The following is a 137,588-nucleotide window of genomic DNA, read 5'->3' on the forward strand; positions in this document are numbered from 1 at the left end:
CTCAAAACATAAGTTGAGTAACATAGCTAATGGTAAATTCCAAAGAAACTGCGGGAGATGCCGAAACAGTAACTTTTAATGGAGTCATCCGCTAATGTGCATTTCAATGCAACGATTTCAGAGTGTAAAAATCATTCGCCTTGACTGGGATTCGAACCCAGATCCCTCAATATCCGGTCGAGTGCTTTAGCCACTTAAGCTACCGAGGTGTCCTCTTAAACTCTGAAATTTTGGGGCTTTTTTAAAGGAACAAGATGTTGTGACGAAATACCTAATATAAAATAGCTAATGGTTCTTTGATAAACACAATGATACCCTTGATAAGGGAATTATACGGACCATAGATACCCTTACAGTTGGATTTTTAAAATTTTTCTCTGTCGATATAATATCAAATGGAGTAATAAATTTCCATTTAAAATCTAAATTATTTGGAGGAAGATTTTATAGCATAGTGCCAATATAGGTAGCATCAAATTTCTTAAAAGCTTTTAAGAAAAAAATGTTTACAGTGTCTTGGCTGAAAGGAAGATTTTCTTTTGCATTATCATGACCAACTTCTTCATTGATTACTCTCAAAGCTTCCTTTTGTTTATTTTTTGCCCACCTAATTGAGTTATAATAATCTTTTTTGTATTTAAAGTAAGCCTCTTTGTAATGTAAGCATCCACTGGTTTTTTAAGAGTGGTAGTAAATAAGTAAATCATTACTAAGAGCTAATAACTCCTCAGTGTACCAAAGATTATTTTTAATTTTGGTGCTAGTTGCTCAGCGGAGCCTGTGCTAATACCAAGCCAAATGATACAAGATAGAAGCAGTTTGCAAATTTCTAAACCTTCTACTTTTATGGGCCTAATAGTATCTATTTGATATAATATTTAATTTTAATTTATTTATTTATTTATCTATTTATCTATTTAATAATTTACATCTATTTGAGAATTTCTTTGGAGTTATTTGAGTGCTAAAAGTGAAGCTTATGCCATGAAGGTCAAACAGAATGTAGTAGCAGACGCTTATAGTGTACATTTCAGGACCACAATTGGTAATTACATTCTCTAGGCGGGTAGAAAATTGAGTAGACTGTTTGTTTGCCCAGGATGATTTATAAGAATGCAAAAGATTTTAAAGGACCTGGCAATCGCTAGTTTTTAATGTTATATCAATGTTGAGACCCCCACATGGTATTAATATTGGTATTCAAATGTACTAGTTTCATTTGATAACAGAAATGTTCAAATACACCATCAGGGGAGTGATACACAAAAGCTATGATCAGATTCAGATCCTTAAACATGGTTGCAGATATTTCAAAGTGCAATTCCATACAGAATTTATCTAAGTCAATTACTTAGAAAGGCATACCTTTGAAGACATAAATACTGGTACCACCATTCTTGGATACAGACCGGCAGTAGAATGATGCCAAGCTAAATTTTGTATGTGACACACAACTACTTCATTTTTTGTAAGCCAATGTTCATTGAGACATAGATTATTGTAGCCACCATGTTTTACAACTGCTTCTATCTCAGATATCTTATTTCGTAGGTATCTCACATTTTGGCAAAATATATTTATGTCACTACCTAGTCAGAGATCGAGATGGTGTGGGGGCTAATGTACTGGCTTCCCACCCTGAGGGCGCGGGTTCAAATCCCGGCGGTGTTGAATATTTTACAGAGGTATCTCGATCCCTACTTGCGGTGCTTTGTGGAGGGCACTTTGAGTGAGTACGCCGTCCGTCGGATGGGACGTTAAGCCGCGGACCCCTTGGCGCCTTTCGTAAAGAGTAGGCTAATGCCGACGCCGGGTTTCTCTCCACCCTTCATCCTTTCCTGTCCTTCCCCTATGGCGCAAATGACCTTAGCTGTCGGTCGCCTCCCCTCAAAACTACTACTACTAGAACTTAGGATTGGAAATTCTTGCTTGGAGGCGGGTAATACATTTAACCATGGAACACTTTTCCATAGCGTTGTCGTTGTTGTGAGCCCTAGTTGCTGTGGTGCTTCACAATTTTTCAATGACTCAGAGTTTGGCTCTTTTATTGCCACAACATTTTGGCTTCTTGTTTTCATGGTGGAACCAGGATCTTATTCCTGGTACTGCTGCATTCATCCTTGTTAGAGCTATCTCCACAACATCGTTTCTTGTCATCAGAAACATAAACTTGGATGCTGTCGATCGTGGAGACTTCCCTGAGGGAGGAGTGATTGTGATGGAAAAAGAATAGCCAGACGATCACATGCTCAGACCAGGGCAATTTTTTTATTAACTCACCTTTATAAGATTCTGGTGTGGAAACCCTGAAGGAAGCATATTTACCCTTTGCTTCTCGTTTCACCATTTCCAGATCACTTTTCACTGATTATACATTCTTAAACTCATGTTCATCAGCATTTATGAAAACAAACTTTTTTGATTTTGTTTCATACATATACTCTTAAAAAAATGAGTGGAACCTGTAAACAGTTTAAGGAAGAATTTGAATGCAATAGGGCGTTATAGAATGCCACTAGTGATGGATATTTGGACTCCTTAAAACTCATAATCTCAGCCTCCCGGTAAAATTTTTGTGCAATGAAATGAATTTATTGTGTTACTAGGAGTTAGCTACGTAATTTATTCATTGCAAGAGCATCTGCAAGAGACTATTAATTCCACACATATGTGAAATAATGAGGAATGAAAATGATGTCTGATTCAAACATGATGAATGGCGAAACATGCAAGAACTGGTGACCGGCAACTGCGATCATTTGCACTGCCTCGACTCAACACTTAAAAATAGTGATGGGCTCCTGTATAATGGAAAGTATTGAATCTTACCTTATTGCATCAAAACTACCCTGAATCAAAAATAATTTTATTTTCTCTAGAACATTTTGAAGTTGGACAACTGATTGCACTTGACAAATGGAGAGGTAGCTCATGTTTTATTTTTTTCTCAGTTACTTGGGAAAGCAAATTTCATCGTACAAGATAATGGAAAGATAAGGAGAAAAAAGAACATTTTCAATTTAGGACTTAATGAAAATTTGGAACAAGTTTATTCTCATCATGGAACCTATATTGATCTGGAAAAAAGTATTAGATGACCTGCCTCTACTGAATACATTTGTGAAAAATCATGATTCTATTCACGAGCATGCAAGCTACGGGGACATTTATCTAAAAAGAAAAAAATATGTCCAGAATTCCAGATATTGATGATATTTTGGATGAACAAGTAAACAAAGATGATGATGAAGATGACACAAGAGACTACCTTCTCACCAAGACAAAGTGTGTGCTGACTATAACACTATAAGAACTTACTTATCAAGGGGTAATTGATGTAAGCAAATGCTTGACCAACTGCAGATAACTGAAAACAAAGTGCATGGTGGCAATAGTCAGAAGAAGTTCAAACCGTTGAAAATATCAAACATTTTGTTAAATAATCTCATTAATCATTGGGTATTTTCACAGGTTCCGAATAACAAGTGAGACTTAAATGATTAAGCCAACATCATTCTTTCTTACAACGTTTACATTATCTCCTTTTGTTATTTTGGTACGGCCCGCTGATACTTGCGAAGTGCATTTTCATGAAGTTGTTCCTTATGACTATATTAATGTTTTCTTGATTTTGTGCAATTTTTTGAAGCCATAACTTATAATTATGCTCCAATGAGGAAGGAGGGAATAACTTACTTTTAAATATTTTATGCATCTAAGATTTTTAATATATTTTTGTTATTTTCATTGTTGTAAATAAAAAATGAGGAGCGATATGTCTTAAGAGATAAATACGAGTAATAATCCTGCTCTTTTGCAGTTTATCAGTTTGTTTCTTATTTTTACCATTACTCAAGTAATTATGCATCTAAAAAGAAAATTCTCTTTTTCCCATGAATTGCATTTTCTTGTGATTAACACTCTTTTTGTGTGGTCCCTAGAAAAGTGTAAATAAGGGGTTTTACTGCATATAGATAGCTATAAAACACAAGAAGGCTATTGTAAGAATTATTGAGTGTTTGCTAATTTTTTTTAGTCTTTAAGTCAAGAGGCGGGGAAGGAGTAGATAGGGGTTTAATGGGAAGCTATTATGAAGGTTATCCTTGAGTGGGTGACGGAAGGGTATTGAGGTGGGAGGTTCGAAGGAGGTGCCGATGCAATTACGTTCGTCAGAGTGATCTGAAGACATTTGTTCAGTGAGTGAACAACTTTTTTCCAGTTGAGCTACTTCAAATCGTTCCCTGTACGCAATTGTCCATCCTTGGCCCCATCATTAAGGATCTTGGCATACAAGATAACTTTTGTCATTTAAAATGCATTTTTAGAGTTCATAATACTTTTAAAATTAGTAATAAATAATGCCATAATTCCTTTGTAGGTCTAGACTTTCAATTTCATTATAAATAAAGTTATACACTATTTATACATGTTCATCCATTGAATATAAATTGACCAGAAGAATGATTATTTCATTTAATTTTAGAATGTGAAGCTTCATTAAACACCGAACTGCACTTTTAGTCACATTTGTTGGTTTTCCTTTGCCTCATGCAGTAGTCTTCGGGTTACTACTGAAGCAAGAGAACTCATTTTTCATATTCAATATTCAAGAGCAACTATATGGTAAAAAATGTTGCATGAATAGGGAAATCAGTTTATAAAGAGCCGCCTTGAGGATAAAGATACTCTATATTATTCTAGGACATAAATGCTCAAGGTTAATTGGGAAATATAACTGCAACTAGGGTTGCGGATTTCCATTTTCCAAGGGACGAAGGCTGTTGATGTGCCCCAGGCTAGGAGGGTTCTAAGATGGTAAAAACGTTATTGCATTTCAATTGCTGAATGCTTCGTGGTTGGTAAAATAAGTTCCAAACTACAACAATAAATAGATATAATTTGCAGTGGGCCCTCTCCTTTGGGACAATGCTAGAACGAAGTGACACAGACCCTAATTGTGACACTGGGTCAATGCATAACTATTTTGATGGAAATTAGGTGGGGCAGCTTTAATTAATTTAATCTCTCCTCCTTCAGACCAAATCATGAGAAAGAAGATTTATCTTCGGTATGGAGGATGGCTGTGCATGAAAAAATAGGGAGGGGATTTCAAAAGCAACAATTAAATATTTAAATCACTAAGTTTGAAGAAAAAGAAGGCTAAGGAGCAGGAGAGAAATGTGAGATCCGTTCGGTATCGTTGCTTTTAATTACTTGTTTTATATTCTATATCAGTAGGGGTATGAAAATAAATACCATTGGCATTTCCGAGTTGCCTTTCCTTTGACTCCATCAAAAACCATCTTTAAAGACTTTTGTTTCCGTGATTATTTTATTTACTCCATTTTTAAATTTATGGAACCAAAATGGCCGCCATATGCAACGGTCAGGAAAGTCCGGTACTGCTTTTTTTAAGCTCTTCAACCACTTCTTTGAGGGTGGACTAATTATGTTCGTAGGAAGGTCGTTGATATCGTGAAATGTTGTTGTTAACACAACGTTGCTAATTTGACATGCACGTAATTTTATAATACGGTTTCCTACGTGGCCGTAGGCTTCTCTCGATGTCTTCATGCGATATTAGCCAGTGGAAATGGACACAAGTACAAAAAAATTACTGCGCTCGAAATCAGGGCTTCGTATTGTTGTCGTTAACGAGAGATTTAAAAGCCCTTTTGTTCTCTCAGAACCTCAGTGGAGTCCTGATGGAGAGGTATTTATTTCAATCTAAAATCAAAGACCAAGTTAAAATATATCAAATTTCTGTCGCTGTTTAATATAAACGCCATCATTTCGAGTCTCAAATTGACTTTCCAAACAATTAATTGCAGAATGAAAGCTGCTTTCACTGTAAGGCAAAATTCGATTTCATAACCCGAAAGGTGACTAGAATGTTGAGTCAATAATCAATGAAGAATTATTTCTACTGGCGAATATATTTAATTTTAATATTTTATTACACTTATAGCATCACTGCCGTAGATGTGGACAAGTATATTGCAAGGCATGTTGCTACGTGAAAGAGGTTCTTCCAAGGATGTGCTTCGTTGACCCGGTGCGTTTATGCGTTGGTTGTGAGAATGTGACGAGGAAGGAAAAGTCTTTCTTTGATGTCCACTTGAAAACCCTGTTAAATGGTATGGAATTTTCAGTTTAAATCAATTAATTGTTAATTTGAGTTTTTTAAGATCCCAAAGTACCGAAGTCATAATTGATGTTCATTTTCGGGAGTATGGTTTTTTTGTGTGAAGGAAACTGCATTTGTTTTCAGGTGCCAGGTTTAAATTATCATTGCCAGGTTTACCCGATGGAGATGACAATGAATTCCTTACGTGCAGGCTTTCTAACGACCATCGGTAAGCAATTTGTTGAATTTAATCTGTCAAATAAATGTTTATGAAGTTTATAATATATAATTATATTTGTTTTATAGACATATTATATTTGACGGAGGTGCACCTATTTGTCCAGAACCTTTGCCTTTTGTTGAGATCAAATCAGTGAGCTTTGTCAGCAGCTCTGATGAAGGTAAATTTGCATGATTGAATAAGGGTATATCATGTAATTCTGATGTTTTCGTAAATTAGGTAGAATAAGGCCCTGCCCAGCACATTTAAACAAACATAAAAACTCGACACCATGGTAAATTTCCTAGTGTATACAGAAATATTAGACATTATAATATAAGCATGAATCATTGCACGTTTCCCTGATAAAAAATTGCCATTGATGCTGCCAATCATGCACTTAGCCCAATTGATACTGATAACGTTAGAGGACTGCTTAAAGCCATGCCAACATTCAGAACTACCTGAGGCCCATCAACAAATATCAGAGCCGGTAGCCTCAGTTGCGGCCATCAAAAATTAAGCTCTCATCACCCAAATCTTGAGTGGTTTCCAAATTTCAGGATAAGTCCAATTAATTCAATATAATGTGCCAAAATCCATTGCTGCTCTTTGAAAATTGGAAAGTCTGGGTAACTATAGCTAAGCTAGAATGTCAGCCATGGCGCCTAAAATTCAATGGGGGTTAGTATAATTGTGCTGTGCAAGTGATGGCTAATTTACTGGCTTCCCACATTAGGGGAGCGGGTTCGAATCCGGGCTGTGAATTTTTCATTTCGCCCCACCTTGGGTGCCAGTGGAGTGGTGTGCATTTTGTGTGCAAACCTCCCTCGGATGGGACGTTTAATTGTGGACTCCTTGGCACCTTTCATTTACAGTATAGCCTAATTAGACCCTAAACCCTAGAAATCAGGATATCTATCCACCCTTCCATAATTTGCTGAAAAATCCAACTTTCTCAGCTGTCAGTCACCTCTCCTAATAACTACTACTATTGGTTACTACAGTCCATGGCCTCCCGTTAAAAACGAATCCGGTGCCGCAATCAGAGATTGGCTGCCATTATTAAGGGCCAATTTCAAAATATCATCGTCGGCTCTAAAATAAAAGAGCCTTGCATTGAGAATTAGCCACCAATATCAGAGGCAGCTACAGGTTGCCACACGTCTAAGCAGATTGCCAAAAGTCACAGACGGTTTTAATGTTCCTGGGCCAACTGCCAAAAAAAGTTTTACGGAGTTTTGCCACAAATCAGAATAGTGCTGAAACAAAAACCAGCAAAATCTGACCGCAAAATAACAGGGAAAGTTGAGCAATCTGAAGGCCATGTGTTTAAAATCTATAACTGGGTACCACAACTCAATTCCAGCTCACAAATGTCAGGGCCAGTCGTTGTAATTCAGGGCCTGGTGACTCTATTTAGGGGCCATTTAAAAAAACAAAAGCAGTTATTGTCACTCGGTGGCCTGATGCACAAAATCATGGTCAATCGTGGTAAGGCATAACCCACTGATAAACAGTGAGCCAATTTGCTTTTATTAATTACAGGATGGTTATGAAAAAATCTAAACTGATATTTACACTCAAGTAAGGACCTGATTGCGCATTTTGGAACTTATTGGCAGAGGCCTGCTTCCTTATTTGTGGCCAACAGTAAAAGTGTTTCCTTCAATGGGAGCTTTCCTGAATTCTCACGCAGCAGTACTTATTTGTTTGAGGCAGTTGGCAACAGCTAACCACGTTTCCTGCCTGGCAATCAATCAATGAATGCTTCAACAATCCTGTAGTTTAGGAAGATTCATGTGGTGGGTGATTTAATGTTACCCACCACCACCATTAGTGGTAGTGATGTGGGGAATTCTTGCTTGATTTTTAAACTTGAGCTCTTATCTCTTCCGCACTTCCCTTTCTTTATTCATAACTTCATGCACCAGACACCCTCTTCCTGTTTCCATTGGGTTTTTCTTGATCATACTTCATGTTCTTCTCTTAAGCTCTGTTTTGATGGTGTGACTAATCAGTTTTGCTTCCTCCTTTAGAGAGATTTGTTCACAACCATGCGTTCACATTTCCCATCTGCTTTCTACAGTTTTTACTATGTAATTCATTATTCTAGTTTGTGCATTTGAAATGTCATTCCCGTGCTGCAGCTTATAGTAATTGGCTTGCAAATGCAGCAGGAGTTGTTGTTGTTGGCAGGGAGTCATCAGGGGAATAATTTCTAGGGTTATACTATATCCAAGGGTGTGACATAACCCTGGAGTATTAGGGTTTAGGTTTTTTTTGCCTCTTTCAATGTGGAAGTGTATGCGTTCTAGTATAGTCATGTGTAGAATAGCTATTGGTTAACCTCAAAATAAAAGAGCATTTTAATTTACATTAACCATTGATAAATTTATCAAACCAGCCAAATTCTGAATTGTTTTATATGTTTATTCTTTTTTTAAGGGTAAATGCGTTATTTCCTTGCAGATAAAAATGCTGAAAATTCTCTTGCCATACTTTATCGCAAACCTTGCCAGAGCGTTGATTCGCAAATACTCTTGTCTTGTATGCAATTATCGCTCAAAGAGCAACGGCTGTCACTGGCATGGATGTCTGCAATGCTAGAGGTAATTTTGCTAATGTCGGTTTTTATATTTATTTTTCATGTTACAGTGATTTTGTGTTGGAAATGTCACGGCAATATTAGTGTTATGCCTGCATACATTTGCATTAAATATGTTCATTCCGTCTAGGCATTCAAAATGGTGTACGAGTGCAGTTGATGGAATCATATTTGCAGCCTTAAGGAAGGCGATTTCATGCTTCAATATTTTACTCTGTACAAATGAAAGGGGCCATTCTTTGATAATACAAAATGTATATTACTGCTTCCTGTAGGTCTATATTACTGCCTTGATGGAAAGCTTATATATATAGGTATAGCTTGATGGAAAGTTCGCCGGTACGTTAGTAAGGTGGTAAATACTGAGCTGAAGTTGAGAAGATTTTAGAAGTGTAGCTTTGGAAAATTATTTTTCGGTAATGTTGAATTGACTGTTATTTGGGATAGTTTTATTCGTATGCTCCTCCTTCCAGAGCTCGCATGAACTCATTCTGGGGGAGCAATTTTATTATGCCTAAATAAAAGTTGTTACCAATATCAAGGAAATAGTTTGTAGATACTTAATTTTTTGACTATTGAAAAAAGTGAATATTTTTCAAACTCTTTTCTTCTTGTTACGGGTCTGAGTTAGAGCACAAAGTACAATGACCCTTTGTTCTGATATGGATTGACTTTTTGAAAGTTAAGCATTCAATGATGAGAGGGTAATCGAATTTGGAATTTAGGACATTGCAGCATAATGTGCCTTTAAATTCATGTTGCGTTTTCCAGAAGGGCAAGTGCCGGCACATACCAGAGTCACATGGCCTAATCCAATTTTGTGTTCAAAAATCTTTGTGACTTCATGACTATCCATATTTTTGAAAGTGACATATCAAGGAAGTGTTATGGACGTTGTCGAATGGCATTTTAGAGCCACTTTGTTCTTTTTGACCAATAAGTTGAAAATGGCATTTTACCATTGAAGTAGGTGGTCTATTCTCTACGGTTGACATTTGCATTGGTGCACTCGAACATGGAAAATTCTCTGTGCCTAGTAAGCAGAGGTGCACTAGTCTCTCCTGACTGTGTTCCCTTCTCTTCTGCCCAGTATCAATGTTTGCCAATTTGCTTGTACATTTTTGGTTATATGCTTTCTGGAAAAAAATTATCCCGGAAAAATCGTACCTAGAATTTCCGCCGTGTTGTATGTTGAATAGTGACAAAGTGTAGCGCCACGACTCGTGTTGGCATTGAAGTTACTGGCACCTATACTTGTTAGAATGCATACTTGCTGGATGTGAACCAGTTAACCTAATCCAAATTATTTTATCATATACTGTTCGACATAATGTTGACAACATTTCACAGCTTTCTTTTAGTGATTTATAGGTGTTACAGTTAAAATTTCAGTTTATATGATTTGGAAGCTTCCTTTTTTGCTCTGTCTTAGGAAAAACTCAGTTGTTGAGTGGTAGCATTGAGAATTTATTTATATTTTAATGACAAAATTGTTAAAAACTATCCTTAACCAACAAGTTGAACATGTATTGGAATGCAAGAATTTTGTAATCCCTAAAGTAAGAGTATGCATGTGTATTTAGAGATCATATTGATCATGAATCATTTTACTGTACAAGGTGCACACCAAGGCATATTTGGTGATGATCCTAAAAATGGAAAGTTCCTTGGTGGAAAACACTTAGGTGAACATGATCATATATACAGCTAGAGTCATTAAAAAAAAAACTACTATTTAAGTTGCTCCACATCTGTTCCTGGGTGGCAAATATGTGTTGTTAATTCTAACGGAAATTGGGTATGGACTGCATAGTAGATCAGATGAATGGTTGTTGGATACATCTGTCTCAAATCTGGAAAACCTGGTGGTCAATGCATTTTATACCATTGTACATTAGTGAAGACTGAAAATGAACTAAAAGTGAATGCACTCCGTGTTGTATTTTATAACTACATTGACTGCTTGTTGCCTTCAGAAGAAGTATAGTGTAAAATAGTAGGAATGAAAAAATATTTTTATTTCCTAACTTAAGTGCAATATATTTTATTAAGGATGTTATGGATGCAATTTTTACTAGCTTGTTTGAAAAAATGTCTTCCAAATTTGCAGTGCCTTACATTATATCTTGTGAAGTTCGATAATATTTCTTTCTGCTACCATCATCCTTAATTGATATAGCTAATACATGACATATCAAATGCATATTTTCATTTTTAATTTGTATATGTGCCGGCTATTTTTTTGGCTCTCTGTTTTTGGTGAAATACTAGCTTTGTGAAAGTCAGTCCTATTGATGTTTTAATGTTTTTAATATCTTTATGTATATTGCTGTTTATAAAGATGCGTTAAATCAGTCTCTTTTTCCATTTTTATTTTATCCCTTTTTCCCTTGTATGGTAATACTTTTAATCGGGACTTGTTTTTAAGGTTTCATAGGTGAACGTCTTATTCATATGGTGTGCTGTGTGAGTGAGATTATTGTTCTATCCGGGATCTTCAACGACCACACTGTTTAGTAAAGTTCATGTCTTTTAATTTGGCATATGGTTGAGCAGCATGATGGCCCAGCAAGAGAAAAATATGGAAATGTGTGATAAATTGTTTGTAATAAAAGTTTTGTGAGGGTGAATAAGTGGGCAAATCATGTCCATCCATGGATCTCAATAGCCTTTAAGTTGAAATTCTGTAGATATATCTTTGGGTTATGACTTCAATATGCTTAATGCAACCATTGGGTTGCTGATTGTGGGATGACCTTTGGGTGTCGAGGTATGCTGGTAATTAGGTGGAGTAAATACTAAATGAATAATCAGTTGTGGACAATATATCAGATTATACAAACTCCTGGTGAAAATCATGATTTGAAAAATTAAACTTCATGTAGCCAGTTGGTTTTAGTAGTAGTTTTGAGGGGAGGCGACCGACAGCTAAGGTCATTTGTGCCATAGGGGATTGACAGGAAAGGATGAAGGGTGGAGAGAAACCCGGCGTCGGCATTAGCCTACTCTTTACGAAAGGCGCCAAGGGGTCCGCAGTTTAACGTCCCATCCGACGGACGGCGCACTCACTCAAAGTGCCCTCCACAAAGCACCTCAAGTAGGGATCGAGATACCTCTGAAAAATATTCAACACCGGCGGGATTTGAACCCGCGCCCTCAGGGTGGGAAGCCAGTACGTTAGCCCCCGCACCATCTCGATCCCCCAGTTGGTTTTATCTTCATAGTGAGAACATATCACAAATTTGAGCATTCGTTTAACCAAAATACACTAGGGATGTAAATATCTCAGACCTTTTAGTTATTGATTCAGAAGTATTAAGTGGTGCGTTTAATTTTATGTTATTGCCTACAGCCTAGTGCGAGGTCTGTTAAAATGAAGTAATGAGAGTGATTTTTTTTTAGAACTTTTTCATTCAAAACCATTCAAAAATATTTTTAAACTTCAGGAAGAGAAAAAAGTCACCAGGACTCAAGTCAGACGAATAAGGAGAATGTTTTTTCTGGTTAAAAAATCATTTATTGAAATTGCTGTGTGAGGTTTTTGGAACCATTTTTGTGCAGGTTTTTCTCATCCCAGATTCATTGGTCAAAATCTGATGAACAGTGGTGTGAGTCAAATTCAAATCTTCCCCGATCATTCTGACTGTCGACCGATGACCTGACTGCAGAAGATCCAGGATTTTGTTGACATTTTCACCGGTTCTTGAAGATGAAGGCCTTTCGGTTTGTGGTCCATCTTCAATCGACTCTCTTCCTTCTGAAAATGCCTGAAACCTCAGAAACACTTGGGCTCCTGACAAAACACCATCTTTGTAGGCCTGCTGAAGTCTAGCAAGAGTTTCTGTTGCACTGTACCCAAGTCTGAAGCAAAACCTGATAGCACACCGTTGCTCGAAATTGAAGTCACTAATATTTAGAGCACAATAGAAAAAGCTGTTTAACAAAAAAAATCGCTAGGGACAACCAAATGACTTGAGCGAGTTCCAACTCGCACTGAAGGGGGATCACATGTTCCACTGCCACCCCTCCAAGCCCAGCGCCTCCAGTGTTGCCAGATCGAATGCTATGCTGCCAGTCTAATTGCTTAATTTGCAGACCCCGTATATGTATTTGATTTAATACTAGATTGCAATGCATTGTCATAAATTGGGAGGCTGACCCATGGGTAACTTATTCCAGGAGATTAATATCACCAAGCAGTCCCCAGAGAAGCCTTTCAAAATTCATGAGGAAATGTGGAAGTTTGTGTCAGTGTGAGCTACGAATGGAGCGGCTAGAAGAAAGTACCCCTAGATCGCAAATGCCATGGTAGACAGACACTGATTTCAGTGGTTGTTGGGATTTTATTTGACCAAGGGCAATGTTAGTGGAAATCTGTTCACTTAAAATTGCTAACATTCCAGAATAGAATTAGGTCCACATATGTTATTAGACACACCTAAGACAAAGTTTTTAATGTCTCTTTAAACTGAAGGTCAAAACTGTTTTATGACTGCTAGTTAAATTCAAAACCAACCATTGAACAGTTCAATGAGTGGTTGTTGATGGTGTTGCCACAGTTACAATGCTATCTCTCAATAATGACTGATCTTATTTTTTTATAAAATCAGATTTTTCTGTTATCTCTGCATAAAGTTAACATTCACATTGATGATCGGATTAATAGAGACATAAAATTGGGTCTTAGTATGCCATATTTAAAGTAATCTATTGGTTAACTAGTGCAAAAAAAGTCACTGGAATTTACTGGTGGAAACAAGAATGGTTTTATTGGTTTACAAAAAAGCTGAAAATACCCCTGTTTGACCGACCCAGTTAATTTTCCGAATAGGGTCTGTTTTATTCATTATCCATGTTATGCAACAATTTATCAGTGTACATCAGATGTCTTCCATTTAAAACAATTTAATGCTCCGAAATATCATGGAATTGCAAAGGTTTTGGTAAATTTGAAGACTATTTCTGGAACAATATTATAAATCTGAATGTGTGCTTAATGTAACTTAACAATATGGACAGGCCCTCATTTAAATGTATTTCCAGTGCCTGTTGTACTTAGTGTTTAGTTAAGGAAGCCATAATTGTTGGCTTTAATGGTAAAATCATCGAATAGTGACAATTCTTAGTGATGCATTTAGAGAGAGTTGGCGACCTTAATGTAAGCATTGCTAAAATTTAAGAAGTGCTTGCAGTAAATTTATATATTGGTGTCAATGTATGTGGTGGTGTGACGCACTACCAACTGTTAACAGGAAGATATTGGGCACTACCTAATTGGAATGGTGCCTTAAGGTATTTGAACGGAACACTAGCTGCATAATATTCAGGATACCGAGTTTATCTGGGAAATGATGAAACCGAAAGAAGGTAGCTTCCTAGCAATGAGGTAAGATGAAGATGAACATTTTCTTTGAGAAATCGTGTATACGAAGGCCAGTAATGCTGATTGTTTGCTGGTTCGCTCTGCAAAGGCCCTATATTCCAAAGAGGACTGATTCGGCCATCAGATATGTGTGGTTTCCATTGAAAGTAATCAATTTGCATAAATGTCGGCATTTCAAGAAAAACTACTCTCATTTAATAAATATAACTCATTAAAATTTTCATTGTGACATTGATAATGTCATGTTCCAAAATCTTATTAGAGGAGTTGTATTTTGGGGAGGTATTATAAGCAAGAAAATTATTTTGTGCAGCTTTAGGAGTAGTTTTATAATGGCAGAGAGTTTAGCGACCGAGCCACTAAAAATGGGGAAGTCACCGTAATATATTTTGAATTTCGCTCAAAATACTTACTGTAGCGCCATCTATTAGAAAATTCTATAATCATCGATTCTCAGTTGTTCTCTGGTTTCTTCGACGCATTTTAGTTCGCGATAGAATGCGTTTAGTCCGCTAATTATATGTCCTGATCAGTTGCTACTATATTATCTAGCATAATTTGCGATTAAAATTCGCAAGTCACTTTAAAAATATTCATATTTGACCAATGAATTATCAGCTGACATCTCGTTCCTTATAAATGAATTCTTACATGTTTAGGAATACGTTTTTACGGATTGCACAGGCAGGGCTTGCCAATCAGATGCTATAGGTTCGTAAACTCAAATGTCTTTAACTTGGCTGTGTTTTGATACTTGCTTAATTGTCACGTAAGAGTCGAAGTAATTATGAAATGACGTCGTTTTTTCGCAAATACATGAATATTCTATTGGCCGTCTGCCCGTTTGAGAGTTTACGTTAAGCTTCTTGTTACACATGGTTTCAATTGATTATAAGACGCACGCATGTCATGTTCGTATTTTATTTGAAAACTGCCCTGTCTTGCACTGATCCGGATGCATCTAGAATACCAAAGAAAGTATAACTCGAACCAGTGAATGAGCTTCGAAAATTGGCGCTACGTTCAAATTGAATTGTTTTTTAGATGAATTGTATTTTAGTGTAAGCTGACTAATATTGTTGCTATTCGCTGGATTGTATTATGTTCGTGATTGATTGATTCCGCGATGGCATTTTTTTCAACGGAAAAATAATATTTTTCGTGTGAAAGGAAAATGTAACTGAGCTTACTGATTTTCTTCGTTTTTTTCGTGTTGAAATAAAGATCTTGAATGATGACTCGTAGAAATAGCTTTGATACTCGAGGAAATTTTACTGCTTAACCTCTCAAAAATCTCGACCCTCAGCTTTCGGAATGTTTACATGTTTTTAATTTTACATTTATGAATATATACTCTTTATATATGATCTGGTAATGGGAAGATTTGGGTTGAATTTAACCAGCCTGAAGTACCTAGCGGAGGTCTACCCGTCAGGCGAGTGACCTTGTGGCAGTCACATGCTTTGATTACTCAGACGCTGGTTGAAAAAAATGCAGCGCTGGGATCGGAAACTCAGTCCTGTCTCCAATGCGGACTTGCAGGAGCGGCTGCTTTTGCTGGGGGCGTCTTCACCCCTTCTTCAGACCGGTGATTGTCTGCGGTAATGCCATGGCAAAGAGAAGGGATTGCTTCTAAGACGCGAGCCGCACTGTCGCTTGGTCAGTTCGGCGTCCTTTTCGACCGCGCGCCGCAGCAAGCCATTTATTTCATTTGAGTTTTGTTTTGCGCACCGTCCAAGAGCTACAACCATCCTCGGGGATCGAGCCCGGACCCTCGGCGAGGGAAGCCAATCCACCATCCTCCGCGCCATTCCGAATTCACCAAATCTCAAGCAATTCCCGTGGAATATCGAAAGCAGGTAAGAAGCATTCTGTTAAATTTGACAGGATAGGAATAGTGATCGTATCTAGTTTATTTTTTTTGGATTGGCACAATGATGGCGGTAATATAATGGGAAATATGATATGGGTGGTTTACAAAGATGTGTCCCGTTATCTTTAAGAAGCTACAAAAAAAATAAGTTTACTTTCAAATTCTTGGAATCCGAAGGCCGAACTAGGTCTCTCTCCAATCCCACTTCCTCCCCATCCCCTCTTCCCCCCCCCCCCCCCTCGTACTGTTTCTATCCGTCCTATTCCTTGTGCACTACGAGATTGAGCTATAATCGAAGAACTCGCAGCCTCGTAATCAGCTGAGCTCGTTTCGAGGTATGGGAGACATCTGCCACGAGGGATGATGAATGCAGTTTAGCGGCGAATCAATTTTAGTTTAAATCAAATCCTAAGCGGTGACACATCAACTAATTTCAATCCTATCGCGGTCGCAATGCCCAAACATTGGAAGCGAGGCGGCCTGGATGACAATTCGGTCGGGATTAGATTGCTGGAGAAAAGACCCCAAAACTATGAAGGTAATCGCAATCATTCATCGTAAAATTATTTTTAAAACTTTCATTTCAATTGTATAAGGAGGGGTTTTTTTTAGTGCTCAAGGTTTGAAAATGACTGGAAACTTCTTCTCTGATACGGTATCTAGGGTAATTCGGGTGATGCATCTATCTTTAACCTTCAAAACACTGCAGTTATTCATGTATAATATTCAAATTCAGGCATCTGAATGAAGGAGAGGGGTCTATCCGCACTTGTCATTGAAGCGAAAATTATTTTATTTTGCGAATGACGCAGTCCTAAAATGTAAACCCCCGATATGATACATGCATGCTCCTGATTACATGGAGCTGCGTCTGACATATTGGGTCACGACCTAAGTCCTCATTAGGCTTGAATAAGCTATCCAGGGCGGCTGGACGGTCAGTTTTCAAGATGCAGACCAGAGGCAGAAATAATGTTAAAATTCAGCAGCGGATCCTCTTTTGCGAGTACCGAATAAGAGGGACTGTGTGAAGAGTTTCTTGTGCGATTCGCCTGAGACATTCGGCTCATTCCGCGCTTTCGTGCGACTATACTTAAAAATCAATCCTCTGATAGTTGAAACTTTTTCAATGAGATTAATAGTTTTTATTTTCACATATATGGAATAACATTTATGATAATGGTAATGGAAAGTAAACACATCCTTCGAATGACCGATGCAATGGATAACTTTGGTCGGCGTCATTGTGAACTTCGCCAAGATGTTGAATTAGAAAATGGGTTAGCGTGTAATTATTCTAAATGTAAATATTCCACATCATTTCCAATTCTTTATATCACTTATTGACTGCTTTTGTTTTTTTTTTATTTAAACCCCTGCGACAATTTTACGTGATTCTACTTTCAATAACTTGCCGGAAATCTCAATTTTTTTGGACTGGGAAATAGCGTATTCATCCACGATATCACGCACGAAGTTAGTTCCGTGTGTGACGTGTCACGCATCCCTTCGGATCGACAGGTGACACAGTTATTTATTTGCGAATTTCCGTGGAGTCTTTTTAAAATAAAAAAACGACTTGCGTTTCGTTATCAATAAATGAGAGTAGTGTTAGGGACACGGTAGAGAATGAACCGCGAGCTGTTTCCTCGATGACGGCATGATTTCCTGTGTAGGCCAGCATTGTTGCTGCTAGAAGTAGGAATATATTTCGGTGATTCGTATATTTTTCTTCGAATTGACTACATCCTATTGGCAAAATTCGACAAAGTCGACATTCGCAAGCTGGAATTCTTACTGGAGTAGTTGTGAATGTCAAATTTCGATTTGAATTGTTGTTTCGCTAAGCTAAGCTTATGTAATTGCATCATATGACGGCAATATCGAAAGCGCTTGAAGAGTTAATACATTCTTCAATGCGCTCAACTTAAATTTAAAAAATGTTCTTGTCTATCATTTTAAGATTGCCTACTGATTGAATTCATGAAGGAACGTTCTCACAAATCCTTGTTTAAATTTGTTTTACTTTCACCACTCGGAATTAATAGACATTTTCCTTCCCGATGTCTTACTCTTAAGTCAGCTAGCTTTCAAGAAGTCTTGGATCGATAAAGTGTACGGATTTTAATTCATATTAAACACAGCATCTGGTGAGGTTTCTGTTGATGACAGTTATTGACAGACCTTGCCTATAGCACATCCAGCTACTTCGTTTTTCTCCCCGCGACCGGCCCACACCGAAAGTCTTCTTACCTCCTGACCTTGGCGGGCAAGTTCCCCACGTCGTATCGCCTGCACGAAGCTCCTCAATCTCTTCAATTGTCGTTTCCCAAAATCCACTCCTTTCGGACATTCCGCTCAGAGATTTTTGAGTGTTAAGTTCTTCGATTCGTCCAGAGTGCGCGATGGATTCTCCGATTTTCCATCTGTGGGTAAGAGGTTGCCTGTAAATGTTGCAGTGCCCTCTTCCCTTCCTCGTTCCCGATGGCCGCCCGTGGCCTTCATCCCCTTCGACTCCTCCCCCGACCTGCCCTGCGCCTTTCCGCTCCAAGGGCCGTTCACTCGGGTGCTCTCTACCCTGGCACCGAGTTCTCTGGTGCTCGGGATAACCCAGCCGCCATTTGTCTGCGAGTGAGTACATTATTTCGTTTGATGTCGACTTGTCCCCATTGTTGTCGTCAAATTACGTTCGGGCCGACGACAGCGCGCAAAATCGCAAGTTGTTTGTTCTCGTTCGAAAATCAGTGCACAGCGATTAAGATACCTTTCGTTCGCCGAGTGACATTTAAGGTCTCCGTTGCTGGCAGATGGTGCATCTCAAATGGGCTCTTGCATCGAAGAGGGGTGGGATCATTGATCGTTTGTCGCGCGTCATGGGCGTAGCGGATCATGGACCGATTTTTATCTGCAGCATAATTTTTCCGACCGTGACTCTTGCCACCCATTGCACCAGGGGTCGCGTCATCCTTGAGTCGAAGTAGCTGGAAATGCGAAGAAAAGTATTGAACTATTTGTTGCCCATCACGTGAATGACGATAAAACGCATGCCTTTGGAAGATCCGTGATCACGCCGCTCCAGAAGCCTGAAGTTGAAGCCGAAGGACAAAGGACGCTACTTAAACTCAGTGATAATCTTACAGGTTTCATAATTAACGCCCGGATTCTTCCACTTCAATCTGCGTCTTTGTCTTCTTCTGCGTGGGTGGTTCAATAAGTCCTTAGGAAAAAATAGAAAAACAAATAATTTTGGGTATTTTTTAAATTTTCTACAGAATCTCCCTTTAACTAGATACACTTGATCAGCATTTCTCCAACTTTTTTAAGACGTCAAAAAAGTAGGATTCTTGAAGGTCCTCAAAATAGGCATCTGTGTTGGCAATGTCCTTGTTTTTAAAGTTTTTCAAGAATGGTAATAAAGTCACTTGGGGTCAAATCTTGTGAATACAATGTTTTCTATAATAATTCGAACTTTAATGTCAGAATTTTCTCCGCCGAAACTGCGCAGGTGTGCACCCGTGCATTGGCTTGATGGAAGGGAATTTTGTTTTGCTAAATGAGAAAGTTTTTCTTGATTTCTTCGCTCAACTGGTGAATGACGACGCACAATAGGTTTTTGCGTTTGTCCTTTTTGCAAGTAATCGATGCCGATGATTCCGCGTGAATCCCAAAAACCCGCATCCAATCCCCTAGTCGGTAGATTTCACCGCCTTCGCCTTATTCGCAGCCGGATCGCTTTTAGAGGCCCACTGTTTCGACTGTTGCTCTGTCCCTGGAGTTTAGTAATGCACATATCCATGTTTGGTCCACAGCTATATATCGACAATGAAGCTAGTCTGGACTGCGATTGAAAAGCGCCGAACCAGCCTCCGAATCGACCACAGGTTTGCATTTATTCTCCACTGAGAGCATCCATCTTGCTGACATTTTTTCGCGCCCAAATTTTTGTGTAAAATTGAAAATACTGCACCTAGGAAGGTGCCTGTGGCCTCAACTATTTTGCGAGTTTTGATTCGCCGATCACTTCAAACCATATCGTAGATTTTTCCAATCTTTCGAAGGAAGTCACTTCCACTGGACGTCCCGAAAGATGTTATAATACTTGTGGATATACGGTTTTCTATGTTTAAACTCATTAGCCCAATTGTAAACACGGGAGCAGATGTGGAAAAAGCTTCGTCCAACTCGGCTTTAATTTCTTTCGGTGTCAAGTCTTTTAAAGCGAAGGATCACTGTACTACTCTCATTTTTTTCATTTTTCTAACTAAACAAAAGATTGTTGCTTTAATTGACTATAATAATGAAACAACGTTATGAATATAACTCATGGATATTCTGAGGACTGATTGGAGGACCCACGTACTGCGTGGCGGTTTAAATGGACCGCTGAGCTCATTCTCTTCAGAAAATGTGAGCGAAACTGCAATCTGAATCTGACTTAGGGAGAGAGGAGATATTAACTCGGCCAGGCGATTAACCTCTCGCCTGCTAAGAGAGGCGCAGCATCTGACGTGACTCAGTGATGGGCGACTCGCTCAGATGACGGACTCCACCAAAAAAAGGTCAAAGCGGTGGGCTAAATTACTTTGGAATTCTGCATTTCTCGGCAACCAAAGACCCCCGGCGATGATGCTTCTGTGCCTACCGCAGTAAATCGATCCCAAATAATTGTCGTCGAAAGATTCACCCTTAAACCGCCAAGGGAAGCAAGAGAAGACTCAAATCGTTCGAGGACCATTCGTAATGTGATTTGAAGTTCCACATTTCTCTGATCAATCATTTGTCATCGGCTTTTATTCATGGATACTCGAAAAGATTCGAATAATTTCCGTTTGATTCATTTACGCTGGACGCTTTTCAGGGTTCTTTTCATTTCGTATGTGACTTGATGACATGGATAATATATTCGCCAACATTCGAGTTAAATCTCTCATAACACTTGGATAGCAAATTATTGCCATGGACCGCGGAGTTCATCCTTTTCCGTGACCATTTGTTTTGAGAACCTTGACCTCCTTGTGAGGACTTATCGCACTCACAGTGATTAAAGGGGCAATGCGTTTTCGATATGGAGACTCTGTCGCAGGCTTAGAGAACTGATATTGTCCATTGTTCAATGCTTATGCTATCCAGACACAGCGGTCCGGGGTCGAGTATTTTTTAAATCGACTTCCCTAAAGTTAAGCTTACCTCCTGTTCGCTTACGTTCACGTATATTCCCATTTCCATTCAGTTAAGTTACGTGCTGTGAATATGCTCTGCATGATCTCGGGCATATTTTCAGAACGTTAACTTTGCTGACTGAGATAGGCCGTGTTAAAATGCGTATATATTATTGCGTGAGCTTTCTCGCAAAAGCCTGCTCAAATCTATCTAATCGCTGTCGCCTCACGAGAGAATCAAGTGATCATGCCATTTGGTGAAACTTATAGATGTGTATTCCTTTCCTTCTAAGGAGCCAAAACATGAAAGTATGCGAAATATGTATCGCTCTTTCCTAGTCAATCGTTGAGAATTTTCGATCGATCGTATTTCTTCTGTTTTGAGAAGCACCGAGTAACGAGTCTGGGTATTCAGTGGGATCAAATTATGTATTTTCGAATTAAAATGAATGAAATCCACATTGAAATGCTTATTAAATCACACATTTTATAAAACTGTAAACGTTTTGGTTTTCAGCTCTGAAATCCATCGTCACCAAGTTATTCCATGCACCCAAGGTTGAATGAAGCGTTACGTGGTCTCGTGATATATCCAGGTATGCGTCAGAAGCATGTGAGTCTCGATTCCGTTAGCTAGCCTACGTGTAATACGCTCGTTTGCGTAATTTGTCGAAGAAAGTTCTATTTCGCAAGTGCTCAGTGATTTTAATTAGGGTTTTCATAATAATATTTAAAGTAATTTTCACGTTTTCAATCCCCGTTCGGAGAAACTGAATAGCGGATTGTTTTCATCGCATATAACTCTCTTGGATCAGCGGTAAGGAATAATGCAGTTTGTTCATTTCGTTTGTCGAATCACAGTATCTTCCTGAATTTTCACTTTGCATAAGTATAGACGTAGTTTAACGAAAGAAGTAGACAAAGGGTGGTTTTAAGATGCGTCTCGAGCTCAATTAGATTCGTTTTCGCTCCAGTAAAAATTACCCATTTCCGTCATAGTGTTTCTCCCGGGAGTTGTCGCGAATAGTGCGCGGGAAAAACGAATATTTATCCGTTAGTCAGTCTATCTCTTTGATTTTTGCTTACGGTTATATGTTCTGCATATGTATTTGGGGGCTGAGTTATATCTTCTATGCATCGAAGATGTCGGATGCAAAACCACACGATTGGTACCTTTGCTATCGGTTTAATCTATCCCTCAGTCTTCGAACATCTCAAGGCTCCCATCCTAGATCTAGCTAACCGAAGCCGGTGGACTACTGCTAATGATAATTGTAAAATTCGCGCACGGACACTAATTTCAAAATTTGAGACGAATCGTCACTCCCTTCGTCTTGGATTGCTGCGTTTCCATTTTAAGTGCGAAATATTTCAACGGCACTAATTCCTTACAACAATTAAAAAAAAAACAATTGAAATGGGACTCAAAATTTTATATCAAGATTAGACCTTGACTCTTAAGGGTTTCGGAAAATATAAATGTTTAATCGCAAACCATTTATTTTTTTTCGTGTGTGTAGCATATGGGTGGGGTCTGAGTTGGCCATGAAAGGTGTATGGAATGGATGGACCGGTAATAAATAAGTATGGAAAAATTATTCTTCGCTGGTTTGATCTTACCATAGCACAATTCTTTCATACTCGTGAATTGTCTGCGCATCGTATCCAAATTCCTTTTCTTTGCCCACTCATTCTTCACGCAACGCTCCCACTTTTGCCTCATCTAGTACCTCGTGCCGAATGAATTCAGTCGACATTTATGCTTGTCGCTTACAATACCAACCAACAATAAACCAATATAAATAACAACCAACAATTGCCACTTCCGCTACAGTTCAGCAATGTGGAGAAGAGTGCAGGTAAGGGCTATAGCGAGATAAGATGGTAATAATCTGCACTCGTCTGGATTCTTATTTGGGATTGGGCACTCGAAAGTTAATATTTAGAAACCCCTTCAGCCAAAATTTTAGATCCCTGGGTGGCCCCAGGGGCCTCCTATCGCAAAAAAATGTGTTTTTTTCGAAAAAAAATTTCCTGAGCGATCCTGTGCTTGAAAAATCTGAAGAAATTCATGAACATAAATTATTATGTTCAAAAACATTCTGATTTTTTTTTCAGATTTTATTGATTAAAATTGAGCTCAGGAAAAATGTTTGAATTTTTCAAAGAATTTTTAGATTATGTAGGCAAGTTTTTGCAAACTTCTAAATACTAATTTTAATGAATTTTTTCCGTTCTTTTAAATGGCATGGTTAGATTTGCCATTTTATCCCCGGAAGATCCTCAAAATTCGAAAAAAACCCATTTTTTTGGTGTTTTCCCCCGTGTTTTAAGCGCATAAACTCAACTACATGTCAATAAATAACGATTTTTATATATTTATGTTAGTTCACAACTTTGGCTGAAGGGGTTTCTAAATATTAACTTTCGAGTGCCCAATCCCAAATAAGAATCCAGACGAGTGCAGATTATTACCATCTTATCTCGCTATAGCCTTTTCAAACGACATAAAAGACTGCCGCACGAAATGAACGACAAAAATATAAACATAAATTGAAATTTGTTATATTTTGGAGCGTTTTAAGTACATTGGATCATTTCACCGTATTCATCAATTCATCGAAATCCCTCCAAAAAATTATAGTTCCATTTGGAAAAATTTAGAGTTGCTTTTTAATAAAAATGAACGTGTTAAGGAAGACTGTTCTCTCATTCTGTGCTTTATTTTTGGCTCTGATGTTCGCCGTGTTCCCTGTTTGGCAGATAACATTCTCATAAAACTAGCGTCGGAAACTTTTAAATCCAAATCCTTTCCAAAAACCATCGCTTCTGATGAGTGTTGTTGAGCGGCCGTCTTAATGTGTAACGTTTGATTGTCTTACGTTTGAACGCCTTTTCTGGTGCGTTCGCGCTGTGTAGGACAAGATTCAATTCCAAAAAATACATGGAATAGCAAATGTTTCGAGTTTGGCTCGCTTGTCATTCAAACGCATAACTCCTCAAGGTTACGGCGTGCGAGGCTACACTGTTTGGGAGGTTGTCCCGGAGAATTGACACCCAAAGTGGAAGTCGGTGGAGCGTAAGCAGGGATGCCAGATTTCAAAATACGTTTTGCTGGATAAAAAACCGGATAAAGCGATAGGCGGGGAGAGGGCCTTATTAGCGCGGTATGTAGCTTTGGTTTTGTGTTTCCACGCCGTGGGACAGGGTTCGACTCCCGTTGGTGCCGTATTCAAATGCTTTATAATCCCTTCGTGACCCGAATGAAATGTGATAAGAAGCATGATGATGGATTTTATCAGTGATAGTTCGCCATCATTCCAAGAGGCCTACATCGAAAAGTGCAAACTTAAGAGTCATTTTTCTCTTTCGTCTTTCTTAGCAGTCTGCACTGATGCAGAAAAACGCTGGGAAGTGGCGGAACAAAACGTAAAGAAGTGCACAGTATACGAGATCTGTCCAATAAATGCGCGAACTGAGGCCATGCAATTCTTTATTTCGCAAAATCTAGTCTACATCGATTTTGTCCCCTGTTCAAAGTACTCTCCATTCGTTGCTATACCTTCTCATTCCATCTTCTTTTCAACCGTTTAAAGCCCCCTTGTTGAAGTCCTTTTGACAGTTGGGCTTTTTAGTTTTCTCGTCGTTTCTTGCTTTATTGTGTCTTCCACATCTTCCCAGTGAAATTGTTCTTAATCACGTTGTTGGGAACAGGAAAAAGTCGCGTGGGGGCGAGATCTGGCGAATAAGGAGGATGGTGATTGAATTTTTTGCCAGAAACTGGCGAACAATCAATACTGAATGTGCAGGTGCATTGTCATGGTGTGAAGGATCCATCCATCATATTTGGTTGAAATAGTGTGTCATGTTGATTTTCATAGATGCAGTTCATCAGCTATCATTCGGACAGTTATTCGACGATCGGTAAGGACAAGGGAGCGCACACGATCAATGTTGTCGTCATCACAGGTGGTCGAAGGTCGTCACGGCCTTGTATCATCCGAGGCGTCTTGTCGGCCATCTTTAAAATGCTTAATCCACTTGAATACACGGATGTTTTCTTCAGAGCATTATCACTGGCATTTCTCCTGGGTCGATCAGGCGCAAGAAAGATTTTTAAGGCGATTCGGGGAAGAGAATTTCCTGACGAGGGAAGAGAGGGAACGTAGAATATTTCGCGAACTCTCGGGTCGTTTCTCGCATCGAGAGAAGAATTTTAATCCCAGTGTACATATTTGAGGAAACTTTTCTTTCTTTCTCATTCTAAAATACACGCCCTTTGTTACGTGAACGGCGTCTTACATAAAATCAGATTTGAGCAAGTTAGCAAGCGGTTACCGATTCAGTGGTCGTGGGGTCATTGCTTCCATTGCCTTCCCTTACAATTCCAATCTTGGAAATGTCTGTCTGGGACGGCATGGGGTCAAGAAGAATGAGAGTTCAGGAGATAAGGATCCCAGTTGGCTTCACCACTTTTGCTCGCATTTTTTCGCCTGGCAAACGGCATTTTTGCTGAAGATAATGAATGCTTGCGGTGGCGTGGCTGACTACACGCCAATGCAGCTATAGTTATGCTACGTATCCATGGCGATGTTGTTTTCATGGCATAAATACAGCATATTCGTTTAAGGTATTAATTTGATATCATATTCGTTTAATATAATGTAATATTCATTTTACATCTTAAACGTTATGTTTTAGCCGCCGAATGCAAGTGGCTGTGTCGTCATCCTAAAAAAATAATAGTTCATTTAGATGATAGTTAACAGTTAAAAGGCATATTGCCTCTGAAACCGACGTGGATGCGAAAAAAATTAACAAAATGAGTTTCCATTTTACGTTGGGTGGTATATAGCGCGCCTTTTCCCACCGTGGGGTCTCAAGTATGCTTGCATCCGAGAGAGGGCAGGATTTTTCCGTAATGTTCTCATCACGTGCATGTAACGTGCCATGGAATTCTTTTAGCCTCGGCGCCGTTTTTCGACGCTCGAAAATGAATGCTGTATATATGAAGATGAGAAATCATTCCGCTGTAAGAGAACTTAACAGGTGAGAGAGATGAACGCGTCTAGCGGTGGAATTTACCTCACAGAGACACTGAAACTTACGACCGTTCGAGATAAGAGAATGTGGGACAGTGGTGAAGAATGGGAATCGTAAAATGGACCTTGAAGGAGTTCTAGTCATAGCAGGGGAAAGGGTAATAATTGTTGGGAGAAATTTAAATTGACAGAAGGCAAGAAAAGTGTTTCCAGGCAACACAGGTTGGGGGGGGAGTTAATACCCCCGGTTGAATGATCTAAGTGTAGCGGAAACCGATAGAGGGAGTTGGAATATTCTTGAGAAGTAAGGCGTCGTTTCTGAGACAGATTTTCGTGCCGATTGAGCATCGTCACCTCCGTGATCATTCCATGCGATGGGCCAGAATGATAAAGGCTTCACGTCACACTAGGGGCGAGATATGAACCCGCGGCCCTTGGGTTTTTTTCAGGGAGGCGCCCGACTGCGAACTGCGGTGCGCAAGGCAGTGTTTTGTCGCGCTGCGGAGTTGGTTAGGGACGATAAGCCTTCGTGATAAATGGCTCCTCTGCGTTATTTTCGCGCGTGGTGTCAAACTTATTTGGCCACCTCTATTTGCAAGGGCAATGGACTCCCCTCCGTGTGAGAGACTCCACTGGGTGACTGCCTCCCATCTCAGTGTCTTTTCCCTCCTCCTCCCCTTTAGGTCCTAACCTCATCTTAATTCCCCAACCCTCTCATAAACATCTGTTGTTTCATGGGATTGAGGCGTTTTTCCCTCATCTAAAGTGTTTCTGATTTGACAGAATCACTCAAATTGTCGTTCCGCTGTGGTCAGATGCCTCTGCAGCCACCTAACTGAAGAACAGACGTGCGTGATGCCCTTTCCCCTGACCCACTTTGTCCTTTCTGGCATGGGTGACCCTACCAAGATCAATGTCCCCGGGAGCTCAGCTCTAGGGATCATTGGGAACCGAGTCATCATCATAAGTATTTCAATCCTAAGATTGGTTCACTGCAGCCCTCCAATTCATCCATATTTAGTGTTAATTCCCTAATCCTCTTATATATCTTCCCTGTTTTACGTCCTTCCTAATTTGCCCTATGTACTTGTCTCTTGGCCTTTCTTGCGGGATTTTTCCTTCAATTTTTCCTTCTATTATGTCTCCATTGTGCCTCAAGGTATGTCCAATCCATCTAGTTCTTCTTTGCCGTAAAGTTCTCCATATGGTCCTTTCATCTTCTGCTCTTCTATATATTTACTTCATCGTTCCTCACTTTGTCTGTCCATTTAATCTTCAGCATTCTCCTCCAGCACCATGTTTCAAATGCTTCCAGTCTTCGTTGTTCCACTTTTCCAATATTCCATGTCTCCGATCCGTAGAGGGAACCCAGAAGCGTATCCAAAATTGTGAAGAGGATCTTGGTTGGGAATCACCCAATGGAGCGAAGGTTAAATTACAGATTGAATCTCTAGCATAAATTGGAACGACATCTCTTTAGCAGTGATGTTGAAAATGAATCCATCCCATGTACTCACATCGTACTAATTTTACTGGCATGAGTTCCATGCCAGTAAACGAACCAGTTCCCACGAACGATATTTAAAAAAGTAAGGTGACTTTTCAAATTTCGCAGGCAACAAACATTCGACTTTTTAATTTTTTTGTATTGGTACACATGTCCTAAACATTTTTTTACTATTTCAACAATATATAATGCTTAGTTTGTTATTGACAGATACAAATGTTTGATTTGTTTTGGTGAACTCTGCGATTTTCTACTACTAATAAAATTGATCAAAGAATTATCATCAAATTTTGTATAAAAAATGGAATTGAGCGCTCCAAAACACTTGAAATGTTGGCACTGGCATACGGTGAGTCTGTTCTGAGTAAAAAAAATGTTTAGAAGGGTTAAAAGCTCTTAAAAAGTTGACCGAGAAGATGTCAATGACGGACCTCACTCTGGACGCGCCAGCACGTCAACAAAAGATGGAAACATGGAGGCAAATTGTTTTTAAACATCGTTGAATCTTCGAATTAGAGAAGTTGCTGAGGATGTCTGAATATCGGTTGGCCCGTGCCATGCAATTTTGGGCATTATATGTGTGTCAGCGAAGCTCGTTCCGAAACTGCTTAATTTTGACCAGAAGAACCGTCGCATGAGCATCGCTCAGGAGCTGTTGAATTACGTTAATGATGATCCTGATTTGCTCAAAAGGATCATAAATGGTGACGAATCATGGGTGTATGACGTCGAAACCAAAGCCCAATTGTCCCAACGGAAGAACTCCCGAGACCGAAAAAAGTACGCCAAGTTCGATCAAATGTCAAGGTTTCGCTCAGTTTTCTTCGGTTACCGTGGCGTAGAGCATCAGGAGTTCTCACCACAATGTCAATAAGGAGTATTACCTTGGAGTTATGTGCCGTTTGCGAGGAGCAATTCGAAGAAAACGTCCGGGGTTGTGGAAAAACAATTCATGGCTTTTGCATCACGCTAATGCACCTGGTCACTCATCGTCGTCGCTCGTGAGAGATTTGTTGGCCACAATCATGCCTCAGCCACCATGTTCACCGGATTTGCCCCCCCCCCCTTGCGACTTTTCACTGACCCCAAAACCGAAGAGACCTATGAAAGGGCGGAGATTTGAAACGATTGAGGAGATGAAGACTGCATCGCTGGAAGAGCTCAAGGCTATGCCAAAGGTTGCTTATCAGAATTGCTTCGAGGATTGGAAAAAGCGATGGCACAAGTGAGGGGGATTATTATATCTGGGGTGATTACTTTATAAAGGGATCATTTGAATATTGAAGAATAAATAAATATTTTTTCATTAAAAATAAGTCTCCGTACTTTTTGAACTCGCCTCGTATAAGCGGGCGGATAAGCTTTTTACCCGTCTTCAACTATCCCAAGGTAGTAGTGGACTTTGTTGAATTCGTTCTCCATGAGAATTCTTTCGGTAGGAAATGCTGCTTATGCCGGAAATGGGATTGGCAAGACACCTCTCGTAGATGTCAATTGATAAGCTGAATACAGAAGCAGGGTTTCGCGATGATGATACGAGGGTCATCCGGAAAGTAGTACCCGTTCGTGAAATAAAGACACAAAAGTAAATATTAACAAACATAAAAAATTTTATTTGAAAGAGGATACTTTAAACTACTTCTCAACATAATCTCCAAGCAAATTAAGGCATTTGTCATAACGTGTGACAAGTTTCTGTATTCCTGCTGCATAGTCCTTCGCCGCCAGCTCATTGAGATACGCGAGGGACCCATCTTGCACAATTTTTTGCATAATGCAGATGGTGTTTAACAATTTCATGAACAATTGTTCGAGAAACATTGGGAAAATGCTCACAGATGTCATCAATTGTGACGCGCCGATCGTTCCTCACGAATTCGTCAACTGAGCTCACCAGTTGGTCTGTAATGACAGACGGTCTCCCCGAACGCTCATCGTCGTGTGTGTTCCCCCTCCCCATGTTGAAGTTGCGACACCACCGCCGAACAGCCGAACTCGTAGAATAAAGAATTGATATAAAATATATGATAGAGATAAATCACCGAATGCGTGCGCTATCAGAGGGTGAGATTCTCGAGGGGTGAGTGAGATTAGGGGTGGCAATGATCCGAAATACTCAAAAATGCAATTGGGACATCTCCGCTCCTGCGACAGTTGAGGCAGGCAAAGGCGCACAATTTTAAATCTATCCCGCAGAGCTCGCCTGATGCATGTTTTCTTTCTTGATGACAACGTCTTCGTGTCGCAATGAAAGATGATTTTGGCCAAACTCTAGCCTTCGATGAAGAACTACGGAAGGACTCACCAGCTGGATACTCAAACCAATACTCTTTATTTGTAAGATTTTCAAATGAAAATTTAGTGGTTAGTTTTGATGCAATGAGTGTCTTATCAAGGGAATTTAGGAAGGTGTAAACTGGCGCAGAAATATGTAATGATCACATAAGAGTTTAAATAAATCTTTGGGTTTTTTTTACTCACTATCGTAATGTAGATGCCTAAACCCTCTTCCCATTTCAACTAAACGAAAAGTTGTAATGTTTCATGATAATCTTATGTGCTGTTTTTTTGTATCCCTAAGTTTTGCATACTTGGTGCCAGCGACTACGTCTGACATCGCTGGATCAATTATTCCATACAGCTGTTGGTGGATTAAAATCGTATTTTAGGACTTCTTGTGTGAGCTGTTTCTTCCGCATGATGTCGCCAGTGGGCACGAGGTTTTGGAGATGTTTCGGAATAATGCGATTAGATTTTGCCAGACATTATGAAAACTTCATTAAAAAACAAAATGATACAATTGAAAAGTTCGCATTTAAAAAAATAATCCGAGACGATCGAATTTTGCAGCGACTGTTTACAATGTACGAAGCCTCAGCTGTGGACATAAAGCATAGTGAACGTAAGTACGTTTGCCACGGATGTAATAGCTAGATAAAGGATGCGACAGTTTGATTGTCGTTACTCATTGAAGTGAATTGATTGAAATCTTAATCCCAAGTGAAGCATTTGCTGCCTTATGTGTGTGAAAGAAAGTTGTTTAAAAATTGTATTTAAGAAATTCACAGAAAATCATATCCAAACAAGACCTAACTAATGTTACTTTCTGTATTTTCACCCTATTTATGCAACAAATTTGAAGCCCTTACACCTTACAGTCTTGATGTGATGTTTCACCGAAGGAACAAATAAATTAATTTTCAGATTTACATGTTTATAAGATTAGGATACGGTTTTCATTTCACTTTTCACTTACATGACAGTCGTAACGCGCCTTGAAAACCTGGAAAGGTCCTAGATTTTGAAAGTGTCTGGTAATTTGGGGAAAATTAGAAAAATGCCCTGGAAATTTTGTGCGACTACAGGGAAACGCTTTTTTTGTTCATTTGCTTACAAATTAGATGGCATGGAAGTGCTATCCCTTCTCCATATTTGAAAAAACCGACGGCCAATGTTCAAGCCCTGGACTTTAAATTTTGACTTAACACGCCATGCATTTTCTAGTCATGCAAATATTTCTCATAAGGGAAGAAACTTTTAATCGATTTTAAACGAGTATTTAGCATGTTTTTATGAAGGCTGTGGTTTTTAAGAGAACTTAGACTATATTTTATAAGTGGAATTGTTTTTATTGTGGTTTCACGGACTTATCTAGGTACATTTTAAGCTGTGAGAACAAAATGACCTGGAAAAACTGAAAATATTGGTATGGAAATTTCCAGGAATTCCGTTCTTACATTCTTGTGGCTACTCTCAAGGGGTGAATCTACGTAATGGCACAAATACCTGTGGCGTAAGGCACGCTAATGACGTTATCGAAAGTCGTTGCACTGGTTGGACAATCGGTAGTTGAAAGTTGTACGCTACCGTTATTTGATGACAAACAGTGAGTGTTTTTGAAGATATCTCACGATTGATTTTATTCTTTAACTGCTTCAAAAATATTTTTGTGATTATTTTTTTGTTCTGTCAGTGATAAAACCTATTATACTTGTACTAATGGAATCCCTTATCACTCTCTTCCAATCATCGAAAGCGTGTAGGATAAGAATTAATCAAAATATTCTTCTGGGGGACATTCCAATTTCAAACACACTTGGTATGCTTCTATATATCTCCTGAATGAACGTTTCCGTTGTATAGAGAGCAGAAACACAGCAATTTCACAATTGATATTTATTGACAACCAAGGATTCACCACTGTCACAGGCGATCGCCTGTCAACCCTAAGATCGCGAATTCGAATCCCGCCTGGGGCGTGAGTGGTGTGCCCACTATGGTTATTCGGTCCCTAGGGCACCAAGAACACTATTTCATGCGACACTACATGGTCTGTCCCCAAGAATAGGTAGAATAAATCGGGGGAAACTTCATTGCAGATCAGAGTACATATTACTAAAACTTTTCAAACAGCACCATTGTGCATCAACGCACGGCTGTCAGAGCCTCCGCCACGCTTCTGGTACGCTTCCTGGAAGGCGTCGACGGGAATGTCGTTCAGGCGCACCTCGTCACGGCCTCTTTGGCATTATCCAGTGGTCCAAATCGGTACTCAAAGGGGTCGTACTCAAAGGCCCATGTCCCGTCACCACTAACCACCTATTCTAAATAAATTAGGTTCACTTTCACAGTGGTCCGAGAGGTCCAAGGCAAGATTGTCACACAAGCAGTAGTCCTCTGGCAGCACCTTGGAGACCGTCTTGGCACATATCTTTCTCATGATTATATCTTCTTTAAGAATGTAATGCACTGTGGTTTTCTGAATATTGCATTCTTCTGCTGACACATGGGGGTTCAATCAGAATTGAGCACGTGTCTCACTTTTTGCACGTTTTCATCACGATGTGTTGTTGATGGATCTGCTAAGGGCATTCCTCGTCGTCAACCTCCTCTCTACCCTCCCGGAACATTCTGTGCAGAAGCAGAAAACCATCACTTGGGACTTTTCTCCATCTCCATAAGCATCCTTAACCATGGTCGTGGTCTCCGAACCCGATTTCCCGAGGTTCACACACCATTTTATCGCATATCATTGCTCCATTGGAGTGGTATCGTGAATTTGTGACAAGACCCTCGAACAGGGGTGTAGTCTAGCAGCGATCCGCAGTGTTTTCTGGGAAATACTCTGGGAAGTGCTCTGCGCGGGTCGTGTTTCTTTCCCAAAACCCATCACCATTTTGCCCGCCATAAATTGTCCCACTCCAGTCGTTCACTTCGCCAGGAAAAATCGTTTTACTGACATTTTGGGACCGTCCCTGTGCATTAAATTCTGCCGCGGTCATAGCGAAGGTATCACGAGGCAAACCTACGATGAATGGAATGTAAGTGGTTGTATGGAAGTTAAATTTTCTATGGAATTTAAAGTGGTGATTTTTACTCTTGACTAATATGTTTACAAATGCATGAAGAACTTAAATTCAAGTCTAAATCAGACTGGCAACCTTGCGACCACCTTCAGAAAAACGTTTTACATCAGCATTTTCTCCTTTATGGTTGATATCTTCGTTGCAAGTATTGTTTTCTCCATTAATGTACATGCAACACCTCCTCATTACGTATTATCGAAAAGTTATATTGCTTTATTACATCTATCTGTGCTTTCAACAATCTCTCTTGTGTTACAACTTTCATATAATCTCTCACATTATAGGTTTAATCCAGTAACTCTCCTTATTAAAGATATTTATTCTCTCTTTTTTTCTATTGAGTGTTCAGTATAGATTGCTTTCCTAATGAATGGTTTTAAAAATGTGCTCTTCGCTCTATTTTAGTACCGTTTTATTGACAGACCTAATGCATTTTTTTGTCTCAGGTGCCTCGATGCTCCCCTGGCGGCTTGTTTGTCGCAGTGTGAATATTGACTCAAGTCTCACTCAAGCCTACTTCCGTTCAGTCGTTTCCTACGCCATATTCTTTGCCTCTTCCAAAAAACACTCATCTCTCTTCTTCAAACGCATATTTTCTGTCCTTATAACAAGATGAAGGACGGAAAAAATTAACAAAGCCTTCAAATTATTTGAAATCCATATTTACGAACTTTGAGTAAGCCCAAATTTGAAGTATAAATGTATGCATTTCTAATGTGTGCCAATGACATAGGTAATATTTTACGCATTATTTTTTTATTTTTCTCATATCGTAGCAATACCAATTAATTTCCCCCTAATCCCCTCATTATCTTTTTATTTCTGTTTTCTTCAGTTTCGCTAAATATGCTGCCTATATATGAGTTTGTACGTCGCCCCATTCTGATTTCCATCGTTACACTCTAACATTTAAGTTCGTTTTATTATTTTTACGCACCTAAATTTTTCCTATCGAATGCGAGGGAGAGTCCAATGAAACCTTCAAACTTGTATGTTTATAATCTCGTTATTTACGGAACACAAAAGGTACTTACTTGTACCACTTTCTTGTGGAGTCTCCGTGGCGTGGAAAAGAGGTATTCCAACGCCTGGGTAATTCACGGATACCTCTACATCGGAAAATCGTGCCCTTATCAGCTGCACAGGCCTCTGGCGTCACTACTCGGCGTGGCTGAGTTAATCAGGGCACTCGGTTACAGAAGTGACGCTGTTTAGGGATTTTATACTCCACACATCAGTGCTGGAAGTACAAACATGATTTACCATGCTGAACTTTCGCTGTTCGATGAATTTTGATATGCTTAAGTCTTGAAATACTCAATAAACGAACAAGAGAATGATTTTCCTCTGTGGTACATGTTGCAAGTGGAGCCGCCATGTTTACACTATGGTTGCGCCGTATTATTGCGTTCTGGCATCGTGCTGCCAAAAGTGGGCCATCCATCAAACTATGATGATCACTGTCGCGAACTAACAGTACAGTAGCACGATGTTTCGAAATTTAAGCACAGTTAGAAGAATTTCCCTTGATTTCCCTTCCCACGCATTTTGCATACATTCTAGTGCGTAGGCTATCTATCAGTCTTCGAATCTGAGCAGTTTGAAAAGTATAACTTGTAAATCTGAAAGCATTTTTAAGAGTAAAAAAATTTGAAGCATAAAATACGGTCTTCGCTCAGCGGAACCTGTATATCCGCGTATTTAGAAATCCCTTCACAAAAGTCATGGCAGAAAAGCATGACTTTTACAGTTTTTTCATAGTAATTTTCTGGTAAGCTGGCATACTATTTTCACTAATCACGTTTTCCACGAATAGTGAGTTATTGTGCAATATATATAATATGTCTGTGCGAAAATGAACCGACTTCTTTGCTTTGATAAGTGAAGTTGACGACAGGCAGACAAATGAAGCAGGTACAATGCTCAAAAGGTGCTCCAAGGATATAAATATTATTATTTCTCAGTAAGAATTTAAGTAATTGTATGAATGCACTTATTTCATTACCATCATGCTGTCTTGAGTTATTTGTTACATTTGGAATGTTGTACTGGGGAAACTATTTATTTAAAGCTCCCTTCTTCTTATTTATGTATGAATCTTGTAAGCGATATAAAACAAGGCCCATTTCCGTTTTCCATCGTATGGATTTAGGATTAATGGTCAAGGATTGGAAATAATGTTCGCAAGGGAGAAAAATTCAATTTTGGGATTTTTTGTTAACATCTCTGGAGTACTTATTGGCTTAGTGCTTTTGTAATATTACTTTCAAAACTATTCTCCATATAACTCGCGTAAACGTTGCATTCGTGAGAATTTCATTTCAATGCTTACAAAAATGAATTTTTACCACACAAAAGGAACGAAAACTTTTCCAAAGAAATGGAATTTGCAATTGACCAAAACGTATTTATTTGATATCAAGTTGATTTGAGCCGTTGTATAAAAAATCATAAAAACGTTCGTGCCATTTTTTCACTTGCAATATTTGATGAGTAGGAAGAAAATAGGGCACTTTCGTGTCAACCCCAGTGCTTTCGTGGGGAAAACACTCCATTAAAATTACCAAAATCCGGTTGGACAGAGGTGACCGACATTAATTATTTCCAAACCTCCGATTATTGAGTCTGATTCAGTTCGTCCTTTTACTCCTGTAACACCCAGGGTAACCTTTGATGTACTCGTTGTATCAAATGAAATCTACTTTTGATGACGGATAGATTTCCTCAGTAACTGCTTTTTTGCTTCTTTAGGTTGCCGGGAGTTAAATCGTGGGACGGTTAAAGAGATGCCGGGGGATTGGTGGAGGAACTTACGGAAGATCAACGCGGAGACCATTCTGTTCTTCGTCTCCTTCGCGACGGTGCTGTCAGACGCGCCATTCCAGGATCTCATCCTCAAGAGAATATGCGAGGACACCCCGGATATCCCGCGGGCGATGTGCGACGCCCTCCCGCAGCACCCGAGGGAGGAGGAGAAGGCCCAGTCAAAGGCCACCATTCTGATCATGGCCAAGGCACTCATCGAAGCCGTCTTGCCCGCCATCATGGCTTTTTGGGTCGGGCCCTGGAGTGACCGGTCGAGAAGGCGAAAGCCCCTCCTCATATTCCCTCTCGTTGGGTGAGAATCCCTTCATGCATATGGCATATTATTATTAGGTAATCTACCGGTTAAGGTAGGTTTTTGGATAGACACAACTTCCAATTAAATATTTTATTACTCCCTTACAAAATAAAAAATCCAGCATCCTACTCTATATCAGGTCCCTCTTCATCTCCGAGTTCTTCCTTCCTCCCTTCATCCCGTCCAACATCCCTGTTCTTTCCCTTTCCGCTTTTGCCCAACATTCTCCCCTCTATCACAGTCTTCAACATCCCGCTGCCGGTCAATACCCCCTTCAGCCACTTTTCCTGCCTCCATAGGATTTCTCCCAACAAACCCCTCTCCTCACCCACCAAAGCTAGTACTTCCTCGTTCGTTTTCTTCTCGGTCCATTTCACCTTCTCCATTCTTCTCCACAACCACATTTCAAAAGCCTCCAATCTACGTCTATCCTCCTGCTTCAATGACCAAGTTTCCACGCCGTACATAGCTAAGCTCCATATCAGAGTTTTTACGGGTGTTTTTTTAATATCCTCACTCAACGTCCCTGTCATCAACTCCCTCCTCCTTGTGAAAGCCTCTTTTCCTAGCGCAATTCTTCTCCTTACGTCCCTACTACTTTGACCGTGTTGGTCCAAAACACTACCGAGATAGGTAAACTGTTCTACCTGCACTAGTTTTTTCCCTTCTATTTTAATGTTGAGTTTAGCCTTTTTCTTTCTAGAAAATCGCATAACCTTTGTTCTATTAATTTAATTAATTAATTGCAACCTCTTGGCTGACTGGCAAACTAAAGCTTGGTCATCAGCGAACCTAACTGATTTTACGAATTCCCCACCCACTTTCATTCCTACCTCCAGTTCTTCCCATGCCTCTTTAATCATTTCCTCGACATACAGGATGAACAGCAACGGTGATAATGGGCAACTCTGCCTTACACCTATTCCTAACAGTGCCCATCTGGACTCCCCATTTCCCACTGGCACCTGAGCAGTCTGAGACATGTACAGGCTGTGGATTAGCCTCCTTTTCCTCCAATCTATTCCTATTTTCCGCAATACTACCTTGATCAAAAATTTCCCTTTTGCTTTCCCTGGGTTTTGCTTTTATCTCTACTAGTAATAATCTATCCGTTAACTGCTCTAAGTTGACTACGCTTCTTCCTACCTCTTCATTTAATACTATGGCAACCTCTCGTTGGCTCTTGTCCCCGCCGCTGTATATTATTCCATACTTATCACTCCAGTAATTCCCACTATCTTTCCATCTCACCTCGCATAGACCTAAAGTATCGATTTTTCCCCTTTCCATCTCTCGCTTAACATTCTCCAATTTCCCTGTCCTCATAATTGTCCTAACATTCCATGTTCCTATTCTAACTAATTTGGTCTTCTTCTCCTGTGTCTTCTGTCCTGCTGCTGCTGGTTTTCCCTTGCAAGGGTTTCATGGGATGATGACTGCAGAAGCCTTGCCTCCCCCACTGCTGGGCACGACACACGGCCGATTGGGCTGAGCCTCCTAGTTGCCAGGACTCAAAATATCTGTATAGTCCATCATATTTATCTTGGGAATGATAATTGAGGTGGTTTCCCGTTGCCTTCCTCAATAGTGTTTTTAACGTGACACCATCACTTACTGGCCACCCCACTGGGGTCAGACGCCATTGCAGCCGCCTCACTGAGGAACAGACGCTGCGTGGACTACCTTTCCTCTGGCTCCTAACCTTTGAACTATCTGGCATGGGTGACCCTACCAGGAGCAATTATTATTACTCCTGCTAGCACAGATCTAGGGGTCATGGGAACACACAAGCCCTTCCACCACGTCAAGGTTGTAGTCCGGGGAGGGATATCGCATATTATATAATTAGTGTAATGAATGACTGTGCAGTGTAAGGAGGACGTTTTTTATAAGGTGTTAAGTACAAACAGTTGACAAGTTTCACATGTTTTTGGAGTTGCATAAGGCACCCTTAATTTGCCCTCCACTCAAGTCTTTAACTTTGACGATGACACTGGGACACATATATAATTTCCAGGGTTTGGGTGAATGTAAAAGTTAATGAAGTACATCTCGTGTACCATGGAATGAAATGTAATCCACAAAACAAGTAATTTATCAGACCAATTTGGTTGGAGAAGCTCAGATGAAGTCTTTTGCTCCATTCCATGGAGTATACTCATAACTACATTTTTGAATGCTGTGGTCAGCCTAGGCATATGTGAATTGAGAGGAGAATATATTTAAAAAATTGTTATCTTCGATTCGTGGTAAGGACAAAATAAAAGAAACATTGTTTAGATATTTATTTTTTACAATAATTAAATAAGGAACACACCCTCTTAAATATAGCACAGTAGACAATGCAGAAGCTGGTTTGATGGCTGAAGGTTGAGCTTGACTCATCATTGGCACAGTTCCTTTCACTTTCACCCGGGGAGATCTGGTACCCAAAAAAAATCACTTATCTTGGGTAAAAGGGTGTCAAAATTCATTGTGGATTGGGCCTAGACCAACCTAATGCCCTGCATGCATAAATACTAGCTATGGAATATTTAATGAGACAAAGGGTTCCTAGTATTTAATCTCATCATCTCCTCTAGATCTAGTTATTGCTCCTCCAAAGGAAGATTATCCAATCTTATTTTCCACAGATTTTCAGGGAGGTACAGATGAAGCCCCATTGACATCAATATATCATTAAAATGAGATTTTCATATTTTAATCTAAATAACAGCTGAAAGGACTTGAAAACATTCCATTATAATGTTAACCTCATCTTGTGTCTAGGATTAAACTCATTTAACCATTACTTATAGCCACTAAACATATTCAGAGAGATGCTATGGCATGCCTTGCAATGTGTAATGTATCCATTTATTTTCTATTTTGGAGTTATGGGTTTAAATACACAATATTGAATCTTCTTTCCAACCCATGAAACTTCCATTTCAACTGTTTCAATTTTTTCATCTCCTCTGACAGGTATGCTCTGAGATATGCGATTCTTGCCATATTGCTGGGATGTGAATCTCTGCCTGCAGAATATTTTCTGATCTCTTCTGTGCCAGTGGCATTGAGTGGCGGTTTGGTCTCCACATTCACCTCCCTGACGTGCATCGTGGGAGATGAGACTGAGGGAGATGGCCCAATGAGAACCCTTCGCTTGGGTTTTCTGCAAGCTTTCTTCATCCTAGGCATTTTGCCAGCCTCTTTGGCCTCATCTCCGGCCCTAAGTGCCCTTGGTTACTATGGAGTCTTCCTAGCAAGTGGATTCATTTTGTTGGTCGCCCTTTGTTTGGCTGTTTGCATTGTGAAAGACAAACCAATCATCGCAAGTGCCGAGGACACAGCTTCGACAGGTTTCCTTTCGCAAATTTTCAAAATTAAATTTTTAAGCTGATAAATGTAAGCTCTCTTAGAATATTTGAAAGTTCATTGGTGTCTTTTTTATTTGTTCTCAAAGGTGTCAAAGAAAATATAGGTTTGGTGAAAGAAATGATTGAAACAGTATTCAGGAATAGACCAAATGGGGGAAGGGCGATCATAATCCTTTGTGTGATTGCTCTTGCATCGAGTATTATATGTTATGAAGGTAAGTAGTATTTTTGATTGAATTTCAATAATGTCATTCATTGCCTGCTTGATTTTTCATGCCAAACCAATCGTAAGTCATTTTGTAATGCAGTTAAAGTGAGAGTAGAAAATTCATTCGCACTATCCAATTACTATCAACTATTTAGATTTTATTTTCTTTTAGCTTAATTGAACTTTGATAAAATGATGCATAAATTTCAACAAACGAAAATATTCAGGAACCAGCTTACATAAATGTCTTGATGAACCTACTTTTAGCACTTGCATTGAATATTATATTTATCATTTTCATGTATTTTTAGCAAATGTTAAATTATTGTATCTATAGAAAATATTCTTCAAAAAATGATAATGATTACGTCGTATCCCATGTTTCAATGCAATTGACTAAATTCCTGAGCATTCTTAGTCCACTTTTTGGCTTTCTAAACCATTTGAAGTTGAAGACATGTCAGGCGCTAGGAGTGATTCATATTTACGTCTCAGTGATTTCTCCTCTTGAGTTAAGGAAGCAATGCTTCACTTGCTTTGCTATTGCAGTGCATTCAACTGGTTTGTATCCAACAGCTTAATGGCATTAGTTGATGGATGTAATTTCACATTTAAAGGGAAATTTATTTGAAGCACTGAGATAAAAATAACCAATTAATTATCTTTTCTGTTAATCCCTGTTATTCTTAATCCATCCTTCTATTTTAACACCTGATTCTCCCTTTCAAATTCTGACCACTGGTTGTCACTTACTATCTGTTTCCTTACAGGGGAGTCAGGCCTTACTTTTCTTTATGTGAGAGAAAAATTTGGATGGAAAATCCAAGAGTTTACACTTTACCTGAGTGCAAGCATAGTCTTATATCTGTTTGGTAAGTACACATTATTTTATCCCTACATGAAATATTTTCCTGATATGCACTTGAATAAATAATAAATTTAATTAGCCGTGTTAGTGAAATAAAAAGTACATCATGTTCGATTTCCAATTAAAAAATGTCCTTGTAATGAAGTTAAACGATCGCCTGGATTATTTTTATTTCATTTTGATTGTTTGGTTGTCAAATGGTGTATTTTTCAATCAGCTGACAGCAAAATCGAAAATATGAAAGTAGGTTACATTCAAAATTAATGACTGCAAAATTATGAACTCCATAATCTGAGACTTCAATCGGAATGGGTGAATTCTAAGATTTATTATTTGAAGTATTATATTTTCATATATTCAGATATTATTCTTATGTCCTAGATACTAGATGTCCTACACTTATATACTAGATATTTATTATATTCTTGCTCGAATACATAAGAATAACCTCATAAAGGATCCAGCAAAAATCCCTTCTATTGTAAATGAGCCTTTATTTAAAAAATTATGCATAAAACAACATTCTTTTGTTTTAGCATAAATGTTTGAGGTGTTGTATAGGGTTTACAATAATTGCTACTTTTTGTTAGGTTTATGCCATCTGACAAAATATATAATAGCTTGATTTTTAAACTCAATTCCCATAGAGATGAGATCATGGTACTGACGGTAATTAGATCATCAATATTGCTCAATATGGCCAATGATTAAAAGTCACCTTGATGTTATTTTAAAACATTAGTCTTATTTGAATTTCCATGACCAATATTTAGAACGGAAACCTTAACACCCAGAATTTACATTACTTTATACCTCACTACATCTCATACTACGTAACAGAAACATTACAGTATATTATCATGTAATATGGTTCACAGTCTCGTAACACATGGACTGTTAGTGTTTCAAGTACAACATAGCTTTTTATAACAATAGCAGCAAGGATAATATTGACTGAATAGCTAAATGTTTCCGTCAAGTAGCACTTTCTGTAAAAATATCAACCAATATTCAGAAAAAAATTCTTCACCTATAAAAATATATAGATTTCCAGTTGCATTGGGGTGGAAAGCAACATTCTATCACTTGCACTTAGTAGCCTGCTAAGGAGCAATTTGGGATGACAAAAAGGAGAAAAGTAGGGACCAGAAAGTTACTCTGGAATGGTTTAAATTAAAAATCAATAAATGATTTGCCCCCTCCAGATTAATTCAATGTCAGAATTTTATGAAAGCTGGTGACTAATGCTTACACTGGACAAAAATGGAATCAATGCTAAGATTAAGTGTGATATATTTTCCATGTTTTCAAGATGATTTAGATTATAATTAGTTATGGAGAGAAATCAACAAGCAGGAAAAATAATTCTCCTTTCTGTGACTGAAGCGGGAGAAGTGAATCTCTACACGAAAATTCGATTGTTAATTCTCCTGATTGGCTTTGCCGATTGAAAAAATTAATCTTCCTCCATCCATCTATCATTTCAATCCATCATTCAATTTAATCGAAAAAAATAGAACCAAAATGCTTCCAGGGTGTTGATTATTTCTCATTGTTATCGAATAAACTAAAAAAACCCAGAATTAATTCTCAAAGATAAAGAAACAACGTAATAAATAATTCAGCAAAATTTTCTTTGTGCATAAATGAGCCTATATTTCAAAAAATTATGCATAAAACAACATTCTCATGTTTTAGCGGGAATGTTTGAGGTGTTTTAAAGGCATATGCTCCATTTTTAGAATATTTTATTTTTCTCTTTTCACCACGAATAGTGCCAATACCCTAATATCTCTTTGGCCTCAATGTGAAACATTCAATCGAAAAAATTAGAACGAAAATGCTTCCAGGGTGTTCATTTTTGTTCAATGTTACCGTATAAACTAAAAAAAAACCAGAATTAATTCCCGAGGATAAGGAAAAACCGTAATAAATGATTAAGAAAAATTTTCTTCTTGCATAAATGTGCCTATATTTCCAAAAATTATGCATATAACAACATTCTTTTGTTTTAGAGGGAGTATTTGAGGTGTTTAAAAGGCATTTACTTCATTTTTAGAATTTTTTATTTCCTCATTTCACCACGAAAAGTGCCAAACCCCCCCTTTGGCTTCAATGTGAAATATTCAATCGAAAAAAGTAGATTTGAAATGCTTCCAGAGTGTTGATTATTGTTCATTGTTACCGTATATACTAAAAAATCCCAGAATTAATTCTCAAAGATAAGGAAAAACCATAATAAATGATTTAGCAAAATTTTCTTCGTGCATTAAATGGGCCCGTATCTCCAAAAATTATGCATAAAACAACATTCTTATATTTTAGAGTGAATGTTTGAGGTGTTTAAAAGGCATTTCTTCCATATTTAAAATTTTTTATTTTTCTCATTTCACCACGAAAAGTGCCAATACCCCCAAATTTTCAGTATATATAAATATTAATATATATATATATATATATATATATATATATTGTATATACATATGTATGTGATTTATATTCATATTTACCGTATAAACTAAAAATATATTGGAAATTTATCTTAAATCACATATATACAAAATATGTATTATATATATATATATATATATATATATATATATATATATATATATATATATATATATAGTATATATATATGCTTTCATAGACGTAACACGGAAGTGCCGAATAGTACAATACACAGTAACACATAATATAGAAACACAAAAAAAGAGAACACTCACACGTATTTTCTTGATATTTCGACGGAAACAATCCGTCTTCCTCTGAAGATATAGAAGTAATGACTGCAGTCATTACTTCTATATCTTCAGAGGAAGACGGATTGTTTCCGTCGAAATATCAAGAAAATACGTGTGAGTGTTCTCTTTTTTTGTGTTTCTATATTATGTGTTACTATATATATATATATATATATATATATATATATATATATATATATATATATATATATAATTATTGTTAGGTGATCTACCGGTTAAGGTAGGTTTTTGGATGGATGTAACTCTAATTAAAAAATTCGTTGCCCTTAGCAAAACACAACATCCTACTCTACATCAGGTCCCTCTTCAGCTCTGAGTACTTTCTTCCTCCATTCATCCAGTCCAACATCCCTATCCTTTTCCTTCCCTTTTCTCGTGTTCCTAGCATTCTCTCCTCAATGATAGTGTCAATATACCCTTCAGCCACTTTTCCTGCCTCCATAGGATTGCTCCCAAGAAACCCCTCTCTTCGCCCACCATACCAAGTACTTCCTCGTTTGTCTTCTTCTCTGTCCATTTCACGGTCTCCATTTTTCTCCACACCCACATTTCAAAAGCCTCCCGTCCTCCTGCTTCAATGACCACGTTTCTGCACCATACATAGCTACGCTCCATATCAAAGTTATTACGAGTCTTTTCCTAACATCCTTACTCAACGTCCCCGTCATCAACTTCCTCCTCCATGTGAAAGCCTCTTTGCCTAGTGCAATTCTTCTCCTTACGTCTCTACTACTTTGACCGTGTTGGTCCAAAACACTTCTGAGATACGTAAACTTTTCTACCTGCTCTAGTTTTTGCCCTCCTATTTTAATGTTAAGCTTATCCTTTTTCTTTCTAGAAAATCGCATAACCTTTGTTTTATTAATATTGATTCTCATCCCATACCTGTCGCATTGAATTTCCAATTCACTCAGCAATGCTTGCAACCCCTTGGCTGACTGACAAACTAAAGCTTGGTCATCAGCATACCGAACTGATTTTACGAATTCCCCGCCCACTCTCATTCCTACCTCCAGTTCTTCCTATGCCTCTTCAATCATTTCCTCTGCATACAGGTTGAACAGCAACGGTGATAATGGGCAACCCTGCCTTACACCCCTACGTAACACTTCCCATCCGGACTCCCCGTTTCCCATCCGCACCTGAGCAGTCTGAGACATGTACAGGTTGCGGACTAACCTCCTTTCCCTCCAATCTATTCCTATTTTCTGCAATATACTCATTAGTTTTCCCAATTCTCTCTATCAAACGCTTTTTCGAAATCTACGAAACAGGCAAATACATCCTGGTTTTTTTCTATATTCCTCTCGATTAATAATCTCATTACTGCAATGGCATCACGCGTACCTCTCCCCTTCCTAAACCCAAACTGATCATTCCCTAAGTAATCATTTGCCCTACACTCTATCCTTTTGTTTATGATCCTGAGAACAACTTTAGCTGCGTGGGATATCAACTTTATTGTCCTGTAGTCCTCACATGATGTAGCCTTAACCTTTTTCGGAATAGGAACTAAAACTGATCTCACGAAGTCTTCCGGCCAGATTCTTTCCTCATAAATACTACGGATCAGCCCATATAGCCTCTTCCTCCCACATTTTCCCAAACATTTCAATAGTTCCGCGGGAATGTTTTCCACCCTCACGGCCTTATTTAATTTCATCTCCCTTAATGCCCTTTCTATCTCATCGTCTAGTATGCCTGGACCCAAGCTATCTTCCTCTACGTCATATTCTTTTTCAATGTCTAACTTTGTTGGTCTAAGCTCTTCACTATACAGTTCTTCTATATATTCCTTCCATCTCTCTTGGATCTTTCCTGTGTCATCTATTACCTTATCCACCTTATCTCTGTTAGCATAGATCTCCCTTTCTTACTTCCCGATAAAGATTTAACTTTGCTGTACAGCGCACCGATTTCACCCTTCCTCTGCAGAAGTTCCATATCCTCGCACTGCGTTTTCCACTATGCTTCTTTTGCTGTATTTGTTGCCCGCCTCAATTTATTGTTTCATTTGTTGCACTTAATTTTGCCTAATTCTGTGTTTTTATTCTTCCATTTTTGCCGCTCATCCATCTTTGTAATCATCTCATCCGTGATCCATGGTTTCCTAGTCCTTTTAGCGTTAACGGTTCCGATAGTGTCTTTTGCGGCTTTAGACAACCCTTTCTTGATACTTTCCCATTTTTCTTCAATAGTACTTAGCTCTTTACCATCCTCCATGATTTCCTCTACTGCCTGTTTGTATTCTTTCCCTTTCAAACCATTTAATGCTTCTACATTCCATTTTCTGACTCGCCACCTTTGTCTTATCTTTTTGAAACAGACGCTACATTTCATAACAACTAAATTGTGTTCAGAGTCCGCATCCGCTCCCGGGAAGCTGTGCGAATTTATCACACTGTTCCTAAACCTGTGTCTAACCAGGATATAATCTAGCTGATACCTTTCTGAGTCACCTTGCATTTTCCATGTATACCTGCATCTTTTGTGGTGTCTAAACCAAATGTTGGTGATGACTAACCCCTGTCTCCTGCAGAACTCAACTGCTTTCTCCCCGCGGTCATTCCTCATGCCTAAACCGTAGTCTCCGATCTCGTCACCATCTCTTCCTTCACCTACCGTCGCATTCCAATCCCCCATGACTATCAAATGTTTCCCTGCAGGAACACACGCGATTATGTCCTCTAACTGATTGTATATCCTATCAACCTCTTCTTCCTTATGGTTGCTCGGTGGCATGTATGCCTGAATAATAACCAAGTTCGTTGGTTTTGCTTTTATCTCTACTAGTAATAATCTATCCGTTAACTGCTCTATGTTGACTACGCTTCTTCCTACCTCTTCATTTAATACTATGGCAACCTCTCGTTGGCTCTTGTCCCCGCCGCTGTATATTATTCCATACTTATCACTCCAGTAATTCCCACTATCTTTCCATCTCACCTCGCATAGACCTAAAGTATCGATTTTTCCCCTTTCCATCTCTCGCTTAACATTCTCCAATTTCCCTGTCCTCATAATTGTCCTAACATTCCACGTTTCTATTCTTACTAATTTGGTTAGCAAATCCAGAAATGTTTAAGGAATTTCAGGGTGCAAAATAAAGCATTCCCTTCATACTTTTTTTTTTAAGGTAATCTACCGGTTAAGGTAGGTTTTTTGGATGGACACAACTACCAAACAAACATTTTATTATTCCTAACAAAACAAAAAATCCATCATCCTACTCTATATCAGGTCCCTCTTCAGCTCTGAGTACTTTCTTCCTCCATTCATCCAGTCCAACATCCCTATCCTTTTCCTTCCCTTTTCTCGTGTTCCTAGCATTCTCTCCTCAATGATAGTGTCAATATACCCTTCAGCCACTTTTCCTGCCTCCATAGGATTGCTCCCAAGAAACCCCTCTCTTCGCCCACCATACCAAGTACTTCCTCGTTTGTCTTCTTCTCTGTCCATTTCACGGTCTCCATTTTTCTCCACACCCACATTTCAAAAGCCTCCCGTCCTCCTGCTTCAATGACCACGTTTCTGCACCATACATAGCTACGCTCCATATCAAAGTTATTACGAGTCTTTTCCTAACATCCTTACTCAACGTCCCCGTCATCAACTTCCTCCTCCATGTGAAAGCCTCTTTGCCTAGTGCAATTCTTCTCCTTACGTCTCTACTACTTTGACCGTGTTGGTCCAAAACACTTCTGAGATACGTAAACTTTTCTACCTGCTCTAGTTTTTGCCCTCCTATTTTAATGTTAAGCCTATCCTTTTTCTTACTAGAAAATCGCATAACCTTTGTTTTATTAATATTGATTCTCATCCCATACCTGTCGCATTGAATTTCCAATTCACTCAGCAATGCTTGCAACCCCTTGGCTGACTGACAAACTAAAGCTTGGTCATCAGCATACCGAACTGATTTTACGAATTCCCCGCCCACTCTCATTCCTACCTCCAGTTCTTCCTATGCCTCTTCAATCATTTCCTCTGCATACAGGTTGAACAGCAACGGTGATAATGGGCAACCCTGCCTTACACCCCTACGTAACACTTCCCATCCGGACTCCCCGTTTCCCATCCGCACCTGAGCAGTCTGAGACATGTACAGGTTGCGGACTAACCTCCTTTCCCTCCAATCTATTCCTATTTTCTGCAATATACTCATTAGTTTTCCCAATTCTCTCTATCAAACGCTTTTTCGAAATCTACGAAACAGGCAAATACATCCTGGTTTTTTTCTATATTCCTCTCGATTAATAATCTCATTACTGCAATGGCATCACGCGTACCTCTCCCCTTCCTAAACCCAAACTGATCATTCCCTAAGTAATCATTTGCCCTACACTCTATCCTTTTGTTTATGATCCTGAGAACAACTTTAGCTGCGTGGGATATCAACTTTATTGTCCTGTAGTCCTCACATGATGTAGCCTTAACCTTTTTCGGAATAGGAACTAAAACTGATCTCACGAAGTCTTCCGGCCAGATTCTTTCCTCATAAATACTACGGATCAGCCCATATAGCCTCTTCCTCCCACATTTTCCCAAACATTTCAATAGTTCCGCGGGAATGTTTTCCACCCTCACGGCCTTATTTAATTTCATCTCCCTTAATGCCCTTTCTATCTCATCGTCTAGTATGCCTGGACCCAAGCTATCTTCCTCTACGTCATATTCTTTTTCAATGTCTAACTTTGTTGGTCTAAGCTCTTCACTATACAGTTCTTCTATATATTCCTTCCATCTCTCTTGGATCTTTCCTGTGTCATCTATTACCTTATCCACCTTATCTCTGTTAGCATAGATCTCCCTTTCTTACTTCCCGATAAAGATTTAACTTTGCTGTACAGCGCACCGATTTCACCCTTCCTCTGCAGAAGTTCCATATCCTCGCACTGCGTTTTCCACTATGCTTCTTTTGCTTTATTTGTTGCCCGCCTCAATTTATTGTTTCATTTGTTGCACTTAATTTTGCCTAATTCTGTGTTTTTATTCTTCCATTTTTGCCGCTCATCCATCTTTGTAATCATCTCATCCGTGATCCATGGTTTCCTAGTCCTTTTAGCGTTAACGGTTCCGATAGTGTCTTTTGCGGCTTTAGACAACCCTTTCTTGATACTTTCCCATTTTTCTTCAATAGTACTTAGCTCTTTACCATCCTCCATGATTTCCTCTACTGCCTGTTTGTATTCTTTCCCTTTCAAACCATTTAATGCTTCTACATTCCATTTTCTGACTCGCCACCTTTGTCTTATCTTTTTGAAACAGACGCTACATTTCATAACAACTAAATTGTGTTCAGAGTCCGCATCCGCTCCCGGGAAGCTGTGCGAATTTATCACACTGTTCCTAAACCTGTGTCTAACCAGGATATAATCTAGCTGATACCTTTCTGAGTCACCTTGCATTTTCCATGTATACCTGCATCTTTTGTGGTGTCTAAACCAAATGTTGGTGATGACTAACCCCTGTCTCCTGCAGAACTCAACTGCTTTCTCCCCGCGGTCATTCCTCATGCCTAAACCGTAGTCTCCGATCTCGTCACCATCTCTTCCTTCACCTACCGTCGCATTCCAATCCCCCATGACTATCAAATGTTTCCCTGCAGGAACACACGCGATTATGTCCTCTAACTGATTGTATATCCTATCAACCTCTTCTTCCTTATGGTTGCTCGGTGGCATGTATGCCTGAATAATAACCAAGTTCGTTGGTTTTGCTTTTATCTCTACTAGTAATAATCTATCCGTTAACTGCTCTATGTTGACTACGCTTCTTCCTACCTCTTCATTTAATACTATGGCAACCTCTCGTTGGCTCTTGTCCCCGCCGCTGTATATTATTCCATACTTATCACTCCAGTAATTCCCACTATCTTTCCATCTCACCTCGCATAGACCTAAAGTATCGATTTTTCCCCTTTCCATCTCTCGCTTAACATTCTCCAATTTCCCTGTCCTCATAATTGTCCTAACATTCCACGTTTCTATTCTTACTAATTTGGTTAGCAAATCCAGAAATGTTTAAGGAATTTCAGGGTGCAAAATAAAGCATTCCCTTCATACTTTTTTTTTTAAGGTAATCTACCGGTTAAGGTAGGTTTTTTGGATGGACACAACTACCAAACAAACATTTTATTATTCCTAACAAAACAAAAAATCCATCATCCTACTCTATATCAGGTCCCTCTTCAGCTCTGAGTACTTTCTTCCTCCATTCATCCAGTCCAACATCCCTATCCTTTTCCTTCCCTTTTCTCGTGTTCCTAGCATTCTCTCCTCAATGATAGTGTCAATATACCCTTCAGCCACTTTTCCTGCCTCCATAGGATTGCTCCCAAGAAACCCCTCTCTTCGCCCACCATACCAAGTACTTCCTCGTTTGTCTTCTTCTCTGTCCATTTCACGGTCTCCATTTTTCTCCACACCCACATTTCAAAAGCCTCCCGTCCTCCTGCTTCAATGACCACGTTTCTGCACCATACATAGCTACGCTCCATATCAAAGTTATTACGAGTCTTTTCCTAACATCCTTACTCAACGTCCCCGTCATCAACTTCCTCCTCCATGTGAAAGCCTCTTTGCCTAGTGCAATTCTTCTCCTTACGTCTCTACTACTTTGACCGTGTTGGTCCAAAACACTTCTGAGATACGTAAACTTTTCTACCTGCTCTAGTTTTTGCCCTCCTATTTTAATGTTAAGCCTATCCTTTTTCTTACTAGAAAATCGCATAACCTTTGTTTTATTAATATTGATTCTCATCCCATACCTGTCGCATTGAATTTCCAATTCACTCAGCAATGCTTGCAACCCCTTGGCTGACTGACAAACTAAAGCTTGGTCATCAGCATACCGAACTGATTTTACGAATTCCCCGCCCACTCTCATTCCTACCTCCAGTTCTTCCTATGCCTCTTCAATCATTTCCTCTGCATACAGGTTGAACAGCAACGGTGATAATGGGCAACCCTGCCTTACACCCCTACGTAACACTTCCCATCCGGACTCCCCGTTTCCCATCCGCACCTGAGCAGTCTGAGACATGTACAGGTTGCGGACTAACCTCCTTTCCCTCCAATCTATTCCTATTTTCTGCAATATACTCATTAGTTTTCCCAATTCTCTCTATCAAACGCTTTTTCGAAATCTACGAAACAGGCAAATACATCCTGGTTTTTTTTCTATATTCCTCTCGATTAATAATCTCATTACTGCAATGGCATCACGCGTACCTCTCCCCTTCCTAAACCCAAACTGATCATTCCCTAAGTAATCATTTGCCCTACACTCTATCCTTTTGTTTATGATCCTGAGAACAACTTTAGCTGCGTGGGATATCAACTTTATTGTCCTGTAGTCCTCACATGATGTAGCCTTAACCTTTTTCGGAATAGGAACTAAAACTGATCTCACGAAGTCTTCCGGCCAGATTCTTTCCTCATAAATACTACGGATCAGCCCATATAGCCTCTTCCTCCCACATTTTCCCAAACATTTCAATAGTTCCGCGGGAATGTTTTCCACCCTCACGGCCTTATTTAATTTCATCTCCCTTAATGCCCTTTCTATCTCATCGTCTAGTATGCCTGGACCCAAGCTATCTTCCTCTACGTCATATTCTTTTTCAATGTCTAACTTTGTTGGTCTAAGCTCTTCACTATACAGTTCTTCTATATATTCCTTCCATCTCTCTTGGATCTTTCCTGTGTCATCTATTACCTTATCCACCTTATCTCTGTTAGCATAGATCTCCCTTTCTTACTTCCCGATAAAGATTTAACTTTGCTGTACAGCGCACCGATTTCACCCTTCCTCTGCAGAATTTCCATATCCTCGCACTGCGTCTTCCACTATGCTTCTTTTGCTTTATTTGTTGCCCGCCTCAATTTATTGTTTCATTTGTTGCACTTAATTTTGCCTAATTCTGTGTTTTTATTCTTCCATTTTTGCCGCTCATCCATCTTTGTAATCATCTCATCCGTGATCCATGGTTTCCTAGTCCTTTTAGCGTTAACGGTTCCGATAGTGTCTTTTGCGGCTTTAGACAACCCTTTCTTGATACTTTCCCATTTTTCTTCAATAGTACTTAGCTCTTTACCATCCTCCATGATTTCCTCTACTGCCTGTTTGTATTCTTTCCCTTTCAAACCATTTAATGCTTCTACATTCCATTTTCTGACTCGCCACCTTTGTCTTATCTTTTTGAAACAGACGCTACATTTCATAACAACTAAATTGTGTTCAGAGTCCGCATCCGCTCCCGGGAAGCTGTGCGAATTTATCACACTGTTCCTAAACCTGTGTCTAACCAGGATATAATCTAGCTGATACCTTTCTGAGTCACCTTGCATTTTCCATGTATACCTGCATCTTTTGTGGTGTCTAAACCAAATGTTGGTGATGACTAACCCCTGTCTCCTGCAGAACTCAACTGCTTTCTCCCCGCGATCATTCCTCATGCCTAAACCGTAGTCTCCGATCTCGTCACCATCTCTTCCTTCACCTACCGTCGCATTCCAATCCCCCATGACTATCAAATGTTTCCCTGCAGGAACACACGCGATTATGTCCTCTAACTGATTGTATATCCTATCAACCTCTTCTTCCTTATGGTTGCTCGGTGGCATGTATGCCTGAATAATAACCAAGTTCGTTGGTTTTGCTTTTATCTCTACTAGTAATAATCTATCCGTTAACTGCTCTATGTTGACTACGCTTCTTCCTACCTCTTCATTTAATACTATGGCAACCTCTCGTTGGCTCTTGTCCCCGCCGCTGTATATTATTCCATACTTATCACTCCAGTAATTCCCACTATCTTTCCATCTCACCTCGCATAGACCTAAAGTATCGATTTTTCCCCTTTCCATCTCTCGCTTAACATTCTCCAATTTCCCTGTCCTCATAATTGTCCTAACATTCCACGTTTCTATTCTTACTAATTTGGTCTTCTTCTCCTGCGTCTTCTGTCCTGCTGCTGCTGGTTTTCCCTTGCAAGGGTTTTGTGGGATGACGACTGAGGAAGCCTTGCCTCCCCCGCTGCCAGGCACAACACACGGCCGATTGGGCCGAGCCCCGTAGTTGCCAGGACTCAAAATCTCTGTATAGTCCATCATGTTAATCTTGGGAATGATAAATGAGGTGGTTTCCCGTTGCCTTCCTCAATAGTGTTTTTAACGTGACACCATCACTTACCGTCCGCCCCACTGGGGTCAGACGCCATTGCAGCCGCCTCACTGAGGAACAGACGAAAATCCGAGGTTCGAGTCCCGGTCAAGGAAATGTTTTTACTCTTGTGATCCGTTCGATTCCGCCTTCCCCACCTCTATTGTGTTCGTCCTTTATATAGTATGTGTTCCTATCCCTTTTCCTTATATCTGTTTCTGTATATATGAGTATTTATTCGCCATTTGGCGGGATTTCGTGTTTGAATGTATATATATATATATATATATATATATATATATATATATATATATATATATATATATATATATATATTAAGATATACCCTTGAATAATTTAATTCGATTATTTGTAGACTTTACTTAGAAGTAAGTAGATTAGAATGATAGTAATAGTTATACATTTACTGACATTCTATGCATTACATAGTTAAACATTTACTGACATTCTATGCATGTCTTTTGATTTAATTTTAAGGGACTGTGTTTGGAGTTGTTGTGTTGAGCAACAAATTGAAAATTCCTGATGCTACCCTCACTGCAACTGTTTACCTGATGAAAGTCATTTCATCAGGTATTAGAGCTTTCGCCACTCAGCCTTGGATGATGTACTGTAGTAAGTGTAATTCATATCTCTTATTTGAGGTTCCCAGCTTATTTTTGCATTCCAAAATTCAAGATTTACAGTTGATTTTCAAATCAACAAAATTTGTTCTCTTCGTTTGTCTTACATCAGTGTTGATATTTAACTCTTAACTCAACCTATTTTTGAAAATTGAAATGTCTTGAAACTTTTGATGACGTTACTCTGGTCCTGAAATCCTCCCCACATTGATTTTTACAAATGAAAAAAGTGAACCACCTTTAGAGTGATTCCAATTCCTCTGACAAAGATGTCCCTACCAGGAGCAGTCATCATTGCTCCATGGCGTGCCTTTAAAAGGGTCATCAGAACATGTTTATTCTTCAAATAGGTCAAGTTGTAATCCTAGGGAACTAATATTCATTGTATATTGTAAATATATAAATCGGTTTTTACAGAAAGAAACCATTGCAGATTATTTCTCCCTGTCGAATTTAGTATTGCTGCATTTCGATTGAAGAAATCAACAGAGGAAAACCTCTTAATAGTCGTTTCTTAGTCTTAACAAACTTTAAAAACAACCATCTTCTTAAAATCCAAGGATCATCCTGTTCAGGGTGAATTACTCAAGTATATTTTTAAAATTTCACATTAATATTTCAAGATATTTTCAAAAAAATTTGTTGTGTGCCTAAATATTGGATTTGTTAATTTTCAGGTAGTGTAATTGCAATATTTGGGGATACTGCCTCTCCAGTATCCCGATCTATTTTATCCAAGAGTGTACCACAAGATGAATTAGGTAAGTTTAGTGCTCAAAATGTAATTGGCTTAAATTGAAATCCCCCAGAGAGAATGCACAAAGTAATGCTCCTTCTGAAATTAACTAGCAAATGTTAAAAAAGGAGGTTGTGCAGGTTGGTTCCTCAATGAAAGAATATTCCCAGGCACATTTTCTCAATGTTGCAAGTCTATCAAATGGATTTTTTTAGGTCATACAGATTTGTGTGATGACAATAAAATAACCATTCTAATTATTCATCTCATCAAATATTTTGCATAATAAGTGAAGTGTAGAATATGAAATGGAAATATTAAATTTCCATTTGAAATTAGAGGATAAAAGTTGATATTTACCTTTGAGAAATGGATTCCCAGTGCTATTCCCCATCATGAAATTCTCTAGTATAATTTAATATTTAATAGCACTGATGCTCATAGTGATTGATTTTGGTGAAAACCAAAATATAAAGTTGTAAGGTGCCACAAGGTATGAGAGGCATTGTTCTGTTCTCAGATAGTTTAGGTCATTAATCAATATTGAAATTTGTTAAGTCCAGATATTTAAGCCTCTTTACAGAACTTCTTTTGTTACATGTCCAATCAAATGCCAGGTTTTTGCTGCTCTCAGTGATGGAAGATGATAAACACTCAATATATTATATTTGTTGTTTTGACTATGATCCCCAACTATCCTAAATGCAGTTTTAATGTTTTCAAAGGTGATGAGCAAATTACTACTTCTGTACAAAGGTAATATATTCTGTGCTGTTTATGCTACCTACATAATTCAATTTTGGAGCATATTGATCCTTTAAAAAGGAAAAAATCTCATGTGTTGTCTTTGCATCTCAATTGGGACTTCATGAAGAGAGATGACAGATATGTACTTGTGTGTTATGTAGGGCTTATCAGTGTATGCACATCCCAAAAAGTTTGTGGTTGAACCTTTAGCCGGACAGCATCTCATGTTGAGAGTGAGAGGCACCATTGTTATTCATTCGTCACCTTAAATTTCATATTCCTTTTTTGTCAAGCATTTGTGATCTTGGGTGCTTTTTCTGTAATGATATGATTTGGTAAAGAGGTCATACTGTTCAGCTAATGCTTCTCATGGCAAAGGCTGTCTCATGGATATCATATCCTGCCATCCTTGAACTAATTCAAGTTTATTGTATGTGTCATGCATATTTTAAATTTGCTTGATTTTTTCCTGAATTTCAGGTAAAGTGTTTTCACTCACTGCCTCATTGGAAGCATTGACTCCTTTAGCTTCTTCGCCCCTTTACACTCTACTTTACAACAAAACTCTGCACGCATTTCCCGGAGCATTTTTCATTCTGTCAGCTGGAATATTTTTCATTGACTTTGTGCTTCTTGGGTGAGTAATTATATGTAATTTGTGGTGGTAATTATACATTCCTAGACATTACATGGTGATATTCCAAGTGCAAATTGCCTGATATTAATAATAATTTATCAAATTCTCTTTAATGCCATTTAAAGGCATTCATTTAATGAGTAACACATGTTAAATAATTACATATTTTTTTTAAAACAGCATCATTGGTCTTACGCAGCTCAAATACTCTAGACCTCAGCCACTGCAAGCTGAAGAAGAATGTACCTGATTGATTGCCTGCGAATACTTACTTCAATGCCAAATATTAGTTGTTCACACTTTTTTACTTGAAGTCAAAGTGCCTTAAGCTATTTACTTGTACGTGGCCATTGAAATATTTATTTGTCTTATTAATGATTTTTTTGTATCACGTGAGGATTTCTACTCACTCAGAAGTGCAATATTTTCAGCTATTTTACTAGTGATGTGTTTCTAATGTAATTTAAACATAAGGTTAGGCACCTGGAAAGTAACTGCAATTTACCTACAATGGTCCTACCCTACAATGGTCTTTTTAAAAAACCAAAAAATCTATGCTTTAGGGACTTTACATGTAATGGGTAAATTTCTGGGTAATGCTGATAGAATTTTTTTCCAGCAATGGAGATAGTTCATTGCATAACAAAATTGTGCCACTCAGAAGTTGTTTGTTGAAGTATAGTGCAAGCTCAGCAAAGTCATTTGACGCTAAATTTGAGCTTACTAAAGCTTTAAGTTGGTAGATAAATCTTCAACCGATGATCCATATATCATTTTAATAAAACACTGTAGAGTTTTTCTATTAATTATTATATATTTTCATAATTATTTTCTTGGTGGGTCATGCATAGAGTGTTTTAGTACTTTGAAATAAAAGTACGTACTGCAGAAAACAATAATGTTGCTCTTGTCACTATCAGGTTAGGGGTTTCACTCTGCATCTTCAAAATGATATTTGTTGTTGATGTCAACTATTTACTATTTTTTCAGCTATTTATATGTAATAATTAAGTTCAATAACACACTTTATTGTTTGCTTTTTACACAAAATATTTGCTCATACTTATGTGAATGTATCAAAGTAATCTTAGTTTTGATACAATTACACATATTGACTGTTAAAAAAAATAAATTTTATTCTATGAAAAAATTTATTGAATCGAGTAGATGATTAGAAATTACCTTGGATGCATTTTTCTTTCCATTCTAGACTCTATTTTTAAATTTGATCATGCGTCTTATTTAGTCCATTTTTTCTGATTCTCTGTTTGAATTATTCTCTTTTAAGGATGTTGCTTAAATGATTCCATCAATTTTTTTGGAGCTAGTCTGAATGGACACCTCATATTTCAATGGTGCATCTCATGGCCTCAAAGTTCACGTATTCATGGTTAACTAATTGGGGAAGACGGTTCTTGTGCTGATGAAACATTCTTGCTATCACCATTTAACTCTCTTACATTCTAAATCCAGTTATTTTTAAATATTTTATTCAGGCAGTAAACACTACTGTTATTTTTAAAGTGTTAGGTCTACTGATTATAATTGAATCTGATGATAAATAATGCATTACAAAATCATACACTTTTCTAGAGTTAGGCTTTTCATGAGAAAAATATCCAAGAGAAGTTTTGCTCCTGAGTTCATGGGCACTTCACATATTTGTGTTCATGCATGCGTTCATGAACTATATCCATTATATTTTGTATGCAGTACGATTCTGAATAGTGTGAAGAGAGAGAAGAGTGATAAGCAGTGTTGTGGACGTACTGACTGGATTTGGCACTGATACTTAATAGTTGATCAATCGCAAATTTGGCAATAACCCGAGGTCCATTAATCTTGATTTGAACGGAGTGCACCACGACGTGACGAGAGAAGAAAAGAGCCTGATCGTCACCCCCTCTCAAATAAGCTATATTTTACTGGTAATTTTCTATTTTATCCTTTTAGACATCTGTAGTATGTCCAGCCATTCGTAAATCCACGCCGCTATATATCTAGTTTACATCAAGGCTGTGGTTTCGAAGTTGGCAGTTTTTTATGTTCCCAACTTCTTTTTGAATGAACATTTTTATATTCGAATAAATCGTTTCTTGTAAACTGATCAAGGCATTCTTGGGTTATTTCCATCAAAATGGTAATCTAGGATGAGGCGGAACGTAATATCAAGCATTCAAATTTCAATAATACAATTTTAAGCTCCAAAAATCAGTTATTTCTGAAGAAAATTGAGGACGTGCAAGACAGTATCGAAGAACAAAAATAACGTCCAAAATCCAATATGATTAGGTTTGATGTTTAAAATTCGGCCGCCAAATTTGAAGAGAAGACTGCATCTTTCTCACTGTTTGCCTGCTTCTTCGGGTGACTGCGGTTGACGTAATTTTTCTCGTATATGTGTACACTTTTCCTACGTTTAACAATGATATATCTTCATAAAACCAGGAATTTGGGATTGTATCCGGACTGCGAGCCTGGAAAAAAACGTTTCTTTTCCGCCGCAGTTCGTGCTGTCTGGCTCTAGCCATTTTTCATGACAGTTCGGTGGGTACCTGCATCAAAAAATCTGTACCAATTGGGAGGGAGGTTGGTACCTCCTTTCGATTGAACTATGTCAGATTATTGCTGTCGGTTCCGGTGTTTATATCTGTTCTCAGAGCCTTGCAGGACGCCTTTTAGCCGCCCCCCGTCGATGTATTAATTATATCTGCCATTTTACTAGTTCGGAGTAACCGCGACTGACATTTGGATGAAAATAATTTTTGACATTCCACGAAAACTTTTACAGGGATTTTCATCAAATGATTTCCTCCCATTTCGTGTGTTTCACTTCCAACAAAAATATGGACATTCGGGCGCATGGGTTAACTTGAATTATGCTTAAATTTAAAAATTACTAGGCTCGTTCAGATGGCTCCATGTCTCTAAAGCGACATTACTCTCATTTATTTTCCCATGAGTACAAATTGCAATCCAAAAAACACTCATTTCTCCCTGGGGGCATTTCAAGTGACAGATGAGTTGTTTTCTCCTCGGATCGGCTTGTATCCATCAGCGCGGTTGTGGCCCACTCAGCGCGCTGCACACGCGCTCAACGCACACTCAACGCGCCTTCTACAGCAGGTTCAGTTAACGAGTGATGTGGCCTGCGCTCGGGAGAATCGAAAACTGAAAATCGCGACCTCGTAAAAGTACTTTGAGGAGCTTGTTGTATTCTCGTTTCGTCTCTTTTTTATTAGACGGTTAACTTTTTATTCTTAAGCATTTTGCTACCTTCATTCTCTATAACTCTTCCATAAACTTAGGATTTCACTAGCAGCAAATCGGGAATAACATCGGGAAACCTCTTTTAGCGGGAACTTCGATATTTTTCTAATTCTGGAAAAGTTGTACAATTTCGCTAGTTTACCGCTGATATGCCCTGCCTCAGGTATTTTAAATGCCAAATTTCCTATGGAACTTGGCATATACAGACAGACCCTGAATATAGTCAAGAGTATGCAAACAAATGTCGACCAGCACGCAGGGTATGGAGCTCAAAATAGAAAACTATGCGAAACGAGTTCTAAAGTCGATTTTGTTCAAGCTTATTTAGCAATTGCATTGGTGAAAGAGCAAATTAGGTGTGGTAATTTCTAATTTTCCAAAATACTCCGGCCGACAATTCAGTTTTTTACAAATGAAGTCTAACTGCTTGTAAAAAATGTGGTCTATTTTCTAGCATGCCACTTCCTGCTCATTTTTTTCTTATGAATATGTAACTGATTGCGGATAGGAATTCGTAGAAAAATGAATAAAAGGGATATCATTAACTAATTTAAATGACGGGTGAATACTGGCAAATGATTTTTCATCTCACTTGGGAAAGTGCGTATTTAAAATAAGTGTAAAGAAACGTCATGTAGTATTTTCTAAATTTAAAGAAGCTCATTTCTGTGTTCTCCAAATTTGTGAGCTGTGTATGGGATGCCAGTCTTAAATACCTGGTCTTGAGAAAAAAAAACATATATCAATGGTATTTTCGCTCATTCACCGTTTTAACGATATCGTATGCGGAAGAAGGCGCAGATTCAGAATTGGCTGGCTCCCTTTGTCATAACGTTTACGTCGTAACAGTATTTAAAGCCTCTAACGAAATCGGTCTATTTTCACTGAATCAAAAATGTCGAAGCTATTAAAACTGAAAGAATGAAGGGTCACACACACTCTCCTATATAAGAGAGAGAAAGAGGATTCATACTGAATTTGCCGCAATAAATCGTGAAGAACGCGACATGTACACACATACGAGGGTCATCCGGAAAGTAGTACCCGTTCGTGCCGCATGAAGTGCTGACGACGCGAGTAGCCGCTGGACGAGGTCAGATAGCTTCAGTGGCTTGTCTGCCTTCTCTGAGCCAAGTTGCGTGACGCTAGCATTGCCTGTGTTGTTTCTGTGATTGTTTACAATGTTTAAAAAAATTGAGAACGCCGCCAGTTGTGAAGTGAGGGCAGTGGTTAAATTCCTCAATGCAAGAAACGTTCGCCCATGTGATATTCATCGCCAATTAAAGGAGGTGTATGGAGACAATGTAATGGACGAGTCGTCTGTTCGGCGGTGGTGTCGCAACTTCAACATGGGGAGGGGGAACACACACGACGATGAGCGTTCGGAGAGACCGTCTGTCATTACAGACCAACTGGTGAGCTCAGTTGACGAATTCGTGAGGAACGATCGGCGCGTCACAATTGATGACATCTGTGAGCATTTTCCCAATGTTTCTCGAACAATTGTTCATGAAATTGTTAAACACCATCTGCATTATGCAAAAATTTGTGCAAGATGGGTCCCTCGCGTATCTCAATGAGCTGGCGGCGAAGGACTATGCAGCAGGAATACAGAAACTTGTCACACGTTATGACAAATGCCTTAATTTGCTTGGAGATTATGTTGAGAAGTAGTTTAAAGTATCCTCTTTCAAATAAAATTTTTTATGTTTGTTAATATTTACTTTTGTGTCTTTATTTCACGAACGGGTACTACTTTCCGGATGACCCTCGTACATATGTACGATGTATATGCAGAGATGGCTGCTCTCAGAGGGAACATCTTTGTGGAGTCAACTTCGTCCTAAATTCGATTTACAATGATTGCGATACTATAACGGTGGATGGTGATTTCGTCATCTGATTAGAAAATCTTTTGAATTCATAATAACTCCATTATGATCAGATATGGCGGCATGAAATGTCCTAATAATACTTTGCTCATTTTGAAAAATGGTACAACCATATTAAATGTCGTCAATATAAATATTATTTAACATATAAACATAAGTTCTTTAATGTAGTGAAGATTGTCACAAAATAATTCATCCAATGAGTTAAGTGGGTGAGCAAGTAATCAGGTATATATACCCTATTCTTGACATTCGGGATACAGCCAAATTTAAACTGAGTTGGCAGACAGTCGTATGTTCACGTTATGAAATGCGTTGTAAGTTGATGATAGTCTACAATAAGTAGTATTTAGATTTTATTTACCTCTTGTGGAGTAGTTATGGATGTTAGATATTAATTGGTAAGTTTCTATATTGACTTTCACGATAATCAGAGCCTTAAAAATGTATACTAAATACAGTCATACCCAAACTTAATAAACAAAGATTTGCAGGAAACATGTGGTGGTATGTCAACTGCTTGCCCTCGTCTCCTCTTGAGTGCATTCACCTATATAGTATTCACCTCTGCTTTAGTTGAAAAGCCAAGTGATATTGCTGAAATGAGTCCTTGACCAAAGTGACCATCTACTCCATTTGTGCATTTATTCAATTACCACACAGGAACAACTTCATACTTTCCTGCGCAGACAATATTTTCAGATTGCCACCCAGACCATCGCTCTACCTTTTCTATTCAATGCAACAAAGAAACGCCACTCTTGCTGGAACACTTGAATCGTTCCTGTGGAGTGACAAACTGAGGAGGTCATACTTTCTTACATCATGAAGCTGATTCTCCTTAGAATTTGGTTTTTGCTAGTCTGTCTTTCATGAAATCGACGTTTTTCTGAAATAATATTACTATTGGTACTACATGTTTAAGGCTTTTAGATACATGTGCATAGCAGATGCTACACTTCATTCTTTTATCTTAATTCTCTGAGAAGTCTGCAGCCATAAGGCCCTGAACAATTTTCAAATACTCTTTGGCATTCATCAGGTGTACAGATTGATTTTGATAGGCATTGTAGTCATGATATTGAAGCTTTTGGGGATTTTAAATGTCTACGAAAATTATTATCAGGTAATCTATCGGTTAAGGTAGGTTTTGGACGGACACAGCTACCAAATTAATACATTGTTTCTCCAAACAAAAAACAACCCAACATCCTACCCTACAAGTGTCCTTTTACCTCAGTGTAATTCAAGAATAAACAAATTCATATTATTTCATTTTATTCTTTAAAAATAAAAAATTACATTGAATTTCAACTAGCCAAAATTTTAACAGAAAAAATTCTGAAAATTTTACCTTTCATCCTTCAGTCAAATAGTTTTGGTCAATTTTTCAGGAAACTGGAAAATGTTTTAAATTTCTCTCTCTGGGAAAAACATATTACCTTAAATTTTATTGGCACATCTCACCTTGTAAAAATTGGTTTATTGAAAAATTACAACGAATTCCACTTGAATAAACTATGAAATTTAACATTTGCTTATATTTATATTGTAGTTGTATAATAAATACAATACAGAGTTAACCTGTAAAACAACATTGTTTACAGGAGGAATAATTTCATTTTCACTTCAAACACTACCAAGCATAAATTAAATAAGAATGAACACAACAAGTTTCATGAATAATTATTAACAGAAACGTATAACATAGATAGATAATTTAAAATTGCAAGTAACAAGTTCATTCGCAAGGATATTCATAATACACTTGGTACATTTCAGTTATCAGAAATTATGTCCTTAAAAAACAATGCACAAATATCCAGTCCATATCTTAAACAACAAATATAATGATTCATATTTAGTTTATAAAACTGGAAATTGCCAGGTCCCTGTGGTAATTTATAAAAATGTTCTATAGGTGACTTGTTCTCATAGCCATAAACATTTCTAATACAACTCATTAATTAAATAATTTGCACACAAGCAAAGATGTAGAAAAATATACCCTTAACTACCAAATTCTATCTAACATGCCCATTTATTAATTGAGTAATGATTGGGAGATGTTCAGGAACTTATTGAGATTTCTGATAGACCTAACAATTGGGTTATTATTTTATACTTAAATAATCAGAGTAACTAGATTACAAGTCCAATTTCTTAGTCTGTGATTGTTGAAATTAAAGAATTGAAACATCTTAATATTCACTTATCAACATCAAACTGAAGTACTCTGTCCTCCTGAAAAATTCAGCCATCATGCCTAAACTCTAGCAATGACAGCTTTGAAAAATCCAACATTCTGTAGCCCACTTCAGTTCAATTTATTAAAATAATAAGCCATCATAAACTTTAGCAAAATTCAACTATGCAATTAATGAGATCTTTAAATTAAAGAAAAGAGACACTGAAAGAGTTCAATAGTAACAGGTACTCTTCTATTCTCTAGTCCCTTATCATTACTTTCAATGGATATTTAATAATACACTCATTCACTCAATAACAATAAAAATGCTTCAGTAAATTGTGTCTAAGACTAACATCATTACTAAAAATAAGGGTTGCCGTCCTTCATTCCAAGGCATCATTACAGGAACATACATCAATAAAAGGTAATATGAGAATTAAAACATGACAAATAAAATAATTGCTTTAATTAATACTTGAAATCCTAATGAATCACATTTAATGTCAAATCTGTTAATGACTAAGTAGAAGAATGAAAGAAATATAAATTGTACTTGATGGTTATTACTTATACAACCCTATATGAGATCAAACATAATGTTTGTACTATGTAGGATCAAAAATTATGGGTAGGGGAGAGGGGGGCACAGTGAGACAGCGGGTACGGTGAGACAAAATTCATAATATCGTTTTGAAATACGTGCCGAAGAAGTAATTCTGACTGCCGATAGATGTCCTAAGGACCTACATCTTCGCGGGATTTTGAATCTCTGCGGCCATTGTAGGTGTCGTTGGATTCAGAAGTTTATTTTGGTTCAGTAAGATATAATTATTCGGTCAAATACTTTAAAGTATTTTGTTTTCTGCAATAGGAATATCACAAAAATCCTTTAGTTGTGACCAAATGGAAACATTCAGAAATAATTCAGGTATATATTTTCCGATTAGTGTTTGGATAGGTGTTTGGATATTACTGTCAATGAAATTTTCGGGCATTCGGGGCACAGTGAGACAAAAACTTAGGGGGTACAGTGAGACACTGTCTCAGTGTGCCCCATGTGAATTGCTTCATCACATCATGTAAGTATTCTAACATCCATGTGCTTTTACGTTTTTAGTGTTTCAGTATGGTACGTAATAGAAATAGAAAGACAACATTTGGGTTGTTCACAGAAGAAGAAATGTCTGGTGCAGTAAATTTAGTAATAAATGAAGGGTATTCAATTCGTTCTGCAGCAAAAATTAAAGGAGTGAAATTCCAAACACTACAAAGGTTTCTTAAGTACTGGTATATACCCTTTTGATAGTAATCTTTTCACTGATGATGACTTTATGTCCTCATCAGTAACAGATCGACTGTTGAATCAGCAAGATAGATCCTCAAATGGAGTAATGTCCCCAGTTAGTAATCATATGCCAATTTTGGCTAATTTGGGAGGCATTACCGCAGCAAATGATACAGATATTGGCGGTGCTACAGATGGTGATAACTCAACATACATTAGCCCTAGAGAATTCAGAGGTTTTCCCAAAGCACCACCCAGGAAAACTGATAGTAGACGGAGACGGCTAGGTAAAACCTGCATTGCTACGGACACGCCCATTAAAAATGCAATTGCAGAGGAAGAAAGGGCCAGAGAAGAAAGAAAAAGGAAGAAGGATGCGAGGAAAAAGCTCATCATCGACTTCAACCTTAAATCTCAACCTGAAATCTCAATGGAATCAAGGAAAAGATTCAAAAAAAGGGATCCTGTAAATTCATGTTTTGAAAAAAACTATATTGATCACAAGGAAGTATCAGATTCAGCCACTGATATTGATTGCCTCCCACAGGTTGGTCCTTGTTTTGAAGAGTTAGATCAGGAGCCAGTGGAAGGTGACTATGTTCTTATTGGGTTTAGACATAAAAACACTAAGGTATTCTATGTAGGGAAAATTTTGAAGAATAAGGATGAAGATGGTGACTATGAAGTTTGTTTCCTACGTAAAAGCAGCAAAATTGCAAATGCATTTGTTTATCCTCTTTTAGAAGATGCAGCATCAGTGTCAGGAAGTTCAGTAAAAATGATATTGCCTCCACCTTTCAAGAGTGGTTTAACTAAACGACAACTTGGTCATATAAAATTTCACATTGACTTCAGCATGATTAATATCCGTTAACAAGATGTTAAAGTTACTAATATTGTATTTAATATTTTTTACTTTTCATATATATGTAAAAAAATAAATTCACCTTTAAAGAAATAATTCAATGTAATCATTTGAAGATTTATATATCTTGTCTCAGAGTACCCCATACTATGTCTCACTGTACCCCTCATTGGGGCACAGTGAGACATATATTTTAACTTTAGTCTTTGAAGAAAATTTATGCCAATTGCTGAATTTTGGCATTCGAAAAAATTCTATATTAATCCTTAATATGTGCTTCATTCATACGTAAAAAAAGATTTTTACATTCAGCGATAAGCTTGCTCATAAAAAATATAATAGCCAAAACTGTCTCACTGTGCCCCCCTCTCCCCTATATTTGGTACTTGCATCGATGGCAGAATATATCATTGCCTTTAAATTAAAATTTCATACTAGGAGGCTGAATTTCTGTTAATTGCTCAAAAAATATTTACTGGTACATGCGAAAATTCACTCAGAGAGAGAGAGGAACCATGTTACTCATGGCAATCTGGCTGCCCGTTGCCATACAAGAACCCATTGGAGTATATTGTCTTTGAATCATACACACAAGGTCATCAAACCTAATGCAGATAAAACAGGGACAGTGAAATGTTGAATTCAGTTTTGCAACTATAGCATTACTTCTAATAGCATTGAATTGCATCGGGGATGAAATGGAGAAGATTAATGGAAAGTAAAATTATCAAGGGTTGGGTGCCGTATGACTCATCTCCACCCAGAGCAAAACTAAAGAACTCTCAAACACAATTTTCAATACCCCCACACTAATTTCTCAACAGCATCACACACTTTTTCAAACTTTTTGAACTGATCCACTGCTCTCCAACACACGTGTAAAACAGTGAAATCTCAGGTACCCCTCCATCCACAAACAATCCAACAGCTAATAGCACTACATAGTGATCTAATAACAGCCAGAACACAATATCAAAGATTCAGCATAGCTAAGTTCATTTTCACACATATTACGATCCAAAATATTTTACAGAAAGCCTGGCCATTACTTTTTTGATATTATTATAAACCAATAAATTAACATCGGGGTTGGTGACAAAATTTTGTTACTTTACAAGAAAACAAAAAAAAACTTAACAAGAATCAGTAAATTGCAAAACATATTACAGCATCTTGTATGCTGTATGTTTTATGCTTTTCTGCTCAGTTTGTTTGATTTGTGCAACAGGAAAACTCAAGAAAAGGCTCACTCCCTTCCATTAAATTTTCCCTTTTCCATTTCAATATTTAATTCAATTAAAATGCCAAATATCAGATATATATATATATATATATATATATATATATATATATATATATATATATATATATATATATATATATATATATATATATATATATATATATATATATATATATATATATATATATATATATAGCTTATGTATGTAGCCGACAAGAAACAAGATAACGAGAACATTGAAAGGGATCAGGCTGTTTGGAATGTGTGGTACCTGTTATTAACTAAATAAAATATAATAAAAGCCAAGAATGCGTGGGCATGTATTTCGTAAACTTAGCTAAAGTCTTAAAACACTCCCTTATCAAGAGGCCAACGACCATACCAAACCATTCTATATAAACAACCGAGATCGGGAAAGAGGCACTGCGATCATGTTAAAAAGAAACATCACCGGAGAAAAAATGACAATGCTACCATCCGGGAGGGCGATGGCCATGACGATCCTTGGGATAAGGATAATAAATGTGTACGGCCCGGCCGGCACCAGAAAACTGCAGGCGAGGAGGGAATTTTACTCGCGGGACCTCCTGCCCCTGCTGAACGACTTCCAAGGAATGGCACTGTTAGGGGGTGATTTTAACGCAATCATAGACGAGAAAGATAGCCAAAACAACGAAGGAGGAGGAGCGAAATACCCACTGTGCGGTCCCCTAAAATCGATAGTAAAAAACCTCAGAGCCACTGACGCAAACAGATTAACAAGCAGAAAAGATAACCTTCCGTACACCATCTACGGCGACAAATGGGCAACAAGGCAGGACCGCTTTTACGCATCCTACGACTTGAAAACCCATATATCCTCCTATGCGGTTCTTCCAGTGGCATGCTCCGACCACTGCGCAGTTATTATATCGGTCGATGGATCCCAAAGCAGGACGAGGCTTCAGCCAAGGAAAAAGGAGTGGAGGATGAACGTCGAGCTGCTATATGAGGAAGACACCAGAGCCATACTGAAAGAAAACATCCAGCGATGGGAGGAAAGCTGGAGAGGATTGGACCCAAGCGAAAGGTGGGAAAACTCCAAAGTAAAAATAAGAAACCTTTTCGCACAACTGCACAGGGAGAGAGCCGAAGAAATCAGAGAAACCATGGCTTTTTACAGAGAAGCCCTCGAGGAGAGCCTAAAGACGAGAGAGAGGGAACGGAGCAACTGGGGGGAGATAAAAGAACTAAAACGGAAAATCTTCGGAATGGAAGAGGAAAGGGCGAAAATATCAACATGGCACAGAAGCAAAATATGTTTGCCAGAAGAACATGCCTCGGTGTTTTACCTGGGGAGGAGGTTAAAGGATTGCGCCAACAACTTACTCAAAAACGGCATTTTGAACGAGAACGGAACGAGGTTAAAAGGAGAAAGAGAAATCATAGAGCATGTATGCCACCATTTCGAGACTCTCCTATCTGGGGATGACACATCACTCAAGGAAGAGACAGAAAATCTCATGCCACTCCCCCAACTGCCAGTGGAGGTGGCAGAGAGAATGGCGGAAAGAATCACAAGGGAGGAGTGCGAGGATGCTATGAGATGGCTCCCCAAGGGGAGGTCCCCGGGTACCGACGGTATCCCTTTTGAATTCTACGTAGAATTCCGGGAAGAGCTGAAGGATTTAATCATTCCAGCGATAGAGAACATCCTCCAAAAAGGCAACCTCACCATGACCCAAAGAGAGGGAAAAATTGTCCTAGTGCCGAAAAGAAAAGATCCAAGGAGCCTAAATGACTACAGACCCATCACCCTCCTCAACGCCGATTACAAGGTAGTAGCTAAAATCGTTAAAACCAGACTCAACGAAGCCGTAGAAAAGATAATCGGACCAGACCAACACATAGTAGGAAAGGGGAGAAACATTGTAACGGCGCTGACAACGATCAGAGACGCAATCGCGAGCCACGAGAGCAGGCAGGGCGCGGGCCTTAAACTGGTAGCGGTAGATATTGAGAAGGCATTCGACAGGGTGAACATAAACCACGTAGTGAACACATTAAAGAGGATGGGCTTCCCCGAAAAGTTTTTGAATACAATAAAAATGTTCACGAACAACATCACGTCGAAAGTAAAATTGAGCGCGGGGGCCGAAACAAAGTCGTTCCCCGTGAGAAGATCAATCAGACAAGGCTGCCCGCTTTCGATGCTTCTGTTCTCTATATCACTGGAGCCCCTGCTACATAGCCTTCGCAGAAACATTAAAGGAATCCCGGCGGGGAACGGAAAAGTGTCCGCGGTGGCTTATGCGGACGACGTAACGATCTTCGCCCAAGATCAAGCGGAAATTCATGTAATAGGGAAATCATTAAAGGAATATGAGGAGGAAAGCGGGCAAAAAGTAAACATGGAAAAGACAAAGGCCTTGACAATAAAAGACGCCGACTTCACCGCGACCAGTGAATGGAAAGAAGTGACCTCGATGGACATTCTGGGCATCCCATGGAGTAGGACTTCCACGGAGACGGCAAACGCAGTATGGGAAAAGGCAACGGGAATGATAAAAGGAACATTAGCGCAATTGAGAGACAGGGACCTAAACATACATCAGAAAGTCCTTGCGATAAACGCATTGTTATTATCCAAGGCATGGTACGCCGCACTGATTTTCCCGTTGCCAGAAAAACATGGGGCTCTGTTGACGAAAATAGCAACGCAATACCTTTGGGGAGGGCATTTGCTAAGAGTAGCAAAGAGCCAGGCCTGTCTCCCTAAGGGGAAGGGGGGCCTAGGGCTGATCGACGTGCGGGACAAAGCCCTGGCACTCTATGCAAAGACAGTAATTAACATCCTATCAGACGACTGTCAACATTCAAAAGATCTGCTAAAGGCGGCATGGGGTGCACCAGGGCAGGATAGACTGCTGATGAAAACTATCAGGAAAGTTAAGGACTTAGTAGAAAAGATGCCGCGAGGAGTGACAGCCACCACCAAGTGCCTTTACCGACAACTCAGAAGCGACGACAACCACCGAATCAACATCGAAAAGCACATCCTATCGGTAAATTGGAAGAGAGTTTGGAAGAACATCAGCGAAATAGCCATGACCCTAAGGACAAAGAGCGTCCTATTCCTATTCGCAAACTATATAGTGACCACCCAGCAAGTGAAACAAAACATGAATCTAACCAGCAGGAACGAATGCGAATACTGTGACAAAGCCGACACACAAGACCACAGGGTGTTCGAATGCACCATCTCGAGGAGGAGGTGGTGCCTAATAAAAAGAACATTTAGAGAATTAAACACCTTTGGAGAAAAGGAGATAGGAAATAGGAATATGATGATGCTGGATTTCAACATCTTTCCCCGCGTGAAAATGGAAACAATGTGCTGGCTGATTGGACAGCACCTTCTTATGGTACACAAGTGGGTTAAAATAGATATAGAAAGTTGGTGGGAACAAGTGAAAAAAGAGAGCAAAAACCTACCGGGCCGATTACAGCCATATTGGAAGAAAGTAGAACAAATGGTAAAAAAAGAAGTCATGAAAGAATAACAAGTTTAAAGAAAATTGGTCTTGGACTCAATGTAAACTGTCGTGTATGCAAAGGAAATATATTACCGATAACAAGTATGTAAATAAAGGGAATACGCTCAATAAAAAAAGAGCAGCAAAGAATGTAAACAATGTATCATTAATGTTAATTGTGAAAAAAAAAAGACGCAAAGGGACAGTTAAAAAAATATATGACCAATTAATAATTGGCTTGATTTCATTGTAATCATTTTGTCCCTATAAAGGATCTTGTATTGTTAATTCAAGTAAGGAAAATGTTCGCTAAAGTGATGTGAATGTGAACACTTTCCGAATGCTTATAGTTCATATGTGATTCATTCTTATATCATCCTTTGTTTAGAATTGTTCATTTGTGAAAATGGTCAATCTGTGGTGTTATGCACGCTTAAGATGGTGCACATGGTGTTTAATAACTATGTCTGTGAATGGAAATACATGTAATCGGAAAAAAATGGGCCTAGAGCCCCGGAATAAAGATATTAAAAAAAAAAAAAAAAATACCACGATGAATACACCGGTTCTCGTCCAATCACCGAAGTTAAGCATCGTCGGGCCCGGATAGTACTTGGATGGGTGACCGCCTGGGAACACCGGGTGCTGTTGGCATAATTTTTTTTACCCTTTTTTGCCGTTTAAAAGCAAATTTTAGTAGGTTTTTTACATTTTCCACCGATTGGTACCTTAATTTCACAATTTTTACAAGCCCTTTTTACTAATTTGAGATGTTTTCCTCAATAAGTTCGGACATTTATACAACTTCAAGGCTCTGATTCACGTGAAAGTTAATCAAGAAACTTACCAATCAAGATCTCGCACATCCATAACTGCACCACAAGGACTAAAGTTTAAGCTTTAAGTTTTTCAATGAGAGAACTCATCAATGTCTTAGAAAATCAAGAAAGGATCCCAAATTTCCCTGAGATGCTGTCATGGTCACGACTACCTTCTGTTTGATATCCCACTGAACTGGCACATAAGTGCATCATATAAACCTCAAGTAAAATATGGGCTTTTTCTAACCTCGTCTTCGTGTACACCAAGGGACCCTAGTTTCATCGACCAGACATCCATTCCATTAACACAAAAAACGACGGGATCTTAAAATGTTTCGGTTTAAGACCTAACGAGTATAAGGAATGAGTAACTCTAGGAATTTTGTGAATTAGAAAAAATATAGCGGATACCAACTATTTCATGCACTCCCAGTTTGTTTTATTATTTTATATAACAAGTCACGGTTGAATGTCATGGTTACAAAATCCTTGTTACCTCATATGCAGAAATGTTTACACAAATATGCCATAGCACAACCTAATACAAGGTCAACAAATAAATTAACCATAAACGAAAACAAAATTACAGAATTTATAATTGTATTCATAGATTCTGACACAAGTTATTTATGACATTGGCCAGATAAATATTGAAGATTCCATGCTACGCCAATACCGAAAAAATTTGACGATGCTATAACTTTAGGAGGCACACAATATATAAAAAGGGAACTGATCCAAAAAAGACTCGTCATACACGAATGCCAATTGCTGATTTAAAGTGCTTTGCAATTCATACAAGCGCTTATTTTATAAGCAGTTTTAAGTTGAATAAATCTCACCTAAAGGGTCGAAACTACCCGAAAGGTGGAAAATAAACAAGAAATCAATTGAAACCCTTTTGAGAAAACCCTCAAAGGGCAGTATGGTTGTCGCTATATCCATCGTTTTCACTGTAAAAACCGACAAAAAATATTATTAAAAATAGACAAGTTCAAAAGAAAAATTTATATTCTGCCTTCAATCTTATTATATTTATTATACGCATATATTATACGCAAATGGCAATTCTATTTGCCATTTCGATGCCATGAGCATAGTTCTTCATGCTCATATTCCAGGATACAGAATTGTTAATAAGAATAATCTTATTTTAAAATCCATGATGGTTATTTTTAAACATATGCAATCACAACAACTCTTAAAAGAATAATATATTAATATATTATATTTGAAGTAAATTAGAATTTTTCATGGGGAAAGCTTCAACATCACGCCATCAATAAGCGGTGTATTTGCACATTCCATGCCGAGCCCAGGAGGCCGTGCATTCGGCTCGTTATCCTTTATTTAACGTGGCGATTCCCCTTCAGTCCCCTCCGGTCCATCCAGGCATATTCCACGATCTCGCCCTAAATGTCGTTGACAAGTGAGTGGATGTGAACACGTATTTCCTCAATAATTTGATATTTTTATGGCAGCATTGTGGCAACCATAGTTTATGACATAAGAAAACATTATCGCCTTAGAGAGTAAGTGACGGAATGGTTCATTGCAGATTACGCTGCTTAAAATCAGAACCATAAACGCAACATTCTCGCCTCGTTCGTCATCGCGAAGACATGACAATCAGATCAAGACGGAGCCTCTTAAATAAACAGGCTCCTAATGCAGTCTTTTTAAAATAGTACCATTCCCTGATTCAGTACAAGGAATACATATTGTAGTAAAAAGCAATATTAACCAAGTTATTTATCTGGTTCAATCGTCACAAGTTATGGCATCATAACCGCTCCATGTCTGCGAAAAAATCGTCTCTAAAGAAGTGGTAAAATACTATGGCACAGACTTGTCATTTGTAATACAGGGCAATTTACGTATAGGTAAATGCTAATTTATAGCTTGATACCTCGGCGACTATGTACGAGACAGGGCCGAAATAAATACAATACATTACACTCGAATCCACAATATAACAAAACCCAATATCTGCAGACACTGATTTTATTTATTATCGGAATGAGGTCAATATATGAACAAAAGTATCAATGATGGAATACCAAGGGGCGTTTTTCATCATTTAGTATCACTTAAGATTTTGCTCTTGTGTAAAATTTGTTTCCGTATGGATTATCGTAGCCCATTTCCGTATCAAAATTCCTACGGTAGACATCGTAAAACAGGAAAGGAAGAAATTTCAATCTTACATAGTTGTCTCAAGGTATTGGAAGAGAACGGGAATCCGCACAGCACGTCACACATCAAATCAACTTATCATTCGACACATCAATAATTAAAAACCATTTTCAAAACCTGACTCGGGTAAAAGGCAGGACTGATGGTGGAGTCATTGTATTCCCTTATCGCAGCAAATACATATCTAATTTAAAATATGCGGTACAACTTTATAAGGAATATGAATGCAGGCGTCAGCATTTAAATAGGCATACTATAGTTCACCTCGTGACATCACATTGGTATATACCTATAGGTGCATAAGTCAATGCAATACAAACTACGAATCGATTATCTGGAGATAATATTCATATAATCAATCACTGTAATCACAACATCAGGGACGTGGGTAGCCCACAAGTAGCGAGCCTCCTTGTAGAGAGGAAGGTCGTTAGATTCTTGTGGCCAGCGAAGGTTTTTCAGCTTTAACTTTCGGTAAAGGTTTTCCGCAATGGGACCAAAGCAAAACCATGCTTTTTCTGAACGAGGCAACGAGAGACAAATGAGCTTATAAAAAAGCAACCGTGAACCCATGGTGATGGGCAATAGTATCGCCATTAGGCAGTGCTGAGGCAGGGCGAGAGGGTTGGCCCGGCTTCATCTGCCACAGCTGCGGGCGTGACCTAAGTTCACGGTATCGGCCGCAGTATTGCGATGTTGAGGGCAACGGGAAACAACGTCTTCGTCCGTAGAATATGCAGCTTAGCCTTACATTCAAATATAATGCAATGGAAAGATTTAGGCTGCAGTAAAATTTTACCAGTAATATGATGAGACAGTTCTTAACGGGTATGTCGTAGTTTTCCACTGAAAACGCATGTACGAAAAACCTTCAAAGTTAGTAGACAGGTCCAAAATTCAGAATCTACATTATTTGGTAGAGAGAGCTCGCGACCATCTGTGCTGTAAAAAGATATCGGAAATAATAATGTCTTGTAATTAAAGCGCGACCGCCTTTCCCAATGCCTACACATAGTGAAAGGGCGCTACACGAGATTCACCTATTGTAGTACTCTAGGAATTTTGTGAATTAGAAAAAATATAGCGGATACCAACTATTTCATGCACTCCCATGATTGCAAAACTAATGAATTGTTGTTATATATTACCTTAATCTACTTTTGCTATTAGCTTTAGCATGTATGAGGATTTGATAGTTGCATTCCAGACGAATGGAAAAAAGAAAAAAAAGGCAAAGAATACTGGCTCAGTGGAGAAAAATATTCTGTTTTTATTCTTGATTCCATTTATGGTTCACTATTATCTTTTCTAAACTGATTTTCAATATTAATTACAAGAACGAATTCTGAGTACACTATTACGAATTCGCCATTCGGTTTTCATTTGTACTTCATTGGATTCATTCTATGTGCATGTGCATTCACGATATGTGAATGAGATATTTACCGCTCTTCATTCAGTCTACATTAATTGTTACCATATTGTATTTTTAACGAGGTCAATTTAACATTGTGCATGTTAAATTATTAAGACCTAACGAGTATAAGGAATGAGTAATTTAATAGTGACATCAATGTATTTTTAATTGAGTTTTAATTTGGCGAAGAGGAAGAATTAAAAAAACGTCCGCTCCCGGCACTTGTTTTCGTCACTGTGCCAACCAGCGCGCAACCAGATATTACTTGTAGTCCAGAAACACTTTGATGAATCACATTAATTACGCTATTCTACACTTCCGATTCATAAATTCTTGGTTTTTTTAATTTAATATTGTGACAAAGAATACTTATAACACCGTTGACACCATTACGTTCTATTTTGTTGGATTTAATTTTTTGCGTTGAAGCCTAAGGGCATTGCTAATTTTCAAGGAAAAATTGAAAAAATGGCAGATTTGCCTTCTTAAAATCCTAAATGTTTAATCTACAACAGAAGGAGGACAGTTTATGGCTAAAAATGTGAAATATTGGCGGATTTTTAGTCCAGAAAAATTTTAATGCATCAAATTATATAAGCTACTGTACCCTTTCGGCTAATAAAAATCTGTTTTTTTTAATTTACATGCTAACAATGAAAACTTATAACACCGTTGACACCATATCGTTCAGTTTTTTAGGATTTATTTTTTTGCGTTGAAGCCAAAGACCAAAGGTATTGCTGAAGATCCATCGAATATAAATAAAACTAAACTTTTGAAAGCTTTGAAAGAAAGAAAAATTACAACTTAAATACAAACGCTGCTTCAAAATGTGGTGGCTCGTTGTTCGGATGGTTAGGGCATTGGATGAATATTCCGAAGGTCACAAGGTCGATGTACAGTGAAAGAAATTTTTTCCAACAGGTTTTATGAAAAATTTCCATTACGTGAATTTTTTTTTATTTTTTAAAAACATTAACTCGAAATAAAAAGCTTTTCAGTTATGCATAGATCTTTAAAGATTGTTTTCTGAGGATTTTTAGGTAGTAATGTTTTTGGATAGATGAGGTTTTGGATTGAAAATCTGAAGAACCGTCGAATAAATAAAATTAGGCATTATGAAAAGTGAAAACTACTTACATAAGTGAGGACTCGTTTGTAGGGTGGTTTAAGCATTGTATTGATAACCCGAACGTCCCCATTTCTATTTCCGGAAAAGAAAATTTTTCTTATCTTTATTTTAAAGTTTTTTCCATAAAAATTTTCTTAATATTATGAAATGTTTCAATTAAATGCTAGTTTTTAATGTTTAAAAACGTTTTCTCGAAAAAAGGTCTTTTCCTATGAATAGATATTTGGAGATTAATTTCCGAGGATTTTAAGCTATTCATTTGTGGGTTGATGAGGTATTGGATGATAACCTCAAGATCCGTCGATCAAAAAAACAAAGGAATTTGATGAGCAAATGAACTTTAAATATAAAAACTTCATCAAAGAATTCTTGGGGCTCCTTGTTAGTGTGGTTGAGGCGTTAAAATAATAACCCAAAGATCTTAGATTCACTTCCCGTAGAATAAATTATATTTATATTAATTTTTAAATTTCTCAAAATAGTTTTTTTCAAAATCGTAAAGTGCTAAAAGTAAAAGTTACTTTTTTATTTTTAAAAAGTTTCTCAAATTTTGTTTGCTACGAATTGATCGTTATAGATTATTTTTTGAGGTTTTCAAGGTATAATTAGTTGGGATGATGAGGAATATGATTGATGACCTCAAGATCCTTCGAATAAATAAACCAGACGATTTAATAGTAGAGGGGTTGGATAGATAACCCTAAGGTCCCCAGTCAAATATCAGGGATATAAAATTTTTCATTTCTGAATTTGAAGTTTTTTTACATAAAAATCTTTCTTTTTCAAAAAAACATGAAATTTTAACAATAAATGCTATTTTTTATTCTATAAAATATTTCCTCGAAAAAAATGGTCTTTTGCTTCGAAAAGATATTTATAAATTGTTTTTCGAGGATTATTAGGTAGCAATTTGTGATGCGATGAATTTTTGGATTGATAACCCGAAATTCCATCGATTTAACAAATCAGAAGATTTAATAAAGTAAGCACAACTTAAGAATAAAAAAACGATCGTTGGATGGTGGGGACTCGAAGGTAGGTAGGGTGGTCATGGCGTTGGTTTAATAACACGAAGATCCCAAGTTTTAATGCCTTTTGAGAATATTCCTTAATTTTATTTTATAATTTCTGTCCATATAACATTTCTTAACATTATGAACAATTGATATTAAACGTTTTTTTAAATTTTAACAAATTTTTACAAATTATGACATTGAAAAAAAAAGGTTTCTTGCTATTTGAGGATCTATTTATATTATCACAATGATTTTAAACCAGTGATTGGTAGCTTGGGGAATTTTTGATTGATAACCAAACATGCTGGATGTTTTCATTTTATTTTCTTCTGTATTTTGACACTACAATTATAACATGTTACAATTTAATCTTGTTGAAAATATGCTTCAATTGTCATGATAATTTGTTGTCTAATAGTTTATATTTTTTACCGAAGTGTTTAAACTTTTGTGCTACTTTTGAGCATTTTCATCACTGCTATCACATGCTATGAGAAGTGTAAAGGAGACTCAGACTTTTGTCAATTAATCTACTAAGCATGACACATTTATCTGGCAAAACAGTGGGAATCAAATCTCAGTGCATCTATTAATTAATACAGTAAGAAGTAATTTTTGAACCTTAAAATATGTATACTATATATCTGTTGAATATCCGGAATATTTTGCTATTTTTTATACTCTTTAGTATGCCATTCATGAGCAACAAATCGTTCATGAACATTTACAAAAATCTGAAAGCAGGGTAAGAAAATAGAGAATTTTTTTTTCATTAAATTGAATTTATTATCATTCCATTCTATCGTAAACATTTACAGATACTTTTATTTAAACAATTGGAAAGATGATTTGGCATAAACAACCAATTTATAAAAACAGCTAATAAACACTGCAACAATCCCAGAAAATATTTTAATTATTTTATATTCCAACAAGTCACGGTTAAGTGTCATGGTGACAAAATCCTTGTTTCCTTATATGCACACATTTTTACACAAATATGCCACAGCACAACCTAATACAAGGTCAACAAATAAATTAACCATAAACGAAAACAAAATTACAGAATTTATAATTGTATTCATAGATTCTGACACAAGTTATTTATGACATTGCCCAGATAAATATTGAAGATTCCATGCTACGCCAATACCGAAAAAAATTCACGATGCTATAACTTTAGGAGACACACAATGTATATAAAATGAACTGATCCAAAAAGGCCTCATTATACACGAAGGCCAATAGCTGATTTCAAGTGCGTTGCAATTCATACAAGCGCTTATAAAATAAGCGCTTGTATAAGTTGCATCAATTTCACCCAAAGCGCCGAAACTGTACCCGAAAGGTGGAAAATAAACAAGAAATCAATATACCCTTTTGAGAAAACCCTCAAAGGGCAGTATGGTTGTCGCTATATCCATCGTTCTCACTGTAAAAACCGACAAAAAATATTATTAAAAATAAACAAGGTCAAAAGAAAAGTATATATTCTGCCTTCAATCTTATAATATTTATTATACGCATATATTGGCAAATGGCAATTCTATTTGCCATTTCGATGCCATGAGCATTGTTCTTCATGCACATATTCCAGTATACAGAATTGTTAATAAGAATAAACTTATTTTAAAATACATGATGGCAATTTTTAAACATATGCAATCACAAACACACTAAAAAGAATAATATATTAATATATTATATTTTAAGTAAATAAGAATTTTTCATGAGGAAAGCTTCAACATCACGCCATCAATAGGCGGTGTATTTGCACATTCCATGCCGAGCCCAGGAGGCCGTGCATTCGGCTCGTTATCCTTTATTTAACGTGGCGATTCCCCTTCAGTCCCCTCCGGTCCATCCAGGCATATTCCACGATCTCGCCCTAAATGTCGTTGACAAGTGAGTGGATGTGAACACGTATTTCCTCAATAATTTGATATTTCTATGGCAGCATTGTGGCAACCATAGTTTATGACATAAGAAAACATTATCGCCTTAGAGAGTAAGTGACGGAATGGTTCATTGCAGATTACGCTGCTTAAAATCAGAACCATAAACGCAACATTCTCGCCTCGTTCGTCATCGCGAAGACATGACAATCAGATCAAGACGGAGCCTCTTAAATAAACAGGCTCCTAATGCAGTCTTTTTATAATAGTACCATTCCCTGATTCAGTACAAGGAATACATATTGTAGTAAAAAGCAATATTAACCAAGTTATTTATCTGGTTCAATCGTCACAAGTTATGGCATCATAACCGCTCCATGTCTGCGAAAAAATCGTCTCTAAAGAAGTGGTAAAATACTATGGCACAGACTTGTCATTTGTAATACAGGGCAATTTACGTATAGGTAAATGCTAATTTATAGCTTGATACCTCGGCGACTATGTACGAGACAGGGCCGAAATAAATACAATACATTACACTCGAATCCACAATATAACAAAACCCAATATCTGCAGACACTGATTTTATTTATTATCGGAATGAGGTCATATGAACAAAAGTATCAATGATGGAATACCAAGGGGCGTTTTTCATCATTTAGTATCACTTAAGATTTTGCTCTTGTGTAAAATTTGTTTCCGTATGGATTATCGTAGCCCATTTCCGTATCAAAATTCCTAAGGTAGACATCGTAAAACAGAAAAGGAAGAAATTTTAATCTTACATAGCTCTGTCAAGGTATTGGAAGAGAACAGGAATCCGCACTGCACGTCACACATCACATCAACTTATCATTCGACACATCAATAATTAAAAACCATTTTCGAAACCTGACTCCGGTAAAAGGCAGGACTGATGGTTGAGTCATTGTATTCCCTTATCGCAGCAAATATATATCTAATTTAAAATATGCGGTACAACTTTATAAGGAATATGAATGCAGGCGTCAGCATTTAAATAGGTATACTATAGTTCACCTCGCGACATCACATTGGTATATACCTATAGGTGCATAAGTCAATGCAATACAAACTACGAATCGATTATCTGAAGAAAATATTCATATAATCAATTTGTGTAATCACAACATCAGGGACGTGGGTAGCCGACAAGTAGCGAGCCTCCTTGTAGAGAGGAAGGTCGTTCGATTCTTGCGGCCAGCGAAGGTTTTTCAGCTTTAATTTCCGGTAGAGGTTTTCCGCAACGGGACCAAAGCAAAACCATGCTTTTTCGGAAGGAGGAAACGAGAAACAAATGAGCTTATAAAAAAGCACCGGTGAACCCATGGTGATGGGCAATAGTATCACCATTAGGCAGTGATGAGGCAGGGCGAGAGGGTTGGCCCGGCTTCATCTGCCACAGCTGCGGGCGTGAGATAAGTTCACGGTATCGGCCGCAGTATTGCGATGTTGAGGGCAACGGGAAACAACGTCTTCGTCCGTAGAATGTGCAGCTTAGCCTTACATTCAAATATAATGCAATGGAAAGATTTGGGCTGCAGTAAAATATCTTAGGATTGAAATACATAAGATTGTTAGGCGATAAACTTAGAAATATCTCGACATCGTTGTTTTGAAACATTGCATTTTATTCAACTTTTCCTTTCAATACGGAAAATGTCCACTGCGACCAATGGAACCCATTACCATTGGTTTCAAACAGACTAACTTCGACGAAGTGCACAATGTTCTATCTACGTATATTTCTATTAAATATAATTCTTCCATTCATCATAAAATTTAAGTCTATGAACAAATTACGCCTTAAAACACACAGCATAGTAAAAAACACAGCATCATTTTGGAAAATTTATTGTTATATGAAAAAAATAGTAGTGTCCTTGCAAAGTATCCGCAAGGTAGAAAATAATAATCCATCGACTCTCAATTCGACCACAATCATGAACGAAAGTTACGAAACCGCAAAATAAGGTAGTCAGTAGAAAAGAATGAGGCAGAGGAATACATTAAAATAGGAAATCCGTCTATTCGGTGCTGCATACCTTATAAGCTAGAGCTGATTCGTATACATTCGTATGTACACGGACGTATACACCAAAAATTTTCTATTTTGGACCCAGTTATTCTCAGTGATCCAAACCTTTGTAAATTATACATGCATTGACCTCCGACAATTATAAAATAAATGTTCTCAAATCGTTTACTAATTAATAAATAAGTATTTGATACTTAAATTTTTGATGCCTGGAGTAGTAACAATTTTTTAAAAAATAACACATTTAAGTTTACATTACAATATTCAAAATCATCCACAAACTTATTTGTTCAACTTAATAAATTTGAAATCATATGGGTTACCTGTGAGGAGAGCGGATTTGCAAATTGCAATAGGTTAGTGACCAAGGAATCTTAGACTACTGTATTTGCACATTCCATGCCGAGCCCAGGAGGCCGTGCAATCGGCTCGTTATCCTTTATTTAACGTGGCGATTCCCCTTGGGTCCCCTCCGGGCTCCCTCCAGGCCTATACTCCACGATACTCCACCTGTAAAGGAATGGGGTCAAAACAAAAAAATTATTAACACTGCCCCAAATATAAATCGCGAAAAATCCCACGGCGGGAGCCTTAAGGGCCCTAACTACGCAACGATTTGCACCCTGGGTGCCTATCTAAAACACACGACCTAATCGTTGCCACTTTTCCATCGGAGGAAGTATTTTCTTCTCTCTTCTTTCTTCCCATCCAAAGACTTCTTTCTTGATGGTACCTGGGGAGAAAACGGATTAGCACAAATATATAGCAATGCCCAAAATATAAATCGCGCGAAATCCCACAGCGGGAGCCTGAAGAACCCTATCTGCGCAATTTGTGCACATGGATGCCTATTGAAAACACAACCTAAACGTTACTATATTTCCTATTACCATCGGAGGAAGTCTTTCCTCTCTCTTCCTTCTTGTCACAAAGGTATTTTCTTGGGGGTACCTGTGGAGAGAGTGGATTTGTACACATTGAAAATACTACTCCACCAAAACCTCGTTAATTACTACGGAGGGAGCCTGAAGGACCATTAGAAAATAGTACCATTCCCTTGATTCAGTACAGAGAATATTCTTTGAAGTAAAAACCATTATTACTTATGGCATCTTAACCGCTCCGTGTATTTTAAAAAATCGTCTGTAAAGAAGTGTTAAATACTATTGTACAGACTATATAAGTATTGATTTTTCACTTTTATCACATGGCAATTTACGTGTAGTTAAATGCTAAATTAAAGCTTGATACCTTAGCGACTACGTAAGACACAAGTCCAAAATACATACAATACATTACACTAGTGAGCAATTTAACAAAACCCAATATCTGCAGACATTGACAAGTCCAAAATAAACACAATACATCACACTCGAACGAACAAATTAACAAAACCCAATATCTGCAGACGTTGATATGTTCTTTATTTTATATCGAAATCAGGTCAATATATGCACAAAATTATCAATGATGGAATTACAAGGGGCGTTTTTACATCATTTAGTGTCACTTTAGATTTTGCTATAGTGTAAAATGTTTCCGGGTGGATTATCGTCACCGATTACTTTATTACAATTCCTACGGTGGACATCGTAAAACAGGATAGGAAGAAACTTCAAAATTACATAGTTCTGTCAAGGTATTGGAATAGAACGGGAATCCACACTGCACGTAGATATGCATTTTAATAGATATAATATAGTTTACCTCGCGAAATCGCATTTATAGTTACCTATAGGTGCATAAGTCAATGCAATACCAACTACGAATCTATTATCTGGAGATAATATTCGTATAATCAATCGCTGTAATCACAACATCAGGGACGTGGGTAGCCCACAAGTAGCGAGCCTCCTTGTAGAGAGGAAGGTCGTTCGATTCTTGTGGCCAGCGAACGTTTTTCAGCTTTAATTTTCGGTAAAGGTTTTCCGGAACGGGACCAAAGCAAAACCATGCTTTTTCTGAACGAGGCAACGAGAGACAAATGAGCTTATAAAAAAGCAACCGTGAACCCATGGTGATGGGCAATAGTATCGCCATTAGGCAGTGCTGAGGCAGGGCGAGAGGGTTGGCCCGGCTTCATCTGCCACAGCTGCGGGCGTGACCTAAGTTCACGGTATCGGCCGCAGTATTGCGATGTTGAGGGCAACGGGAAACAACGTCTTCGTCCGTAGAATATGCAGCTTTGCTTTAAATTCAAATATAATGCAATGGAAAGATTTGGGCTGCAGTGAAATATCTTAGGATTGAAATACATAAGATGGTTAAGCGAAAAACTTAGAAATATCTCGACATCGTTGTTTTGAAACATTGCATTTTATTCAACTTTTCCTTTCAATACGGAAAATGTCCACTGCGACCAATGGAACCCATTACCATTGGTTTCAAACAGACTAACTTCGACGAAGTGCACGATGTTCTATTTACGTATATTTCTATTAAATATAATTCTTCCATTCATCATAAAATTTAAGTCTATGAACAAATTACGCCTTAAAACACACAGCATAGTAAAAAACACAGCATCATTTTGGAAAATTTATTGTTATATGAAAAAATAGTAGTGTCCTTGCAAAGCATCCCAAGGCAGAAAATAATAATCCATCGACTCTCAATTCGACCACAATCATGAACGAAAGTTAGGAAAACGCAAAATGAGGCAGTCAGTAGAAAAGGATGAGGCAGAGGAATACGTTAAAATAGGAAATACGTCTATTCGGTGCTGCATACCTTACAAGCTAAAACTGAAAAAAACTTTTCACTCATTCGTATACATTCGTATGTACACGGACGTATACACCAAAAATTTTCTATTTTGGACCCAGTTATTCTCAGTGATCCAAACCTTTGTAAATTATACATGCATTGACCTCCGACAATTATAAAATAAATGTTCTCAAATCGTTTACTAATTAATAAATAAGTATTTGATACTTAAATTTTTGATGCCTGGAGTAGTAACAATTTTTAAAAAAATAACACATTTAAGTTTACATTACAATATTCAAAATCATCCACAAACTTATTTGTTCAACTTAATAAATTTGAAATCATATGGGTTACCTGTGAGGAGAGCGGATTTGCAAATTGCAATAGGTTAGTGACCAAGGAATCTTAGACTACTGTATTTGCACATTCCATGCCGAGCCCAGGAGGCCGTGCAATCGGCTCGTTATCCTTTATTTAACGTGGCGATTCCCCTTGGGTCCCCTCCGGGCTCCCTTCAGGCCTATACTCCACGATACTCCACCTGTAAAGAGACGGGGTCAAAACAAAAAAATTATTAACACTGCCCCAAATATAAATCGCGAAAAATCCCACGGCGGGAGCCTTAAGGGCCCTAACTACGCAACGTTTTGCACCCTGGGTGCCTATCTAAAACACACGACCTAAGCGTGGCACATTTCCATCGGAGGAAGTCTTTTCTTCTCTCTTCTTTCTTGTCAGTGATGTCTTCTATTCTTGACGGTACCTGTGGAGAGAGCGGATTAGCACAAATAAAAAACACTTCCCCACCAAAACCGCGTGCATTCCCACGGTGGGAGCCTTAAGGGCCCTAACTACGCAACGATATGCACCCTGGGTGCCTATCTAAAACACACGACCTAATCGTTGCCACTTTTCCATCGGATGAAGTCTTTTCTTCTCTCTTCTTTCTTGTCAGCAAGGTCTTCTATTCTTGACGTTACCTGTGAAGAGAGCGGATTAGCACAAATAAAAAACACTTCCCCACCAAAACCGCGTGCATTCCCACGGCGGGAGCCTTAAGGGCCCTAACTACGCAACGATATGCACCCTGGGTGCCTATCTAAAACACACGACCTAATCGTTGCCACTTTTCCATCGGATGAAGTCTTTTCTTCTCTCTTCTTTCTTGTCAGCAAGGTCTTCTATTCTTGACGTTACCTGTGAAGAGAGCGGATTAGCACAAAAAAAACACTTCCCCACCAAAACCGCGTGCATTCCCACGGCGGGAGCCTTAAGGGCCCTAACTACGCAACGTTATGCACCCTGGGTGCCTATCTAAAACACACGACCTAATCGTGGCACTTTTCCATCGGATGAAGTCTTTTCTTCTCTCTTCTTTCTTGTCAGCGAGGTCTTCTATTCTTGACGTTACCTGTGAAGAGAGCGGATTAGCACAAATAAAAAACACTTCCCCACCAAAACCGCGTGCATTCCCACGGCGGGAGCCTTAAGGGCCCTAACTACGCAACGTTTTGCACCCTGGGTGCCTATCTAAAACACACGACCTAATCGTTGCCACTTTTCCATCGGAGGAAGTCTTCTTCTATCTTCTTTCTTGTCAGTGATGTCTTCTATTCTTGACGGTATCTGTGAAGAGAGCGGATTAGCACAAATAAAAAACACTTCCCCACCAAAACCGCGTGCATTCCCACGGCGGGAGCCTTAAGGGCCCTAACTACGCAACGTTATGCACCCTGGGTGCCTATCTAAAACACACGACCTAATCGTTGCCACTTTTCCATCGGAGGAAGTCTTCTTCTATCTTCTTTCTTGTCAGTGATGTCTTCTATTCTTGACGTTACCTGTGGAGAGAGCGGATTAGCACAAATAAAAAACACTTCCCCACCAAAACCGCGTGCATTCCCACGGCGGGAGCCTTAAGGGCCCTAACTACGCAACGATATGCACCCTGGGTGCCTATCTAAAACACACGACCTAATCGTTGCCACTTTTCCATCGGAGGAAGTCTTTTCTTCTCTCTTCTTTCTTGTCAGCGAGGTCTTTTATTCTTGACGTTACCTGTGAAGAGAGCGGATTAGCACAAATAAAAAACACTTCCCCACCAAAACCGCGTGCATTCCCACGGCGGGAGCCTGAAGGGCCCTAACTACGCAATGTTTTGCACCCTGGGTGCCTATCTAAAACACACGACCTAAACGTGCCACGTTGCCATTGGTGGAAGTCTTTTATCTTGTTTCTTCTTTCCTATCAGCAAGGTCTTTTCTCGAGGTACCTGAGAAGAGAGCGGATTAGCACACAAATATATAACACTTAACCACCAAAACCGCGTACATTCCCACGGCGGGAGCCTGAAGGGCCTTAAGTAATTTTCCACCATGCGTGTATATCCAAAGCATGACCAAAGGGCTGCTCCAATTTCCTTCACCGTCGGAGGAAGTCTTCTTTTTTCTTCATCATTGCCATCCATTTCTTTTCCTTCGCCATACGAAGATGAAGATATTCCTGCAATAAATGAAAAAAAAATCAATTTAAAAAATTATGAACATGTTCATGAATTGCTCATTTATATCGATAAATTCTAGGTTTTACGCCTGTAAATTCCCAAAAAATCATGTATAATAATTGTTAATACTGTACCCAGTAGTTATAACAAAAAACTTTAATTTGTTCTTCTATACTACCTTGATCAAAAAGTTCCCGGAATAACCACCGTGTGGCGCTCCCATCGTTCCGATTTGAGTTCTGTTTTTTTGTTAAATTGGTACATCTGTTGTTGATATTCCCTTTAAATCTTAGTGTCATGACTTGACATTTGCAAAAGTTACGTAGCCAAGAGTACATCTATCTCTGTGTGTGTTGGCGATTTTTCACAATTGCAGAAATGGATTTAAATTTGCAACAACGAACTTGTATTAAATTTTGCGTAAAAAACGGATTTAGTGGCGCACGGACGTTGGAAATGTTGGAAAAGTGTTTCCGCAACGATTCTCTAAAAAAAACGGTAGTTTACCAGTGGCACGAGCGGTTCAGAAGTGGTAGTGAGTCAATCGAAGATGATGAACGCAGTGGCAGACCATCGACATCGAAAGTCGGTGAAAAAATTGATAAAGTAAAAGAAATGTTGGTCAATAACCGCAAATTAACCATCAGAGAAATAGCGGAGGACTTGAACATTGCCTATGGATCCGCCCAAGACATTGTGGTTAATGATTTGGGTTTCCGTCGTGTAGCAGCAAAGTTGGTGCCAAAAGACCTCAATTTCATGCAAAAAAGAGACCGTGTTGACGTCGCAAGACATGATTTGCGAGGCTGAATCCGATCCCACATTCATCAAAAGGATCATTACTGGAGACGAGACGTGGGTTTATGAGTACGACACGCAATCCAGACATCAGGCAAGTGAATGGCGTTCACCAAATGAGCCGAGACCAAAAAAACCACGTCGTTTTCAGTCAAAAAAGAAGGCAATGCTGACGGTTTTCATGGATTACAACGGTGTAGTGCATCATGAATTTTTGCCAGAAGGCCAGACAGTAAACAAAGAGTATTATTTGGGCGTTATGAGACGTTTGCGTGAAGCAATTCGCCGAAAGAGACCAGAAATGTGGGCAGAAAACTCGTGAATTTTGCACCATGATAACGCACCGTCGCACAGTGCTATCATTATTCGTAATTTTTTGACGAAAAATGCAACAAATACCATCCAACAGCCACCGAATTCACCTGATTTGGCTCCCTGTGACTTCTTTCTGTTCAATCGAGTTAAAAAACCATTACGGGGAACGCGGTTTAGCAGCCGAGAGGAAGTAATGGGAAAATCGCAGGAAGCACTGATGGACATACCGAAAACCGAATATAAAAAATGTTTCGAGGATTGGATCAAGCGCTGGCACAAGTGTGTTGCAGTCGATGGGGATTACTTTGAAGGGGACAATATAGATTTAGATGAATAAACTTGTATTTTTAATTTTCTGAATAAATTCCGGGAAATTTTTGATCAAGGTAGTACTTTACTCAATTCTTAAGGTTGCAAAATCTTTAAGTATTACATACAGTAATGATAACGGCACAGATTTATTAGAGATTTATGTGTATTCAAAATTCGAGATATAGACATCTCTATTAGATATTTTAGGTATATTTGAAGTGACGTAGAAGGTTTGGGATAAATAGTGAGGGATATTCTTGAGGATATTTTTTAATTCCAAACCAATTTTAGGTATGGAAAAATAATAGTCGCTAGAGATTAGTACTGATGAATAGAGTGGATGAATGAACAATTCGAGGGTTGAGAGAATCCCGGCGTCAGCCTTTGTTCTTTCAATTTTACTAGGATTCACGGAAAGTGTGATTTCGCATAAATCTAAATTGGTTCCAAGGCAAGAAATCAGGTACATGGCAATCTCAATTTCTCGGGTCTACCATAAACTCTCCGCATTTCGGATAGAATTCAGATGGAAAATATTTAGTAGTAAAAATGATAATATACACAAAATTAATTCGGCTGAGGTATATGATACCTGATGGAATAGTTCTTAATAGTCTGATATGCTGAACAATGAAAGTCAAAAAATAATTCTTCTCCCGGCTTTGAAAGCCAATTGACAAAAAATTGGACGAGTATTAAGAATATTGCTGATCATCTCACTTCAACCTCACCTTTAATCGCTTTTTTACTCTCGTTAACATATCAAGTTTTTTTTGAACAACTAATTTAATTAACTAAAACTGAACGTCGACATTTATTTCAGCACAGCGCCTCCTTTTCGTGAAAACCGGAAAAAACTTAAGGGGAAAAAAACTACATTCCCGGCTAAGATCAACAATGGACACCATTGAAACTAATTTGTATTAAAAAATTTAAAGCATTTTAGACTAAGTGACAGTCATTGTATAAAGCGATAAAGAACGCATTCGGGCATGAAGCAAAATTTATTCTCATCTAAAATGAAAGCCTTATTGACAGCTCACTAATTTTAAAAGTAATATCACAAACAAATATAGTAACTATTAAGAATTTTCCATGAACTATCGAATCGCTAGTTTGGATTCTATTACTTACTACAACATGAATTAGGTGTCAATTTTAAAAAATAACACAACGCAGTTATTAGTGTCAAAGACGTAAAGAGTACTACATAAATAAAAGCAGTTTCTCTACAAGTATGCATTGTATGTATAAAGACTCGCCCACGATCCATGAATGATAGACTATAACTGAGAACTTTTGATGTAACGCAGTGGTTCTCATAGTGGGCGCTACCGCTCTCCGTGGGGCGGATGGCGGTAGGATCTGTCAATGCGAGCGATAAGAGGCGAGGACGGTCCTGACAACGTGACATTGTGGGCTCCGTGACCTCCCTTTCTCTCCTTTTCAAGCTTTGTTTTTAAAGTTTACATTGTTTCCCGTATATGGATGTAATTTAAACCATACTTACATCAGATAGCAGAAACGGCTGAAAAATATTTGGAGGCTTTCTCATACAAGTGAAACTTTTGAAGGTGTTTAATCTCATTTGGTCTATCGTTGGCACAAATTCACGACACTGGGTACTTCAGTATGCTTTAGTATGAATAGAACAATTGAGATTCCGGAGAGGAATCAGCTCATCTGATAATTGGATTCAGTGTTTCACATCAAAATTTTACCTAAATAACGATTTTCCCAACAATTCGGTTCCAACGATATTATCAAGGTGGTATTGGTAAGTTAGTTTTCTTCGCCGCATGCTGTTATTATTGTTTTAGTACTATTACATTACTTTTTGCATTATTTCATTTCTGCTAAGTATTTTACGAAAATAAGCCTTTTCACTCATTATTCGTAAACATACTCTTTGCCGGCTAGATATAAATTGAATAAATTCCTGGTTCATTTAGCTAAGTCTCGGTTTTGCTGCTATTGTGCATTTCCTTGAAGCATTGCTTTCTTCAAACTAAGGGTAATAATTCAATTCACAATAATTATTTGAATAAAAAGGAAACTTTTTAAATATATCGCCTTCAAGATTAAATTGAGCAGTGAACATACTTCATCACAAAATTTCTCTCAAAAATATATCATCAAATGAAAAGGTTCCCTGGCTATGGAATAAACGTTAGTTGAACCAATGCGCGCAGGCATCGAAAAATTGAACCAAAGCCAATTTCACCGCTACAGTCCCTTGGACTGTCTTCCTTATGAATGCAAATTAGGGAATTACACGGACTAATAAAATTATTCATGACAGAATAGGATCCAAAGAAATATTATTATTTCATCCTCAACTAACTAGTCCAGAATTATAAATCGAATTCGAAGGGTTACTTTGTAGCCTAGTGTTTGATTTCTGTACGAAATGCGGCAAAGATTCATGTTCAGACCTCTGACAAGCTCCCTACGCTTCAGTTACAAATTCGCGCTTGCGTGATAAACAACGTATAAATAAATCCTTTTTTAAACCAGGCATGCAGAAAAAGCACATATATTCAGCCTTGCTTATATACTATGTGATTTAAGTTATGCCGCAATCACAGACTTTTTCGTTTTATTTTATTCATATAATCATTAGTTATATTATTTCAATTAGCTTCAGCTTAAAAATTGAGTCCACGTCTTTACATTAACTCATACGTGTATTAAGTTAATATATATTTAATTTTATTTTAACAAAATTTAATACTTCAACTTTAACTGTTTAACCAGAATGGTGGGAAAAGGAAACTTATCAAAGAAGGAATATAGACAGTATAATATGGATAACCTTAAGTACAGATTTACAGAGTGCTTTATAAACAAGCAATTGACTATGTGCTTACTATGCGAAAGGAAGTTTTCATATATGGTGGTGAAACCTTCCAGACTAATTGACCATTTTAGGAAGGCTCATCCTGAAAAGACAAAAGACTAACATTTTTTCGGTAACAGTTGGACAGAGGCCAAAGACGTTCAATAATTTCACGTATTCTGTGTAATGCTTCAAAACATATCGCTGATAGTTGGTGTGAATCATACAATATTTCAGTATTAATTGCCAAGTCTGGAAAGCCACATTAAATTGGCGAAGAACGCATCTCACCAGCAGTAATTGAAGTCCTAAGTACGATTCTGCATAAACCACTACAATGATACAATAAAAATCATTCCCTTACGCTACAGGTCAGTTCAATGACGAGTAGATGAAATTGCTGCATATGTGGAAGATATATTTTGCAGCATTCTCGGAACAACAGAATGTATTAGAGTTGGCCGAGTTAACTTCGTCAGTTAAGGAATGTATGCTTACGTACGCTTTATTAAGGATAAATATCTACCTCAGAGGCAGGCAATTTGAAACGGAAGCTAAAGGGGAATGAATCTTTCATATCGCTGAGTATACAGAGGGACCCTATTTTCATCGACCAGACCAATTCCCTTAACAAAAAAGCGACGGGATCTTAAAATGTTTTGGCAGAGAGAGGGTTTTTGATAGTGCTTTTTACTTGCTAAGTTTGGTCGCTGTCAGTTCATAGCTCCCTCCGAAAATTATGCTTTCCAACATTCGGCCCCGGCCAAGTGCATGCGCCCCCCGAGAGAGCAAAATTTTACCTGTAATATGATGAGATGGTTGTTAACGGGTATGTCGTAGTTTTCCATTGAAAACCTTGTAACCCGTAATTTGGATACCTGTAAGTCTGATAGGATAAGTTGAATAGAAAAGGCCTAAGAAAGATCGAAGGAACATATAGAAGAACTGCATGGTAAAGAACTTAGGCCAATAAGCTTAGACATTGATTAAGACAGCTTAGTTCCAGGCATACACGGCGATGAGATAGAAAAGGCATTTAGGCAGATGAAACTAAATACGGCCGTGGGGGTAGATAACATTCCGGCGGAACTATTGAAATGTTTAGGAAAATTTGGGTGGAACATTTGCTATATGGGGTGATTCGTAGTATCTATGAGGAAGGAATCTGGCCGGCAGACTTTGTGAGATCACTAAATTTAAATCATTACGAAACACGGAAGTTCGTTGGCCATCGAAAGATGATTCTATAAGGCGTTTCTATAATCTAGTTGACACTGTCGTGCAATTTATTAAGAGAAAGGTCGTATCCTCAGCAACAACCTTCTAGAGATCAAGAGTGACGCTGCATTTGTGTCTCAACAATTTGCAAAGTTCAATGAAATGAATTTACAATTGCAGCCATATGATACTAACCTAATAAAGGCAAAATCTGTGATGACTCTTTCCCAGTTGATTTTATATGAGCGCATCATAGGCCGAAGCGAGCTTTATCACTTCCTTCTCTGCTTAAGCTACAAGAGCAAGCTGGTATGGTTGATGATTTCAGTCTCTTGAGACCATTTAGCCACCTTGCATAAAAACATGACGCAGCGATTTGAGGATCATCTTTTGTTGGAAATTCCAGACTGGGTGATAAATCCGTTTTCTGATATAGAGGGAGTTGGAGTATAAGAGGAAGAATTAATATGAATTTAAAATGGCGTTGAATTAAAATCCAAATTTAAGATAAATTATCAAGAGTTTTGGTTGCAGAAGGTTTCCGATCGTTATCCTTCATTTTGGATGGTGGTTTAAACCTCCTCTCATTTCTGAATTCATATTTGGCGGAACGTGGTTTTAGTGCAGATATTCAGCTCATTTTCAAGCAGAGAAACAGACTTCAGGTTTGTGAAAGCGGCGATTCAAGACTCATGCTAAGTGACTTTAGACCGGATGTTGGAAAACTTATCCGGTCATCCAGCCCATCAATCCCATTAGAATTCTATTTGATGGAAATATGTCATTAAATTATGAAATAGAATATCCTAACATGACTTGCAGGAACATGAAAATGACAAATGAATAACACGAAGAACTATAGTTAATAGTCACTCAATTGTTTAACTAAATTTAAAGGAACATACATGATTGTTTTTTTGCATGAATTGAAAACTTTCATTTAAAATAAATACTTCATTTAGTTAAAAAAATACATGTTAACTTCAAAAAGAAAAGATTATTTAATAATATTAGTTTCAATAATTTATTTTGACGTAAAATTGATCATCTCATTACAGTTCCTTCAATTGTGCATTAGGTCTTTCGCATAAATTTGGTACGAAAACTATACACATCTCTTGGATTGTAAATAAAAATTTGATTAATTGTTGTTTTTAATTCAATTATTTCAATGTTCCTTGTAGGGTTATTATATTTAATAATTTTGATTAGTATTTTAAAGCTACCCATTGTGGGGCGTTGAATATAGGCTTATTGATCCAAGTGGGCGGTCGCTCGAAAAATTTTCAGAAACACTGATGTCACGCAACAGTAATAATTATGCGTGACAAAATCACAGGAGATGCACCACTGCTACCGTTGTAACTAGCAAGCAGAGAACTTTATGGCCGTTTAAACAAGGATGTTGCCATATTATTTAAGAATACAAATAATAATTCTTGGGGTATGAATATAAAAAATATGCTATGCAACATCCCCAGTCATGATACAAGTTTCAATAGATCACTTGCCCGCTGATTTTGTTTACAAGATTCCAAAAATAGGCCTATGAATCTGCTTCAGTAATGGTGTAAACCCCATATACTAAAGATAACATTCATTCGCACTCGTCTTTATGACATAAAAATCAATGATATTTTTTTAAATGTTCATTTCTTCATTGTAAACCAACGTACATTTACCTACCAATTTAACAAGTGAGCCCCGTGAGTTTGTTTATAGTAATGGAGCAAGTATTCTGGACAGAAATCTAAGTGTCCGTTAAGACGGTTCTAAGTATACGTTCTAAGTAAGTTAGGACGGTTTCTCTTTACTTCAGTTTCTCATTCAGTCCATAACCTAGCTAAAAAGGCAGCTATAGGCATTTTAAAACAATGCTGTTGATGCTGCTTCGCTTGCTTCTTGTCAAGAGAAGTATCAGACAAATCAGGGGAATGACCAAGTCAGTTTCGCCATCGAATGTTTCATCCTCATTCTCCATCCTCATATATCAAGCAATAATAAAAGAATATTGATAGAATTCAGCTCTTACGGCTAGTAGTATTGAATAAATGAAAAACTCTTAAGATTCGTAAACGGTATACCTGTCAAAAAATGCAATTGAGATTATTTGGCTTACGCCACAAGTCAAAGGGTAAATGATAGAAGGATAAGAAAGGTGAATACAAATGCGCACATTTCGGCCCAGCCCCCCCTCAGTGTACTGATGGTGAATCATTACAACACAAGTTGAAGTGATGAACGGAGTATTGAATAATTGAAAAACTCCGTTGACAAACTGAGTTTTTCATGGAATTGTTCTTGCAACGAGTAATAAAATGGATGCTGGATGTAAATATGTTACCCGTTAAAATTAAAAATTCGTCTCTGTCTAAGGGCAGAAAGTCATGGGTCACTGATGAAATCCAGTAGGCATCCAGAGTCATGAAAAACATGGCTCTCCATTACGAAAACAGATCGGTCCCTATTGAACCTCTCGAATATTAGGCAATGAGAAAGAATTACAAATATCTTCTTCGTAATGCAAAAAGAACTATGGAAAATTATCAAAGAGTCAAAATTTCCTAAATCATTAACCCCCAATCTCAGGTTACTGGACTGTCAAGGTAACGAACTTGAGGACAGTTCTGGTTTTAATGACTTTTTCACTTCTCACCAGTCACCCAACGTGACTCAACAAAGCTTTCATAGCCAAACATCAAGCCAATGTAATTCCCTATTTCTTCGCCCATGCTCTGACATTGAATTAACTAATATCTTAAACAAAATGACAAATAAGTACACCTCTGGTCCAGATGGCATTCCTTTTGTCATCATTAAAAAATCCTTTGATGTCATTAAACCCCCTCTATTATTCTTAGTCAATGAATCTCTTAGGCTTTGTCAGTTTCCATTATCCCTTAAAAGCACCAAAGTCATCCCACTTTATAAAGGTAAAGGAAATAAACAGCACCTGAGTTCTCATTGTCCTATACTCAATCAATTCGGTAAAATTTTTGAATTAGTGTTGTATTCTCAATTAATATCATACCTGGAATTGCACAAACTGTTATCGACCTACCAGCATGGATTTAGAAAATCCATGTCCACCACCACTGTTACCTACCATTTTATAAACAAAATATTGTCTGACCTAGAAAAACTGGAATCTCTTGTTTTATTATTTGATTTCTCCAAGGCCTTTGATTGTGTCAATCGCCATATGTTATTGCTGAAACTTCAAGAATCTGGCATAAGAGCTACTCCATATAATTGGATTAAATCTTTTCTAAACAACAGACAACAGAGTGTAAGTGTTACGAAAGATGGAATATCTCATGTATTGCCTGCAAAAACAATATCCTGTGGGGTTCCCCAGGGATCTGTTCTTGGCCCAGTGTTTTTTTCTCATATACATAAATGACCTCCCAAGGATGCTTAATTCTGTACCTAATACACTTCCCATCCTGTATGCCGATGACACAAATGTCTTAAGTGTCTGCCTCTTCAATCAACGGCCTGGTATCAAGTGCTAACAATACTATCCACCTTTTGCAAGAGTGGTGTGATCATAATTTTCTTCATATTAATAAGGATAAAACAAATTTAATATACTTTGTGAATAAAAATAAGCCTCTAACAGATATTTCAGGGTCTTTTGACAATGCGATTATTCCAAGGAGTGATAATGCCTCCTTCCTGGGTGTTACCCTGGATAGTAGACTAAACTGGGATAGCCATATTTCTAGTTTACGTAGAAAACTCTGTTCAGCGTGCTATTTGGTACGTTCTATCAGGCAAACTGTAAATAATGAAGTTCTTATGTCTATCTATTATGGTGAGTTTTATGCCCACGTAATTTTTAGTATTCTTTTTTGGGGCCCATTACCCTGTGCTCACATTGTATTTAAAATCCAAAAAAGGATACTAAGACTAATGTGCAATGCACCCCTCAGAGCTCCATGTCGCCCCCTTTTCAAAAAACTTGGTATTCTCCCTCTTCCCTGAGTGTATATGCTAAGTGCTATTGTTTATGCTAAATGCCATATCTCATTACATACCACGAACAATAGCATTCACAATCATTATACCAGGACCTGCAGTCATCTACATGTGAACTTCATCAGAACTTGCAAGTCTACTTTACCCCCCATAACATGGGACTCTTATTGTATAATAACCTTCCTCTGGTTATCAAGAGCGTAGAAAAAATGTCCACCTTTAAATTCAAAGTGAGGGACTTTTTCATGCTACACTTATTCTACACTATTGATGAGTTTCTGAATATGCAACAATGTTTTGTATTTTATGTTAAGATCTTTGGCGTGCCATATATCTTGGAACATGAATGAACCCAGATCCTCAGGCAAATAATTAAATAAATAAACATGAATGATATTCTTTCACAGATGACATTGTTTAAAACCGTGTCAGTTACTTTTCCAAAAATAAGAAACTTGACAATATGTTCGGACTATAGAGTGAAAAGTGTGATTTCGCATTCAACTAAATTTGTTCACAGACAAATAATAATGTATATTACTATCTCAATATCTCGGCTCTAAGGTAAACTCTCTCCTAAATACGGACGGAAAATTTCAATTAATGAAAATGATGTATACAAAACTAATTTGGCTGCAGTCTATGAAAACCGATGGGATAGTTTTTACTAGTCCAATGCATTGGACATTAAAAGTAAAAAGAATCCAATTCTTCAACATTGTTTTGTAAGTGATTTTTCGACAAAAAATTGAAAAATCATTACGTATATTGTTGCACCGTTCATTTCAAACGTTTTCGTAAACGACACTGTACTATTATTTCCGAATTGCATCAAGAAGAATCCATTTTAACACCAGACGTCGTTCCATTTCAATAAAAATTATGCAAGCTTATCTGTATACTTTTAAAACAGTTATAATAATTATTATTGCACTGTGTGAAGAAGAGAGAGACATATCAAAAAGGGGATATTAAAAGCAGCCAACAGAACTATAGGACCAGTAAACAGGAAAAGAACAACACACCATATATAACAGATGAGATGATCAGGTAGATACATGAGGGAAAAAATGGGAGAATTCTAACAAAGACTTGCATAAGAAAGAAGAAAGTATAAAGAGAGAAATGATAAACCCTAGTGGGAAACTTAAAGGGCGCAAGAAGCATGGTCGAGTCAAAGTGCAACATTATAGAGAGTTCACAAAAGAGGTATACATGGGTGCAAATTGGTAAAAGCAATATCAGGAAGAGAAAATGGAAAATCTTTGTAGGCTATCAAGGATATGGCAGAAAAATTATTAAATGAGCTGCGAAATATTCAAAAAGGATGGAAAGGATAGATGGAAGATCCATTTCGTGGCGATATTAGACCCTGCAAGCTGAGAAATAATATCAATAGGAAGAGGCCTTAAAAATTGATGAAGACTTCAGACAAGACAATATTAGCAATTATTGTTTTAATTAAAAATGCTTTTCACATGGTCTTAACAGATACCTGAAAATGGAAATACTTAGGAATAGAATGAGAAATTTTAATTGCATAGATACAGAAAAATCTAATATTCTCCATTTTAAATGAAGTACACTAAGGCATCTCTCCTTGAGCCAATTATGAAACAACATTTGCATAAAACAGAGGACTACGGTGTTAAATTGGACTGGTCCAAGGAGTTTCGATAGTGTCAGGGGAATTGATGTTGAATAGGGTAGATTAGTATTTAAAATACTTCTCTGTGAAATAAAAACGTATTCATGGAAGTGAAATCAGAGAAGGTTGAGGGAAAAGATAGAATTCCTGCTGAACTAATTAGTAAAATGAAGACCTGATAGTTTTTATGGGCTTGTTCATTGAATTTATAATGAAGGTTTTGGCTGGAAGACTTTGTTAAATCAATGTGGCTTATATACCAAATTTAAAACAATCGTGATGAAAATAAAACTTATTGAGTACGGGAGCTTCACAAAGTGAAATATAAGGGAAGTCAAAGAACAAAAAACAGCAATTTCAGTGTTCCGAACACTCCACACACACTTCCAATATACAATAGTATTATTTAAAATTCACTCCATCGAATTATCACTAGAACTGTGATGCTTAAATTAAATATTCATTGACATTACTCCATTTCTCCAGCCGACCTCGATTGCTTTCTCATGATGGTTATTCCATCTTTCATCAAGGTTAACTCGCTCCTAAATACGGACGGAAAATTTCAATTAATGAAAATGATGTATACAAAACAGTTTACAGTTATTTCAACGTTTGCGTTTTCTTTTAGTGATGCCGGAAAACCTTGGCATTAAACCAAAATTACAACCTGCGCTAGTAACATTGTTGAAAGGTAATTAAGACAAGTCGGGTGTAAAAACAGAGCTAACAAGAAATGCGGATGTGGCACAATGCTGCAGACAGGGGGATGCTCCCCACCACAGAGAGAGAGAGAGAGAGACGAAGGATGGGAAGATAGACTTAAAAGGCCAAAGCAGGGTAAGCAGTACATTCTTTAATGGCATTCCCATCCGGGAAGAGTTTAGATAAAACACGATATTACTCGAAGTGGCACAATTGGGTAAAACTAATTATTCCCTGGACACTGCCGGTCGCAATTGGAATTTTTTGTAACTACAACCCTACAGTTGCCGTCCCGTATAGTCTTTGAGAAAAATGAGTCCTTGTATCTGCTAGTTCTGGCATCATTTTTCCGAATTTTATATACATGATCCAAGCGACCAATAGAGTGCGAATAATTCTTCAGGACATCGGCGCTAAGATGTAGATTGAATTTATTTATTAAGTTCAACCTTGCATGGAATCTTTTGTCCCTTATCGATTCCCAATACAACCACAGAAGCATTTTAGTAACGCTTTTCGTTTAACCTTTTAAAATTTTAAACAAAACGAGCTGCCCGTAGTTTAACCTTAATTTCCTGAGTGAGGTCTTCTTTCGTTGGAACCCATAAACTAAAAGCATATTATAAATAAGATACAAGAGCGTGATACCACGTTCCTTGAACTTTGAGTCACTTCTGCTGACATTGCGTATAACAAATACGAAACTTGTATATGCTTGACCGCAAATTTTACGTACGTGGGTCCCCCAGGGATAAGGATTTCTTTAAGGATTGTAACACCCGAGTAACCGCATCTACTCCCTCTAGATAATTTTTTGCTAAATTTTAAACCAATCTAGTTGATCTCTTAAGGATATTCACCGTGTCTGCCGCGAACATCCTAGTCTTACTTTTCAATTCGCGGTTCAAATGGTTAACAAAAATCTAGAAAACAACGGCCCGATTACACTTCTCTGAGGTACCCCCGAGGTCACTCATACGCTGTCGAAACTAGCACCGTCAAAGACAACCTTTATGTTCCCACTCTGACAAAAATTGCTTAACTCAATTTATGCCTGCAAACTTCAATTTATGAAAACGTTTACCATGGGGAAGCTTTTCAAATGCCTTTCGAAAACCAAAGAGATCGCATACACTTGCCTACCACTTTCAGCCGATAAAAGGAAATCATGTGCGAGTAATCCGAATTCGGTATCGCATGAAATGGTTTTCCTGCGCGCATGCATGCTGATTGTCTCTTAAAAAGTTGAAGTTATCGAGGTATCTCTTCATTGACTGACAATAGTGTGCTAAGAAATGTTTGCAACATTTCGACAATAGTTATTGAGTTAGTACCAGCAAAGGACACTGCACGCGAAATAAAAAATATACGAACTTACCACAATTTACACCAGGTCTCTCCTTCGGCTGGTTTATTCCGTGTTTGTGAGTTCTTTTCACACAGGTTGAAGAGCTTTGCAGCATAGCACGTTTGAAAATGATCAACAGTTCCTCATACATCCTCCGACTTTCCTGAAACGGGTTTAAAAAACGTCGCAATATGAAAAAAAGTAGCAAAAGCTCTCATCCAAAAATACACCCGAAAAACAGTATTCCTTATACATATGCATTAATCACTTGACGGTTTGATTATATAAAATGGAACCCAGGAATTTACACGTACAGGCATCATGGGCGGGAAATCTTGAACAGTTAGATAGACACCATATTCATAGAAATCGAGTATCAATTTCAAAAGTAAATGAATAAAATTAATTACTACTACAGTTAAAACTAAGAAGACTTTTTAATATCCGATCGCGGCTTCTAACTTCGACATTCACAGCAACGAGATATCTTTGAACACACGGATTTGCTTTAATTAAGAGAACACCAGTGTCTTGGAGAAAACTGATCGAACACCAGTGGGAGCCGTATTTTAAAACTCAATACACGCTAACGAATACATCGCCAATGTACTAAGTTCGGGCGTCATGGATGGCTAGAGCTACTCACCTCCGATCGCTTCGAAGAGTCGGTGCCAACTGAGGGCGAACAAGCTAGGACGAGTAGAGTCCCGAAAAAAAGTTACGTCACAAATTAAGTCATACGATGACGAGGTATACTGCGGGAAAGGAACAACTAATGCTAAAGTCAAACTGCATCAAGTCGTTAACCTTGACTTCAGAAATAATTATACTGAAAAGAGGTCACGGCTGCTTATCCTTTAAGATGAAGATACCTAAAATTTAATGCCGACGTCTCTTCATTTAACTCGCGTGATCGCCGTCAAATGAGACTGCCCAAAGGGCGAAGGAGACGTTAACCAAGAATGTAGGTTCAACTCATAATTTGCCGATGGGCCACATTTATCTTGCAAGGGCAATAGGCATATTATATCGCTCATCATATTTTTATGGGTCGGCACAGTCGGAGGAGTTGGATAAAACCCGTTAACTTGAATTTTTAGATTCAAACTAGTAGTAACACACATCAACAAACAAAATAATGGCCAAATCGTTTAAGTTGAATAAACGGTCAAGTTTTGCCTTTTACCAGAGGAGGACTTTATTTCCTTAGGAAATAAAACGACAATTTCTGATATCCGTGCCTTATTCTTCCGATAGTGGGTGAGTTCAGTGTCCCATTTTTGTTAGCCTCCATGGGACTCGATCCAAGATTTTAATTTATCCGTAGCATGCAAAAAATTCAAAATCATAGTTAACAGGTGCGAAATAAAAGATACTGTTTACAAGTCTACCACCGTGGGAGCCAAGGGTAGGTTTTCTAATCAAGCAACTCCACTTCCACAGCACCCTTGTACATAACTCCTTCCACATTACAGCTTTGTGCCTAATGCGATTCTCCTTCTCAGGTTCCCACAACTTTGGCCGTTTTGGAACATATCAATTCAAAGGTAAGTAAGCTTCCATCTGCTTTAATTTTTTACCTCCTATTTTATCATTTCACTTTTCCTCCACCCCAAAAGATGCATAACTTTTGCATTTCCAAAGTTGATTCTCGTCCCATATTGATCCCGCTGTTTTTTCTAAGGTCTCAGAAAGGATTGGAAGCTTTTGAATGATTAGAAATGATTAAAATGATGAAAAATGGATGCGTACTGATCCGCAGTAGAATGTTGAAGACTGATAAATAAAGATATTTTAAAAAATACCACGGTGAATACACCGGTTCTCGTCCAAATACCGAAGTTAAGCATCGTCGGGCCCGGATAGTACTAGAATGGGTGACCGCCTGGGAACCCCGGATGCTTTTGGCATAAATTTTTTACGCTTTTTTTGCCGTTTTAAAACAAAATTTTAGTAGTTTTTTTACATTTTCCCCCTACTGGTACCTTAATTTCACAATTTTTACCAGCCCTTTTTACTAATTTCAGATGTTTTTCTCTATAAGTTCGGACATTTATACATCTTCAAGGCTCTGATTCACGTGAAAGTTAATCTAGAAACTTACCAATCAAGAACTCGCACATCCATAACTGCACCACGAGGACTAAAGTTTAAGCTTTAAGTTTTTCAATGAGAGAACTCATCCATGTCTTAGAAAATCAAGAAAGGATCCCAAATTTCCCTGAGCTGCTGTCATGGTCACGACTATCTTCTGTTTGATCTCCCACTGAACTGGCCCATTAGTGCATCATATAAACCTCAAGTAAAATATGTGCTTTTTCTAACCTTTGTGTATACAAAGGGACCCCATTTTCATCGATCAGACATCCATTCCCTTAACACAAAAAGCGACAGGATCTTAAAAAGTTTCGGCAGGGAGAGGGCTTTTGGTAGTGCTCTTTACTTGCTAAGTTTGGCCGCTGTCAATTCATAGCTCCCTCCGAAAATTATGCTTTCCTATATTCGGCTCCGGCCAAGTGCATGCCCAGAGAGCAAAATTTTACCAGCAATATGATGAGGCAGTCCTTAACGGGTATGTCGTAGTTTTCCACTCAAAACATTTTAACCTAAAATTTGGATACCTGTCAGTCGGATAGGATAACAGTTGAATAGAAAAGGCCTAAGAAAAATCGAAGGAACATATAGAAGAACTGCATGGTAAAGAACTTAGGCCAATAAGCTTAGACGTTGAAAGAGAATATGACATTGATTAATACAGCTTAGGTCCAGGCATACACGGCGATGAGATAGAAAGGGCATTGAGGGAGATGAAACTAAACAATATGACAGAACAACCACAGAACCAAAGGGATACGGGACATCATCAGAGGATCACATAAGAAATCTTCAAACAGCAGCTAATAAGTTTGCAAAATCAAACTAATTACGAGAGAAGTGAATGAGTTTAATATTTAATGCATCTTCGGAAGTGTCAGTAATGTTATTTGTAAGAGACGTGGTATATTCCAGCCCCAAAATCCTGAATAAAGCTACAAAGCTATATTCCTATTTATCTAACAGTTTAAGTGTTTAATGAGATGAATGGCATAAAAAGGAAGCTTTTGAAAAATGAGAAACTAGGCATCCTCTTAAGATTACACCCGTTTTATGTCTATGACCATTAAAATCATTTTTGTCCCCTTCCTCACCTGCTTAGACGAGACGACAAAATGCTGGTTAAAATCTAACTTCTCTTCCTGAGCCTTAGAATTGACCATGCAGTTTTTTGATTACTTATATATATTGCTTATGGGAACTTCAAGAAAAGTCAATTACAACCAAAGCATTTATAACACTCAGTAAAACCCACCAAAACCTTTCTTTACAGCAAAGGAGGAAGCGGTTTGAACAGAGAAGCCATTGGCCAAGGGACGTGGGTCCAATACTCTAGAAAAATATGAATGAAATGGGGCATTCTTATCAAAGGCATCACCTTAAACACACTCACTTTGCTCTCCTACAACTTGAACACACAATATATTAATCTTAGGTGAATTTGAGTTGATTAAATACCTATTCAAAACCCATATTCAATTAAGGTGGGAATGAGGAATTCTTTGCCTTAACACCACTGATGATTTGTTCAGCTACCTATAATGACTTCGTTCATCTCCACTACAACGAACACACATGCATATTAGGTACATATAAAAAAAAGCATTACACCTCTCAACTCTCTTCCATGGTCAGTAGGGGGATCTCGATGGTGCGTTAGCGAACGTGCTGGCTCCTCACCCACAGGGCCCAGGTTCGAATTCCAAAGAAAGCAGATATTTTTTAGGGTATTCACATCCCTACTTGAGGCGCTTTGTAGATAGCACTTTGAGTGAGCATGCCATCCGTTGGATGGGGCTTTTAGCTCCGGGGCCCTTGGCACCTTTCGTTTAGAGTAGGCTATTAGGCAGGTTTCTCTCCACCCTTTCCTATCCATCATGAAAATGATCCGAAAATGAAACTGTGAGAAGCAATGAATGAATGATGACATAACAACCACAGAACCAAAGGGATACGGGACATCATCAGAGGATCAAATAAGAAATCTTCAAACAGCAGCTAATAAGTTTGCAAAATCAAACTAATTACGAGAGAAGTGAATGAGTTTAATATTTAATGCATCTTCGGAAGTGTCAGTAATGTTATTTGTAAGAGCCGTGGTATATTCCAGCCCCAAAATCCTGAATAAAGCCACAAAGCTATATTCCTATTTATCTAACAGTTTAAGTGTTTAATGAGATGAATGGCATAAAAAGGAAGGTTTTGAAAAATGAGAAACTAGGCATCCTCTTAAGATTACACCCGTTTTATGTCTATGACCATTAAAATCATTTTTGTCCCCTTCCTCACCTGCTTAGACGAGACGACAAAATGCTGGTTAAAATCTAACTTCTCTTCCTGAGCCTTAGAATTGACCATGCAGTTTTTTGATTACTTATATATATTGCTTATGGGAACTTCAAGAAAAGTCAATTACAACCAAAGCATTTATAACACTCAGTAAAACCCACCAAAACCTTTCTTTACAGCAAAGGAGGAAGCGGTTTGAACAGAGAAGCCATTGGCCAAGGGACGTGGGTCCAATACTCTAGAAAAATATGAATGAAATGGGGCATTCTTATCAAAGGCATCACCTTAAACACACTCACTTTGCTCTTCTGCAACTTGAACACACAATACATTAATCTTAGGTGAATTTGAGTTGATTAAATACATATTCAATTAAGGTGAGAAACTTCCGCGATTCTTACGCTATGGCTTCACGTTTGTGTAGCTCCTGCGACAACTTGCTTGAAAGCAGGAAGAAAGTTATCTATTGCGACCTTTGTCCACGTTTATTTCACGATAAATGCTCAGGCCTTAATGATATACAATTAAAAGCCTTAAAAAACAGCCATGAGATTTTTTGGTAGTGTTTTTCATGTCGGGAGGCTAAGTTCACCTTGTCCATCATGGCCGCTGATATTGCGATGCTGAAGCAAGAGTTAAACAATTTAAAAAGTTCGCAAAGACCCGACGTCATCGAACCGAAAAAAGTCTCTTTCAAATCATCTAAGCAAGCGAAGGTTGATGATACCAAATTTCAGCAACCTGCCGCCGCTATTCTTCCCGAAGTTGCCATTGCCAAGGTGGAAGAAGTAAACGCTAGTCTCAGCGCAACAAATCCTGTTTCGAGATCAGTAGAATCTCCATCCACATTGCCACCAGTCCAACCAACCGAGTTACTAACTGTGGGAGATAGTCCGGACGACGAGGGTTACATAAAGGGGAGCTCTGGAAAAAACAAAAAACGTAAACACAAGGTTGTGCTCGGCAGTAGTGCGTGTTCAAGTGATAGACCAAACTTTTCCGGCGTACCCCGGCAGTCCCTCCTATATGTGGGACGTGTAGAAAAAAGTACATCTACTGATGATATTATCAAATATCTGCGTAAAAAGTTTCCACACCGTGACTTTCTGTGTGAAAGTTTGTTTACTGGTGAGAACTATCGTTCCTTCAAAGTGGACGCTCCGCTTACTCTGCGAGAAGATTTGTTTAAGAGTGAAACCTGGCCTCTGGGAGGAAAGGTTAGGAAATTCTTTCCATCGAAAAGGTTTAAAGGAGAAAAGGACACTGCTTCCTTTTCTTCGAATGACTTATCAACTGAGAACAGTGTCATAACTCAAGATCCAGGAAATGATAAGTGTCACAAGATCGGTAACAGGATCTCTGAAACCTACATCGTCGTGACTAGATGTGGCTAAATCATCACAACAAGTGGGCAACGGTAGCTCTAAGCCGAAGCTTAGAATACTTCATGTCAATATTCAATGTTTGAGGAACAAACCTCTAGAACTAGAAGTGCTTTTAAATTCATATTACCCTCTGTGAGCACTGGCTCAAATGTGAGGAATTAAGCACTCTCAGAATCAGTGGCTATGTAGCTGCAGATTTTTTCTGTCGAGCTAACAAGAAAAATGGTGGAGTAGGCATCCTTGTAAGAGAATCACTAGCCTATCCTATAAAAGTCTGAATGTAGAGTGTGACTTCGAATGCTCTGTATGTAAGATCAACACCAACAGTGATCCAGTGTGTATTGTTACTGTGTACAGATCGCCAACTGGCTGTTTTACTTCTTTTCTGCACAAACTTGAATGTCTGATAGATATTATTCACAAAAACTCACCTAAAGTTAACCTCGCCATTACTGGTGACTTTAACTGTGACATTTCAACTAACTCAAAGAACAAGAGTGATTTACTTAATTTATTTATGTCCTATAATCTCCAGGTGATCAATAAGGAAGCAACTCGGGTAACTAACCACTAAGCATCCCTATTGGATGTAATTGCTACCAACATCAACACCAACTGTGCCAAATCAGAAGTGATTCTGTCGGATATTTCAGACCACTACCCCATACTAACAAGCCTAGAAATAGGCCTCTCTTTTCCATGTTATACAGTTACTCGCCGCTCCTTCTCAGAGATGAATAATATTAATTTCTCACAAATGTTAGATACAGAATCCTGGGATGCAGTTTTTTCTGCAAAAACTGTAGAAACCAATTTTGATGCATTCTACAGCAAATTTCTATTTTACTTTGACAAAGCCTATCCTAATCTGCAAATTAAAGTCAAGCCAAAGCCAATACGTAATAAATGGATCACTGATGAAATTCGTCTGATGTCCATTCATCTTAAAGAAATGGTTGTGGTCTGTAAATCCTTGATGTGCAAGGAAACTGTAGTTCAATTTAAAATCTTGAAAAAATTATACCGCAAAATGCTTAATGATGCTAAAAAGTCGTGTAACAACTATAGACTTGATCAGGCAGAAAATAAGACTAAGGCCATATGGGAAATAATTAATGAAGCCAAGGGAGCAGGAAAACAAAGAGACAAACTCAAAATCAATGACTCCAAAGGCCATCCTATCTCCAACTACAGCATCCTAGCAAATAGTTCCAATGAATTATTCTCCAAAACAAGTGCCCCCCCTAAATCCAGCTCACCCATTGGAGCCAAGCTTTACCAGCTCTTGCAAATCCTTATTTCTGTACCCCTGCACAGACATAGAATTCAAAAATATTTTTCAGAATCTACGAAATAAATTTAGTTCAGGGTTGGATGAGATTCCCAGCCCAGTTCTTAAACGCTCATTTCATCTGATCAGGACACCTCCATTACAAATTATAAATGAATCCCTGCAGCAAGGAATATTCCCACCTCCTTTGAAAGTTGCAAAAGTTATCCCGCTCTATAAAAAGCAAAGTAGCCCCCATGAAATGAATTCTTATCGCCCAATATCTCTCCTAAATCAGTTTAGCAAAATATTTGAGAAAGTGTTTCTCAATCGCCTCATCCCATATGTTGAATCTGAGAAGATTCTGTCAAAATTTCAGCATGGTTTTCGGCAGAATAGGTCCACCAAATCTGCTACTTATCAGGCAATAGATAATATACTAACAGCTCTTGATTGCAAGTTAGAATCTGTAGGAATGTTCTTTGATTTTTCTGACGCATTTGGCTCAGTCAATCAAAATTTACTATTACAAAAATATGGCATTACGGGCAATGCACATGACTGGTTAGTCTCATATCTTCAGGGCCGTCAGCAGCACGTGGTTTTGCTCAGTGATGGAAAAAAATTCATCTCTCCTGGTAAAGTTGTATGCCAAGGTGTCCCACAGGGTTCAGTTCTGGGTCCTATCCTGTTTCTCCTCTACATTAATGATTTACCTGAGAATATCAGAACCAACGAAACGGATGATCCACTCTTATTTGCAGACGATACCAGTATCATACTCACTGCCTCTACAGTCCAAAGTTTAACAAACAATGTCAAACAAACCGTTCAACATCTGAACTCATGGTGTAGCAGGAATCAGCTGAATTTAAATGTGGAAAAGTCCCAACTACTTTACTTTGCAAATAAAAACAAAAACATGGCCACTTTTGCAATTGATTCAAGTGGAAAACTAATACCCCAAGCGCCCCATGCAAAATTCCTAGGAATAGTTCTAGATGGGCGGTTGTCCTGGTGGGAGCATATACAGGGTTCGTCTGGAAAATAAGTGTACTGACTCCTGGGATGGGCGCGTCGCTCCAGGCGCGCCCAGCACCGCTCTGACGGGCTGCGATTGGAGGGGGGTATGTTGGCAAGCGACGCTGAAAAAGGCAGTCGGCTCTGAGCTGTGGTGTAGTGAGGAGCTCTGTTAACGCGAACCTCCACGCTCGACCCACGTCACGGAACGCGATGACGAAGTTTTTGGAGCAGCGTTATTCCATCAAATTTGCGGTAAAGCTTGGGAAATCGTCTACCGCAACTGTCGGTATGATTAACCAGGCTTACGGGGAGTCAGGCATATCCAGAAACATGATCTTTTGGTCCCTTTCGGGCATTATATTTAATATAATATGTCATTTTAATGCCTTAACGTATCTTGACGTGCCTAGTCCTATTTAAAGCCTTGACTTGTCCTATGCAATGAGTACAATTTTTCGTATCATGCAGTCTCTGGACCAATAAACATTATTATTATTAATGAGGAATTCTTTCCCTTCACACAACCAATGATTTGTTCAGCTACTTATAATGACTTTGTTTATCACCACTACAACAAACACACACGCATTTTAGGTACATATAAAAAAAACCATCACACCTCTCAACTCTCTTCCATGGTCAGGAGGAGGATCTCGATGGTCGTTAGCTAATGTGCTGTTTCCTCAACCACAGGGCCCAGGTTTGAATTCCAAAGAAAGCAGATATTTTTTAGGGTATTCACATCCCTACTTGAGGTGCATTGTGGAGAGCATTTTGAGTGAGCATGCCATCCGTTGGATGGGGCTTTTAGCTCCCCTTTAGGCCATTGGCACCTTTTGTTTAGAGTAGACTATTAGGCACGTTTCTCTCCACCCTTTCCTATCCATCCCTATTGGTGCAAATTACCTCGCCAGTTGGACGCCTTGGCTGAACACTACTACTACTCCATGGTCAGAAACTAACAAGTCAAAGGAAGTATAGCGGAATGTGCAGTGTAAGGATATAGAGAATTTACAGAGACAGGGTCACATGGCCTAGCAATCCAGAAATGTTTAAGGAATTTCAGGGTGCAAAATAAAGCATTCCCTTCATACTTTTTTTTTTAAGGTAATCTACCGGTTAAGGTAGGTTTTTTGGATGGACACAACTACCAAACAAACATTTTATTATTCCTAACAAAACAAAAAATCCATCATCCTACTCTATATCAGGTCCCTCTTCATCTCTGAGTACTTTCTTCCTCCCTTCATCCCGTTCAACATCCCTATCCTGTTCCTTCCCTTTCCTCGTTTGCCTAACATTCTCCCCTCAATTACAGTCTTCAACATCCCGCTGCCGGTCAATTCAGCCACTTTTCCTGCCTCCATAGGATTGCTCCCAACCAACCCCTCTCTTCGCCCACCATACCAAGTACTTCCTCGTTTGTTTTCTTCTCTGTCCATTTCACCTTCTCCATTCTTCTCCACACCCACATTTCAAAAGCCTCCAGTCTACGTCTATCCTCCTGCTTCAATGACCACGTTTCCGCGCCGTACATAGCTACGCTCCAAATTAAAGTTTTTACGAGTCTTTTCTTAACATCCTTACTCAACGTCCCCATCATTAACTCCCTAATCCTTGTGAAAGCCTCTTTGCCTAGCGCAATTCTTCTCCTTACGTCCCTACTACTTTGACCGTGTTGGTCCAAAACACATCCGAGATATGTAAACCGTTCTACCTGCTCTAGTTTTTGCCCTCCTACTTTAATGTTAAGCTTAGCCTTTTTCTTTCTAGAAAACCGCATAACCTTTGTTTTATTAATATTGATTCTCATCCCATAACTGTCGCACTGAATTTCCAATTCACTCAGCAATGCTTGCAGCCCCTTGGCTGACTGACAAACTAAAGCTTGGTCATCAACAAACCTCACTGATTTTACGAATTCCCCGCCCACTTTCATTCCCACCTCGAGTTCTTCCCATGCTTCTTTGATCATTTCCTCTGCATACAGGCTGAACAGCAACGGTGATAATGGGCAACCCTGCCTTACACCCCTTCCTAACACTGCCCATCCTGACTCCCCGTTTCCCACCCGCACCTGAGCAGTCTGAGACATGTACAGGTTGCGGATTAGCCTCCTTTCCCTCCAATCTATACCTATTTTCTGCGATATACTCATTAGTTTTTCCCAATTTACTCTATCAAACGCTTTGTCGAAATCTACGAAACAGGCAAATACCTCCTGGTTGTGTTCTATATTCCTCTCGATTAATAATCTCATTACTGCAATGGCATCACGCGTACCTCTCCCCTTCTTAAACCCAAACTGATCATCCCCTAAGTAATCATTTGCCCTACTCTCTATCCTTTTGTTTATGATCCTAAGAACAACTTTAGCTGCGTGAGATATCAAACTTATTGTCCTATAGTCCTCACATAACGTGGCCTTTAGCTTTTTCTGAATAGGAACTAAAACTGATCTCACAAAGTCTTCCGGCCAGATTCCCTCCTCATAAATACTATGGATCAGCCCATATAGCCTCTTCCTCCCACACTTTCCTAAGCATATAAAAGTTCCACGGGAATGTTATCCATCCCCACGGCCTTATTTAGTTTCATCTCTCTTAATGCCCTTTCTATCTCATTGTCTAGTATGCCTGGACCTAAGCTGTCTTCCTCTGCATCATTTTCTTTTTCAATGTCTAACTTTGTTGGTCTAAGCTCCTTACTATACAGTTCTTCTTTATATTCCTTCCATCTCTCTTGGATCTTTCCTGCGTCAACTATTACCTTACCCGCCTTATCTCTAACTTTTAGCATAGCTCTTCCTTTCTTACTTCCCGATAACGATTTAACTTTGCTGTACAGCGCACCGATTTCACCCTTCCTCTGGAGACTCTCCGTATCCTTGCACTTCGTCTTCCACCAGGCTTCTTTTGCTTTATTTGTTGCCCGCCTCAATTTATTGTTTAATTCTTCGTACTTCATTTTTCCTAATTCTGTATTGACATTCTTCCATTTTCGCCGCTCATCCATCTTTGTAATCATCTCATCCGTGATCCATGGTTTCCTAGTCCTTTTAGCGTTAACAGTTTCAATAGTGTCTTTTGCGGCTTTCAATAACCCTTTCTTGATACATTCCCATTTTTCTTCGATAATACTCAGCTCTTTGCCATCCTCCATGGTTCTCTCTGCGGCCTGCTGGTACTCCTTCTTAATCAATCCATGTAATGCTTCTACATTCCATTTGCTAACCCTTCGCCCCTGCCGTTTCTTTTTGAAACGGACGCTACATTTCATAACAACTAAATTGTGATCAGAGTCCGCATCCACTCCCAGGAAGCTGTGCGAATTTATCACACTGTTTCTAAACCTGTGTCTAACCAGGATATAATCTAGTTGATATCTTTCTGAGTCACCTGGCATTTTCCATGTATACCTGCGTCTTTTGTGGTGTCTAAACCCAGTGTTGGTGATGACTAGCCCCTGTCTCCTGCAGAACTCAACTGCTTTCTCCCCACGGTCATTCCTCGTGCCTAAACCGTAGTCCCCGACCTCGTCACCATCTCTTCCTTCGCCTACCGTCGCATTCCAATCCCCCATCACTATCAAATGTTTCCCTGCAGGCACACATGCGATTATGTCCTCTAACTGATCGTATATCCTATTGACCTCTTCCTCTGTATGGTTGCTCGGTGGCATGTACCTGAATGATAACCAAGTTTGTCGGTTCTGCTTTTATCTCTACTTGTAGTATTCTATCCGTTACCTGCTCTATGTTGACTATGCTTCTTCCTACCTCTTCATTTAATACTATGGCAACCCCTCGTTGGCTCTCATCACCACCGCTGTATATTATTCTATACTTATCTCTCCAGTAATCCCCACTATCTTTCCATCTCACCTCGCATAGACCTAAAATATCTATACTTCCCCTTTCCATCTCTCGCTTAACATTCTCCAATTTCCCTGTCATCATCATTGTCCTAACATTCCACGTTCCTATTCTAACTAATTTGGTCTTCTTCTCCTGCGTCTTCTGTCCTGCTGCTGCCGGTTTTCCCTTGCAAGGGTTTCGTGGGATGACGACCGCGGAAGCCTAGCCTCCCCTGCTGCCGGGCACGACACGGCCGATTGGGCCGAGCCCCGTAATTGCCAGGACTCAAAATATCTGTTGAGTCCATCATGTTAATCTTGGGAAAGATAATTGAGGTGGTTTCCCGTTGCCTTCCTCAATAGTGTTTTTAACGTGACACCATCACTTACTGGCCGCCCCACTGGGGTCAGATGCCATTGCAGCTGCCTCACTGAGGAACAGACGCTGCGTGGACTACCTTTCGTCTAGCTCCTAAGCTTCGACCTATCTGGCATGGGTGACCCTACCAGGAGCAATTATTATTACTCCCGCCAGCACAGCTCTAGGGGTCATCGGAACGTAAAGCCCTTCCACCACGTCAAGGTTGTAGCCCGGGGAGGGTCCCTTCATACAACAAGTGTAAATTCAGAAAGCCCAAAATATTATTTCAACTGCAAGAAAAATAGCTAGTGGAGCACTTTTGTACTTGGAGATGAATGGGCACAATTATCCCTCTTTTCTATTACGAAATGTAGACTGCCCATTTTCAATATGCTATAATGAAACTGCTGATTACATGTCCCATACAATCTAACCAATATTCCAGCAAAAACAGACCAAAAAATTAAAAAAACACAATATTAAAAAATAAGCGATACTTTTTATAAGAATAAACAGGACCAAACAAACCTTTCATTTACTTTGTCCCCAAGGTAATACTCTAAATCCACCCTCTCTGCCATCTTTGAGTTTCTCCCAAAACACTCAATTTTTTTTTTTTAAAGCTGCGTGTAGACAGGTTCTCATAGACAACTAGATCAGTTTCTGGGCACATCTAAATTCTATCAATTCTAATGTACAATTCACGTGTGAAAAAGAGGAAAAAGGTTCCCTGAATTTCCTCGACCTATCCATTTCTAAAGACTAAGATGGGTTACAGTATTCCATTTTTAGGAAAGAAATATATACAGACCAATTAATTAATTCCTCTTCAAGGCATTGCTTCACCCAAAAGCTTTCGGCATTTCATGCAATGATCCACCGTTTAACCGCTATCCCTACGTCAAAATTCAATGCAAATAAGGAACTTAATGGTATTAAAACGGTAGCAGTAAACAATGCTTATTCAGAAGATCTGATTAATAAACTTTACCGGAATAAACTTACAAAAATAGCCTTAAGCCACATTTGCAATCCCGAACATTTAAAAGATCGCACTGCCAAATGGCGGAGAATTATATATCTTGGGACTATTTCTCAAAAAGTAATTAAATGTTTTCCTAAAGAAAAAAATTAAATGTGCCTTTTACAGTGGTTCATGCCTTAAGAACCTCATCTCTCACACCAAAGACAAAGTCCCCAAAAACGAGAGGAGTGGCATGTATGAGTTTAAGTCTCAGATTGAAGCACAAAATATATTGGGCAAACAGGACGGAAATTTAAAGAAAGGATTAAAGAACACCAAACATGTGTAAAAAATAAGAACATAACATCCCTCTTTGCAAAGCACCTCATTGAAAGTGACCACAACAGTGACTTTGTGACAAAAATTATTAATTTTGAAGATAAAGGTCAAAGGGAGGATTTAGAAATTTCGAAATGCGTCCATTAGAAAGATGAACTTGGCAACGAAATTTTGTATACCTCCCACTCCCCACTCCTAAACCTACCACTCTTCTAAGTCAAAAATTTAATTCTCTTTTCTTCCCAGCTACATTGTAACCTTTTTACCCCCCCTCCTTTGATCAGAAGGTATATATAGCCCTCACTGGTTCTCGCCTACTTCACTGCAGATGTATCTCTCTGATTAACACACTCCAAGTTTTCCCAACAGTTTCATTAAATCTCATCCCACACCGACCTAAAATATCTAAATTTACTCCCTTTGTCACTCATAACATAGTATCTATGTTTCACGGCCTAATGGGCCAATTTCTGTACAATTCTTCCCCATTTGCTTCCTCTACAGTGTTTTATTTGCTGCCACTCCACTGAAAAGCAGATGCTGTACAGTCTACCTTTTGCCTGGCCCCTACTCTTCCACTTATCTGTCATGGATGACCCTACCAGGTGAAATAGTCATTGCTCCTACCAGCACAGTTCCACGGATCATCAGAACACATTAGCCCACTTGGTAGTCCATTTTACTAGGCAATGTGCTTGAAAATATAAACATTGTTAATAATATGATGAGATGGTTGTTAACGGGTATGTCGTATTTTTCCATTGAAAACCTTGTAACCCGTAATTTGGATACCTGTAAGTCTGATAGGATAAGTTGAATAGAAAAGGCCTAAGAAAGATCGAAGGAACATATAGAAGAACTGCATGGTAAAGAACTTAGGCCAATAAGCTTAGACATTGATTAAGACAGCTTAGTTCCAGGCATACACGGCGATGAGATAGAAAAGGCATTTAGGCAGATGAAACTAAATACGGCCGTGGGGGTAGATAACATTCCGGCGGAACTATTGAAATGTTTAGGAAAATTTGGGTGGAACATTTGCTATATGGGGTGATTCGTAGTATCTATGAGGAAGGAATCTGGCCGGCAGACTTTGTGAGATCACTAAATTTAAATCATTACGAAACACGGAAGTTCGTTGGCCATCGAAAGATGATTCTATAAGGCGTTTCTATAATCTAGTTGACACTGTCGTGCAATTTATTAAGAGAAAGGTCGTATCCTCTGCAACAACCTTCTAGAGATCAAGAGTGACGCTGCATTTGTGTCTCAACAATTTGCAAAGTTCAATGAAATGAATTTACAATTGCAGCCATATGATACTAACCTAATAAAGGCAAAATCTGTGATGACTCTTTCCCAGTTGATTTTATATGAGCGCATCATAGGCCGAAGCGAGCTTTATCACTTCCTTCTCTGCTTAAGCTACAAGAGCAAGCTGGTATGGTTGATGATTTCAGTCTCTTGAGACCATTTAGCCACCTTGCATAAAAACATGACGCAGCGATTTGAGGATCATCTTTTGTTGGAAATTCCAGACTGGGTGATAAATCCGTTTTCTGATATAGAGGGAGTTGGAGTATAAGAGGAAGAATTAATATGAATTTAAAATGGCGTTGAATTAAAATCCAAATTTAAGATAAATTATCAAGAGTTTTGGTTGCAGAAGGTTTCCGATCGTTATCCTTCATTTTGGATGGTGGTTTAAACCTCCTCTCATTTCTGAATTCATATTTGGCGGAACGTGGTTTTAGTGCAGATATTCAGCTCATTTTCAAGCAGAGAAACAGACTTCAGGTTTGTGAAAGCGGCGATTCAAGACTCATGCTAAGTGACTTTAGACCGGATGTTGGAAAACTTATCCGGTCATCCAGCCCATCAATCCCATTAGAATTCTATTTGATGGAAATATGTCATTAAATTATGAAATAGAATATCCTAACATGACTTGCAGGAACATGAAAATGACAAATGAATAACACGAAGAACTATAGTTAATAGTCACTCAATTGTTTAACTAAATTTAAAGGAACATACATGATTGTTTTTTTGCATGAATTGAAAACTTTCATTTAAAATAAATACTTCATTTAGTTAAAAAAATACATGTTAACTTCAAAAAGAAAAGATTATTTAATAATATTAGTTTCAATAATTTATTTTGACGTAAAATTGATCATCTCATTACAGTTCCTTCAATTGTGCATTAGGTCTTTCGCATAAATTTGGTACGAAAACTATACACATCTCTTGGATTGTAAATAAAAATTTGATTAATTGTTGTTTTTAATTCAATTATTTCAATGTTCCTTGTAGGGTTATTATATTTAATAATTTTGATTAGTATTTTAAAGCTACCCATTGTGGGGCGTTGAATATAGGCTTATTGATCCAAGTGGGCGGTCGCTCGAAAAATTTTCAGAAACACTGATGTCACGCAACAGTAATAATTATGCGTGACAAAATCACAGGAGATGCACCACTGCTACCGTTGTAACTAGCAAGCAGAGAACTTTATGGCCGTTTAAACAAGGATGTTGCCATATTATTTAAGAATACAAATAATAATTCTTGGGGTATGAATATAAAAAATATGCTATGCAACATCCCCAGTCATGATACAAGTTTCAATAGATCACTTGCCCGCTGATTTTGTTTACAAGATTCCAAAAATAGGCCTATGAATCTGCTTCAGTAATGGTGTAAACCCCATATACTAAAGATAACATTCATTCGCACTCGTCTTTATGACATAAAAATCAATGATATTTTTTTAAATGTTCATTTCTTCATTGTAAACCAACGTACATTTACCTACCAATTTAACAAGTGAGCCCCGTGAGTTTGTTTATAGTAATGGAGCAAGTATTCTGGACAGAAATCTAAGTGTCCGTTAAGACGGTTCTAAGTATACGTTCTAAGTAAGTTAGGACGGTTTCTCTTTACTTCAGTTTCTCATTCAGTCCATAACCTAGCTAAAAAGGCAGCTATAGGCATTTTAAAACAATGCTGTTGATGCTGCTTCGCTTGCTTCTTGTCAAGAGAAGTATCAGACAAATCAGGGGAATGACCAAGTCAGTTTCGCCATCGAATGTTTCATCCTCATTCTCCATCCTCATATATCAAGCAATAATAAAAGAATATTGATAGAATTCAGCTCTTACGGCTAGTAGTATTGAATAAATGAAAAACTCTTAAGATTCGTAAACGGTATACCTGTCAAAAAATGCAATTGAGATTATTTGGCTTACGCCACAAGTCAAAGGGTAAATGATAGAAGGATAAGAAAGGTGAATACAAATGCGCACATTTCGGCCCAGCCCCCCCTCAGTGTACTGATGGTGAATCATTACAACACAAGTTGAAGTGATGAACGGAGTATTGAATAATTGAAAAACTCCGTTGACAAACTGAGTTTTTCATGGAATTGTTCTTGCAACGAGTAATAAAATGGATGCTGGATGTAAATATGTTACCCGTTAAAATTAAAAATTCGTCTCTGTCTAAGGGCAGAAAGTCATGGGTCACTGATGAAATCCAGTATGCATCCAGAGTCATGAAAAACATGGCTCTCCATTACGAAAACAGATCGGTCCCTATTGAACCTCTCGAATATTAGGCAATGAGAAAGAATTACAAATATCTTCTTCGTAATGCAAAAAGAACTATGGAAAATTATCAAAGAGTCAAAATTTCCTAAATCATTAACCCCCAATCTCAGGTTACTGGACTGTCAAGGTAACGAACTTGAGGACAGTTCTGGTTTTAATGACTTTTTCACTTCTCACCAGTCACCCAACGTGACTCAACAAAGCTTTCATAGCCAAACATCAAGCCAATGTAATTCCCTATTTCTTCGCCCATGCTCTGACATTGAATTAACTAATATCTTAAACAAAATGACAAATAAGTACACCTCTGGTCCAGATGGCATTCCTTTTGTCATCATTAAAAAATCCTTTGATGTCATTAAACCCCCTCTATTATTCTTAGTCAATGAATCTCTTAGGCTTTGTCAGTTTCCATTATCCCTTAAAAGCACCAAAGTCATCCCACTTTATAAAGGTAAAGGAAATAAACAGCACCTGAGTTCTCATTGTCCTATACTCAATCAATTCGGTAAAATTTTTGAATTAGTGTTGTATTCTCAATTAATATCATACCTGGAATTGCACAAACTGTTATCGACCTACCAGCATGGATTTAGAAAATCCATGTCCACCACCACTGTTACCTACCATTTTATAAACAAAATATTGTCTGACCTAGAAAAACTGGAATCTCTTGTTTTATTATTTGATTTCTCCAAGGCCTTTGATTGTGTCAATCGCCATATGTTATTGCTGAAACTTCAAGAATCTGGCATAAGAGCTACTCCATATAATTGGATTAAATCTTTTCTAAACAACAGACAACAGAGTGTAAGTGTTACGAAAGATGGAATATCTCATGTATTGCCTGCAAAAACAATATCCTGTGGGGTTCCCCAGGGATCTGTTCTTGGCCCAGTGTTTTTTTCTCATATACATAAATGACCTCCCAAGGATGCTTAATTCTGTACCTAATACACTTCCCATCCTGTATGCCGATGACACAAATGTCTTAAGTGTCTGCCTCTTCAATCAACGGCCTGGTATCAAGTGCTAACAATACTATCCACCTTTTGCAAGAGTGGTGTGATCATAATTTTCTTCATATTAATAAGGATAAAACAAATTTAATATACTTTGTGAATAAAAATAAGCCTCTAACAGATATTTCAGGGTCTTTTGACAATGCGATTATTCCAAGGAGTGATAATGCCTCCTTCCTGGGTGTTACCCTGGATAGTAGACTAAACTGGGATAGCCATATTTCTAGTTTACGTAGAAAACTCTGTTCAGCGTGCTATTTGGTACGTTCTATCAGGCAAACTGTAAATAATGAAGTTCTTATGTCTATCTATTATGGTGAGTTTTATGCCCACGTAATTTTTAGTATTCTTTTTTGGGGCCCATTACCCTGTGCTCACATTGTATTTAAAATCCAAAAAAGGATACTAAGACTAATGTGCAATGCACCCCTCAGAGCTCCATGTCGCCCCCTTTTCAAAAAACTTGGTATTCTCCCTCTTCCCTGAGTGTATATGCTAAGTGCTATTGTTTATGCTAAATGCCATATCTCATTACATACCACGAACAATAGCATTCACAATCATTATACCAGGACCTGCAGTCATCTACATGTGAACTTCATCAGAACTTGCAAGTCTACTTTACCCCCCATAACATGGGACTCTTATTGTATAATAACCTTCCTCTGGTTATCAAGAGCGTAGAAAAAATGTCCACCTTTAAATTCAAAGTGAGGGACTTTTTCATGCTACACTTATTCTACACTATTGATGAGTTTCTGAATATGCAACAATGTTTTGTATTTTATGTTAAGATCTTTGGCGTGCCATATATCTTGGAACATGAATGAACCCAGATCCTCAGGCAAATAATTAAATAAATAAACATGAATGATATTCTTTCACAGATGACATTGTTTAAAACCGTGTCAGTTACTTTTCCAAAAATAAGAAACTTGACAATATGTTCGGACTATAGAGTGAAAAGTGTGATTTCGCATTCAACTAAATTTGTTCACAGACAAATAATAATGTATATTACTATCTCAATATCTCGGCTCTAAGGTAAACTCTCTCCTAAATACGGACGGAAAATTTCAATTAATGAAAATGATGTATACAAAACTAATTTGGCTGCAGTCTATGAAAACCGATGGGATAGTTTTTACTAGTCCAATGCATTGGACATTAAAAGTAAAAAGAATCCAATTCTTCAACATTGTTTTGTAAGTGATTTTTCGACAAAAAATTGAAAAATCATTACGTATATTGTTGCACCGTTCATTTCAAACGTTTTCGTAAACGACACTGTACTATTATTTCCGAATTGCATCAAGAAGAATCCATTTTAACACCAGACGTCGTTCCATTTCAATAAAAATTATGCAAGCTTATCTGTATACTTTTAAAACAGTTATAATAATTATTATTGCACTGTGTGAAGAAGAGAGAGACATATCAAAAAGGGGATATTAAAAGCAGCCAACAGAACTATAGGACCAGTAAACAGGAAAAGAACAACACACCATATATAACAGATGAGATGATCAGGTAGATACATGAGGGAAAAAATGGGAGAATTCTAACAAAGACTTGCATAAGAAAGAAGAAAGTATAAAGAGAGAAATGATAAACCCTAGTGGGAAACTTAAAGGGCGCAAGAAGCATGGTCGAGTCAAAGTGCAACATTATAGAGAGTTCACAAAAGAGGTATACATGGGTGCAAATTGGTAAAAGCAATATCAGGAAGAGAAAATGGAAAATCTTTGTAGGCTATCAAGGATATGGCAGAAAAATTATTAAATGAGCTGCGAAATATTCAAAAAGGATGGAAAGGATAGATGGAAGATCCATTTCGTGGCTATATTAGACCCTGCAAGCTGAGAAATAATATCAATAGGAAGAGGCCTTAAAAATTGATGAAGACTTCAGACAAGACAATATTAGCAATTATTGTTTTAATTAAAAATGCTTTTCACATGGTCTTAACAGATACCTGAAAATGGAAATACTTAGGAATAGAATGAGAAATTTTAATTGCATAGATACAGAAAAATCTAATATTCTCCATTTTAAATAAAGTACACTAAGGCATCTCTCCTTGAGCCAATTATGAAACAACATTTGCATAAAACAGAGGACTACGGTGTTAAATTGGACTGGTCCAAGGAGTTTCGATAGTGTCAGGGGAATTGATGTTGAATAGGGTAGATTAGTATTTAAAATACTTCTCTGTGAAATAAAAACGTATTCATGGAAGTGAAATCAGAGAAGGTTGAGGGAAAAGATAGAATTCCTGCTGAACTAATTAGTAAAATGAAGACCTGATAGTTTTTATGGGCTTGTTCATTGAATTTATAATGAAGGTTTTGGCTGGAAGACTTTGTTAAATCAATGTGGCTTATATACCAAATTTAAAACAATCGTGATGAAAATAAAACTTATTGAGTACGGGAGCTTCACAAAGTGAAATATAAGGGAAGTCAAAGAACAAAAAACAGCAATTTCAGTGTTCCGAACACTCCACACACACTTCCAATATACAATAGTATTATTTAAAATTCACTCCATCGAATTATCACTAGAACTGTGATGCTTAAATTAAATATTCATTGACATTACTCCATTTCTCCAGCCGACCTCGATTGCTTTCTCATGATGGTTATTCCATCTTTCATCAAGGTTAACTCGCTCCTAAATACGGACGGAAAATTTCAATTAATGAAAATGATGTATACAAAACAGTTTACAGTTATTTCAACGTTTGCGTTTTCTTTTAGTGATGCCGGAAAACCTTGGCATTAAACCAAAATTACAACCTGCGCTAGTAACATTGTTGAAAGGTAATTAAGACAAGTCGGGTGTAAAAACAGAGCTAACAAGAAATGCGGATGTGGCACAATGCTGCAGACAGGGGGATGCTCCCCACCACAGAGAGAGAGAGAGAGAGACGAAGGATGGGAAGATAGACTTAAAAGGCCAAAGCAGGGTAAGCAGTACATTCTTTAATGGCATTCCCATCCGGGAAGAGTTTAGATAAAACACGATATTACTCGAAGTGGCACAATTGGGTAAAACTAATTATTCCCTGGACACTGCCGGTCGCAATTGGAATTTTTTGTAACTACAACCCTACAGTTGCCGTCCCGTATAGTCTTTGAGAAAAATGAGTCCTTGTATCTGCTAGTTCTGGCATCATTTTTCCGAATTTTATATACATGATCCAAGCGACCAATAGAGTGCGAATAATTCTTCAGGACATCGGCGCTAAGATGTAGATTGAATTTATTTATTAAGTTCAACCTTGCATGGAATCTTTTGTCCCTTATCGATTCCCAATACAACCACAGAAGCATTTTAGTAACGCTTTTCGTTTAACCTTTTAAAATTTTAAACAAAACGAGCTGCCCGTAGTTTAACCTTAATTTCCTGAGTGAGGTCTTCTTTCGTTGGAACCCATAAACTAAAAGCATATAATAAATAAGATACAAGAGCGTGATACCACGTTCCTTGAACTTTGAGTCACTTCTGCTGACATTGCGTATAACAAATACGAAACTTGTATATGCTTGACCGCAAATTTTACGTACGTGGGTCCCCCAGGGATAAGGATTTCTTTAAGGATTGTAACACCCGAGTAACCGCATCTACTCCCTCTAGATAATTTTTTGCTAAATTTTAAACCAATCTAGTTGATCTCTTAAGGATATTCACCGTGTCTGCCGCGAACATCCTAGTCTTACTTTTCAATTCGCGGTTCAAATGGTTAACAAAAATCTAGAAAACAACGGCCCGATTACACTTCTCTGAGGTACCCCCGAGGTCACTCATACGCTGTCGAAACTAGCACCGTCAAAGACAACCTTTATGTTCCCACTCGGACAAAAATTGCTTAACTCAATTTATGCCTGCAAACTTCAATTTATGAAAACGTTTACCATGGGGAAGCTTTTCAAATGCCTTTCGAAAACCAAAGAGATCGCATACACTTGCCTACCACTTTCAGCCGATAAAAGGAAATCATGTGCGAGTAATCCGAATTCGGTATCGCATGAAATGGTTTTCCTGCGCGCATGCATGCTGATTGTCTCTTAAAAAGTTGAAGTTATCGAGGTATCTCTTCATTGACTGACAATAGTGTGCTAAGAAATGTTTGCAACATTTCGACAATAGTTATTGAGTTAGTACCAGCAAAGGACACTGCACGCGAAATAAAAAATATACGAACTTACCACAATTTACACCAGGTCTCTCCTTCGGCTGGTTTATTCCGTGTTTGTGAGTTCTTTTCACACAGGTTGAAGAGCTTTGCAGCATAGCACGTTTGAAAATGATCAACAGTTCCTCATACATCCTCCGACTTTCCTGAAACGGGTTTAAAAAACGTCGCAATATGAAAAAAAGTAGCAAAAGCTCTCATCCAAAAATACACCCGAAAAACAGTATTCCTTATACATATGCATTAATCACTTGACGGTTTGATTATATAAAATGGAACCCAGGAATTTACACGTACAGGCATCATGGGCGGGAAATCTTGAACAGTTAGATAGACACCATATTCATAGAAATCGAGTATCAATTTCAAAAGTAAATGAAGAAAATTAATTACTACTACAGTTAAAACTAAGAAGACTTTTTAATATCCGATCGCGGCTTCTAACTTCGACATTCACAGCAACGAGATATCTTTGAACACACGGATTTGCTTTAATTAAGAGAACACCAGTGTCTTGGAGAAAACTGATCGAACACCAGTGGGAGCCGTATTTTAAAACTCAATACACGCTAACGAATACATCGCCAATGTACTAAGTTCGGGCGTCATGGATGGCTAGAGCTACTCACCTCCGATCGCTTCGAAGAGTCGGTGCCAACTGAGGGCGAACAAGCTAGGACGAGTAGAGTCCCGAAAAAAAGTTACGTCACAAATTAAGTCATACGATGACGAGGTATACTGCGGGAAAGGAACAACTAATGCTAAAGTCAAACTGCATCAAGTCGTTAACCTTGACTTCAGAAATAATTATACTGAAAAGAGGTCACGGCTGCTTATCCTTTAAGATGAAGATACCTAAAATTTAATGCCGACGTCTCTTCATTTAACTCGCGTGATCGCCGTCAAATGAGACTGCCCAAAGGGCGAAGGAGACGTTAACCAAGAATGTAGGTTCAACTCATAATTTGCCGATGGGCCACATTTATCTTGCAAGGGCAATAGGCATATTATATCGCTCATCATATTTTTATGGGTCGGCACAGTCGGAGGAGTTGGATAAAACCCGTTAACTTGAATTTTTAGATTCAAACTAGTAGTAACACACATCAACAAACAAAATAATGGCCAAATCGTTTAAGTTGAATAAACGGTCAAGTTTTGCCTTTTACCAGAGGAGGACTTTATTTCCTTAGGAAATAAAACGACAATTTCTGATATCCGTGCCTTATTCTTCCGATAGTGGGTGAGTTCAGTGTCCCATTTTTGTTAGCCTCCATGGGACTCGATCCAAGATTTTAATTTATCCGTAGCATGCAAAAAATTCAAAATCATAGTTAACAGGTGCGAAATAAAAGATACTGTTTACAAGTCTACCACCGTGGGAGCCAAGGGTAGGTTTTCTAATCAAGCAACTCCACTTCCACAGCACCCTTGTACATAACTCCTTCCACATTACAGCTTTGTGCCTAATGCGATTCTCCTTCTCAGGTTCCCACAACTTTGGCCGTTTTGGAACATATCAATTCAAAGGTAAGTAAGCTTCCATCTGCTTTAATTTTTTACCTCCTATTTTATCATTTCACTTTTCCTCCACCCCAAAAGATGCATAACTTTTGCATTTCCAAAGTTGATTCTCGTCCCATATTGATCCCGCTGTTTTTTCTAAGGTCTCAGAAAGGATTGGAAGCTTTTGAATGATTAGAAATGATTAAAATGATGAAAAATGGATGCGTACTGATCCGCAGTAGAATGTTGAAGACTGATAAATAAAGATATTTTAAAAAATACCACGGTGAATACACCGGTTCTCGTCCAAATACCGAAGTTAAGCATCGTCGGGCCCGGATAGTACTAGAATGGGTGACCGCCTGGGAACCCCGGATGCTTTTGGCATAAATTTTTTACGCTTTTTTTGCCGTTTTAAAACAAAATTTTAGTAGTTTTTTTACATTTTCCCCCTACTGGTACCTTAATTTCACAATTTTTACCAGCCCTTTTTACTAATTTCAGATGTTTTTCTCTATAAGTTCGGACATTTATACATCTTCAAGGCTCTGATTCACGTGAAAGTTAATCTAGAAACTTACCAATCAAGAACTCGCACATCCATAACTGCACCACGAGGACTAAAGTTTAAGCTTTAAGTTTTTCAATGAGAGAACTCATCCATGTCTTAGAAAATCAAGAAAGGATCCCAAATTTCCCTGAGCTGCTGTCATGGTCACGACTATCTTCTGTTTGATCTCCCACTGAACTGGCCCATTAGTGCATCATATAAACCTCAAGTAAAATATGTGCTTTTTCTAACCTTTGTGTATACAAAGGGACCCCATTTTCATCGATCAGACATCCATTCCCTTAACACAAAAAGCGACAGGATCTTAAAAAGTTTCGGCAGGGAGAGGGCTTTTGGTAGTGCTCTTTACTTGCTAAGTTTGGCCGCTGTCAATTCATAGCTCCCTCTGAAAATTATGCTTTCCTATATTCGGCTCCGGCCAAGTGCATGCCCAGAGAGCAAAATTTTACCAGCAATATGATGAGGCAGTCCTTAACGGGTATGTCGTAGTTTTCCACTCAAAACATTTTAACCTAAAATTTGGATACCTGTCAGTCGGATAGGATAACAGTTGAATAGAAAAGGCCTAAGAAAAATCGAAGGAACATATAGAAGAACTGCATGGTAAAGAACTTAGGCCAATAAGCTTAGACGTTGAAAGAGAATATGACATTGATTAATACAGCTTAGGTCCAGGCATACACGGCGATGAGATAGAAAGGGCATTGAGGGAGATGAAACTAAACAATATGACAGAACAACCACAGAACCAAAGGGATACGGGACATCATCAGAGGATCACATAAGAAATCTTCAAACAGCAGCTAATAAGTTTGCAAAATCAAACTAATTACGAGAGAAGTGAATGAGTTTAATATTTAATGCATCTTCGGAAGTGTCAGTAATGTTATTTGTAAGAGACGTGGTATATTCCAGCCCCAAAATCCTGAATAAAGCTACAAAGCTATATTCCTATTTATCTAACAGTTTAAGTGTTTAATGAGATGAATGGCATAAAAAGGAAGCTTTTGAAAAATGAGAAACTAGGCATCCTCTTAAGATTACACCCGCATTATGTCTATGAGCATTAAAATCATTTTTGTCCCCTTCCTCACCTGCTTAGACGAGACAACAAAATGCTGGTTAAAATCTAACTTCTCTTCCTGAGCCTTAGAATTGACCATGCAGTTTTTTGATTACTTATATATATTGCTTATGGGAACTTCAAGAAAAGTCAATTACAACCAAAGCATTTATAACACTCAGTAAAACCCACCAAAACCTTTCTTTACAGCAAAGGAGGAAGCGGTTTGAACAGAGAAGCCATTGGCCAAGGGACGTGGGTCCAATACTCTAGAAAAATATGAATGAAATGGGGCATTCTTATCAAAGGCATCACCTTAAACACACTCACTTTGCTCTCCTACAACTTGAACACACAATATATTAATCTTAGGTGAATTTGAGTTGATTAAATACCTATTCAAAACCCATATTCAATTAAGGTGGGAATGAGGAATTCTTTGCCTTAACACCACTGATGATTTGTTCAGCTACCTATAATGACTTCGTTCATCTCCACTACAACGAACACACATGCATATTAGGTACATATAAAAAAAAGCATTACACCTCTCAACTCTCTTCCATGGTCAGTAGGGGGATCTCGATGGTGCGTTAGCGAACGTGCTGGCTCCTCACCCACAGGGCCCAGGTTCGAATTCCAAAGAAAGCAGATATTTTTTAGGGTATTCACATCCCTACTTGAGGCGCTTTGTAGATAGCACTTTGAGTGAGCATGCCATCCGTTGGATGGGGCTTTTAGCTCCGGGGCCCTTGGCACCTTTCGTTTAGAGTAGGCTATTAGGCAGGTTTCTCTCCACCCTTTCCTATCCATCATGAAAATGATCCGAAAATGAAACTGTGAGAAGCAATGAATGAATGATGACATAACAACCACAGAACCAAAGGGATACGGGACATCATCAGAGGATCAAATAAGAAATCTTCAAACAGGAGCTAATAAGTTTGCAAGATCAAAGTAATTACGAGAGAAGTGAATGAGTTTAATATTTAATGCATCTTCGGAAGTGTCAGTAATGTTATTTGTAAGAGCCGTGGTATATTCCAGCCCCAAAATCCTGAATAAAGCCACAAAGCTATATTCCTATTTATCTAACAGTTTAAGTGTTTAATGAGATGAATGGCATAAAAAGGAAGGTTTTGAAAAATGAGAAACTAGGCATCCTCTTAAGATTACACCCGTTTTATGTCTATGACCATTAAAATCATTTTTGTCCCCTTCCTCACCTGCTTAGACGAGACGACAAAATGCTGGTTAAAATCTAACTTCTCTTCCTGAGCCTTAGAATTGACCATGCAGTTTTTTGATTACTTATATATATTGCTTATGGGAACTTCAAGAAAAGTCAATTACAACCAAAGCATTTATAACACTCAGTAAAACCCACCAAAACCTTTCTTTACAGCAAAGGAGGAAGCGGTTTGAACAGAGAAGCCATTGGCCAAGGGACGTGGGTCCAATACTCTAGAAAAATATGAATGAAATGGGGCATTCTTATCAAAGGCATCACCTTAAACACACTCACTTTGCTCTTCTGCAACTTGAACACACAATACATTAATCTTAGGTGAATTTGAGTTGATTAAATACATATTCAATTAAGGTGAGAAACTTCCGCGATTCTTACGCTATGGCTTCACGTTTGTGTAGCTCCTGCGACAACTTGCTTGAAAGCAGGAAGAAAGTTATCTATTGCGACCTTTGTCCACGTTTATTTCACGATAAATGCTCAGGCCTTAATGATATACAATTAAAAGCCTTAAAAAACAGCCATGAGATTTTTTGGAAGTGTTTTTCATGTCGGGAGGCTAAGTTCACCTTGTCCATCATGGCCGCTGATATTGCGATGCTGAAGCAAGAGTTAAACAATTTAAAAAGTTCGCAAAGACCCGACGTCATCGAACCGAAAAAAGTCTCTTTCAAATCATCTAAGCAAGCGAAGGTTGATGATACCAAATTTCAGCAACCTGCCGCCGCTATTCTTCCCGAAGTTGCCATTGCCAAGGTGGAAGAAGTAAACGCTAGTCTCAGCGCAACAAATCCTGTTTCGAGATCAGTAGAATCTCCATCCACATTGCCACCAGTCCAACCAACCGAGTTACTAACTGTGGGAGATAGTCCGGACGACGAGGGTTACATAAAGGGGAGCTCTGGAAAAAACAAAAAACGTAAACACAAGGTTGTGCTCGGCAGTAGTGCGTGTTCAAGTGATAGACCAAACTTTTCCGGCGTACCCCGGCAGTCCCTCCTATATGTGGGACGTGTAGAAAAAAGTACATCTACTGATGATATTATCAAATATCTGCGTAAAAAGTTTCCACACCGTGACTTTCTGTGTGAAAGTTTGTTTACTGGTGAGAACTATCGTTCCTTCAAAGTGGACGCTCCGCTTACTCTGCGAGAAGATTTGTTTAAGAGTGAAACCTGGCCTCTGGGAGGAAAGGTTAGGAAATTCTTTCCATCGAAAAGGTTTAAAGGAGAAAAGGACACTGCTTCCTTTTCTTCGAATGACTTATCAACTGAGAACAGTGTCATAACTCAAGATCCAGGAAATGATAAGTGTCACAAGATCGGTAACAGGATCTCTGAAACCTACATCGTCGTGACTAGATGTGGCTAAATCATCACAACAAGTGGGCAACGGTAGCTCTAAGCCGAAGCTTAGAATACTTCATGTCAATATTCAATGTTTGAGGAACAAACCTCTAGAACTAGAAGTGCTTTTAAATTCATATTACCCTCATATAATCACTCTCTGTGAGCACTGGCTCAAATGTGAGGAATTAAGCACTCTCAGAATCAGTGGCTATGTAGCTGCAGATTTTTTCTGTCGAGCTAACAAGAAAAATGGTGGAGTAGGCATCCTTGTAAGAGAATCACTAGCCTATCCTATAAAAGTCTGAATGTAGAGTGTGACTTCGAATGCTCTGTATGTAAGATCAACACCAACAGTGATCCAGTGTGTATTGTTACTGTGTACAGATCGCCAACTGGCTGTTTTACTTCTTTTCTGCACAAACTTGAATGTCTGATAGATATTATTCACAAAAACTCACCTAAAGTTAACCTCGCCATTACTGGTGACTTTAACTGTGACATTTCAACTAACTCAAAGAACAAGAGTGATTTACTTAATTTATTTATGTCCTATAATCTCCAGGTGATCAATAAGGAAGCAACTCGGGTAACTAACCACTAAGCATCCCTATTGGATGTAATTGCTACCAACATCAACACCAACTGTGCCAAATCAGAAGTGATTCTGTCGGATATTTCAGACCACTACCCCATACTAACAAGCCTAGAAATAGGCCTCTCTTTTCCATGTTATACAGTTACTCGCCACTCCTTCTCAGAGATGAATAATATTAATTTCTCACAAATGTTAGATACAGAATCCTGGGATGCAGTTTTTTCTGCAAAAACTGTAGAAACCAATTTTGATGCATTCTACAGCAAATTTCTATTTTACTTTGACAAAGCCTATCCTAATCTGCAAATTAAAGTCAAGCCAAAGCCAATACGTAATAAATGGATCACTGATGAAATTCGTCTGATGTCCATTCATCTTAAAGAAATGGTTGTGGTCTGTAAATCCTTGATGTGCAAGGAAACTGTAGTTCAATTTAAAATCTTGAAAAAATTATACCGCAAAATGCTTAATGATGCTAAAAAGTCGTGTAACAACTATAGACTTGATCAGGCAGAAAATAAGACTAAGGCCATATGGGAAATAATTAATGAAGCCAAGGGAGCAGGAAAACAAAGAGACAAACTCAAAATCAATGACTCCAAAGGCCATCCTATCTCCAACTACAGCATCCTAGCAAATAGTTCCAATGAATTATTCTCCAAAACAAGTGCCCCCCCTAAATCCAGCTCACCCATTGGAGCCAAGCTTTACCAGCTCTTGCAAATCCTTATTTCTGTACCCCTGCACAGACATAGAATTCAAAAATATTTTTCAGAATCTACGAAATAAATTTAGTTCAGGGTTGGATGAGATTCCCAGCCCAGTTCTTAAACGCTCATTTCATCTGATCAGGACACCTCCATTACAAATTATAAATGAATCCCTGCAGCAAGGAATATTCCCACCTCCTTTGAAAGTTGCAAAAGTTATCCCGCTCTATAAAAAGCAAAGTAGCCCCCATGAAATGAATTCTTATCGCCCAATATCTCTCCTAAATCAGTTTAGCAAAATATTTGAGAAAGTGTTTCTCAATCGCCTCATCCCATATGTTGAATCTGAGAAGATTCTGTCAAAATTTCAGCATGGTTTTCGGCAGAATAGGTCCACCAAATCTGCTACTTATCAGGCAATAGATAATATACTAACAGCTCTTGATTGCAAGTTAGAATCTGTAGGAATGTTCTTTGATTTTTCTGACGCATTTGGCTCAGTCAATCAAAATTTACTATTACAAAAATATGGCATTACGGGCAATGCACATGACTGGTTAGTCTCATATCTTCAGGGCCGTCAGCAGCAAGTGGTTTTGCTCAGTGATGGAAAAAAATTCATCTCTCCTGGTAAAGTTGTATGCCAAGGTGTCCCACAGGGTTCAGTTCTGGGTCCTATCCTGTTTCTCCTCTACATTAATGATTTACCTGAGAATATCAGAACCAACGAAACGGATGATCCACTCTTATTTGCAGACGATACCAGTATCATACTCACTGCCTCTACAGTCCAAAGTTTAACAAACAATGTCAAACAAACCGTTCAACATCTGAACTCATGGTGTAGCAGGAATCAGCTGAATTTAAATGTGGAAAAGTCCCAACTACTTTACTTTGCAAATAAAAACAAAAACATGGCCACTTTTGCAATTGATTCAAGTGGAAAACTAATACCCCAAGCGCCCCATGCAAAATTCCTAGGAATAGTTCTAGATGGGCGGTTGTCCTGGTGGGAGCATATACAGGGTTCGTCCGGAAAATAAGTGTACTGACTCCTGGGATGGGCGCGTCGCTCCAGGCGCGCCCAGCACCGCTCTGACGGGCTGCGATTGGAGGGGGGTATGTTGGCAAGCGACGCTGAAAAAGGCAGTCGGCTCTGAGCTGTGGTGTAGTGAGGAGCTCTGTTAACGCGAACCTCCACGCTCGACCCACGTCACGGAACGCGATGACGAAGTTTTTGGAGCAGCGTTATTCCATCAAATTTGCGGTAAAGCTTGGGAAATCGTCTACCGCAACTGTCGGTATGATTAACCAGGCTTACGGGGAGTCAGGCATATCCAGAAACATGATCTTTCGGTCCCTTTCGGGCATTATATTTAATATAATATGTCATTTTAATGCCTTAACGTATCTTGACGTGCCTAGTCCTATTTAAAGCCTTGACTTGTCCTATGCAATGAGTACAATTTTTCGTATCATGCAGTCTCTGGACCAATAAACATTATTATTATTAATGAGGAATTCTTTCCCTTCACACAACCAATGATTTGTTCAGCTACTTATAATGACTTTGTTTATCACCACTACAACAAACACACACGCATTTTAGGTACATATAAAAAAAACCATCACACCTCTCAACTCTCTTCCATGGTCAGGAGGAGGATCTCGATGGTCGTTAGCTAATGTGCTGTTTCCTCAACCACAGGGCCCAGGTTTGAATTCCAAAGAAAGCAGATATTTTTTAGGGTATTCACATCCCTACTTGAGGTGCATTGTGGAGAGCATTTTGAGTGAGCATGCCATCCGTTGGATGGGGCTTTTAGCTCCCCTTTAGGCCCTTGGCACCTTTTGTTTAGAGTAGACTATTAGGCACGTTTCTCTCCACCCTTTCCTATCCATCCCTATTGGTGCAAATTACCTCGCCAGTTGGACGCCTTGGCTGAACACTACTACTACTCCATGGTCAGAAACTAACAAGTCAAAGGAAGTATAGCGGAATGTGCAGTGTAAGGATATAGAGAATTTACAGAGACAGGGTCACATGGCCTAGCAATCCAGAAATGTTTAAGGAATTTCAGGGTGCAAAATAAAGCATTCCCTTCATACTTTTTTTTTAAGGTAATCTACCGGTTAAGGTAGGTTTTTTGGATGGACACAACTACCAAACAAACATTTTATTATTCCTAACAAAACAAAAAATCCATCATCCTACTCTATATCAGGTCCCTCTTCATCTCTGAGTACTTTCTTCCTCCCTTCATCCCGTTCAACATCCCTATCCTGTTCCTTCCCTTTCCTCTTTTGCCTAACATTCTCCCCTCAATTACAGTCTTCAACATCCCGCTGCCGGTCAATTCAGCCACTTTTCCTGCCTCCATAGGATTGCTCCCAACCAACCCCTCTCTTCGCCCACCATACCAAGTACTTCCTCGTTTGTTTTCTTCTCTGTCCATTTCACCTTCTCCATTCTTCTCCACACCCACATTTCAAAAGCCTCCAGTCTACGTCTATCCTCCTGCTTCAATGACCACGTTTCCGCGCCGTACATAGCTACGCTCCAAATTAAAGTTTTTACGAGTCTTTTCTTAACATCCTTACTCAACGTCCCCATCATTAACTCCCTAATCCTTGTGAAAGCCTCTTTGCCTAGCGCAATTCTTCTCCTTACGTCCCTACTACTTTGACCGTGTTGGTCCAAAACACATCCGAGATATGTAAACCGTTCTACCTGCTCTAGTTTTTGCCCTCCTACTTTAATGTTAAGCTTAGCCTTTTTCTTTCTAGAAAACCGCATAACCTTTGTTTTATTAATATTGATTCTCATCCCATACCTGTCGCACTGAATTTCCAATTCACTCAGCAATGCTTGCAGCCCCTTGGCTGACTGACAAACTAAAGCTTGGTCATCAACAAACCTCACTGATTTTACGAATTCCCCGCCCACTTTCATTCCCACCTCGAGTTCTTCCCATGCCTCTTTGATCATTTCCTCTGCATACAGGCTGAACAGCAACGGTGATAATGGGCAACCCTGCCTTACACCCCTTCCTAACACTGCCCATCCTGACTCCCCGTTTCCCACCCGCACCTGAGCAGTCTGAGACATGTACAGGTTGCGGATTAGCCTCCTTTCCCTCCAATCTATACCTATTTTCTGCGATATACTCATTAGTTTTTCCCAATTTACTCTATCAAACGCTATGTCGAAATCTACGAAACAGGCAAATACCTCCTGGTTGTGTTCTATATTCCTCTCGATTAATAATCTCATTACTGCAATGGCATCACGCGTACCTCTCCCCTTCTTAAACCCAAACTGATCATCCCCTAAGTAATCATTTGCCCTACTCTCTATCCTTTTGTTTATGATCCTAAGAACAACTTTAGCTGCGTGAGATATCAAACTTATTGTCCTATAGTCCTCACATAACGTGGCCTTTAGCTTTTTCTGAATAGGAACTAAAACTGATCTCACAAAGTCTTCCGGCCAGATTCCCTCCTCATAAATACTATGGATCAGCCCATATAGCCTCTTCCTCCCACAATTTCCTAAGCATATAAAAGTTCCACGGGAATGTTATCCATCCCCACGGCCTTATTTAGTTTCATCTCTCTTAATGCCCTTTCTATCTCATTGTCTAGTATGCCTGGACCTAAGCTGTCTTCCTCTGCATCATTTTCTTTTTCAATGTCTAACTTTGTTGGTCTAAGCTCCTTACTATACAGTTCTTCTTTATATTCCTTCCATCTCTCTTGGATCTTTCCTGCGTCAACTATTACCTTACCCGCCTTATCTCTAACTTTTAGCATAGCTCTTCCTTTCTTACTTCCCGATAACGATTTAACTTTGCTGTACAGCGCACCGATTTCACCCTTCCTCTGGAGACTCTCCGTATCCTTGCACTTCGTCTTCCACCAGGCTTCTTTTGCTTTATTTGTTGCCCGCCTCAATTTATTGTTTAATTCTTCGTACTTCATTTTTCCTAATTCTGTATTGACATTCTTCCATTTTCGCCGCTCATCCATCTTTGTAATCATCTCATCCGTGATCCATGGTTTCCTAGTCCTTTTAGCGTTAACAGTTTCAATAGTGTCTTTTGCGGCTTTCAATAACCCTTTCTTGATACATTCCCATTTTTCTTCGATAATACTCAGCTCTTCGCCATCCTCCATGGTTCTCTCTGCGGCCTGCTGGTACTCCTTCTTAATCAATCCATGTAATGCTTCTACATTCCATTTGCTAACCCTTCGCCCCTGCCGTTTCTTTTTGAAACGGACGCTACATTTCATAACAACTAAATTGTGATCAGAGTCCGCATCCGCTCCCAGGAAGCTGTGCGAATTTATCACACTGTTTCTAAACCTGTGTCTAACCAGGATATAATCTAGTTGATATCTTTCTGAGTCACCTGGCATTTTCCATGTATACCTGCGTCTTTTGTGGTGTCTAAACCCAGTGTTGGTGATGACTAGCCCCTGTCTCCTGCAGAACTCAACTGCTTTCTCCCCACGGTCATTCCTCGTGCCTAAACCGTAGTCCCCGACCTCGTCACCATCTCTTCCTTCGCCTACCGTCGCATTCCAATCCCCCATCACTATCAAATGTTTCCCTGCAGGCACACATGCGATTATGTCCTCTAACTGATCGTATATCCTATTGACCTCTTCCTCTGTATGGTTGCTCGGTGGCATGTACCTGAATGATAACCAAGTTTGTCGGTTCTGCTTTTATCTCTACTTGTAGTATTCTATCCGTTACCTGCTCTATGTTGACTACGCTTCTTCCTACCTCTTCATTTAATACTATGGCAACCCCTTGTTGGCTCTCATCACCACCGCTGTATATTATTCTATACTTATCTCTCCAGTAATCCCCACTATCTTTCCATCTCACCTCGCATAGACCTAAAATATCTATACTTCCCCTTTCCATCTCTCGCTTAACATTCTCCAATTTCCCTGTCATCATCATTGTCCTAACATTCCACGTTCCTATTCTAACTAATTTGGTCTTCTTCTCCTGCATCTTCTGTCCTGCTGCTGCCGGTTTTCCCTTGCAAGGGTTTCGTGGGATGACGACCGCGGAAGCCTAGCCTCCCCTGCTGCCGGGCACAACACGGCCGATTGGGCCGAGCCCCGTAATTGCCAGGACTCAAAATATCTGTTGAGTCCATCATGTTAATCTTGGGAAAGATAATTGAGGTGGTTTCCCGTTGCCTTCCTCAATAGTGTTTTTAACGTGACACCATCACTTACTGGCCGCCCCACTGGGGTCAGATGCCATTGCAGCTGCCTCACTGAGGAACAGACGCTGCGTGGACTACCTTTCGTCTAGCTCCTAACCTTCGACCTATCTGGCATGGGTGACCCTACCAGGAGCAATTATTATTACTCCCGCCAGCACAGCTCTAGGGGTCATCGGAACGTAAAGCCCTTCCACCACGTCAAGGTTGTAGCCCGGGGAGGGTCCCTTCATACAACAAGTGTAAATTCAGAAAGCCCAAAATATTATTTCAACTGCAAGAAAAATAGCTAGTGGAGCACTTTTGTACTTGGAGATGAATGGGCACAATTATCCCTCTTTTCTATTACGAAATGTAGACTGCCCATTTTCAATATGCTATAATGAAACTGCTGATTACATGTCCCATACAATCTAACCAATATTCCAGCAAAAACAGACCAAAAAATTAAAAAAACACAATATTAAAAAATAAGCGATACTTTTTATAAGAATAAACAGGACCAAACAAACCTTTCATTTACTTTGTCCCCAAGGTAATACTCTAAATCCACCCTCTCTGCCATCTTTGAGTTTCTCCCAAAACACTCAATTTTTTTTTTTTAAAGCTGCGTGTAGACAGGTTCTCATAGACAACTAGATCAGTTTCTGGGCACATCTAAATTCTATCAATTCTAATGTACAATTCACGTGTGAAAAAGAGGAAAAAGGTTCCCTGAATTTCCTCGACCTATCCATTTCTAAAGACTAAGATGGGTTACAGTATTCCATTTTTAGGAAAGAAATATATACAGACCAATTAATTAATTCCTCTTCAAGGCATTGCTTCACCCAAAAGCTTTCGGCATTTCATGCAATGATCCACCGTTTAACCGCTATCCCTACGTCAAAATTCAATGCAAATAAGGAACTTAATGGTATTAAAACGGTAGCAGTAAACAATGCTTATTCAGAAGATCTGATTAATAAACTTTACCGGAATAAACTTACAAAAATAGCCTTAAGCCACATTTGCAATCCCGAACATTTAAAAGATCGCACTGCCAAATGGCGGAGAATTATATATCTTGGGACTATTTCTCAAAAAGTAATTAAATGTTTTCCTAAAGAAAAAAATTAAATGTGCCTTTTACAGTGGTTCATGCCTTAAGAACCTCATCTCTCACACCAAAGACAAAGTCCCCAAAAACGAGAGGAGTGGCATGTATGAGTTTAAGTCTCAGATTGAAGCACAAAATATATTGGGCAAACAGGACGGAAATTTAAAGAAAGGATTAAAAAACACCAAACATGTGTAAAAAATAAGAACATAACATCCCTCTTTGCAAAGCACCTCATTGAAAGTGACCACAACAGTGACTTTGTGACAAAAATTATTAATTTTGAAGATAAAGGTCAAAGGGAGGATTTAGAAATTTCGAAATGCGTCCATTAGAAAGATGAACTTGGCAACGAAATTTTGTATACCTCCCACTCCCCACTCCTAAACCTACCACTCTTCTAAGTCAAAAATTTAATTCTCTTTTCTTCCCAGCTACATTGTAACCTTTTTACCCCCCCTCCTTTGATCAGAAGGTATATATAGCCCTCACTGGTTCTCGCCTACTTCACTGCAGATGTATCTCTCTGATTAACACACTCCAAGTTTTCCCAACAGTTTCATTAAATCTCATCCCACACCGACCTAAAATATCTAAATTTACTCCCTTTGTCACTCATAACATAGTATCTATGTTTCACGGCCTAATGGGCCAATTTCTGTACAATTCTTCCCCATTTGCTTCCTCTACAGTGTTTTATTTGCTGCCACTCCACTGAAAAGCAGATGCTGTACAGTCTACCTTTTGCCTGGCCCCTACTCTTCCACTTATCTGTCATGGATGACCCTACCAGGTGAAATAGTCATTGCTCCTACCAGCACAGTTCCACGGATCATCAGAACACATTAGCCCACTTGGTAGTCCATTTTACTAGGCAATGTGCTTGAAAATATAAACATTGTTAATACTTTCTTTCCTGCATGTATCAATGCATGTTTGAGTATGTTCATATATTTTGAGTGCATTTTGATGAGATCTGGTCTACAGAATTTTGGTCATACCATCACTTTGCTATTGTTGTTAACTATTATTCATGGATATTGCTTTCACTTTTACTTTAAAAATGCAAGGATGAGTGGAAGAATTTTTTCTGTGCATTAGTGAATTTGAAGAAGGAATATGTCATTGGAAAGGGCTTTGGGTGCATTCAGTGAAACAGAGTGGCGCTATGGCAGTGGGACCATGCCCGAGGGGGTACAAGATAAACAAAGCCCATATGAGATAGAGTTGTGCTCTTAACATGCACAGAATTTTGAAGGACTAAATTAGCTGCAAAATTACCATTTAATAACAAATTTGAAGGAGATCCAAATATGAAATTGTGAATAGCAATGAATGATGAGATAACAACCCCAGAATCAAAGGGATATGGGAGATCATCAGAGGATCAAATAAGAAATCTGCAGTCAGCAGCAAATAAGTTTGCAAGGTCAAAGGAACCAAGAAAGAGGAATGGAATGATACAAGGCATGTCTAGTGGTACATAAATTAAGACTTGGCGCTAATTCGCCTTTTCAGCAGAGAAGAAGTGGAAAGGTCATCACATAGATGTCAAGAATGATTACAAATACAATAAACCCTATCTAGAACTAATCAATGAGCAACTAAATTACTCTGAAATACAGCCACAGGAAACTGCTTACTATATTAACACACCCTTGAATATTAAAGACACAATCAAGGGGCTCTTCACTTTGAAGAATATTAATTGTGGCATCAAAAATAACCAAGTATGCGATAGACTTGTATTTCGACAGAATCGAATAGAGGAATGTACCGTAAGTATGTTCCTCCTGTAGAAAGTATTGCCGACCATGACTCAGTAAACCTGTGCCTGGTCTTTGAACAAAGCTTTCTTATACACTAGACCATATTAGGATCATCTCATGCCCAATTGGAAAATGGTTTTTATTAAAATCATGTAAGTATCATTTTATCAGAGAGGAAAAATGAAATACAGAAGCCTTAGTTTTATGATTCCTGAAAATCTAGAAGTATTTACTTTACGCTAAATGAGATGCCCTCCATGATGCAAATCTTGTGCGGTGAACAACTGAGTGGGAGTTTCACGTATAGGACATTCGAATAATGTAAGTTTTTGCAAAAGCAGTAATAAAATACCACACATTCACCGGGAGTAATATTTCCCTTTTTCATGATGTGTTTAAGGCGTCATCGGGGGTGCCAGTTACGTTAAAGGTAAGGGCCGTGGCGAATTCCCGGCGAAAAATCCTGAAATAAGCTAATAAGCAGGATTTTTTTCAAAGTTTATCACATTTAGAAACTAGGCATTCTCTATTTACCGCTATTACGCCTACGAACATTAAAGTCATTCTGGTCATCCTCTTTACCTGTCTAGACGAGACAATGCTGGTTAGAATCTCACTTGTTAACGACGATTAGAATAACCCATATCATTTACCATTTATTTTTTGGATGATCTATTTAAGTTGCTTTAGAAATAACAGAAAAGTCAACAACTACAACAGTAGCAACACTTAGTTAATTCTTCCAAAACATTTAACGTATTTTCCCATCTATAACACGCGCTTTATGGATACAAAATTGTTCAGATGATCGAAAAAAATGACGATGCGCGTTATGCAAGGAAAATTGAAAACATCCAAACATTCACAGACCTATGTACATAATAACGCATAGAAGATTTTCGCAAAAATACATTAGTCTGGACACATGCCTATCTAATTGCTTTCTATTTTATACAGATCCTTCCCTTGCTCGGAATTAATTTCAATCACCTGGCTCATATCTTCTGTATACTTGCGGTAGTTCTAGCCACAGGCAATTATGATTCCATGAACTCATTGGTGGTTACCATCTGATAGTAAATGCGATACGTGAATCCGAAATGCAATACATTAATCGGAGTGGTTTTGTCATGCTACGAGAACAATTTACATGATTGATGTGATATTTTTGGGAGTATCTATTAAAGAGGTCGGAGCCTCTGAAGTGTTATCCTATCAGAAAATACGCATTTCGATTCGTTTTTGTCATTTAATTCAAAGTTGTGAATCGCGAGGCGATCCTGCGAGAGTAATATCATATAATAAGGAGTAATTG

At 38.3% G+C, this 137,588-nt stretch overlaps 2 protein-coding genes and 3 pseudogenes across 3 annotated transcripts; all 5 read left to right on the forward strand.

Moving 5' to 3' along the window:
* The first annotated feature begins 5,437 nt into the window (after positions 1–5,437).
* Positions 5,438–11,310, forward strand: LOC139688398 (zinc finger FYVE domain-containing protein 21-like). The gene is made up of 7 exons (XM_071585952.1): positions 5,438–5,713; positions 5,832–5,882; positions 5,969–6,137; positions 6,272–6,356; positions 6,434–6,528; positions 8,820–8,959; positions 9,086–11,310. Exons 1-7 carry the CDS (start codon positions 5,594–5,596, stop codon positions 9,113–9,115), a joined length of 690 nt encoding a protein of 229 aa, XP_071442053.1. The 5' UTR covers positions 5,438–5,593; the 3' UTR covers positions 9,116–11,310.
* Positions 11,311–14,876: 3,566 nt separating this feature from the next.
* Positions 14,877–56,606, forward strand: LOC139687856 (probable peptidoglycan muropeptide transporter SLC46). 2 transcript variants are annotated; one of them, XM_071585190.1, is made up of 10 exons: positions 14,877–15,049; positions 15,881–16,197; positions 36,037–36,403; positions 39,371–39,747; positions 39,852–39,980; positions 40,744–40,845; positions 53,270–53,407; positions 54,093–54,176; positions 55,379–55,535; positions 55,716–56,606. In XM_071585190.1, the coding sequence occupies exons 3-10, from the start codon at positions 36,072–36,074 to the stop codon at positions 55,783–55,785; spliced, it is 1,389 nt and encodes a 462-aa protein (XP_071441291.1). In that variant the 5' UTR covers positions 14,877–15,049; positions 15,881–16,197; positions 36,037–36,071; the 3' UTR covers positions 55,786–56,606. The 2 variants fall into 2 exon arrangements, with proteins under 2 accessions (XP_071441291.1, XP_071441290.1); XM_071585189.1 differs by having other exon boundaries at positions 14,877–16,197.
* Positions 56,607–70,331: 13,725 nt separating this feature from the next.
* LOC139688441 (5S ribosomal RNA) lies at positions 70,332–70,450 on the forward strand (annotated as a pseudogene).
* A 30,046-nt stretch (positions 70,451–100,496) lies between these two features.
* Positions 100,497–100,617, forward strand: LOC139688442 (5S ribosomal RNA; annotated as a pseudogene).
* Positions 100,618–122,890: 22,273 nt separating this feature from the next.
* On the forward strand, positions 122,891–123,011 carry LOC139688443 (5S ribosomal RNA; annotated as a pseudogene).
* The last annotated feature ends 14,577 nt before the right edge of the window (positions 123,012–137,588 follow it).

The sequence above is a fragment of the Hetaerina americana genome, unplaced genomic scaffold (genome assembly GCF_022747635.1).
Source record: "Hetaerina americana unplaced genomic scaffold, ioHetAmer1.1.p SCAF_2, whole genome shotgun sequence".
In the NCBI taxonomy this organism is placed as follows: domain Eukaryota; kingdom Metazoa; phylum Arthropoda; class Insecta; order Odonata; family Calopterygidae; genus Hetaerina; species Hetaerina americana.

Coding starts and splice junctions, on each gene's coding strand:
- LOC139687856 (XM_071585189.1), top strand. CDS start 36,072: ATGCCGGGGGATTGGTGGAGGAACTTACGGAAGATCAACGCGGAGACC. Junction 39,981..40,743: donor GAGTATTATATGTTATGAAG/GTAAGTAGTATT, acceptor GTTTCCTTACAG/GGGAGTCAGGCCTTACTTTT. Junction 54,177..55,378: donor TGTACCACAAGATGAATTAG/GTAAGTTTAGTG, acceptor CCTGAATTTCAG/GTAAAGTGTTTTCACTCACT.
- LOC139688398 (XM_071585952.1), top strand. CDS start 5,594: ATGGACACAAGTACAAAAAAATTACTGCGCTCGAAATCAGGGCTTCGT. Junction 6,138..6,271: donor CTTGAAAACCCTGTTAAATG/GTATGGAATTTT, acceptor ATTTGTTTTCAG/GTGCCAGGTTTAAATTATCA. Junction 8,960..9,085: donor GGATGTCTGCAATGCTAGAG/GTAATTTTGCTA, acceptor CATTCCGTCTAG/GCATTCAAAATGGTGTACGA.